This window comes from Humulus lupulus, chromosome 6, assembly GCF_963169125.1.
Source record: "Humulus lupulus chromosome 6, drHumLupu1.1, whole genome shotgun sequence".
NCBI classification, from domain to species: Eukaryota; Viridiplantae; Streptophyta; class Magnoliopsida; order Rosales; family Cannabaceae; genus Humulus; species Humulus lupulus.
In genome coordinates this window covers 17,823,667-17,967,845 of record NC_084798.1, presented here as the reverse complement: position 1 = coordinate 17,967,845, position 144,179 = coordinate 17,823,667, and the positions used below count along the sequence as shown (strand labels likewise).

At 35.1% G+C, this 144,179-nt stretch overlaps 6 protein-coding genes and 1 long non-coding RNA gene across 17 annotated transcripts; 3 read left to right on the top strand and 4 right to left on the bottom strand.

Annotated features, from left to right (window-relative positions):
- The first annotated feature begins 51,484 nt into the window (after window positions 1-51,484).
- Window positions 51,485-58,036, top strand: LOC133781779 (BEL1-like homeodomain protein 6). 2 transcript variants are annotated; one of them, XM_062220858.1, is made up of 5 exons: window positions 51,485-52,383; window positions 53,414-54,396; window positions 55,027-55,406; window positions 55,515-55,575; window positions 56,969-58,036. In XM_062220858.1, the coding sequence occupies exons 2-5, from the start codon at window positions 53,479-53,481 to the stop codon at window positions 57,683-57,685; spliced, it is 2,076 nt and encodes a 691-aa protein (XP_062076842.1). In that variant the 5' UTR covers window positions 51,485-52,383; window positions 53,414-53,478; the 3' UTR covers window positions 57,686-58,036. The 2 variants fall into 2 exon arrangements, with proteins under 2 accessions (XP_062076842.1, XP_062076843.1); XM_062220859.1 differs by lacking the exon at window positions 51,485-52,383 and adding an exon at window positions 52,467-52,602.
- A 19,789-nt stretch (window positions 58,037-77,825) lies between these two features.
- On the bottom strand, window positions 77,826-83,789 carry LOC133781778 (protein CHROMATIN REMODELING 35-like). 4 transcript variants are annotated; one of them, XM_062220857.1, is made up of 9 exons: window positions 83,689-83,789; window positions 83,430-83,489; window positions 82,754-83,124; window positions 82,071-82,406; window positions 81,666-81,857; window positions 80,889-81,044; window positions 78,328-80,075; window positions 78,220-78,240; window positions 77,826-78,133 (listed from the first exon to the last, which is right to left on the bottom strand). In XM_062220857.1, exons 2-8 carry the CDS (start codon window positions 83,455-83,457, stop codon window positions 78,237-78,239), a joined length of 2,835 nt encoding a protein of 944 aa, XP_062076841.1. In that variant the 5' UTR covers window positions 83,458-83,489; window positions 83,689-83,789; the 3' UTR covers window positions 77,826-78,133; window positions 78,220-78,236. The 4 variants fall into 4 exon arrangements, with proteins under 4 accessions (XP_062076841.1, XP_062076839.1, XP_062076840.1 ...); XM_062220855.1 differs by having other exon boundaries at window positions 78,220-80,075; XM_062220856.1 differs by having other exon boundaries at window positions 77,826-78,240.
- Window positions 83,790-101,797: 18,008 nt separating this feature from the next.
- LOC133781777 (uncharacterized) lies at window positions 101,798-110,510 on the top strand. 6 transcript variants are annotated; one of them, XM_062220850.1, is made up of 17 exons: window positions 101,798-101,990; window positions 102,895-102,946; window positions 105,599-106,011; window positions 106,159-106,335; window positions 106,449-106,573; window positions 106,645-106,783; window positions 107,023-107,172; window positions 107,307-107,360; window positions 107,584-107,679; window positions 107,773-107,832; window positions 107,957-108,031; window positions 108,107-108,160; window positions 108,344-108,445; window positions 108,530-109,189; window positions 109,359-109,493; window positions 109,723-109,830; window positions 110,131-110,510. In XM_062220850.1, exons 3-17 carry the CDS (start codon window positions 105,604-105,606, stop codon window positions 110,278-110,280), a joined length of 2,493 nt encoding a protein of 830 aa, XP_062076834.1. In that variant the 5' UTR covers window positions 101,798-101,990; window positions 102,895-102,946; window positions 105,599-105,603; the 3' UTR covers window positions 110,281-110,510. The 6 variants fall into 6 exon arrangements, with proteins under 6 accessions (XP_062076834.1, XP_062076835.1, XP_062076833.1 ...); XM_062220851.1 differs by having other exon boundaries at window positions 105,596-106,011; XM_062220849.1 differs by lacking the exon at window positions 102,895-102,946.
- A 6,625-nt stretch (window positions 110,511-117,135) lies between these two features.
- On the bottom strand, window positions 117,136-119,873 carry LOC133781776 (probable rRNA-processing protein EBP2 homolog). Its single transcript, XM_062220847.1, has 2 exons — window positions 119,698-119,873; window positions 117,136-118,318 (listed from the first exon to the last, which is right to left on the bottom strand). The coding sequence occupies exon 2, from the start codon at window positions 118,292-118,294 to the stop codon at window positions 117,380-117,382; it is 915 nt and encodes a 304-aa protein (XP_062076831.1). The 5' UTR covers window positions 118,295-118,318; window positions 119,698-119,873; the 3' UTR covers window positions 117,136-117,379.
- Window positions 119,874-124,595: 4,722 nt separating this feature from the next.
- On the bottom strand, window positions 124,596-124,979 carry LOC133781775 (uncharacterized). Its single transcript, XR_009870266.1, has 2 exons — window positions 124,734-124,979; window positions 124,596-124,661 (listed from the first exon to the last, which is right to left on the bottom strand). It is a non-coding gene; the product is annotated as an uncharacterized LOC133781775 (long non-coding RNA).
- An 8,641-nt stretch (window positions 124,980-133,620) lies between these two features.
- LOC133781773 (SUMO-activating enzyme subunit 2) lies at window positions 133,621-140,353 on the top strand. Of its 2 annotated transcripts, none has more exons than XM_062220844.1 (12): window positions 133,621-133,776; window positions 134,857-134,942; window positions 135,037-135,126; window positions 136,438-136,521; window positions 136,597-136,815; window positions 137,485-137,586; window positions 137,719-138,177; window positions 138,321-138,550; window positions 138,765-138,858; window positions 138,958-139,140; window positions 139,231-139,328; window positions 139,582-140,353. In XM_062220844.1, the coding sequence occupies exons 2-12, from the start codon at window positions 134,910-134,912 to the stop codon at window positions 139,907-139,909; spliced, it is 1,920 nt and encodes a 639-aa protein (XP_062076828.1). In that variant the 5' UTR covers window positions 133,621-133,776; window positions 134,857-134,909; the 3' UTR covers window positions 139,910-140,353. The 2 variants fall into 2 exon arrangements, with proteins under 2 accessions (XP_062076828.1, XP_062076829.1); XM_062220845.1 differs by having other exon boundaries at window positions 133,636-133,776; window positions 134,825-134,942.
- A 334-nt stretch (window positions 140,354-140,687) lies between these two features.
- Window positions 140,688-141,596, bottom strand: LOC133781774 (protein OXIDATIVE STRESS 3 LIKE 3-like). Its single transcript, XM_062220846.1, has 2 exons — window positions 141,415-141,596; window positions 140,688-141,254 (listed from the first exon to the last, which is right to left on the bottom strand). The coding sequence occupies exons 1-2, from the start codon at window positions 141,486-141,488 to the stop codon at window positions 141,008-141,010; spliced, it is 321 nt and encodes a 106-aa protein (XP_062076830.1). The 5' UTR covers window positions 141,489-141,596; the 3' UTR covers window positions 140,688-141,007.
- Window positions 141,597-144,179: the final 2,583 nt, after the last annotated feature.

Below are 144,179 nucleotides of genomic sequence, written 5' to 3'. Positions count from 1 at the left end.
CATTCCCAGCGCCCCAGCGCTAGGCAGGGCAGATTCTGGGGTTCTCTGACTTTGGGGCAGCACCACAGTGCTACTGAATTTTCAAGCAATCCTATTTTAGGGCTCGAGGTGACTTTTAAGGCTCAGGGGTTGGTTCATTTGCCCCGTTTGGGTAGATTGAGAGTCCCGAGTGTGCGGGATGGATCCCGGGAGTGTGGTTTTGGATTATAAACCTTTTTATGATTTATTTTATTGATGGGATTCCATATTTGGTTATGACTAGGTGACTGCTAAAGGATCAAAGGATTGATCGTTCTCAAGGGTTGCTCTATTACTAATTCTTGCTCGAACCCGAGGTAAGAAAACTACACCCTGTGTATATGTGACATGCATGGTTATTCTTGATGCATGTTGGATGTCTAAATGTGATGCATGTAATGCACGAGAAACATGTGATTAGGGCATGCTATGAATATTGAGTATGAGATTGTTCAGAGGTTGAGCCTCTGTGTTTATGCATGATCCTAATTGTGCTGGTAATTATTGAGTAAGCATGCTGAATGCCATGTATTTGGATATTTGACATATGATATATGTTTGGTGGCATTGTTTACTTGTATATGGTACTGACTAGTCAGGGATACTGACCTAAGAGTCAGAAACGGCATAAGTGTAACGCCCTACTACCTTAGAGTCGTTACTAAGTGAGTTTAAAATGTGCAATTAACTCGCTAAACGAGACTTTTAGAACAAAAGTGTGTTTAAACAAAAGTCAAGGCTGTACTCTTTGAAAATACTCTATTTCATTGAAAATTCCAAGTGTCTTACATTTGGGATCCCAAAATATGGTTTATAAAATATTTACAACTCAAAATGGATTTACAGATAATTAACCATCAAAATCACAGTTTAATACAACCATTTCTCAAAATGCCCCCAACCAAAGCAGTCGGGTAGGCCAAACATGTACGCGCCGCTTCACGCTCTCCATACTTATGGCTGGTTGACCTTTTCTTTGCCCTAACCTGCAACAAAGAGCACCCGTGAGCCGAAGCCCAGCAAAAAAACTCATACATCACAAAACATATGCATATTATATAAGCAAAATATCAGATAATCCACAGATAAACAGATAGTCCATCAGACTAAACAAATATGGACATGCCGTCCCAGAAGCGTTACCAAAGCCTGGGTCTCGGTTCTCACCGTAAGGATATCCCATGTATCCATTGGGGTCTTACCCTAACAATAAGCACTCCATGTGCTAAGTGTTATTCCGCTGCCCCACTACCGTTCTCGGCCCTTCGCCGTTCTCGGCTCCTTGTCGTTCATTCTACTATAATCACATATAGCATAACTCAAACAACATTCAAGCATATTATAATTCAATCAAGGCTATACCCTAACATGTAATACAATCTAGGGTCGTGCCCTGCAACAACACAATGGGCCCATGCCCTGCTCTACGGGTACTACAGTTTTCTTACCTGTATCCCAAGCTTCTCAATGCACCAAAGTCACGAGCACGGTCCTCTATCCCGAGCCTCTCCGAAAACCTAGTCACAACACATATAAAACACCCTTTAATACTAAACAATCCAAAACCACTTCCCGAGACCAATCCCGTACTCTCGGAACCTCCAATTTCCCAAAACAATGCAACGGAAACATCCCCCGAGCTCCCGGGAAAAATGCCCAAAAATGCAAAATTTCCTTGTCCTGAAAATAGCTTAGCGCTGCGGCGCCCCTTCGCGAACCCAAAATTATGAGTTTTCCCCTGCATTTTCCCCGAGCCAAAACACTTCCAATCCAACCCAAACACATACCTAAACCCCAAAACCATTTTGAAACCTCAAATGAACCATCTAACAACCTATAAACACCAACAACAAGGTCAAACACATAATCACACCCAAAATCCACCCTTTGGTTTCAAACTTCAGAAACTTAAACCAGTAGGCCAAAAACTTAAACCAATGCTTGAAAAACTTAAACCATGCTTCAATATTCTTAATCCACACTAGAAACGAAAATTCAAAGATGCTTCGAACTCTTACCTCAATCAATAATTCATCTTGGAGCTGCTTTCCCAATCAAATTCCAAGCTCAATCACAACCTCAAGCTGAACCTAACCTCAATTCATCCCAAGAGTTCACCAAACAAAACACATAACTCAATTCTCAATTCCATGATATTCTTAATTGAATTCTACAACATATACACAGAATTTCCTTACCTCAATATGCTGAATAATCCTCTAAGTTTCCTAGCTTTAATCCCTTTCTTGATCCTAAGAGACTTGCCCTTCCTCCCTTCCTTCTTGCCCTTAGCTTTCCCTTTTCTCCTCTAGGTTTTCTTCCAATTTCAGCAAAATCAGAATATGACCAAGTGTTAACACGTAAATTCTCTTTTCCCTCAGCTGAAAGTTTCTACACCTTTCCAAAAGACTACTTTACCCCTCCAAGTAACTCATCTCCTAACTAAACCTCAAAGGCACTCTTGTCATTCACCTTTCTTACAAATCTACCACCTTTCTCATCTAAAATATGTTACTCTTAATGGTCACCAATGGTCACTCAGGTTACTCAATTACCATTAACCATTAACTCACAAACTCAAAGTATAAAATTCCCAAAATACCCCTAGGCTCCTCCCGAGCCGGGTATTTAATCCCGTTGTGACTTTTAAACTAATTAGCTCCCTAGGACCGTCTCAGCACGTGCATCACAATATTATCACCACTCACACGTGGTATTAATCATATAATACATTTATTACATTTATGCCCTCAGCGGGCTAAAATTACCAATTTACCTCTAACAAACAAACGGGGCCCACATGCATATTTATTCCACCTAAACATGCATTGTAATCACATATTCATTTAAACTCATATATTAACATGTTAATTCATTTATTGCCCTCCAGGCACGCTAATCAAGGTACTAAACCTTATTAGCAAATTGGGGTGTTACAATAAGCGTTCTGAACGCAGGGTCGAATGAAAATTATATCTAATCGATATCAGCATTGAATGACTCTAAGGCACTAATGCTGGACCGACCCTAAGGTCGATGAATCTTATAAGCGCTTGTCTAGTCTAAGACTAGTTACTAGAGCCAGGGCCTAAGGCCTAGGTGACTGCTTGTCACATGGCTAGGGAACAGTGTTCCATGGTTATGACTCTAGGGTCATGAGGAAGGTTATGTTGGTGACTAATCATCATGCACCTATCTTGTTTAAGCTAGTGAAAGGATCACTTATTTATATTGGGAACAAAATCCACTTTAGTGACTTGTACCACTGTCACTCTTTAATTCAGGGCTATCAGCCCGGTATGGTTACCGGAACCACCAGTGTTGAATCACTTATCTGATTAAGACTGACTTGATAGTCGTCCACTCAGGAGGGCAGGATTCTTTATCCTGGATACCCATTGTTACGTGAATTTGTTTGCTTGCTTGATTAGGGCTATATCTGCTAGGCGTGTGCCTTATGATTTGATGACATGTTATTACTGTCATGAGCATATTAAGTTTTCTTGCTGGGCTTCGGCTCACGGGTGCTATGTGGTGCAGGTAAAGGCAAAAGAAAGCTGGACCATCCTTGAGTTGGAGAGCTTAGGTGATGATGTGTACATATGCAGCTGCTCGACCACCACGGCCGAGATTTGAAGGGAAACTAGGGTTTAACCCTAATTTGTCGCTTAGATCGGTTGGTTGTAAATATTTTCTTGTAATAGACCTTTAAATTATATTTTTGGGATCCCAATGTATATAGTAAACTTTCTAATGAAACGTTATATCTTAACCAAAAATTTTAATCCCTAAACCGCTAATCATACTTAGATACACAATTTGGCCAAATAACTCGATTAGCAAGTTTAGCACTGTTTATAAGGCACACTGTAACGGTCCCTGGAGTTAGGGCGTTAAAGAATCACTTAGTGCTTGAGATAGGGGGAAATAAGCTTTGGGACAAAGGTTGTAAACCTTCTTTAAGTTGGTGATCCCCAATGCTCTTCACTTTGGTTGTGTGAGTGAGAGAGTTTTGCTTATTGTTCTTATTATTTCTTATTTCTACTATGCTTTTATCTTCTCTTCTTCTATTTTATCTTTGCATATTTATTTTTATATTTTGTTTTAGAGTTATAATTCTTATAATTCTCTTATTCCTCTTATTTATACATTTACTTGTATATTGGTTATTGAGTTGTAATCTTATTTAATCAATAATCTTGTCTTTGTATTATTTTGCTTAGAGTTGTAAGAGTCTTGCGCTATTTTCTATTGATAGAAATGTAAAGTAAAGTGTGTAATATTATGAATATTGTATATGCCTCAAAACTCTAGAATACAGAGAAAGCCAATACATATAGGCTAGTATAGAATGGACCACAAGAAGAAAAGAAGGACACCTGCCCTATACAAAACATACTAGAAAGTACTATAACCAATCCAGACCATTAATAGTTAATTAATATTAAGCTTAATCCAAAGTTATGGTTTAACATCCCCCCGCAAACGCATCGGGCTAAGCAGCACGGTGAGTTTGGTCCTTAGATCTTGAAAACGGGATGAAACCAGCGGCTTGGTGAGACAATCAACGAGTTGGTTGGAGGAAGGAATGAACGCAAGCTACAGAGATTTCGCATTGACACGTTCACTCACAAAATGGTAGTCAATTTCAACATGCTTGGGTCGAGCATGAAACACCGGATTGGAGGCGAGATGCAACGTGCTGACATTATCACAGTGGAGAGTAGGAGCAAAGGATAAATAAATGTCTAACTCAGCCAATAATGATTCTATCCAATATACCTCAGAAGCACCATTTGCAAGGGCCCTATATTCAGACCCGGTGCTGGAGCAAGATACCACTTCTTGCTTCGAAGAAGACCATGACACAAGATTCAGTCCCAAAAAGATATAATACGCACTTGTACTGCGGCGATCATCAGGGCAAGATGCCCAATCGGCATCAGTAAAACAGTTTAAGGTAAGCAAGCGGTCAGGCTGTGTAAAGATACCAAGATGGGCAGTGCCTTTTAAATAATGTAGAACACGTTTAACAGCTTGAAAGTGGGTCGTGGTAGGGGCATGCATAAATCAGCACAGTTTATTCACAGTGAAAGCAATATCAAGTCGAGTAATGGTGCAATATTGCAATGCGCCAACAATGCTGTGATACTCAGTGACATTGGAGAAGGGAGAACCGTCATGTAAAGAAAGAGGAGCCAAAGCAATAGGCGAGGGAACAGACTTAGAGTCCAGTAATCCAGTATTATGTAATAAATCTCTAATATATTTTGACTGAGAGAGATGCAAACCAGATGAATCTCGATAGACCTGAAGCCCAAGAAAGTAATGGAGAGATCCAAGATCCTTGACCTGAAATTTACTCGTGAGATAGGTCAAAGTCAAACGAGCTGCAATAGACTTGGAACATGAGCCAATGATGACAATATAATCCACATAAACCAACAAAATAAGAGTAACAGAGCAGGAGTGATAGACAAACAGAGATGAATCAACTCGTGAACCTTGAAAACCCCAGTCAATAAAAGCAGTACTAAATTTGAGAAACCAAGCTCAGGGACTTTGTTTCAGGCCATAGAGAGACTTGGTCAGTTTGCAAACATGGTGCAGATGAGAAGGAACGACAAAGCCTTGAGGTTGAGCCATATATACAGTTTCGACTAAGTCACCATGCAAAAAGGAATTTTGAATATCAATCTGGTGAAGGGGCCAATTATAGGAGACAACCAAAGAGAGAACAATGTGAATCGTGGTAAACTTGATAACAGGACTAAAAGTCTCATGAAAATTGGGTCCCGGTGTTTGATGGTATCCCTTGGCAACCAAGTGTGCCTTATAAAGATCCACAGAACCATCTGAGCGCAACTTAATACGATATACCCACTTAGAACCAATAACTTTGCAACCTGGTGGAGGAGGTACCAAAATCCAAGTACCTTGAGATTGTAGAGCATCATATTCAACTTTCATAGCCTGCTTCCAAAGGACAGATTTATGTGCCTCAGTAAAACTAGAAGGTTCAACATGTGTAGAGGCAACAACATTATAGAAAAGGTGAGGCTTATGTATACCGGCCTTAGCCCTAGTAACCATGGGATGGACATTCATTGGGACAGCCTGAGGGGAAGTAGACGATGGAATAGTGGGAGAAATGTTGGGACAATATGAAGAGAAAGGAATCGGTGGAGTTGAGGACGAAGAAGATGAAGAAGGTGAAGAAAAAGGAACAACAAGAGAAGAAGGACGTGGGGAAGGAGAGGAAGGTGGGATGGTAGAAGAGGGAGAAGACATAGGAGGGAAAATGGAAGTGATGTGAATTGGGCTGGTAGGGGAATATGAGGAAAGAGGAGAAGTGAGTGAGTATAGGGGAAGGATTTGTAACGCCCTGGTTACTCCAAGACTGTTGTTGTTCACTTTAAACAGTGCTTAACTCGTTAAACGAGTCATTAGGTTATAAACGTGCATCTAGGTGTCATTAATAGGCCAGGGTAAAAATTTATATTAAAATGAATGGATATATTTTATTTAAAAACATTAAACTGTACATGGGCCCATAAAAGCGTTTACAAGTTATTTACAATCCAAAATGGTCATTACAGTGTAAAAATTACAACCCACCGACCCAAGCGGCAAAATGTAGGGTTAACCCCTAGTTCCTCTGAGAAACACCTTGGTCGTGGTGGTCAAGCAGCTGCATATGTACACATCGCCACCTAAGCTCTCCACTCAAGGTTGGGTGAGCTTTTATTTCCCTTTACCTGTACCACATAACACCCGTGAGCTAAGGCTCAGCAAGAAAACTTATTACTACATGTATACAATATCAATAAATGATTATAGTAATCATTCTGGGGCTTGCATCCCAATCAGATAAGTGAATATCACTAATGATTCTAGTAATCATGCTGGGGCTTGTAGCCCTAATCAGATAAGTGACTATTGAGCCACACGTTGTGCATGTGACTAATAAGTCAACCTCTAAGGATCTGTTCCCTGTATAAATGACTAGTAAGTCCATCTCTAGGGTTTTTCTCCTTAAATAGACGGCTAATAAGTCCGTCTCTGGAAATCCGCTCCCAAGCCATGTGACGTGTCGGTCACCTTAGCCTTTTGGCTCTGACTTTAAGTAACTAGCCTTTAGACTAGACAAGCGCTTTTGTTTTTAACGAACATAAGGTCGGTCAAGCATTTCATGCTTATGATGATAATGCTTTTGTCGATTAGATCTAATCTTTTCGGCTTGTGTTAAACACGCTAATACCGTTCTTGACTCATAAGTCAATTCCATACGACCAGTGCTCAGTATCACTGCTGAACTTGACTAATAAGTCACAGCTTCACAGTCAATATTGACACCATTGTCGTTTCTGGCTAATAAGTCAGTACAATTCACAGATAAGCAAGATTGCTAAGCATTTAAAATGTAATCGATGTCCACTTATAGTGTCCACATATATAGCACTCAACATGTCTCATCAATAACCATGCATGTCACATACTAGGTGTAGTTTTCTTACCTCTGGTTCGAGTTTGAAATAATAAAAGAACGACCCTTTGAGAATGATCAATCCTTTAGCGCTTAGCGGTCACCTAGTCACAAACATAAATGGTGCCTCAATAAGTTTGAATTCCAAAACCTAATCCCAGGACCAATCCCGCACTCTTAGGACCTCCAATTCCACCAAACAGGGTGGCGAAATCATCCCCCGAGCCCTCAGGCCAAAACCCTAAAAAGTACCCAAAATCATGCCCTGGAAAAATAGGGTAGTGTTATAGCGCTGCCTTCCAAGCACTATGGCGCTACAGGCAAAGCTGGAAACCTTTAACCAGCACTGTAGCGCCCTATTCTGGGCGCTGTAGCGCCAGAACCAGAGTTCACAAACTCTGAGTTTTTCTCTTCGTGTTCTCCGAGTTTCAAACCTCAAAAACTGACCCCAAACCTCAATCAAACCCACAAATGAACCCAAAAACCAGTTCTACATGTCTTAGACATCAAAACCCAAGCTTTGAATCATTAAAAACCACCTCAAATAGTCACTTCTATAACCAAAACTCTAAGCTCAAAATCTAACTCAAAACAGAGCAAAACCCAGAAAATTCATGGTTGAATTCTTACCTAAATCACAAGTTTGCATCCCTGTAACGCCCTAATTTCTCATAGATTACCAAGAACACAACGTTTGGTCATAATCATAAATAATACTCTTTTATTGAATAAAAACTTGAAAATAATGACATGGATCCATGGGTTTACAAGAATAAAATAATTGTTTTTAACACAAAAATGAGCAACATTTAAAATAAAACTTTAAAAATAACATGATTTCATAAAAAAATAGGTTCGCATGATCTTCCTCGACTATATGGTCCCCACGAGTACATCACAAAGCTCTTAGGTCCCCACTCGCCACCGACCTTTCTATCCTTAATTTCCTGAAACAACAACATCATAAGGAGTGAGCTTCTAAGCCCAGTAAGGAAAATACATACAATAGTTAGTCATATAATCAAACATAACATAAATTCACAAGATTCATACAAACACAAACCTCTAGATCATATCATAACTTAAGTCATAATTCTAAATCATAATCTAAGTCATAAATCATAAATCATACTCTAAGTCATAAGTCATAAGTCATAGATCATAGGTCATAAGTCATAAGTCATAACTATAGGTCATAGGTCATAAATCATAATCATAACTATAATAACAAGTCAGATATAATAAAAAGACAAGTGTTTATACAGGGGTGGCAATTAAGCCCCGGACAAAAGTCCGTCATACACCGGACATAGGTCCGTCATAAAGTTTTGGCAACCGAGCCTACCGGACATAGTCTGTCATACATCATTGGACACCTTAGGTCCAGACACACTTACCCCTTTATTGTACCTGAAATGTTAGGTCATAATAACATAAATTATATCATAAACTAAGTCATAATACTAAACTATCTAATTTTCCTAACAAAAAACCAGAATATTGGAGACAAAAATGAGATTGAAACTCCTAAAACCAAACATAAGAAACTATAAGTTTCTAAAGAAAATAAGATGAAGAGAAGATCTAAACCATCGAGATAAGAACTTACCAGAAACCTTATGTTTCAAAGGAATTGAACGCCTAACCAAAAGTCACTATCACAAGTTAGGATTTGAAGAAAAAATGAAAGAATAATAGAAATTATAGTGAACTAAACCTGAAGATAATGGATACCTTGGATAGTTTAGAACCTCGATCTATACGTCAAACACCGAAATAAAAAATTACTTCCCAAGTGTTTATAAAAGCTTAGATTTGAAAAGCTTTATCCCCAAAACCCTAGTGTTTCTCTCTAGAATAATCTTAGCAGCTTGGAGGCTTTGAACTGTGCTTGAATGATGAATGAAATGGCTGAGCGTAGGGTCCTATTTATAGAGTTCAAGGAGTGAAACTAACTCCTTTAAAATGAATAAATAAATGATTAAAAATGAATAAATTTGAATTATCTGTTCAACAGATGCCCAGAACTCGGTCAAAAACGTTCAAGAATGAGCCAAGGTTGTTGAGGGCTGTTTCTAGCTCAGAATTCTACGAAATTCAAAAATTGGCCACTGGAGCTGATATATCGCCTAGGGTAGGCGATATATCGCCCCTACCATGATCCCAAGGGTCCGTGGTTTCATTCGTGCAAAGTCGACGTGTTTTCCGTATCAATTATAAGCGATATATCGACCCTTATAGCTGCGATATATCGGCATACACTAATATTTCAAACATGTTTTTGCACATTTCAAGATAATTTGAAATTGATTAAAACCACTTTGACTGAGTAAAATGTGATCCTAACAGGTAATGGAAGGTTCTAGAGCTTCTAGATCTTTCTTTCAATTAAACTATTCATCCTTAAATCCTTAATAAACATGCTTGTGACAAGTGTCACACTCTTATTTAATCTATCTAAACCTTATGTTATAATAAATAATATTCTTAGGACTATATTCATTAATCAAACCTTATGATAAAATTAATATTTCTAAACCATAGGTTAAACTTATAAAATCCATAACTATTTCTACGAGTGTCTAACTAAATCCCGGCTTTGACCAATATCCACGAAAATTAAAATTCTACAGCTATTACTACTACTGTTGCTGCTACTACTACTACTATCTAGCTAAGTAAAATTCCAGGACGCTACAATCCCCTTCAATGGCTGAACATTAGCCTAGAACCTCAAGCCTTGATCTCCTAGATTGAACCCTCAAACTAAGCTTTGAAAATTCAAAGGAAGAGAGGGAAGAAGATGATCAGGAGAAAAGGAAGAAGAACTATGTTTTTGCTGCCTTATTCTCTACAGCCTTCCAATTTAATATATATCCTAAGGTCAAAAGGCCAAAATGCCCCCCATGCCTAATTATTTCCTTAACAACCAACAAGGGCAAAATCCTCATTTCCCAGCTAATCCCATTAATTATAATTAACGTCCTCTAATTCCCGTTATTCCCAATATTCTCAAAATATAATAAAATCATATCTCATTTCCCTTTAATTCCCAGTAATGTACTAAGCATAAAATTACCGCGAGACTCACCCCGAGCCTAGAAATAATCCCGTTATGACTAAACCGATAACTTACATTCTAAGACTGTCTCATGCCGTAAATCTCGAACATATTCACATAATAATGTGGCCTCATCCATAATTCACCAACATGCGTGAAAATATACAAATATGCCATCAACGAGCCAAATTACCAAAATGCCCTTATAATGAAAAGTGGACCCATATGCATGCATTTATCATCATATAATAATATAATTCACATAATCATGCATATAATCATTTAATGGCATAATAAATTAATTATGGCCCTCCCGACCTCCTAATCCAACCATTAAACATCATTAGGGATTTTCGGGCATTACATGATTCTTCATTGAACACAACATGGCGGAAGGTATAAATGCGGCCAGAAGACACATGAAGGCATAAATAGCCTCTGTGTCGACTACTATACCCAATAAAGACACAAGAAGAGGAACGAAACTCCAATTTGTGAATGATATAGGGAAGCAAAAAAGGAAAGCACTCGCAGCCAAAAATCCTTAAATGATCATAGGAGGGGAGCTTGCCATAGAGACAGTGATAGGGACTAGTAAAACCAAGAACTCTAGTGGGCAGCCTATTAATCAAATAGACAGTAGTAGCACAAGCATAGGTCCAAAATGAGAGGAGCATGTGAGCATGAGCTAAAAGAGTGAGGCCAAGCTCGACAACATGATGATTTTTGCGCTCAACTCGACCGTTTTGTTGGGGTGTATAAGGACAGGAGTGCTCATGAGAGATCCCATGTTGGAGGAAAAATGATGAGAGGAAATGGTATTCACCTCCCCAATTAGACCGCACACGCATGATGACACCCTGAATCTGAGTATTTATCATGGTTTTAAAATGAAGAAAATGTAACACTTGGTCTTTAGTTTTAAGTAGGTAAAATCATGTAAAACGCGTAAAGTCATCAATGAGCAATAAAAAATAATGATCGCCAGTGATGCCAGAAATAGGGGAAGGACCCCAAAGATCTGTGTGTATTAATTCAAAAGGTCGGGAACCCCGACTTACAGAAACAGAGAATGGCAGCCGATGAGACTTTCCCATTTGACAGGAAGTACAAAAAGAAACATCATCTTTCATTTAAAATTTAAAATTACAAAGAGAAGACACTTTAGAAACAACACCACGAGGAGGGTGGCCCAAACGAGAATGCCAGACAGAGGCAGTAGACTTAGAAGACAACAGCAAAGTGACAGGAGACTGCAAAGTGGAGATGGGAACACGGTAAAGCCCATCATCCTGATGACCGGTTAGAAGAATTTGGTGGCGGCCCTGATGTTTAACAAAAAACAATGTGGGTGAAATTCTACATAGGCATCATTATCACAACAAAGTTTGGAAACACTTAACATAATCTTAGACAGAGATGGAGAAGGGAAAAGTTGACATAGTTGAAGAGAAGATGAAGAATAAGGAGTAGGCAAGCAGGCAATACCAATGTGAGAAATTGGAATGGACTTACCATTACCCATTTTTATTTGATCACCTCCAGAAAAAGGCTGAGCAATATCCAACATGTTTAGGTCTGGTGTGAAGTGGTGGGATGCCCAGAGTCCATTTACCACATCAGGTCAGAGACAGAACCAACAATGGCAGTAGGTGCAAGAGTAGTGGGTGAAGGGGCTGAGACTTGGTGGGAGAAATAGGCAGAGTATGGATGAAAAGCAGGAGGGGATGGTCGATAGTGAAGGTTAGCTCGATGATAGCAGTTGATGGCGGTATGCCCAATTTTCTTACAAATTTAACATTTAGGATGGGAAGGTGGAAGATGGGAGTAAGTAGAGAAGGGGGTGGAGGGCGGAGGAGAAGTAGTATGAGGCGAGAATGAGGAACGAGGATTAGGATGATGAGAGGAGAAGGGTGGGTATGACGATGTGGGCGATTTAGGTTTGGGTTTAGGAAAGGGAATATTGGCAAAAATGGCTTGAAGGGAGCTGATGGTGGCTGTGGTATTCTGTCTATCCAAATGAGCATCAAAACTCAGGAAGAGAGAGTGAACCTCCTCAATAGAAACCTGTGCAGATCGAGCTTGGATGGATGTCACAAAAGCATTATACTCTGGGCCCAAACCATTCAAAAGATAAATCAAATGGTCCTTAAGAGAGACTAGTTCACCAACAGAAGCTAAAACATTACACAGGGACTTTAGTTTTTGTAAATAGGCCAAGGCAGAAAGACCATCTTTCTTAAGGGACTGTAATGCTGTTCGAACTTCAGAGAACTAAGCAAAGGAGGCGGCTGTATAGATTTGTTGTAGAGAGGACCAAATTTTAGAGGTAGTAGTAAAGCCGACAATCTGACTAAGCATTGCATCAGAGAGGGATGCAAAGAGGCAACTCATGACGAGGCAGTTGTATCGATGCCAAGAAACAAAATCTGGGTTCACTTAAGAAGAGGTAGTGTAACGCCCTACTACCTTAGAGCCGTTACTAAGTGAGTTTAAAATGTGCAATTAACTCGCTCAGCGAGGTTTTTAGAACAAAAGTGTGATTAAACAAAAAGACAAGGCTGTAATCTTTAAAAGTACTCTACTTCACTAAAAGCTCCAAGAGTTTAACATTTGGGATCCCAAAACGAGGTTTGTAAAATATTTACAACTCAAAATAGATTTATAGTTGACTAATCATCAAAAACAAAGTTTAATACAGCCATTTCTCAAAATGCCCCCAACCAAAGCAGTCGGGTAGGCCAAACATGTACGCGCCGCCCCCACGCTCTCCGTACTCATGGCTGGTTGACTTTCTCTTTGCCTTTACCTGCAACACAGAGCACCCGTGAGCCGAAGCCCAGCAAGAAAACTCAAACAACACATACAACATATGCATATCATACAATCACTATAGCAGATAACTCATATCTAATCAGACAGTCCATAAGATTTAAACACATATACGGCCATGCCGTCCCAGAAGCGTTACCAAAGCCTGGGATCTTGGTTTACACCGTAAGGATATTGTTGGTTTTTATAGATCAAATTAGAGATTATGCGCAGCGGAACAACAATCAAATTGTCAGATTAATCCCATAAGATTTCTAGATCTACTTCTTCACACTTATATATATATATTGAATCAAGAACAAGAATAGAAAAATTACCTCAGGTCCTTCCTTGCTGCTATCTTTTCGTATGACTGAATCCTTGAGATCTCACACCAAGATCTTCCAAAATGTTCTCAGGCACACAAAGAACGAGTGTGGGCTCGCTATACAAATAATAGGCAATAACTATTTATCAGATGTTCTTAACAGATGAGATCTGATAAAGTTTGGACCTAGGTTTTGTGAAGAACAATGACCTTTGTTTTTGTCACTGTTCTCTATTCTGTGAGACAATCCTAGATATTTTTCTATCCCTGAAAAATTACGTTCTGTGAAAATTGATATCCAATATTTAATAATATCCAATATATTAAAATATTTGTTATTTTAAACAAATTCAAAATAACTGATTAGTTATCAGATTTTTGTTTAAATAATAATATTTTAATCATAGTAAAATATCTCATTATTTATTTAATATTTAAATAACTAAAATTGTGGAATCAAGAGACTAAGTCCATCTCTTATGCGTGTAGCACAGTGCCTGTGCACTGTGCCACACGTGTACCACATGCCTGTGCAGGCATGTGATTTTTCCCAATTTTTATTATTATTTAAATACCAAAAATCCCAAAAATAAATTAATTCAAAATTAATTATATTTTTTTAAATCAAATAATTAATTAATTCTTAATTAATGAATTACACATAATTAAACAATAATTATGTTTGATACATAGAAAAATATTTTACTTATCACATAAGTCATTTTTGCCCATTTTTTGTATTTGCCTTTGACAGTGATTGTTTGAGTCATTTCGGGGACCATGGACCTATAACATTAAGCTCCAATAAATTGAAACTAAATAATTAAACTCTTTAATTATAATAGTTAATTTATTAATTCTGATATTACTCCACTATAAATTCAGAATTGCACTCTTTATGTTATAGATATACTTTTATAGAAATCTTTTTCTTAAGTCGTCCATTGATATAACCATCTTACAATAGTTCAACCCTCTAATTAATTAGTTTATAAATTAGAATGGGAGAATTACCATTTAACCTTTCTAATTTACTTCTTATTTCTTAAGTACCATTAATTTACTAGTGAATAATTAATATATAATCTAATTATAGATTTGAGCTCAAAATCATTCAGTTCCAGAATTAACCCTTAAAGGAACTAATATACGATCCATTAGGAAAGATTAGATTCCATATTATTGATACATGTTCCCAGCCATCCATGATATTAAATCTCCAAAACAAAAGTCATTAGCCTCATTCTTTGAAGAGACCTTAACGAATGAATCAAAAGATTTAATAAACATGAACAGGAGTTCATGAACACTCAGGATTTAGGTTGATCTATAAATGATCATTAGTTATGATATGAATTACAAGTCTTTATTGTTAAATGGTTTTTGGATAAAGACTTTAATTCATATCGGTCCATGTCATATATAATCATATTATATAAAGCACACTTACCGAGATGTCTTACCACATCAATAATCCGAATCTAGATTATTTGTATCATTATGATACTCAGTAAACCGTACTTACAACTCCAATTAAAGAATTCCATAACTTTAATTTGTCGTTGTTGACTATTTTTATTCATTCATGTGATCTTAATTCTCTCGTACTAATACAAGATTACACCCTCAATAATGAATATGGAATTTTTCTGATATTTACAAAATTATTCAAACAATAATTTAACAATCTAAATATGACAATAATAATAAACCATTGTATTTATTTATTCATAGAAAAAAAACAAATGTCTTTACATGCTTTTAGGACACACTCCTAACAGATATCCCATGTATCCATTGGGGTCTCACCCTAACCACAAGCACTCCATGTGCTAAGTGGTATTCCCGGCCCCACTGCCGTTCTCGGCCCCCTTTGCCGTTCACTCTGCTATTACCACATTAGCATTCTCAAATAACAATAAAAAATATAATCATTCATTTAAAGCTACATCCTAGCAATGATACAATCTAGGGTCGCGCCCTGCAACAATACTATGGGCCCAAGCCCTGCTCTACGGGTGCTACAATTTTCTTACCTGTATCCCGAGCTTCCCGATGCACCAAGGTCACAAGCACGGTCCTCTATCACGAGCCTCTCCAAAATCCTAGTCACAACACATATAAAACACTTTTATTACTAACCAATCCCAAAACCACTTCCCGGGACCAATCCCGCACTCTCGGGACCTCTAATTCCCTAAAACAATGTATTGGAACCATCCCCCGAGCCCCCGGGCAAAAGCCCTAAAAATGCAATATTTGGCTATCAAAAATGGCCTAGGGCCGCGGCACTCCCATCAAGGGCCGCAGCGCCCAGAGGCTTTCCCCTAATCCTGATGCATGCTTTCGCCACGGCACCAAAAAACAGGGTCGTGACGCCCCTACGCGAACCAAGATTTATGGGTTTTCCTCCTGCATTTTCCCGAGCCAAAACAACTCCAATTCAACCCAAACAAGTTCCTAAGCCCCAAAATCAATTTAAAACCCCAAATGAACCCTTTAAAAAACTATAAACATAAAAAACAAACTCAATTACACAATCACACTCAAAATCCATTCTTGAGTTTCAAATTCCTGAAACTTGAACCATGGCTTCCAAAACTTAAACCAGAGCTTGAAAACTATAAATCATGCCTCTAAAATCTTAAACCATATCAGATACGAAAATTAAACATGCTAAGAATTCTTACCTCAATCAAAACTCATCTTGAACTCCTCTCAATTCCAGCTTCCAACCTTTTTCCTCTTGATTATCCTAATTGAATTTCCAAGTAAAACTAGCCATATTTCCTTTAGGTTTCCACACTCAACCTCTGAAAGTTCAGACTTAAATTTAACAAAAGCAGAGCACAATTCTTACCTTTGAACAATCCTAGCTTAAATATGGTTTTGGTTGCCTCAAATTCCTTTGAATTTCCTCCTAGGTTTCAAGTTCCAGCCCTCCTGCTTGCTTCCCTTTCTTTCTAGCCTTTTCTTCCAATTTTCAACATAAACCAATATGTGACCAAGTGTTATACGTGAACCATCCTTCCCTTCAGCTCAAACTTATCTATCCTTAGCCAATTGACCATTCTACCCTTCCCTAGAGATTCTCTCCTAACTAAACCTCAAGGGCACTCTTGTCCTTACACCTATATTACAATTCTACCATTTTCCATCTAAACTTGTTACTCTCAGCTGTTACTAATGGTTACCCAGGTTACTCAATCACTACTAACCATTAACCACAAACTCTCAAATTTACAAAATTCCCAAAATACCCCTAGGCTCTTCCCGAGCCGGGTATAAAATCTCGTTGTGACTTTTAAGTTAACTAGCTCTCTAGGATCGTCTTGGCACATGCATCACGTTAATATCACCACACTCACGTGGTACAAATCACATAATACAATTATCGCGTTTATGCCCTCAGCGGGCTAAAATTACCAATTCACCCCTAACCTACAAACGGGGCCCACATGCATATTTATACCACCTAAACATGCATTCTAATCACATATTCATTCAAATTCATATATTATCATATTAATTCACTTATGGCCCTCCAGGCACGCTAATCAAGGTCCTAAACCTTATTAGCAACTTGGGGTGTTACAGGTAGCATCAACAAATTGATCGGGGCAGGTAACTGACCCATCAATGTAACCCTCTAGACCATTAGTAATAATTATGTTATGTATTTGCATTTTCCAAACAAAGTAGTTAGTATCATCAAGTTTTACTGCAATAGTTTGACTTACTGACGGAAACCAGAAGGCCATCGTGGAGGAAGAAGACGATGCAACAACGAGAACGGAGAAGGTAGAGAGTGTCGCCGGAGCAAGGGAAGGTTGTGTCGGAGGAGTAGCTGGAGGCGGTGGGTCAGTCGACCTGGAGCTAGCTCCGAAGGTTATTACAGCCGTGTGGGCTCTAGTACCATGATAGAAATGTAAAGTAAACTGTGTAATATTTTGAATATTGTATATGCCTCAAAACTCCATAATACAAAGAAAGCCAATACATATAGGCTAGTACAGAAGGGACCACAAGAAGAAAAGAAGGACATTTGTTGTAATGCCCCAAAATCCCTAATAAGGTTTAGGACCTTGATTAGGAGGCCGGGAGGGCCATAATTGATTATTATATTATTAAATGATTATATGCATGTTTATGTGAATTATATTATAATATGATGATAAATGCATGCATATAGGTCCATTTTTAATTATAAGGGCGTTTTGGTAATTTGGCCTGTTGAGGGCATAATTGTGTATTTTCATGCATGTGGGTGAATTATGATTAATACCACATTATATGTGGATTTTTTTGAGCCATTCGGCTTGAGACGATCTTAGAATGCAAGTTATCGGTCGGGTCATAACGGGGTTATTTTTGGGGCTCGGGGTGAGTCTCGGGGTAATTTGGTGATTAGAACATTACTGGGAATTAAAGGGTAATGAGATATGATTTATTGGTACTTGAGAATTTTGGGAATAACGGGAATTGGAGGGCGTTAATTAGGATTAGCGGGATAAGTGGTGAAAGGACTATTTTGCCCTTAATGGGCTTAGGAAGAGTGTTTTGACCCTAGGGGCATAATGGTCATTTTGGACCAAAATCAGTGACTTAGTCACCTTTTCCCTCAGTTGAAGGTAACCTTAGAAACAAAGCATCATCACCATCCTCTCTCTCTCTTCTCGATCATCTCTTCCTCTTCCTTCCCTTTGGAATTGTGAAGCTAAGTTTGAGGATTCAAGTGTGGGAATCAAGGCTTGAGGTTTTAGGCTTGTGTTCAGCCATTGAAGAGGGTTTAATCTTGAGCTTGAGGTAAGATTCAGCCATGAAATTTATGGTTTTTACTCTGTTTTGAAGTTAGTTTTGAGTTAGAACTTTTGATTATAGAATTGAGTAATTGGTGTGGTTTTTGGTGGTTCAAAGCTTGGATTTTGTTGTAGGAATGTTGATTGTGTTGTGGGAATGCTTGGTTTAGATTTGGAGATGTTTGAGTAAGTTTTGGGAGAATTAAAATAGGGGGAAAACGAGGTTTTGATGGGAGAAAACAGGGGTTTTTGGCTGATGGCCAAGCAATGTCGTGACGCTTGGGAGGCAATGCCACGGCATAGGTGTGACAGTCATAATCCCGTGATCCATAAGGGGAAAGACCGGGGAAGCTGTGCAATCCCACACCGCTTGAGGAAGGTGCATCTTCTTTTCGGTAGCCCATCACTTGAGAACTCCATGGTTAAGCGTGCTTGGCCTGGAGTAATCTAAGGATGGGTGACCTCCTGGGAAGTTTTCCCAGGAAGTGTGCGAGTGAGGACAAAGCACGCTAGAAAGATTTGTCTTGGTTTGTAGGGCCAGTCGTCATTCCAGAAAGCAGCCATAGTGACGTGGGGTGTCACATAATGGTATCAGAGCCTTGACCCAGCCGGAAGTGTGGCCGACAGGGACGTCGGGCCCGTAAGGAGGGGTGATTGTGACAGTCATAATCCCGTGATCCGTAAGGGGAAAGACCGGGTAAGCTGTGCAATCCCACACTGCTTGAGGAAGGTGCATCTTCTTTTCGGTAGCCCATCACTTGAGAACTCCATGGTTAAGCATGCTTGGCCTGGAGTAATCTAAGGATGGGTGACCTCCTAGGAAGTTTTCCCAGGAAGTGTGCGAGTGAGGACAAAGCACGCTGGAAAGACTTGTCTTGGTTTGTAGGGCCAGTCGTCATTCCAGAAAGCAGCCACAGTGACGTGGGGCGTCACAATAGAGTGCAGGAGCTTGAGGCTAGCGCCTTTGTTTGGGAGGCGGGCCACAGCATGGTGGATGTAGGGTCGCGGCCCTTAAGAGCATTTTTGGCCAAAATTGAGTTTTTAGCTTGGGGAATCAAACCTTAGGCCTCGGGATCGTTTCTACTACCCGGTTTAGTAGGATTCGATGTACCGGAGGCTAGGTCTTGGTTCGAGAACCTTTATTATTGATTTTATTGATGGAATCCCATATTTGGTTATGACTAGGTGACCTCTAAGGGATTAAAGGATTGATCGTTCTCAAAGGTCGTTCAATTATTATTTCTCGCTTGAATCAGAGGTAAGAAAACTGCACCCAGTATGTGATGCATGTGATGCACGAGGAACATGTGATTAGGGCATGCCATGAATGTTGAATATGATATTGATCAGAGCTTGAGTCTCTGTGTTTGTGCATGATCCAAATTATGTTAGCAATTGTTAAGTAAGCATGTTGAATGCCCTACATTTGGATATTTGACATATGATATATGCCTGGTAGCATTGCTTACTTGTGCGTGGCATTGACTAACTAGTCAGAATTGACAATGGTGTCACTATTAACTGTGAAGTTGTGACTCACTTGTCAAGTTCGGAAGTAGTACTGAGCACTGGTCACATGGCATTGACTAAAAAGTCAAAAATAGTCTTAGCGTGTTTAACGCAAGCCGATAAAGATTAGATCTAATCGACATCTGCATTGAATGACTCAAATGAGCATTAATGCCGGACCGACCTCAAGTTCGAAAACTAAAAGCTCTTGTCTAGCCTAAGGCTAGTCACTTAGAGCCAGGGCTAGATAGCCCCAGTGACTGTTTAGTCACATGGCTATGGGTGTTGAGCCCAGGTGACTGTTTCGTCACATGGTTGTTGTAATGCCCCGAATTCTCCGGTGTGGTTTAATGGCGGGATTAGTTGGCCGGGAGGGCCATACTTGTTTAATTATGCCATTAAATGATATTATGCATGTATATGTGAATTATATTATAATATGATGTTTAATGCATGCATGTAGGTCCACATTTAAATTACAGGGGTGTGATGGTAATTTGGCCCGTTGAGGGTATAATTGTATAATTGTATTCATGTCAAAGATATGTGTTGAGACCACATTATAATGTGGGTTTATTCGAGCTATTCGGCATGAGACGATCTTGGATTATTGATTAGCGGTTTAGTCACAACAAGTTTAAGTGCGGGCTCGGGTTGAGTCTCGGGGTGGTTTTAATGAGTAAAGCGTTACCGGGCATTAGAGGGTAACGGGATGTGAATTATTGGTCTTTGAGATTATTGAGATTAGCGGGAATTGGAGAGCGTTAAGTATGATTAACGAGATAGAAGGAAAATACCAATTTTGCCCTTGGGAGCCTTTAGAAACTTTAAATTGACCTAGGGTTAAAATGGACATTTCACCCCTAGGATAGATAAAAACCATTGTTGGCTGAAGAAAAGAGCAAAAACAGAGCACGTTTAAGAGTTTCTCCCATATCTTCTTCTCTTCACCTTTTTCTGTGATTTTTGAACTATTCTTGAGGATTCAAGCTTGGGAAGCAAGCCTTGGAAGTTTAGGAGTGTGTTCCTCCATTGAAGAGCATCATAAGCGGAGCTTTGGGTAAGTTTCTAGCCATAGAATTCTCTGGTTTGCCTTATTTTAGTCTTGTTTTACAGCTGTGATTTCTAGGGTGAATACTTGGTTTTGTTGGGAGTTTTGGCTAGGGTTCCCATGCTTGTGATGTTTGGGTTGTTTTAGGATGGTTTTTGGGTTCATTTGGCATTAAGAATGGGATTTGGAAGCTTGAAAATCAGGTTGGAATCGAAGGAGATGAAGAAGGTCGGTTCAGGGGAGTCTTGGTCTGGAGGTAGCGTTATAACGCCCACCCTAGGGCGCTACAGCGCTCCTCATGAGGCTTTTTGGCATGTTGGGGGTTCCGAGTATAGCGCTGGGGCGCTAGGGGTTGAGCGCTGTAGCGCTACCTTGTTCCTTCAAAGTCCCGTATTGAGTGTTTTTAAGGGTTTTTGACTTGGGGTTTCAATCCTTAAGGCCCGGGATCGAATCTACTCACCGTATGGGCATGTTTCGAGGTCCCGAGGGTGGTGCTTAGGTTAAGACCCTATTATTGTGGATTCTCATTAATGGAGGTTATAATTGGTTGTGATTAGGTAACCGCTAAGGAACTAAACGATCGATCGTTCTCAGGGGTCGTCCTTATTATACTTCTACCTGAGGTAAGAAAACTGCACCCTGTGTATATGTGATAGCGTGTTGTCTATGGAGGCATGTTGATTAATAAATGTGGACATGGATTGCATATTAAATGCTAGTGAATGTTGATTACTTGTATATGGCACTGACTAGTCAGGGACACTGACCTAAGAGTCAAAAACGGCATGAGCGTCCTGAACGCAGGGCCGAATGAAGATTAGATCTAATCGATATCAGTGTTGAATGGCTCTAAGGCATTAACACTGGACCGACCCTAAGGTCGATGAACTTATAAGCGCTTGGCTAGTCTGAGACTAGTTATTCAGAGCCAGGGCATATGGCCTGGTGACTGTTGTCACATGGCTAGGGAACGATGTTCCCAGGTTTTGACTCTATGGTCATGGGGAAGGTTATGTTGGTGACCATTCACCATACACCTATCCTGTTCAAACTTATGAAAGATTCACTTATCAGTGAAGCTCGAGTGACCCTATCGTCACATGGCTAGAGGGGGCTGTACCCACTTTTGTGACTTTTGCGACTGTCACCTATTTGTTTGGACTGTTGGTCCTGAATGATTATTACGGTCATTGTTGATATGATATCATGTTTTACCATGCTTTTCTTGCTGGGCCTTGGCTCATGGGTGCTATGTGGTGCAGGTAAAGGGAAAGAGAAGCTCACCCAGCCTTGAGTGGAGAGCTTAGGTGGTGATGTGTACATATGCGGCCGCTTGACCACCACGGCCAAGGCGTTCTCAAAGGAACTAGGGGGTTTGCCCTATTTTGCCGCTTAGGTCGGCGGGATTGTAAATTTGAAACAGTAATGTCTATTTTGTATTGAGAACAACTTGTAAATGTTTGATTAGCTCTGCAGAGCAGTTTGTAATGAAAAAATATCCATTCCTTTTTATTAGTTTCCCACCTTAACCTGTTAATCATACCTAGAGCACGTTTTTAACCAAAGGACTCGGGTAGCGGGTCAAATTTCCGGTTCACAGTAACTGTTCTGGGGTAACCAGGGCGCTACAGTTGTGGGTGCCGAGCCCCGTAGTGACTTGTTCGTCAGTCACTTATCTGATTAGAGCCATGGCCAGAAAGCCTAGGTGACTGCTTCGTCACATGGCTATGGGTACTGAGCCTCGTAGTGACTTGCTCGTTAGTCACTCATTATGGTTTAGCAGAACCTCAAAGTGATATTAACTCATCTGTTCAGGACTATAAGCTCTGTATGATTATAATGACCATCATTCGCATGGCTATGGGTGCTAAGCCCCGTGGTGACTTGTTTGTCAGTCACTCGTTATGGTTAACGGAACCACCAGTGTTAAATCACTCATTTGATTAGGATTGACTTGATAGTCATCCAATTAGGAGGGCAGGATTCCTCATCCTAGATTCCCCAATATTATCTGAGCTTATTTGCATGCTTGAATATGGCTATAATTGCTAAGTATGCTAGATATGATTTTGTGATATGATATTACTGTTGATGAGCATATTGAGTTTTCTTGCTGGGTTTCGGCTCACGAGTGCTATGTGGTACAGGTAAAGGCAAAAGAAAGTTGGATCATCCTTGAGTTGGAGAGCTTAGGTGACGATGTGTACATATGCGGCTGCTCGACTGCCACGGCCGAGGGTTGAAAGAGGAACTAGGGTTAAACCCAGTTTTGCTGCTTGGATCGGCTGATTGTAAATATTTTCTTGTAATTAATCTTTAAATTACATTTTTGGGATCTCAATGTATACAGTAAACGTTTTAGTGAAACGTTATATCTTAACAAAAAATTTGAATCATAAACCGCTAATCATACTTAGTTACACAATTATGGCCAAATGACTCGGTTAGCAAGTTTAGCACTGTTCAAAATGCACACCGTAACGGTCCCTGGAGTTTAGGGTGTTACACTTATCCTATACAAAACATGCTAGAAAGTATTATAACTAATCTAGACCATTAGTAGTTAATTAATATTAAGCTTAATTCAAAGTTATGGTTTAACATCTATTGAGGCAATATAATTATTTCTAACATATTGTTATAGGTGTGATTTAGTATCAAAGTTTACATATTTTAATTTAATTTAATCGAAATATGCAAAATTTAATATTTACTTGCACTAATTATATTTGGTGTGTCACGTTCTAGAATGTTGGACATATTAGGATATGAACTTTCTCATACCTATACATTGATTTTATTCTATTTTATCAAAAGAAAAATAAATAAATAAAATAGTAAAATGGAATGAAAATGGGCATAAAACTCCTTCCACATGTGATTGCCACGTTTTAGATAGAAAAGTCCCAATGAATATTTGTCAACTAGCAAAGCCAAAATGATTATTTATTTGTTTGAATATATTAATTATTTTATTATTAATTAATTTATAGATTACCTACCCGGCTATGCAAACTAGACAACAGTTGGAAAATTCAACATATTTATATATATTAATTGGTACAATAATAAAGAGGGTTTATATAAGATAATTTTATAATAAGCTAAGCAATTTATAATCATACAAAATATGTACATATATTAAATATAATTTATAAATTATAATCATAAATATATAAGGTCAAATTTTTTTTATACAATAGATACATGCCGCCGTGCCGGCTTGAAAGCCTTGAGCTTTATTAATCGCTATGAAATACTCAACTAATTTTTTTAAAATACATTTTCTATCAAATAAAATAATAAAATTTTATGATTTTTCATTTAAAAAATTTGTTGATTTCAATGGGCACGTAGATTTTTTTTTTTAGAATTTGGGGATTCTTTTTAAAAATTTACTGGTGGTACAATTTTCAGTTTGTGTAAATTGTTGGACAGTTTTGAAAATATTTTATTTTTATTATTAATGACTTAGAAAAAAAAAGGATTTACATTCCAAATTAATTGATATAATCTTATATTTTATATATTAGATTTTGAATTGTACATTATTTTAAGAATAAATAAAATTGTCCACTATGAAAAATATGATAAAATAATATATTAAATTTACTTTTATATTAGACAATTTGTTAGTAATAAAATTTCATATTTTTGTTGTTCTATTAGTAAATGCAACTTTGTAGAAATTAGAAATACTTAATTCAAAATAAATTAATTTTTATTTTGAAAAAGGTGAACAATTTCATTGATTAAGAGGTAAAAAATCTCAATTATTTAGAGGGTCAAATATCATACATTTAGTATTCTCAAACGGGATTATAAAAACGTAATCTCAACCTGAAGCATAATGCATCTTGAAGCCTAACTCAATCATAGTATTAAGTCACTTAAACTAGTGATATGTACCAAACGTGATAAAGTGAACAAATCACCATACTATCAAAGATAGACGGTATCTTTGCGTTGCCTTGCTCTAAGCAGAGCTCACTTCAGAAAAAAAAAAAAAAATAGACGTTACCTACTACCACTATAGACGGTGATCTACACCCACCCACACACGGGATATTATTCCCTATACCAAAAAATTAAAGACAATAAAAAACAATAGACAATAATGGAAACTAAACCCAGGCAACACCTAATTCCCATGAAACATTAAGGCGACAACATCACAACGAACCCCATTAACCCAAGTCGAACCCCGAGCCCTTCTCCAAGGCAGCCCACCCTAAGCCACCCACCACCAAAACCACTCCAACCACCATTCCACTAGAACCCCTATAAGTATACTCATGAAATCTAATATTTTATAAATGAAATTAAAAACATTTGAATCATGTTTTTTTTAAAAGATAATGTAATATTTATTAATTGGTTAATCGGACAAAGTTCATTACAAAAGGATAATGCTTATAGAATTATATTTTAATAATGTATTTTAATCATTGTTATCTTGGAATAAATATGTAATATTTTTTTTCCAAAAAAGCATATTTATATAAAAGGGGGGTGTATATATAACTTCTCATGACTTAATGTTTGGTAAAATGTGAAGGTTAGTAGTTAATATCATATTTTGATGAAATAATTAAGTCAATTTAAAATCAAGCACTTTTCAAAATTCTAACTAGACGAATTACTATATAATAACTATGATTTCCTAGTTGAATCCATTTCTATATTTTGATATTATTTTGTATACTAGTTTATATGTTTTATCAACAAATGTTAAAAAAAATGTTCAAATACAGATCATACATTACATCGGTTGAGTTTTTGGTTATTATTATTATTGTTGCTTTTCTTCTCTATTTGTCAATGTGAACAAGTATTAGCATTAATATGCCAAATACGGATGGGATTATTCTCATATGCTATTTTTATCTATTTAATGTTGTAATCTATGTACTTAAATTCGTAATTAATATATTTTAATTTATTATTTATTAATTTAAAAAAAACATTACAATTTTTAAATTTAAGATATGAGTCTTTAAAAAAAAAATTAAGGTATCACCTATCACGTATGTCAAACATAAAAAATTAAGTTAAACGTGCTTGACCTGGAGTAATCTCACGATGGGTGACCTCTTGGGAAATTTTCACAGGAAGCGTGCGAGTGAGGACAAAACATGCTGAAAAGAATGATGTTGGTTTGCAGGGCCAGTTGTCATTCTAGGAAGCAGTCATAGTGACGTGGGGCGTTACATATGGTATCAGAGCCTTGACCCAGTCGGAAGTGTGGCCGACGGGGACGTCGGGCCCCTAAGGGTGGGTGATTGTGACCATCAGTATCTCGTGATCCGTAGGGGGAAAGACTGAGTAAAGTTGTGCAATCCCACATCGCCTGGGGAAGGTCAAGTGTGACGATTCTAATACTGTGTAGGTATGGGACTACACAGTTGAAGATGACTTAAATAGATTGATGTGTACTACCTATGCCAACAAGATGCATCTTTTTTTCAGCAGTCCAACACTTGAGAACTCCAAAGTTAAGCGTGCTTGACCTGGAGTAACTCATGATGGGTGACCTCTTGGAAAGTTTTCCCAGGAAGCGTGCGAGTAAGGATAAAGCACGCTGAAAAGACTGGTGTTGGTTTGTAGGGCCAATTGTCATTCCAGGAAGCAGCCACAGTGACGTGGTGTGTTATAAGCCACAAGCTTTCAAAGAGTGCGAAATAAACTAGGTTTTATTTCCAAATTGGCATATGATAGATCAACCCCACCAATGGTCATCAATCAATAATCTTCCAGTAGAATGCAGGAGATAACAGTTCCATTATTCAAACTAGGAATAAGGAAAATAAAACAACGATCAACCATGTTCATAAGTCCCGACACTAGATATCGGAAGGTCGTGTAACACAGGGTCAATAGAGATCGAGGAATCCCCAGATTTGACAACCAAGGAGAGAAAAATTGAGACCCCTAAATAAGCGATTTGCGTAGATCAAAAAACCACCAACCACCCAATAAGAACCAAAATCATCCTCCCCTGCCATTATAACTAATAACCCCACTAATCTAGCTGGGTGGTGGATAAACCCACCCTTATTTTGAAATTTAACCAAACAAAACCAACAAAACTAGGCAAAAAAAAAAACTAAAATAAAAATTAACCACCAAACAAGTGTAGTTTAGATCTACTACCTCTCGTCCACCTCTACAAAATTATCATAAACCAAACCCATAATCTGGCTTTAACTGAACATAACCTCCCGGTGATGGCAGCACCCACCTCGACGATGTTAGCACCTTCACAAACCCGAAATTCTAGCATCGTCAACCTCCGGAAAGGAAAAATCTCGCCCCCAACGAAACACAAGAAGTAAAAGATCCAAAGCAGCCACCTTGCACGCTCAACCCCACCAACCCAATCTGCAAAGACACCCTCTCGCCCAGGCATGACCAGATGTACAAACGATGCCGACACCCCTAGCTGAGAAGAGAAGATAAAGAAAAAAGGAAACTCACGAAGCCCTATTAGAATATATTTGTATAAATTTACTTTAATTAAATGATAGTTTACTTTTTATATCAATTTCCATCTTAAAATATATATATGTGTATTCAAGCACAATTATAAATATTAGTGCCAAATATAATTTTTTTAATCAATTTTAATACTATATTTAGATCATGTATTGGAAACTATCAAAATAATGCTAATTAAGTAGAGAATGCAAATATAGTACAATTTTACCTCCTTATAATTTGCTCAAGTATTACACTAATGTACTTAGAGCATCTCCAATGGAGTGCCAAATTTGTGATACATTGCTAAAATATAACTTACTTTACAAAAAATGTGCTCCAAAGGTGTGTCAAAAGTTGTGCCAAATTTGGCACATGCTAAAAGTTGAGCTAAATTTGGCACACAATATAGCATGTTGCATTTTTTGCATCATCATAAATGCTACACTTTTTTATTTACTTTTATGTCATTTTTATTATTTTAATATTATTTTTATCTATTTGCATTAAATGTTATACTTTTTATCTTATACTATCAACGATAAAATATACAAAAAAATGATTAATTTTTGTATATTTTCAATAAATACCAAATTAGTATTAATAAAATATTAAATTTTACAACAATTTTTACAATTGTGCATTAGAGCATAATGCTAAAAATTATGTTAAATATATAATGTATTGACTTTTTGTGCCAAATATAATACACTATTTACATCTCGCATTGGAGATGGTCTTACAATAACAATAACACTGGATTACACGTTTATGTTTTACCAATCAACACAAAATACCATATTAAGCTAATATTTGTCAAAAATATTTTGGATATGATAACAATGTCTTCCCTTTATTTAATCGAAATTATTTTTAAAAAAATATTTTAAAGTAAAATATATTTTTTTAAACAAATAGTATTTTAATTTTTGAAATAATTTTTCTTATAAAATTGTTTAAAGTAATTATATGTAAAATAAATAGTTTTATTAACATTTATATGTACAAATCTACTAAATGTTTGTTTTCATAATAATTGATTTTGTTTGCTAAAAAAAATTTGATTTTGTTAACTGATTTTAGATACAACTTTATTTCAAAAAGTGAAATTGTTGACCATGTTTTTGGCCAACGACGCGTAGACGTCAAAACGACAAAAACCTTCAAGAGAAATAAATGACACAGACGATTTTTATAGTGGTTCAGCCCCAATGTGTTGGTAATAGCCTAATCCACTTAAAGTTATGACTATGGATCCACACTCAAGATCAGATGAACCTGAGTCAACTGAGTTTCTTCAGTGCAGATTACAAGAATATAAGAGTTCTCTCAAAATACAATTACTCTCTCTAGAAAATCAGAATCTGAATCCTTTTATGATGCCATGAGCCTTGTATTTATATGCTCAGGATCGTATAGATGATCTCCCCATAATCGGGATATTTTTGTTATTCTCACTATATTTAATTTACAATAATATTCAAAATATAACGATACACTATATTTATGGTATAAACTGAGAGATTCCCGCACAAGCCAAGACCGATTCTTGTTGAAGCCGTTTCTGGGATCTTTTACGTAGCCCTGCTCCGTCTAATCGATCCATATCACATTCAGGCTGGTCGGCCAAACCTTCACTAGGCAGACATGCACTTGACTGGGCAAGCATGCACCTGACTGGTCGGACATGGTCATGACTGGTCGGACTTGATCATGACTGGTCGGCCAAGGTCATGCCTGGGCAAATAAACATGTGACCGGTCGGACAAGGTTATGCCTGGGCAGACAAACATGTGACTGGTCGGACAAGGTCATGCCTGGTCAGTCATGACACTTGACTGGCCAGTCAAAATTCTTCACTAGTCTACCGGGTCACTCCTAAGCCAGATCACCCAACAAATTCCTTGTCATTTGTCATTTCTATTGCCACGTCATCGAACTCCAAATTTTGGGGATAACATTTGCCCCCCCCAAGTTTATTATATGATTTACTCGTATGATAAACTTTTTCTCTAGCAAAATGTTTTTGAGGTCATCCAATAACTTCCACCCAGTCGGTAACCTTCACTTTTGTAATAAACCCACGATCGAACTTTTCTTTTGATTTCTTCAAATTCCATTCTTTGGGATTGTTTGAATAGCTGATTTGAAATGCCTATTTGGTCCCAAGCTCCTTAAGAATGCCCCATCCGCTCGGCATGCCTGGCCAGTAGTTCCTCGGGCATGCACCCCAACATTCGGACGCGCGCGGGCCTACTCAGTATCCGCTCGGCAACCACCCAACCAATCGGACGTGCAGCTCCTCGGATGCCCAGCCAGCCGCTCGGACATGCACCCCACCACTTGGATGCGTGCGGGCCTGCTCGGACACATATGGCATCCGCTCGGCCATGTCCTACCCGATCGGACACCATGCAGCTTCCAACCGCTCGGATGCCTAGCAGACAGCTTGTAACGCCCTGGATAGCCAAGACCGTTACACTGTGTACTTATAAAGGTGCAGGACTTGCTAATCAAGTCCTTAATTTGAAAACGTGTTACTAAACATGTAAAAGCTATGGTTAAAAAGGTTTTGGTCTCAAAGGACTCATTTCATATATTTAACCTGCAGTAACATGGGATCCCATATAAAAACAAAGTTAAAATAAGTTTACAGACTCCCAAAAGTACATAAGTAACCACTAGCCGTACTAAGGCAAAACAGACAGTTTTTTTAGGTTCCACGTCCTTGCCTACACCTCAACCGTGGCGGCTGAGCACCTGGCTATGTACATTCTGCTCGCTGAGCTCTCCAGTCAGGGCTGATCTAATTTGCCCTTGCCTTTACCTGCACCACGTAGCACCCGTGAGCCAAGGCCCAGCAAGAAAACATCACAGATAGCTCAAACAGTTATAACAGACGAATAGCTCAGTAAGCATGTAAACCCATCAGATAATCCACAACAGATAATCAGCTTATACAATCCAATACAAGATACATTCTATCACATATACTATTCATGTCACATAATATTTAGGGCCGCGACTTAGGCCGCACCCTCTGTTTAACCCACTAACTCTGGCCTGCTTAAACCAAGCTGAGTGCATAATAAGCTGTCCTTGGCTACCAATGGCCGAGCCGCGCCCTGTGCGCTAGTGAGACCCTTGGCACCCTTAGGCCGTTGGTTCACTAAATGGCTTGCATGACATAATACCATCTTTTCAAGCTTTTACAATAGAGAGCCCTTAGTCCCGTCACATATACTCAATCAGGTGCAGTTTTCTTACCTTTAGTCTGTGCGGTTATAGAATTACGAGCAACGCCCCTCAAGAACGATTCGTTCCCAAGCCTAAGCCTTTATTACCTAGTCACAACCAAAGTATAGGGTTTCATAAATACTCAAATATAGGTTCTAGCTATAAAACTAACTCCCGGGATATCAAATTCCACCAAGCACGGTGGTGAAACCAAACCCGAGCACACAAGACCACTTTCCCATGCTTAAAACCCTCAAAATCTCAAGTGTGCAACCTAGGGCTGCGGCCCCTAAAGCCTAGCCGTGACCCTTCTCCAAAACAGAGCCTACTCCCTCATTGAACCACACACGCGCCGTGGCCCTTGCCTTGGGTGCCACGGCGCGCCCCCTTGGCCGAGCCCCCTTGGCTTCTTTGCATGCTAGGGCCGCAGCACTTTAGAACAGAGCCGCGACCCTCCCCTTCGAACCCAGATTTTACACCATTTCAAAGCTCAAAACCTCACCTTAAACCATCCCAAAACTCCCCAACTCTTAACCTATTAATTCCCAACCTCTTTAGCATGATCTAAACAACATAACTCCCAATAAAACACAGCCTAACACACTCCAATCTCTTCCTTTCAATTTATGAAACCCAAGTGCTAAAACACACACAAACCAGCCATCAAACTCAATGAAAAACCTCGAAACCAGGAGTAAAGACTTACCTTTGCTGTAGAATCACTTCACCAAGCTATAGCCAAGCTAGGTCCCCAAGTTCCCTTCTTTAATTCTGCCTTAAAACACCAAAGCTATACTGGTTTCAACACTTAACCAAAAATCCAGCTAGAGCACATAATTCAACCACAGAAAAGATGTTTAGATGCTTACCTTAATCCCTGTTCTAGTGCTTGATAAATCTCAGAGCTAGACCTTCAATTCCTCACCTCAAATCACAGAATTCCAGCTTGTTTCTCCCTTAAGTTTTCTGTGTTTTTCTCTCCTTAGTTTCCCTTGAACGTGTAGGTGAGCTGGGAAAAAATGCTTAGTCGGTTTGTGTTTTTTTTTTCTAAAGGCTTCATTAAGTCTAACTTATCTATTAAGTTAATCCCGAGGCTCGGGGTACCGGAACCGTCCCCGAGGCCAAAATGGTAAAATCCCCCAATATTCCCGCCTAGACATCCTAACCTCAAATATACCTTCATATATTTATTTTCATGTCCCGATAACCCAAATCACTATCCGCTATCTCAAAGTATCCCCAACTTCTTCAAAGTCATATCTTAAACCCTCATTGTGACTTTTCCCACTATCTGGCCCCAGAGTCGTCTTGAGTCGTGCTCAGCGAACCTGTCCACATAATAATGTGGTTCTCACATATATCACACATCATATCACCACATAATATAATCAATTATCATATAAGCATTATTAGACATAATTACTCATTAAATCACAATTATTCCATTAATGCCCTCCTGGCACACTAATCAAGGCCCTTAAGCCTTATTAGCGAATTTAGGTCGTTACACAGCTCGGACTAGCACCCCTGCTGCCCGGACGAGTGCCACTATCCGCTCGGACGCACCCCTGGATCGGACATTAGCCTTCGGACGTGCGTGCACAACCGTGGCTGCTCGGATGCAGCTCCTCCAGCCGCTCGGATGCAGCCCAGCTGCTCGGACGAATGCCCCCCACACCGCTCGGATGCAGCATCATCCGCTCGGACGCTCGACCTTGCACCCCTACCACTCGGGCGTGCATCTCCTCGGAGGCGCATCCTCCCGGCATGCGCCTCGAGCCGCTCGAACACGAGACTCCTTCATCCGTTTAGGCAAGCGGCACAGCCGCTCGGGGGCATTGCACAGCCTCCTGGATACACGTCGTAATCACTAGAACAACTTGTGTGCATTTCTCATAGTATTTTGAGAGATTGATTTCTCTCAGTCAATCTTGGGGAAAATTGACTTCTCTTCTCAAAAACATTTTTCCAGTGATATATGCTTAGCTGACCAGGGAAGTTGTATCTGCTCTCCCGACCAGGAAAACTTTGCTCCTGATCAACTAAACCTTGTACCTGGCTAGTAATTTACTCTTTATTCTTGTGAAGACAATTGTTGCTTAGCAGCTCTGATATTTTTCTCGTACAACCGAGCTATTGGCATTTATACTTTACTTTTCTTTGTTAACTTACAACATTCTAAGTCATTTTTTGACTTAAAAAGTTATAGGTTTTTTGTGAATATTAAAGTCACTCTGATGTATGCCTTATATTTTTGCATGAGTACTTAGTTTTCTAACTTTGAAATTCTAAACATTTCATAAGTCCATACTAAGTATACTTTCTCACACTCTTATTGCTCTAACATTTTATGAGCATAATATTTATTTTCACACGAATATCCGCTTCTAACTTGAAATTTAAAAAATTCCAAGTTACTTAAGCTTTGTTAAACAAGTTAGCTTAATGGCCTTTTTGGACTTCGAAAACTTACAAGTCAGCCTAAAAACAGATATCTTAACTCGTGCTCTTATTGCCTGTGTTAAATTATATACCAGTATACCCCATGTGCCCCCTAAGTGATCGAGGGTTGAAAGATCCCTAGTCACTTGCTACTTGACCGATTCTGTTCGAGCAGTTAATTGCTCGTGAAACACATAGAATATATTGAAAATATTTGAGCAGTTGAACACTGCTTGAATGTATCGATCAGTTGAACACTGTTCGAATAATTAACACACATGCACATTTGTAGCAAGAATCGACCACGCTGCGCGTAGTCTATTTTATTACTCGTAAATTAAAAAGGACAAAACGTGTCTAACAACGAGTCTTAAACAACAAAAATTGTTCAAAATAGATGACTGGTCAGCAAATAACCAGCTCATAAACCAAATTTAAATAACAAGTTAAAAAACTTGAAATTAAACTACCACTCTGAAAGCGGTATTTATAAATAATATATTCACAGATGCTCGCCGTTCCAGTGGCTCCTGATTCTAGCACTCCCGCTCAACATACTTCTCCTTTGCTTCATTGCTTTCCTCAGCCAAGTGTGGACCTCCACATATAGTGTCTAAGGTAAAGTCCACAGGTCCGGGCTCCATTATTAGGAGGGTCAGTTGATCCGCCCGGATTGTTTATGCCATTCTCCTCTTTTTCGATTGCATCATCCAATTTCATATACTTGTCTGCTCGGTCAAGAAATTGTTGAAGTGTTGAAATTGGATTTCTATGTATGCTATCCCACAAAGGGCTCTGATAAGTTATCCCAGCAGATATTGCAACCATCTTCCCCTCGTCTCCTACAGCAGTTGCTCTATTGGCTTCTCTCATGAATCTCTGTATATAATTCTTTAGAGACTCATCTTTTCCTTGTTTGATATCTGCCAAGTGGTTGGTATAAACTGGTGGAGTCCGGGCAGTGTTGAATTGTCTACAAAACTCCTTCCTGAATGCTTCCCAAGAGGTAATGGAGTTTGGCTTAAACTTCCAATACCATTCCTGGGCAGTATCCGACAATGTAGTCGGGAAAACTCTACACCGATATTCGTCACTTACTCCGAGCAATTCCATCTGGTCCTCGAACTTCCCAACATGTCTGATGGGATCTGCCTTTTCTGTATATATTGGCAGAACTGGTGCTTTATATTTTGCTGGCGGCTGGGCTGCTCTAATCCGGGCACAAAATGGGCTGCCACTCCGGTGGTCTATCGAATCTATCCCGGAAGGTCATTTTGACAAACCTTGCACTGCAGCTGTTAGCATGTCAAGCTGGGCTTGGATGCTGGTGCAACTGACGAAGTTCCAAGGTCTTGACCGCCTGATCGGGCATTACCATTTGGTGCACTGTCATCAAGTATTTATACTTGATTGGCAGGGCAGTTCAGATTTTGCCCTTCGACCGAGACGGTCCTCCTCTTGTTGGAGATAACGTCCCTCAGATCCTTCCGGGAAGCATGCTCTCCTGCCCGATCGAACATCGTACTTTTCGATTTTTCAGAGGGCTTTCCACACGGGACTTGTGCTCTCCCATTACGGTGCTGGCTGGGGTGCAGGGGAGGCCTTTCGGTACGCCCCGAGCAGTCTTTTCCTCCTTGTTGGTTGTTGCCCTCCTTTTCCTTTGACTGGTCGGTGTGATGACTATCAGCCTCATCACGACCATGCCAATCTTTGAATTGTGAAGTCCTCTTACCTCGAGAAGTTTTGGTCTGATCCTGCCTTGGTGGAGTCTTTTTACTGCCCGATCGGTGACTCCCTGATCTAGAAGTCTCTGATCGGTGGCTCCTGGAGGGGGTTCTAGAGTGCTCCCTTTGCGTCGAGGCAGTTCTGGATCGGTCTCCATCATCTTCCCGACCAGAGGGGTTACTCATGCTTCTGTCCGGTCCTCGAGAATCGACTCTGTCAGTGGTCCTCCAATCAGCATTATTATTTCTTGTTCCCTTGGTAGCTGCTTGTGCTGCGGCTTGAGCATTGGCTTGGGCCAATTGGGTAGCCGCTTCTAGAGCAAGTGCTGCTTCACGATGTCTCCGGTTGACCTCCTCCTGTTGCTGTCTGAGCTCTTCGCTTCTAGTCTCCATATCGCGCCTTTGCTGCTCTAACGCAGCTCTCTGCCTGGCCATCTCTTCAGCAAAAGACTCCTGCCGAGCATTGAATTGCATCATATCCTCTTGGAAAGCGCCTATTGCTTCCTGGAGTTGTTCAAATTCTGTAGTGGTCTCCTCGAGAAACACCCTGGGCTCAGTCTCTGGGTTCTGCGGTCCAGGCTCTTCAGATCTAGTAGGCTCCTTTGACGTGCCTAACTTTTTGGATGCCACATTGGTATTCTTGGGCGCCATTTCGATATGATAGTCGTGTGCTTCTTCTCTTCAGGCTCTCAATGAAAGCACCAAAATGTTGACCGTGTTTTTGGCCAACGACGCGTAGACGTCAAAACGACAAAAACCTTCAAGAGAAATAAACGACACAGACGATTTTTATAGTGGTTCAACCCCAATGTGTTGGTAATAGCCTAATCCACTTAGATTTATAATTATGGATCCACACTAAAGATCAGATGAACCTGAGTCAACTGAGTTTCTTCAGTGCAGATTACAAGAATATAAAAGTTCTCTCAAAATACAATTACTCTCTCTAGAAAATCAGAATCCGAATCCTTTTATGATGCCATGAGCCTTGTATTTATAGGCTCAGGATCGTATAGATGATGTCCCCATAATCGAGATATTTTGCTATTCTCACTATATTTAATTTACAATAATATTCAAAATATAACGATATACTATATTTATGGGATAAACTGAGAGATTCCCGCGCAAGCCAAGACCGATTCTTGTTGAAGCCGTTTCTGGGATCTTTTATGTAGCCCTGCTCCGTCTAATCGATCCATATCACATTCAGGCTGGTCGACCAAACCTTCACTGGGCAGACACTGTAATGCCCCAAATTTCCTAATAAGGTTTAGGACCTTGATTAGGAGGCCGGGAGGACCATAATTGGTTTATTATAGTATTTAATGATTATATGCATGTTTGCGTGAATTATATTATTATATGATGGTGGATGCATGCATATGGGCTCATATGTTAATTATGAGGGTATTTTGGTAATTTGGCCACTGTGGGCGTAATTGTATATTTTGGGTGCGTGGCTGTGATTAATTAATATAGCCACACTATAAGGTGGATTGGTTCGAGCTTATCGACATGAGACGATCATGGGGTGTAAGTGTTCGGTCTAGTCATAACGGGTTTAAGTTCGGGGCTCGGGGTGAGTCTCGGGGTGATATTAATGGTTAAAGCATTACTGGGAATTAAAGGGTAATGGGATATGATTTATTAGTATTTGGAAATATTGAGAATAACGGGAATTGGAGAGCGTTAATTATAATTAACGAGATAGGCGGGAAATGACGATTTTACCCTTGGAAGCCTTTAAAGGGGTTTATTTGGCTTAGGGGCATTATGGTCTTTTGACCCTAAGGATATATATGACATGAAGGCTGTAGAAAATACAGAGTTAAAACAGTGCCTATCCTCTCTTTCTCCCTTCCTTCCCGTACAAGTCCTCCTTCACCCTCTTCTTTAGGTTTTGAGAGCCTATCTTGAGGAAGCAAGCTAGGGAGTCAAGCTTGGGGAGGTTTAGCTTGAGTTCAGCCATTGGGAAGGATTCAAATCGTGTTTGGGGTAAGTTTCAGCCATTAAATTCTGGTTCATACTCTGTTTTCCCTTTTAGTTTTCAGTCCATGATTTTGATGTGGGAAGTGGGAATCAAAGAGAGTTTTTGTGTTGGTTTGATTGGGTTTTGATGAGGGTGAGTTATGGGTGTTATTTGGGGGTTTAATTGTATGTTTGGAGGAGAATTAAAGATGGTTTGAAGGACTGGTTTGAGAGGAAAACATAGGGGAAAAACTGGGTTCGTGCGTGGGCATATTGCTGGTCTGGGCTGGGCGCCGCGGCCCTTGGCGTCTGGCAGGGGGAAGCCTTTCTGTTTGAAGGCGCGCCGCGGCGCAGCAGGGGAGGGCCGCGGCCCTTAAGGCCATTTTGACCAAAAACATGTTTTTAGCTTGGGGATTCAAGCCATAGGCCTCGGGGTTGAACCTAGTACCCGGTTAAGTGGGGATTGGTGTTCCGGAGGCTAGATATTGATTGGGGAACTTATGTTGATCATTTTTATTGATGATACCTTATATTTGGTTATGACTAGGTGACCGCTAAAGGACTAAAAGTTGATCGTTCTCAAGGGTCGTTCTTTTAATCTTTCTAGCTCGACTTTGAGGTAAGAAAACTGCACCCTGTGTATATGTGACATGCATGGCTATTATCGATGCATGTTGGTTGATTATTGAGCATGACATGCGTGGTTATTATTGATGCATGTCAGTTGATTATTATGTATGACATGCATGGCTATTCTTGATGCATGTTGGTTGACTGTTAAACGTGACATGCATGGCTGTTATTGGTGCATGTTGGATTGCTGAATATATTGCATATGATGCATGAGAAACATGTGATTAGGACATGCTTTGTATACTGGGTATGATATCGTTCAGAGCTTGAGCCTCTGTGTTTATGCATGGTCCTAGTTGTACTAATACCTGTTTAGTAAGCATGCTGAGTACCTTGTTTATGGATATGGAACATGTGATATATGATTGGCGGCATGACTTACTTGTGTATGACACTGACTAGTCAGGGACCGACTCTAAAGTCGAGAATCACGCATTGAATGGCTCTATGGCATTAATGCTAGACCGACCCTAGGGTCGAAGAACTTATAAGCGCTTGCCTGGTCTACGACCAGATGACTATAGCCAAGGTATATGACCCCGGTGACCGTTTGTCACATGGCTAAGGGACGTTGCCCATAGTTTCGACTCTAGAGTCGTGAGGAAGGTTATGTTGGTGACTAATCACCTTGCACCTGTCCTAATCAAACTTAAGAAAGAATCACTTATCGGTTAAGCCCTGGTGACCCTATCGTCACATGACTAGAGGGAGCGATGCTCATTATTGTGACTTCTGGCTATTGTCACCTATTTGCTTGGACTGATGGTCCCGAATGGTTATTATGATCGTTGTTGATATTATATCATGCTCTATTGTGTTTTCTTGCTGGGCTTTGGCTCACGGGTGCTACGTGGTGCAGGTAAAGGCAAGAGGAAGCTGGACCATCCTTGAGTTGGAGAGCTTAGGTGATGACGTGTACATATGCAGCTGCTCGTCCGCCACGGCCGAGGTTTAAAGTGGAACTAGGGTTGAACCCTGCTTTGCCGCTTAGAACGGCCTGTTGTAAATATTTTCTGTAATAAACTTTGAAACTTTATTTTCGGGATCCCATTGTATGTATTAAACGTTCTAGTGAAACGTTACATCCTAACAAAAATGTTTAATCCCTAAACCGCTAATCATACCTAGATCACGATTTTGGCCAAATGACTCGATTAACGAGTTTAGCACTGTTTACAAGGCACACCGTAAGGCGTTACAGACACGCACCTGACTGGGCGGACATGGTCATGATTGGTCGGACATGGTCATGACTGGTCGGACTTGGTCATGACTGGTCGGCCAAGGTCATGCCTGGGCAGATAAACATGTGACTAGTCGACAAGGTTATGCCTGGGCAAACAAACATGTGACTGGTCAGACAAGGTCATGCCTGGTCGGTCATGACACTTGACTGGCCAGTCAAAATTCTTCACTGGTCTACCGGGTCACTCCTAAACCATATCACCCAACCAATCCTTGCCATTTGTCATTTCTATTGCCACGTCATCGAACTCCAGTTTTTGGGGATAACAGAAATAATTTATATATTTTAATTTTATCTTTTATTTAAATAAAATATTTGTATAATATGTTAAAATAAATGAATAAATATTACATAAAGGTGGGATATGTTGTCTTATTGATATTATTTTTGACAAAACATGAGCTCAATTGGTATTTTGTACTGTTTGATTCGGCAAAATACAATAGAATAATTTGATTTTTTTTTTTAGTGAAAGTAGGTATTTATGAAGAAAAAAAAACAATATATATGTGGGGAAATTTTATAGTAGGGGTACCAGTTTAGCCCATATCGATAGAAATATTTTTGTTTCCAACATGTAGAGAAATTATAACCAATTTTTTTATTGACGTTGTACATTGTAGTTATAGCATACATCCCACCAGTTTTTAGAAAATTACGAGTAATTTACGATGCTCAAAACAGGGTTCAAACAGTTGCATGCATATTTTTTTATACGCTTGCAAATAACCATTTTGAACTCTAGGTTTTGGCATTGTAAAATATTTATAATTTTTTAAAAATTGGTGGGGTGCCTACTATAGCTATAATATACATTATGATATAAAAAAAATACGACTTATAATTTCTATACATACCGAAAACAGAAATACCCCTACTGATAAGAGCTAAACTAACACCCCCTACTATAGAATTTCCATATATGTAATATTTGATTTTTTTTTTAAGTAAAAGATGATTAAAAAAAATATAAAATTTAGTTATTTTGAAAAGAAAATAATAAAAAATGAAGAGATTTGTCAAAGAAAAGTATTTTAATCTAATTTGACTTGATTTGTGAGGTTTAAATAAGCGTATAGTGATCTTCAAAAAAGAAAATAATTTAAAAGAAGGGTTTATACTTTTTTAGACCCTGTGTTTTGTCCCATTATCTGTTTGGACCCTGTGTTTTGACAAATTACTTTTTGGACCCTATGTTTTGTAAAATGATTGAAATAGAACCCTAAACTCAATTTTAATGAAGAAAAAATTGAATATAACAACACAGTTTTTAAGCATAATGATTTTATTTTTGTTATGAATTGTTAGTTTGATAAATTATTTGTAATTTTAGTTGAGAAAACATTGACCAAAATCGGATTTATGGTTTTATTTTAACAATTTTACAAAACATAGGGTCCAAAAAATTATTTGTCAAAATACAAGGTCCAAACAAATAATGAGAAAAAACACAAAGTCTAAAAAAATATAAACCCTTAAAAGAAAAACACATGTTACTTGATTTTGACCAAAATATCTAGATGGAGAAATGGAATATGTACAATTTTCTAGATAGTTATGTTATTAATAAAAATAGTGGGTTAATTTGAGCATTTAATGTAAAAGTAAGGGATATTTTAGCAAACATTAAAAGAGTAGTAATAACCCTATAAGTATAAGAATTTTTTGTCCTTATTATTGAGATGTTTTCTATTTTCGACATTTGAAAAAATTATTACTCAATTTTTTTTTATGATGACATACATTATAGTTATAATACACATTTTACTAATTTTTATAAAAATTTTGTATAATTTATGGTGCTAAAATCAGAACTAAAACAGTCAATTGTATGTGTCTCTCATTTTTTTATAAATAATAATTTCGAAAATAAAAATCAATCTACGACTGAATAAAAAATAATGCTCTACCTAGAAGCTCTCATAATTATATAATGATATTGTAATTAACTACCTTCGACACATTATTTGGTCAGTGCAACGTTGTCAAAGATTCTAACTAGTCACCAGGGACCTGATTGAAGTGATAATACAATAATCCATACATATATTTATTTATATATAACTGTTTTGTTTTTAATTTAATTATAGTGGTCAATTATATTAATTACTCCAACAGTCTACAATTTTTAGTTCAATGCCTTTTAAACGGTATGTATAGAGTGGGTAAGTAAATTTTTTTTAGCACTAAGCTCATGAAATTAATTTAATAAAATGTATTCAATAAACCTATACTTTTACTTATATAATTAAGTTACTGGATCACTTTTTTTTTTTTTTTTTTTAATTAAGGTATTGTAAAGACTCGACTAACTTAAAAATCTCGAATCTTTAAAAACTTCTAAGACAGTAACTACTATATTTTAGATATATATACATAAAATAATAAAATTTTATTATAGAAAATTCAAAATTCGAAATTCCATTGTTTATCCATAAAATCATAAAGAAAAATTAAACCTTTATTTTTAAATGTTCAAATACTAAATACTAAAATCATAAAATCATAAATACATAATAAAAAGACTCAAAGGTCAACGTCATCCTTGATCGATTCCATCGTTTCATTCCTTTAGTCTTCACCCGATACACATGCCAAAGCCGCCATGGATCTTTCTCGCCTCCCATATTCATTTACACGCACAATCTAAATAAAAAGGAATGAGTCTAATGCTCAGTTAAGAGAAACTACTAAAGCATAACATAAAACATAAAAATGACTACAATATTAATGGTCATTAATTCATTACCGTAGTATTTGATAGAATACGCTATAGTTCTCTTGCTACTATTTAGAGGTAAGTTTAGACACAACTATAGTATGTGATAGAAACCACTATAATCCTCTTGCTACTATTTAGAGGTAGGTTTAGACACAATTATAGTTTACGGTAAGGATAAAAAAATATCGGGATTTGCTATCTAAGCAACTACATTTCCCAATCGACTAAAAGACATAAAAACAAACATACATACACAAAACACACAGCACATAAATCTAACTTATTTTCCTTACCTTGAGTATGAAGAGAAAGAAAGAGAAGAGATTGCTTGCTATAGAAAACGTCCAATCAACCTTAAATACAACATAAGATATTTATATTAGAGCCTTACAATAAAATTATATTTTCAAGAATTTTATAAACCTCATAAAGTCATACCTTCAACCTATAACCAAAATGATGAAACCCTGAGTCTTCTCTTTAATGTCTATCTCTAATAACAACACCAAGAGTTTGGATACTTGGGTAGATTTTGGTTATATATTAACTTGAAGAGTTTCAATATTTCGGCTATAATAAGGTTTGGAAAGACAATAATGCTTAAGACAAAATAAAAAAAATTGAAGAAAAAGATCCCGAGCACTATAAGGACTAGTGTTTCGGCTATAGCAATGTAGAGTGTTTATGACAAAATGGAGATAGCTTTTGGGACTATGGATTTCGATATGAGAGGTTTTTGAGAGCTTTTGAGTGTGAGAAAAATGGTGAAGGGTAAGTCTCTATTTATAGGCTTTAAACCCCTGCTCCCTTCATTGGTTTTCTCCACACTATTCAACTTAAATTTTAAAAATCAAACTTTCCCTCCACTATATGGTTTTGACCAGCCTAGTCTTACTTATTTCTTGTTGCCACATCATCTCCAAGTGTGCCACATAGTCTCCATTTGGTTCAAACTTTAGTCAAAGTCTAAACTACTATCCTATATCTCGTAACTATGGACCCTCATTTAGTAAAATTAACTTAACTGGAGTTGTAGTAGTCCGATTTATGCCATTTTTACACTGTTGGATAGCTAATTAAATTACCAACAACTTTGTAGTAATACTATTTTTTTTCAAAATCATAATATATCTGGGTCAGAACTAGGTCCGAAGTTACAACACTCTAAAGTTACGAAAACTTCATTGACTTATCTAAATCTTAATTCAACCATCACACTGCTATCTCTACTTAGTTATTTGACTATTTAAATTAAATCTTTTAAATCCCCATTTATCTAACTCTTCTTGACACATAGTCACTTAATTCAAATAAATCTAATCTTGCATATCTTTAAAATTTAAAAAGAGTAAAATCTTTCCTATTTTAATTCTAACATTTGGATTTAGTTTAATGCCACATGTTCACTTCTTAATACATCAAACAACATGTGCATTTAATACTTAACAAAACTATATACTAATTTAATCATATGCTAAAATAATTATAATTGCTCAAAGTATAATTATTTCCGAGTCATAAAATCACACCTTAAATAATTTAAGCTTAAAGCAATCTTTATTCTACAACTCAAGTCATAACTAAATATAACCTAAGATCATATTTAAGGAGTTTATAAGAAAATAATAACCTTGGTTATTACAGGCATAAAAATGTGTGTAAAATTTGTGTCCATTAAACTCATTTTAATTATAACTATAACATATTCATTTTAGAAAAATCCTACAATAGGGGTTTGTCTTTTGTCCCCACTGGTAGGAGTGTTTCTGTTTGTTAGTGCGTGAAGAAATTATAACCTAATTTTTTTATATGATGGTGTATACTGTAGTTATAGTAGACATCCCACTAATTTTCAAGAAATTCCAAATAATTTACGATGCCGAAAAGACTTCAAAATAATTTGTTTTATGCGCGTATAAAACAGGCTTAAAAACAACTTGTTTTCGGTATATTAATAGATTACAATTCAATTTTTTTATATGATTGTGTACAATGTAGTTATTTAAAATCCCTCACAAATTTTTGGGAAATTTTAAATAATTTATAGTGCTGAAAATAAAAAATAGGTTGTTTTGAAGCTTGTTTTATACGTGCGTGAAAGAAGATATTTTGAAGCTTATTTTCTATATCATAAATTATTCAAAAAATTTAAAAGGGTTTATACCTTTTTGGACCTTATGTTTTATTCCATTACTTGTTTGGACCCTGTGTTTTGACAAATTATTTTTTGGACCCTATGTTTTATAAAATTGTTAAAATAGAACCCTAAACTCAATTTTAATGAAGAAAAAATTGAATATAACAACACAGTTTTTAAGCAGAATGATTTTATTTTTGTTATGAATTATTAGTTTGGTAAATTATTTGTGATTTTAGTTGAGAAAATATTGACCAAAATTGGGTTTAGAATTTTATTTTAATTATTTTACAAAACATATGGTTCAAAAAATAATTTATTAAAACACATAGTCCAAACATATAATAGAAAAACACAAAGTCAAAAAATGTACAAACTCAATTTAAAAACTGGTAGAATTAAATGACCTAAATATCTACTACGTACACCATCCTATATAAAAATTTGGATTATAATTTTTTACTTACCATAAACTGAAACGCGCCATTCGATGGGGTCCCCCATGGTATTCGTTCCCTTTGATTTTATTCATATATATATATATCATTTTTTTTTAAAATCCAAGTATATTTTAAAAGCACAAATATTTGTGACCTATTACAGTGAATTGTAGGATTTTACATATGTAGATCCCAACTTTTTTCTTGGTAACCGTGAAAAACTCATATTTAATTATCAATATGTATATATAGGATAATGATGAGGAATTTACTTTTGACTAAATTATGAGATTATTTGGAAAAGTCTATAGGTTCTGTTGGTTTATATATATTTTTAGCTTAAATAGGCAAGCTTTTGATTAAGCTGGCAACTCTATATAAATCAATTATAAGCTATAAAGTATATTTAATATTCTCATTATCTTCAAAAGTAATAATAAGTTTGCTTTTATTTATTTAAATATTATGTCAAAAATGAAAGAGGGTCAAAAGCAACATTATGCTACAAATGCTTATGATATTAGTCCAATATACAATAAGTACTAGAACATTATTTGATATCTTTTGGAATAATAAAATATAAAATATGAAGGTTTCACATAAGACAGTTCTCAAAGTTGGTATCCAATCATTTGAGTTTTTTTTTATTTGTTATTACTTTGTTTATATTCTATTAGAAGAAGAAGTAACAATTGTTTCTCTCACTCTATTTTATTATCATTAACAAAATTTAAAAAAAATTAAGAACCCTATTTAATAAGTAAGTATGTTATTGTTATTGACTCAATTTGGTTTTTTATATATATATATATATATTAACTAAGGTAATATTTGTAATGTTTTTAATTTTAGATAAGTTAACACATAAATTTAAATGAATTTTGGTAACTACTAGAAAAATATGTGACTACCTGTTTCTTAATTTTAAAGAGAATAATTGGTAGAAATAATTATTTTAAAAATATAAATTATAAAATACTACACATATATATACCTAATAATGTATTTTTGTAAAATATTTAGAAAGTTGTCTATCCGGCAATATTAATAATTAAAAGTGTCTGCGGTCGAAAATATTATTTTACAAATAATAAAGTTTAATTTGAAAAACCAAAAAAAATGTTTATTCTTATAATAATTAAAAAATAGCAATACTCAATCATCTTAAACATCAGCAAGGTTGTTTCTTTAGCTTTAAAATTTTAATTTTTTTGGATTGGAAGATCTTGGATTTTGTCCATATATCATAATTTTTTTTTTAAGTTTCATAATTTTATTTTCCTAGATTATATAATAATAATAATTATTATATATAGATATATTTAAATTAGTAGGTCTTATGAACTAACAAGAACTTTGCAATGTCACGTAACATGATGATGATGAGCCCTATGTGGATCCTTAGTAAGGTCCATCACAATAAATGCTCTTTTCCATAGCAAATATTTTTTGGGAAAAATACAAAAATAAATTTAATTTTTCACAAGAAAATATCTTTAGGTTTAGAAAAATAAAATTGGTGGTCTTCAATTTGTTTTTGTTTTTGTTTTTATAGAAAATATATGAGGTTTTCAATTTTTGAAAGATCATACCTTATTCAATTCTCTAGACAATGTGACAATTTAAATAATTTATTTCTTTCAATCAAATTTTAGAAATGATAAATACAATTAGTAAGATTTTGTATAATTTCTTTTACAATTTTCTATGCCTAACAAACTTTCTTGTTTTTTTTTTGCTAAAATTGAAAACTTAGGGGTTGTTGAGTAACTATCAAATAAATAATTTTCTGTTTATTTTAATAAAATTCTGAAGATAAAATAAAAATAATGTTTTATAATTTTGATTAAAATTTTGATAACAAGTTTTTCTTACTTTCAAAATTTTTTCAAATAGTTTTTTCCTCTTTCTTCGTCTGTTCACATCATTTTTCCCTTCTTTGGACCATAAGAGAAAATAAGTGCACCTGTGACCAGTGACTCAGAACTCCGTCGAATAGCACTGATGACTCAGAACTCCGTGGAAGGGTACCGGTGCTCATCGTTGTTGTGCTCCTCGGTGGTCGTTCGCTAATTGCTAGAGGTTATGGTGGTGGTACGCTCTTGTCGAAGGTTATAGTGGTAAAGCATAACCAATTTTTTATATTTTAGGTTAGTCGTTTATAAAAATCAGTACTATTACTGAATATATTTTTATTTTTGATAATTTAAAAAATAAAAAAAAATTATTTTTTTATTTGAAAAAACAAAAACATAAAAATATATCCGAATAGCCCATTAGAATATGTATTTTTTTTTTATCATATTTGAGATATTTATTTAATACAAAAACTAACAAACTCAGAGTATTTAATCTTACCCATATTTTGTGTCAAGTCACAGTCCTTGTTCTTGTTGTTATTATTATTATTACTATTTTTAAATAGCAACATATAAAATAGTGAAAGAAAAAAAAATCACAAGAATTGAAATGGTAATAAGAGTGCCATACATAAACCCATTGGTAAAAAGTTTTTGGAATTTGTTCTGAAAAAAAAAGAAAAGAAAAGATTTTGGAGTCTTTTTTTCCTTCACTTTCCTTGTCTCCAAACAAAAAAAATAAAGAGAAAAAAAAGTACAAGAATCCTGTGAGAAGTGTCAGAAACACAAAGCCCTAAGTAGTAGAAAGTACATATACTTACTCTCATTCATAATCATATATAATAAATGCATAAACATTTACATAACAATACAAAACAAAAAATGGTAACCTAAAAATTCAATAACTTATTATGACTCTTTTTCTTTCTTTCTTGACAGTGATTCCTTTTTCATTGCAGAGCCTTTGGCCAATCCCATTCAACCCATTTCCTCTCTTAGATACATTACTTTTTGGGGAATCCCAATAATATTTTTTTCTTTTTTTTTTAATAAAAAAAAACCATTATTATTATTATAAAGTCATGTACTATTTTTGGGTATTTACTCAATAAGGGCATCCTCACCTACCCTTTGGCTGGTCCTTCATGCAAATTTTTTTGTAAACTGTTTTATATCTGAGTCTGATCTTTTTTCTGGGGTCCTTAGAGTCAGCTTTTTTGACCATTGTTAAGTGCACTTTTTGAAGATTGAAATTAAACTCAGCTATATATTGAAATGAAACAATTTTGGGATATTTCATTTCTTTCTTTCATTCATATTCACCAACTTCTCTTTACTTGAAAATTGAGCCAAAATGAAAGGTTGTTAGGGCATTGAGTTTTGCAAGTTACAATTATTGCATTTTGTTTTTGTTTAATTAATTTCTTTTTGAGCTTTGGGAGGGTTTGTTTTATCTTGTAAGCAAACCCAATTTAGGTTTTGTTATTAGATTTTTAATACCCTTTTTGAGTTGAATTAATTTTAAGTTATAAAAAATTGGTGGGTTGAGACTTGACTTTGATAGTGTATTTGATTAGTGAGTAAGTTGTTACTAGGTCAAATAAATTTGTTGAATAGATAATGTTTTATTTATGGGATTTGAAATTTGCAATCTTATTATTTATGTCAAAACATTTAAGTTTATTGAATATTGTGGAGTTAAGAATTGACTTTTAAATAAATAAACCATTTATGCTTGTAATAATTAATGATAATAATAATAATAGAAACCCAAACCTTTAATGTATGTCCCATTGAAAAATTTATTATTGCTATTGTTGTATTATTTTACAATAACACTTCAATTAGTAAATTCCAAAATTTTAAACTAAATAGTATGGTTTTCATTTTCATTTTATTTATTATCATTAAAATTAAAACAATGACAACATATGACTATTAGTAGTTGATTTTCCATATAAATTCATTTTATATAGCTTTTTAGGTCAGAATACTCAGAACCATAATAAATGCAATAAGGCACAAATTTTAAATATTCTATGATATCTTTGTGTTAAGAATATATTCCACAAAAAAAAATTAAATTTGGTTTTTGAGGTTCAAAATAAAGGAATTATATATTATATAAATATATATAATTGTAATACAATTTTTTTTATAGGGCTTCATTTTTAAATTTTATCGGTTGAGTTTTCAGTATTCTTGACCCGTGAACAGTTTTTGACGCGATTTATTTTTATGATCGTGTATATTGTAGCTATTTAGAGCATCTTGCAAATTTTCAGAAAATTCTAAATAGTTTACCGTACCAAAAACTAGGTTCAAACTTGTTGCTTCCACACGTATAAAAAAAATTAGTCATGCATGCAACAACATATTTGAACTTAGTTTTCGGTACTGTAAATTATTCAGAATTTTTTGAAAATTTGCAGAATGTTTTAAATAGCTACGATATATATGGTCATAAAAAAAATCGCGTTAAAATCTGTTTACGAGTTGAGAATACTGAGAACCCCACCAATAAAATTTAAACCCCACCAATAAAATTTAAAATGAACCCCATCAAAGAATTCCCATGTAATTGTATAATAGGAGTAGGAGAGGTGTTTTCATGAAATTATGAAAAAGTCCCTAAAGTACCCTCTAATCAATTTCTTTCCTATTACAATCTGATGAGAAACAATCTTTTGATTAGGTCATACTCATAGTCTGCAAGTACGTCAGAAAGGACAGTATACCAATAATATGTAATTTTTTATCATAAACACACCAAAATAAATAAATAAATTTAAAAAATAAAATAAAATTGGAAATTTGGTACATGGCGTCCACATTGCATTGTCATTGCCTCCCTTAATACACAATCTTAGGACACTATCAGGACCCATTTAGAGTGGTAATTTTTTTAAAGAAAATATTAAAAGTTAATTAACCTATAATAAAATCTTAGATCCATCATTATCATTATCAATAATATCATCTTCCCAAATTGCCTATTCTTTCTAAGGTCCATGACAAAGAAAATGACCCCTAATGCTATATGACCAAAAAAATAACACTTGTCTTATGCTATGACAAACACAATTTCTTTTTATTTATAAAAAAGATCAATGCATTTTTGTAAGTTTTTCCTTTAAATATATGTATATCTTTCATGTTTAATATTAGTCCTTTCTTTTAAATTTAAAAATTAAAGTGCAACCACTTTGAAAGAAATCACTAAATGAATCCTCATTATAATTGAGCAACTTTACACCAATATTGAAGAAACTATCATTTTACTAAAGCATTTATGGCCTTTTATTTATGTATTTATATATAATGTGGAACTATATACAATATATTTTTAACTTTAATTAGAACTTTTATATTTTTACATTTGAAGATATATTATATATGATTTTGAGACTCTTGTAGAAACCATTGATCTACCATATATTAGTAGTGGGGCCAATAAAATTCAAACATATGATTTTATCTTTTTATATAGCTAACCCTAGGTTTGGATTGAACATTTATTGTTCATAGGCCAACTTCTTTGTGTGGTTGAGTTTTGTTTTGTAGTTCAATGGAATATGTAACATTTTTTTTATAGCAAAAACTATGTACTATTTATTTGGGTATATCAATTTGATATAATGCTTGGTTCCCTAATAATCTCATGCAATTTTGATGGGAAAAAAAAGGAGATAAACATAATAGAAAAGAATCCTATAATTTATTTCAAAATGGTGTCTAATTTTTTAATGGTAAGTTTATATTGGGGCGGACCTAGCTAAGGTCAAGGAGGTAGCTACTCTCTAAGTTCTTGATTGTTGAGTTTTATAATGTAATTGTTTTTTACAATTTAGTACAAATTCTTATAATTATTCTCCGTTAAATAATTTATGTATTGATATTACTATATTCTTAGATTTTTTTTTAAAAATTACGTATATTTTATATTTTTCATTCTCGTAACAAAAATTTATAGTCCACCACCGACTACATATAATGATTAAAATATATATAATTTTATTTAATATATATGTATGTATATGTGTCATCACTCCTTTATATTTTTCTTGGGTAAAAGGCACATAGTGAAAAATTGTCCCACACCCACTTTCCAAAAGTTTGTACCTTTCATTAGAATCACAAAAATGCCTAACCCCACTTCACCACTCCTCTTCAAAGAGATCAATGCCTTTTACATAGTTACAAATCATCAAATACCAAAAGAAAAAAGAAAAAAGAAAATAATAGATGAAGTGGGCACAAATAAATAAGTAGTGTCACATTAGTGGGTGGGTTAGGCAAGTACCATTCTCATTTACAATGTGGAATATCCCATTCACTATAAAAGCATTTGTTATTGTGGTTCTTTTTATGTGTGTATATATATTACATAAAATCTATCATTTGCTTTAAAAGAAGTTGAGTAATGGTAAAAAAATAATAAAAAAAAAAGAATTTACTTATTTGGTACTCTATGTCTATGCTTTTGTAAAGTATCATTTTGGTATCTTTTGTTTTCAACAATGCTCATATGGTACTCTGTATTTTAAAATTATACATATTTGATACCCTAGACTCAGATTTGATAAATAAAATTTTGTCAATATGATCAAACTATCATCAGTTATATGTAATTAAGTAATTAAATTTAAATTTGGAACTTACATAATTGACAGCAGTTTGATTAAATTGGTAAAATTTTATTAATTAAATTTGAGTTTAGGGTACCAAATGTGTACGATTTTAAAATACAATGTACTATATGAGCATTGTTGAAAATAGAGGATACCAAAATGATACTTTGCAAAAATACAGAGTACCAAACGATTACCTACCCCAAAAAAAGAGAATTGAATTACTACTAATCAATTCTAACTTATTTATTAGAGTAATAATATGCGCACTCAAAGTATGTATCTAGATATTACACATAGTGATGTGTCACTGTATTTTAAAACAGTGAGTTCTAATTTTAATAAATGTAATTGATGAGGTTAAACTGATACATTTCTGTATGTAATATTTGGGTGCACGTATCATTACTTTATTTATTATATAATTTACTTTATTTATTATATAATTTACCCATAGTGGACGATAAAGTGCATTAAACTTAACTATAAAAGGTTAAAGTCCATTAAGTTTATTTTTACCACTAACATATGCATGCATGGTCTAGAGTAGGTAGATATATTTGACACTCTGTTGAATTAAGTTTATTTAAATATTTTTGAATATTTAACAAACATAATAATTAAGTTCGGGTATGAGTGCTTGAAATAAAATACATAAAAGTGTAAGACTATAATTGCAAATACAAAATATCTTTTGGGACAAAAAGACAAATATGGTGCTATGGGCACCTAATAGGTGCGCTTGTTGGATTTAAGAAAAAGTTTATGCAAATATAATAATGTAAAATATATAAAAAAAAAAAACACATATAGACAAAGTAAAAATTATATTTTTTGTTATTAAAAATAAAAAATTAGAGTAGAATATAAGCTTAGGACAACAAACAAAAAATAAAATAATAGAATATGTTTTTATTTTGGTTGATATTGCAGCAAACCCAAACCAGACCTTCCAATACAGCTCTAATGGATGAGAGAGACAGTTAGAGAGAGAAAGTGAAGAGAAGAAGAGGAGGAAGAAGAAGAAGAAGAAGAAGAGAAAAATGGGGTTTAAGAGAAAAGGGTTTTAGTTTAGGTCTACCAACTGGTGGTTAGAGATTGAGCTTCTTAACCAAACACTTTCATTACCAGCAAAATACAGACCCAACCAAAGAAAAAATCCCAAAACAAGTTACAGAGAGGAGAGAAGAGAAGAATAAGAAGAGCAAGGTCAAGCTCCAACTGCAACAACAACTGGGTTTCAAAGCAAATTCCATAAGAGAAAGAGAAAAGCTACCAAAACCAAAACCAAAACCAAACCCTCCATTTTTATAGAGAGAGAGAGAGAGAGAGAGATAAAGTTATAATTTTTTTTACTTGTGGAGAGAGAGAGAGTGAAGATGATGATGGTGATTGTGATGATGGAATTGTAATATTGTATGCGTGTGAATCTCACGTGGGGATTGATGCAATAATAGATGGAGAATATATATGATTACCATAAAAGAGCAAAAGTGAAAAAGAAAAACATATACATATACATAGCTCTTTGAATTATTACTCTCTTCACTTTATTTCCTTTCTTCTTTTCTTGGGTTTTTTCTTTTTTTAATCTATTAAAAAAGTATTTTTGTTTTGTTAATTGTTGGTACCGGGAGAGAAGAGGGTTCTGTTCTTGGGATCGGAAAGTGTTTGGTTGTTGTTCTGGGACTAAGTAAGAAAGAAAAGAAGGATACTTAGGATTGTGTTTCAGCAGATTATTGGTTGTTGTCTCCAAGCTTTTCTGTTCCCCATATCACCCACAACTGATACGGGTCTCCAGGTATATATTTTTCTATTTTTATTATTTTAAGTTTTCTGACTTTACATTCACTACCTTAGCTACAATCTTATATATATATATAAATAAAAAATTATGTGGTTCTCTTTCTCTCTTTATCTCTCTCTTTCCACTCTCTTTTTATCTGTTTCTTTAGATGGAGATGGTGATCAGAAGAATCTGAATTTTTCCATTTTTCTTTGAAACATTCTCAGTTCACAGGTTTATATGCTGTCTTCCTAGGCTGCTGTTATTTATTTATTTATTTTTTTTGGATTCTTGAAGCATAGGATGAGTTTTCCTTGATGGGTGTTTAGAATCTGAATTTTGTTGTAGTTGGTGAACATGGGTTTCTTCTAAAGTTTCAAGATTTTTTTTAGTTACTTGAAATTATTTCTGGTTGTTTTTATATGCATGGGATTCTGGGTCACTGTTGCCCTTTTGCTTATAGTTATTTCAATCACTTGGGTTTGATTAAGTTTGTTTAACTGATATGATACAGTGATATATTGCAAAGGTTGAAATTTTCTATCTGGGTATATATTTTTATATGATCAAAGATCAATTTTGGTATTGGAATTGTCACTATATTTTTGTCTTATTTTTTGTCAATTAGATTTCTTGTTGCTCTTTAAAATATAATTTAAAACTCAGAAAGATAACTAAACAAAATTCATATTTGGATATGGCAGGTTCATGCATATACAGTTGCAAACCATGCATAAAAAAGATTGATGTCTGAATTATCTAGCTTTTTTTTTTAAAAAAAAAAGTTTTCTCATAGATGCAAAATCACAATAATAATAAAATTGCTATTTCTGCTTCTGGTGAATGTTCTTGGTGAATCTGTTGATATGAATTGCATGAAGCTGAGCTATTACAAGATATATAATAAAAAAATGATACATGTTATGCTTGGTGAAACTAAGGCTGAAACTCTTAAGCTTTTCAAAGCTTTAATTCTCTAATTAGTCTTAAGTCATTGGTGGTGAAAAGTCTATCTAATTGGGTCAGTTTTTTTCTTTCTTTCCAGAATCTAGCTAGATTATGAGACTTAAATAAGTGGGAGAAGTTTTTTGAAGCTTGATAAGAAGAAATATGGCAACTTATTACTCAAGCTCAAACAATCAAAGAGACAATGCACAGATGATGTACTCAAGAGAACACTTGCCCACTTCATATCCTGAAGCTTCCGTTATCCCCAGCAACATGATGATGTATATGAACACTGGATCATACTCAGACGCCTTAGCTGGGACTTCTCAGCAGCAAAGCAATTGCATGGAGATGCCACCAATGGGGCCTTCTGATTCCACCCCACAGCAGCAGGACATCTTATCAAATCTCGGTGGATCAAGAATGGGAGAGCATGATTATAATGAATGGAGAGATGGGAAAAATGATATGTTGGTGGCTCACTCAATGGCTGGTGCTCCAAGTATTTTTCATGGTGGACAGAACTTGCAGGGTCAAGGATTATCCCTTAGTCTTGGTACACAAATCTCATCAGGAATCCAAATGCCTTCCATCTCATTCAGGAATCCTAACATGGGATTTTCTTCTTTCTTGAGCCCAAATCCATCAGATTCAGGTGAGGGTGGTAGCTGCAGAAATGGCTCTTCAAGAGATGAACAGCCAAGGAATAATAATGTTGAATATTTGACACCTGGTTTTCCTGGAGGAGTTAATCAAGATTCAAGTAAAGGGGAATTGTCTCCATATGGGCTGTCAAGTATTGCAAGAGCTGTTCCTAGCTCCAAATATCTCAAGGCAGCACAACAACTGCTTGATGAAGTTGTCAATGTTCGAAAAGCGCTGAAGCAGCATGACAGTGAAAAGGCCCATGGTGCACAGGACCAAGGAATGAAAAGCCCCAGGGAAGGTGATGATGGATCAAAGAATGAATCTACACCTGGTGGTGGGGAGTCAGCTAGTAACTCCCAGCCTGAGCTTTCACATGCTGAAAAACAAGATCTCCAGAACAAATTGACAAAACTTCTATCCATGTTAGATGAGGTATGGAAAATGATTTCTAGTTTATGAGTCTCTTTATGAGGTCATTACATGTTTATTTTTTCTCCTTTCATGTCTAAACATCAACTGAATATGATAATTAAGAAAATGAATGATTTTTCTTTGATCACCACCACACTAATGGGTGAAGCCAGCTCACGCCTATATGGTGCATCTGCCCCCTCAATTTTTTTTTATCATAATTGATATTTGTATGTCAAATATATTAAGTTTTAAATCAAATGTAGTACAATTATATGTATTGCACCCCTCCACAATTGACCAATAGAAAATTATTGGTAAAAGTAAAATTTTAGATAACTAATTTGTAGAAAATGACTATTTTGAACATTATTTGACTATAATGTCAGTTTTAATGAAAAAAAGTTTCTATCGTGCCCACACTCATCAATCTGAGCCTCTGATGCCAAATGTCTATCTTATGAGCATATGAGCTCATACACAAAAAAGTTATTTGATCACATCCTATAGCAATCTCACCTGCCTATAACTTCTTTATAAGAGTGATAAGAACAAGTGATGTGTACAATCATAGATTTGAGTTTCTTCTTTGTTTCTATTCTCATTTCCTATCCTTTCAAAACAGTATTATGATTGATTATTTACTCACAGGTTGATAGAAGGTACAAGCAATATTATCATCAGATGCAGATTGTTGTATCATCATTTGATGCAATTGCAGGATGTGGATCAGCTAAACCATACACTGCACTTGCCCTTCAGACCATTTCGCGCCACTTTCGTTGTCTACATGATGCTATTGTGGGCCAAATTAAGGCGACTCGCAAAAGCCTTGGCGAGCAAGATGCTTCAGGAAATATTAAAGGAGTTGGAATATCTCGTCTTCGGTATGTAGACCAGCAGCTCAGGCAACAGAGAGCTCTGCAGCAGCTTGGTATGATGCAACAACATGCATGGAGACCTCAAAGGGGACTACCAGAGAGTTCTGTGTCGATTCTTCGAGCTTGGCTGTTTGAGCATTTCCTTCATCCGTAAACCTTCTAACTTTAAAACTCTCATTTTTATTTTTCAAACTTTTGATTTTTTCACTGTCTGTCCTGGTGCCTGACTAGATTAATCTTATATTGAATATTTGTCAGGTATCCAAAGGATTCTGATAAGATCATGCTAGCAAGGCAGACAGGCCTCACTAGAAGTCAGGTAAAGATGAGTGTCATAGCATATATCATACATTTGGTGTATCATTAGATAAGTGCATATAATAGGTAAACTTTTTGTATCTATGAGCTGCTGATTCATAAGTGTCCTCTTTAAAGAAGATATGACCTATGAGATAGTTTTTTCTAGAGATTAACTCTTACAAGCATGATGTTAAGAAATATTCGGATAACCTTTGAAAATGGCTGCTATGTGGTGACAGAAAGGCTAAAAAACCCACTTACACCTTTACCTATACTTAAAGGGTATGAGAGTGCAGTTGTGTTGCATATAGTGTTATCAATGTCATGTTTGGAAAGTAGGATTGGGTTAAATATGAATAAGAAATATTAGAGAAAAAATATAAAAGAATGAATGGGTTGATTATTTGCCAACAATAAATTATGACAAAACAAATTCTATAAGTTGCATTATTTTTTTCTTACCATTGAAATATATTAAGATTGAGTTCAGAAAAAATAAAAATTATTTAAAATTTTTCAATGGGGTTAAATTATCTCAACTAGGTGGATTAAGTAGGTTGGATTAAGTTTTTTAATATATTGTCCAATATCATAAAAAAAATCACTTGATAAAAATTATCTAATTTTGTCCAACTCAATTCTATTTTTAAATAGGGTTTACACCTTATTGGATTTTGTGTTTTATCTTATTAATTATTTGGACATTCTATTTTGACAAATTACTTTTGGACCTTGTGTATTGTAAAATAATTCAAGTAGACCCTTAAACTTAAACTCAATTTTGATGAAGAAAAAATTGACTGTGACAACATAGTTATTAAGCAGGATGATTGTGCTTTTGTTCTGAATTGTTAGCTTGATAAATTATTTATGATTTTAGTTCTAAAAACTTCAATTAAAATTGGGTTTTATTTGAACTATTTTACAAAACAGAGAGTCAAAAAATTAATTTGTTAAAATAGATGGTCCAAACCGGTAATGAAACAAAACACAATGTCCAAAAATGTATAAGGCCTTTCAAATATGACTTCAAGATTAATAAAACACAAAATGTTTTTCTTGTATAATAATGTGTATTGTAGAGTAATTCTGTGGCAGGGTATGATTTTTATACCTTGCTGATAGTACAATCCTAACTATTTATCAAGGTTGTACGCTAAGATTCTGGTCATTCATTATGAGTGTACACTTTGGATGAATGGTCACAATCGTAACTTATCGGTAATCATATATGCAGCCGTAGATTTTTGGGTGCATTATATATCTATATATATATATATATATATGTTACATTCTGTGACATAGTTGCCAGAAACCATCCAGACATGTTGCAGCAACAAATTTGATTATGCATCATCATATCTTTCTGTACTCCATTTATATTATTTGATGACATAAATTTCCCCGCACAGGTCTCAAACTGGTTCATAAACGCAAGAGTACGTCTCTGGAAACCAATGGTTGAGGAAATGTACAAAGAAGAGATTGGTGATGCTGAGATGGACTCTAATTCATCATCTGAAAACGCTGCTGCTAAAGCAACAAAAGGTGACATTATGACATCTGAGGACAGAGGTGAAGACTTGCAGCAAAGTGCAAGCTCAACAGGCACCGAGAGATGCAGCACTGGCCATTTCATGGACTCGAAAACCGACCACATCCCTGATGTTGAAATGGCCGGATCAGTTGGTTCTGCCACTTTCCACCACAGCCTAACTCGACGTGAAGTTGATGCTGAAGGTGAATACGGTTTGATGAAACAGCGGAGGGAGGAGCAAAGGCCTGGTATGGACGATTGCAGTAGTGTCTTTCCTCATGGCATTGTTCAGTCAGATGGGGGTAGCGAAAGGTTTATGGCTGCGGCTGCAGCATACCATATGTCGGAGTTGGGGAGGTTTGGGAGTGGAACAGGGGTGTCACTCACATTAGGATTGCAGCATTGTGATGGTGGTAGCATACCAATGAATGGCGGAACACACCATGGCTTTGTGGCTATGAGAGGAGATGACTTGTACAATCCCGCAGCCTCTTCCATGGGAGCCGAGGCTGCAGATTTTGAATGCATAAATTCAGGGAACCAGCAGCCTAGGTATGCTTCTTCCCATTTGTTACATGATTTTGTAGTGTGAATGTTTGGTTTTGGATTGGAGATATCAACTTACCATTCTCAAGGGTGAGTGGGGGAGAAGAAGAGGAAGACTAGGCAATGGAAATGTCTTGTCTTGCTTGCAATGGTAGAAAATTTGTAGTCTTCCAAATATGGAAAACATATATATAAAAAAGCACAGTTGTATTATATCAAGAAATTGGTTGGAAGGTTAGCATATTTGTAAAGATAATAGTGCCAACTTTGGTATTGAAGAAGAAAAAGAAGGGAAAAAAAAATATAGTTTTGAAATAAATGATTTTAGCATGTTGATTGAGTTTTGACTCTTCTTGACCAACAAATAAATTTGAAAAAAAAATGATATCATTATAAATGGGCTAATTCTCTTCTTATTAGATGTTTGCTCTCTTTTCTCTCTTGTTGAAATTCAAGTATATAAATCAACTTTTATTGAAATTTAAGTATATAAACAAGCAAAATTATATTCTTGACATTATATTAAATATGCAACAACACTTGGGGAGAAAATGGGAAAATGGATTTGTCCGTAGAGAGAAAATAATATGTTTTGTAAAGCATAATAAAATGGTTTATATAGTACCGAAACCTAATATTCTGATTGTGTTGTATTAATTTGGGACTAAAGCTTTATTATATTTTATTAAATTTAGTTAAAATTTCTAACTATGTATATTACATCTATTAATCCACATTAATGGGGTATTTTGTTACCCAATGATTACAATTTTTTTAATAGTTTTACACGTGTTTGATTATAAAATAATATTATGGACACAATAATATGTAATTAATTCAATCGCACAATTCAAAATGATGTAGTTCTCCCCCAAAGTATTAGTGCCTAAAATTAATTAGACATCAATGTGTGTGTAAATATTATGTATTATAGCATTACTTTTGTTTATATGTTTTGTAATGTTAAGATGTTTAATAAATTACATGTAAGTGTTTCTTACTAATTCCACAATAAAATTTAGTGTTTTACAAAAAATAGCTGTATTAACACCTAAAAATTTATATATACACCCCCAAACTATATACATTCTATTTCATAAATTAAAAAATCTCTTCATTTATAATCGCACTCTATATCTCTTTTATATAAAAAGTGTGCTGATAACTAAAATTCTTGATTTTAACGGTTTTTTCATTAACTTTAACAAAATATTCCAAATATTTAACGAAATATACTTTTAAAACTAATTAAAAATAAATATTTATTAATTATATTAATATAAATTTAAATATTATAAAATATCAGTAGATATTTATTAATTATATCAATATATATTCAAATGTTATAGAATATCATTATTATAATAATACATAATACAATACTAGATATTTGATTTACATGTTATAAATATTATTATAATAATAATTTGTATCATATAATATATAGTCCTATAATTTTTATAAAATTTTGCTAGAATAAATATTTACTAATTATATCAATACAAATTCAAATATATTTGAATTATATTAATGTACATTCAAATGTTATAAAATATCATTATTATAATATTATTTAATACTAAACTAGATATTTATTAATTATATTAATATAAATTCAAATATTATAAAATGTCATTATTATAATAATACATAATACAAAACTAGATATTTAACATCATAAGAGTGAGCTTCTAAGCTCAATAAGGAAAAAAAACAAGCAATCATATAACCACATAGTCCTAACAAACATACCATAAGTTCATACAAGATCATAATATATTTTAGGTCATAACGTATGTCATAATAACAAGATAATGATAAGAAAAAGATAAATGTTTATACAGGGGTGACAATTAAGCCCCAGACATAAGTTTGTCATACAATTTTGGCAACTGAGCCTACCAGACATCAACTTAGGTTCGTCACACATTTCTGAACACCTTAGATCCAACCACACTTATCTTCTTTTTGTACCTAAAATGTTAGGGTCATACATATCGCAAACTAGGTCATAAAATGAACTACCTAATTTTCCTTACCTTGAGTGTGGAAAAAGAGAAGAAAAGAGATTGCTTTTGCTATAGAGAATCGCCCAAAACCTTTATATATATAACATAAAAATTTAAGATTAGAAACTTATAATAAAACTATACTTCCGAAAATTCTAAACCTCATAAAGTCATATCTCCACCCTAGAACCCAAAGATGAAATCCCGAGCCTTCACTTTAAGGCCTATCTCCAACAATGACACCAAGAGCTTTAATACTTGAGTAGATTTCGGCTATATAGTGGTTTGATAGGGTTTAGTGTTTCAGCTATAGAGGGAAATAGTTTTTAAGGCTTAATTAAGAAAATATAAGAAAGAAATCACGAGCACTATAAATGCTATAGTGGTTCGACTATGGTGTGTTTATGGGGCAACAAGATGAGAGCTTTTGGGAGCTATGAATTTCGAAAATGAGAGGCTTGAAAGCTTTGTTTTGAGTGTGAAAAATGAAGTGGTGAAAGGCTTTATTATAGGCTTCAAACCCAACTCATTTTCTTGATTTTCTCCTCCACCATTCAACTAGTTTTTAAATTTCAAATCTTCCCTCCACTATATAGTTTCGGCCAACCCCAATTTTTACTCATTCAAAGTGCTACAAATCCTCATTTGATGCCACACACAATTAAACTCAACAACATGTAGTCAAAGTCCTTACTAATTTCACTACAATGTCTCCCACACCTCCACCTATGTGTTTTCAAGTTAAAAATGCTTCAGAAGCTTCAACTATCACCTATTTCCTCTATATATTTGTTGACTCTCACAACTTAGTTTTATAGTCTCCATTTAACCAGCTTTTGTTGACAGGATCACTTAATTTAAGCCTAACGTGGCACATATCTTGTCAAAATTCAAAATTAGTCAAAAACTATCATATTTTTATGCTACACGCCCAAGACTAGGTAAGTCTCCATTTGGTTATTCAATTTAATTCTATTACTTAATTAATTCATGAAAAATCCACCTATTAATTCTATAGAGAATTTCGTCCATACTAGTAAATTTTAAATAATTGATACTTAATTTAATGACACATGTATACTTCTTGGACCGCCAAATAACATGTGTGCATTATTCTTTAATAAAATTATCTTCTAATTTAATTAAAAACTTAAAACTATACACTAATTTAATCATATACTAAAATCTCATAAATTACTACCTATAATAATTATAATTACTTCCAAGATCATACCTTAAAATAAATAATTTAAACTTAAAACAATCTTTTTAAATTCCACCACTCAAGTCATAATTACAAACTAATAAAACTTAACCTAAGGTCATAATTACGGAGCTTATAAAAAAATAATAACTTTGATTATTACATTATATTAGTAGAGAGTATATTATTAGATTAGTAGAGAGAATGGTATAATTTATTATTATTATTATTATTATCCATAACTGCTTGTCTTTAATTTCTCACTCTTAAAATTGGAAGTAATAGTAACTAAACTTTAATTTCTCACTCTTAAAATTGGAAGTATATAATATTTATATTTTCTTATGATTTATTTATGATGGAAAAATTCGTAATCTTTAAATTGGAAAAAAGTTTGATGACATTCAAAATGTATTATATTTATTTTTGGGAGGTTAATAGATAGAATAGTAGTTTATATAGTGCTAAAACCTAATTTTTTCATTGTCTTCTATCAATTTGGGACTAAATTAGCTTTCTTATATTTTATTGATTTAGTTTAAATTGCTAACAATATATATTAAACAGTATGTGAGTTGAAGGAAACCGCTTGTAAATAAGACAAAAAGAAGAATGAAAATATGAAATATACCCAAAACTCAATTTCTAACAATATGCAGCATTATGTATATGTTAATAAATGTAGTGATAATGAGTTATTATCATTACTTTTATATATATATATAAACTTGGTTCAGATTTCTTAGTTTGTATAACCAGAATAAGATTTAAAGCTCCAAAAATAAAACTCAATTTCTAACAATATGCAGCATTACCATTATGTGTATGTTAATAAATGTAGTGATAACGAGTCATTATCATTACTTGTAAGTTGTATATATAATATATGGTTCAGATTTCTTAGTTTGTATAACCAGACTAATTCAAGGGTCGCAAAAAAAAAATCTTACTTATTATGTATAGAATGGATATATATAATAGATATAGAGAGAATTTTGATTGATTATGTTTCTGGTGACATGTTTAATGACCTATTATAGAAGTTTGCTAATAGCAGGTTATTTTTTAGGATAATTCTTTGTTAGGGGCATTTTCAGTTTCTAAATGATGATCTCATAAAATTTAGATATACATAATTAATTAAATAAAAGAGAACTAATTAATTAGTTAATTAAATTAACGTTGGTTTCAGTTAACAAAAATATTAATATTCAAATATGGATGATAAAATAACTGAAATCAAATGATATAGTTTAAAATTTTCAGATTTATAGCATAATACCATATAAAAAAAATACTTATGGTATTTGAAGAATATAATGTAATATAGAACTTGATGATTTAACGCAACACTCCAATTAATAAAATTTTATAGTAATACAAATAATTAATTAAAAATATGTGTTATACTCAATTTTGGTATTGTTACGTGGTAGCATGTGTAGCTAATGACGTGTCAAAACAAGTCGTGAAGTAGCAAGATACCTCAAGTACCGTCGCTCGCCAAGTTAGTGACTCTCATCAATTCCACAATACTTAGACAAAAACAGACTTCATCAACAAGAGTCTACTCCAATTGCACGAGTCAATCGACCCCTAGCCATTTGGACCTTGTTGTCGTTCATGATAGGCCATTGTCAACCTCAAGAACGAGGGGCTCTTGGCCAATCCTCCATTGCCGATGACCCTAGCTAGTCGTTGGTGGCCCTCGCTAGTCGCTAGTGACTGTTACTGCTGATTGGTGGCCCTTACCACCCGAGCCTTCTATAGCACCGACAAGTGAACCCAACTTCCTCAAATGCTGGATTGCCATATTTTTTTTTTCTAACAATGTATACTACAAAGTACAAAATTAGTCCTCATTGAATGACTATATGAAACAATATGCGAGTGGATGTGGATATGAGGGCGAGTGGAGTTATAAGACATTGTTTTATATTGTGTTTTTAATTGATTTTGAATTATTTTTAGTTTTTAAAATAGTTTTTTAATGATTTTTAAAATACTTGATAAATTAAATATAATTTGGACCAATAATGTGCGGTTGCATCTACATAGATTTTTGGTTAATTTTAACTACTTAGGCAGTTTCTCCATAGTTTGACCAATAAAGTGTGGCCACATGGCCTCCAGACAATTTTTTTTTGTTAGTTTTAACATTATGAATTAATGGCTACAATAGAATCAACTACTTAAGTAGTATTGCGGTAAATTTTTTTTACATAAGTTATCTAAATTCTACAAAAATAACACCACAAATTTCTCTATACACAGAGCAATTGAAATACATACAAATTATTAAAAACACTCAATTATTTGAAAATGTTTTTTCATCCATAAAACTCATAATCGAAAAAATTCTTGAGTAAAATTTAAATCAATCATAATTCTCATTTTGCATTTGTTTTTTATTCTTCTTCTTTCTCATTAGTTTGCATCTTATTGTCTTGATTTTACTTCAAAATTTCAAATTCTTCTTGATTTCGTTTTACATTTCTCCCTTTTTTGGCATATGATATTTTTGTGAGATTACTTGATAAGTACTCAGTTTTAGGATTAGTTAACTAAAATTTGCCATTAAATAAATTCAATTAAATTTTACCCATTATTATAATAACATTTCTTATAGTACCCTTACTTATACTCATATAATTTAGTTATGACTGAAGGGTATAATTGGTAGATTCAAATAAATATTGGGTATACAATTAATTTTTTAAAATGTGACTAAAAATTAAATGATATCTCTAAAATTGGACACTCTGTGTAATTTATACTATTTATTTTTGTTCATAAAATAATTTTCTTTTAATTAAGTAGGCCTTTAAGTTTTGAATCCACATAAATAAACACATAATTATTGCTTTATTAAAAGTTAAAATTTGGATGTGAAAATTGGGATGATATGAGGAGCTGCAACAGGATTAGAAGCTTTTAGGATTTTTGTGTAGATGTGATTTCTTACAATTGATTAGATGGGCACCAACAACTTGTCAAGAACAAAGAGAGAGAGACGAGAGTTCAATTGGGAGCATCGGTGGGGTGTCAGCCAAAGGGACTCCGACGCTCAAGTTAGTCGGGTTGTAATGAGAGCTAATTGAAAATAAGAAAATTATAATGAAAATAACGATATATTGATGGATGAATGAGTAGTAGGATGGTCAAAGTGACGACAGAGACGACGGCAGAATTCAACGATCGGGTCAAGTCCGGTTGGGTCAGACCAGGCTGATTGATTCAACTTGCTCGATTGGATCGCCTAGAGAGAGTAGTACTTCGTTTTAGTAAGAAAGTAAAGTAGAGTAAAATGGTTATCATATGTCCCGTCCTCAACCCCTTAGGGTCTTATTTATTATTCTTTTTCTCTACCGTTGTTTTTCCATCTTCCTAATTCGTCTTACTCGCTCCAAGTGGTTTCTTTCCGAAATTCTCGGCAAATGTGGTGTGAGCCTTGACTGTTTCAAGGTCCCTGGCTGACTGAGCGTATCCGGATTCGGGTCCGGGTCCAAGTATGGTTTTGGGCATTTTGGACGGTTCATTGTATATGCGAGCCTATTCACATGGGTTTGGGCTTTATTGGCTAGTCAGGCTGGCTTATTGGGCAAAGATGCTAATCTGACTGCTTGTTGGACTTTTTTTAATCAAGTAGACATATTTTGTCCACTACAGTTTGTCCCTCACTCTTTGGTATAGAATTCATTCTTTATCAAAGAGTAGAAAAAAGAAATTAATTCTATCGCAATTTATCCAACTCAATCGGTCCCAAAAGTTAGAGACAATTGTCAGAATATGCCTTGACTTTATTTACCCCTTTCAGCAACTATTCACGGGGGTACTGATGCACGCGGGCCTAATTGGCCGGTTGTCCGAGTGGCCGAGGGGCCTGCTGATGCGCGCAGGCCTAATTGGCTGAGTGACATGCATCCGTGAGTTAGGTTGTCCGATTGTCTGGTCAAGATGCTTACTAGCCAGATATATACACAGCTAGGTGGTGGACTGTCCGAATGCCTTGCAGACTAGAATGCATATCATCTGGTACGAACTGTGCGCATGAGGGGAGCCAGGTACAATTGGAGCTCACAAATTTTATCAAGCTTTGTATGATTTTGCCTGGGTTTATATTTTACTAAGTATGTCCAAACCCAAACATGCTTTTTGATAAATTTGTTTGTAGGTATACTATTTTTCCCCATTGGATGGTTGACACTTGTCATCCATCCAAGGTCCCTGTGAGCCTATAAAAGTGAGCATTGTTTACAAGCTCTTCACATTTGGTGGAGCATTTGGTGGGGCTTGTCTTGAAGGCTTTGAGGAAAGCTCTCTAGAGATTGGTTTACTTTTCCTTTCTTTCTTTGGATGTTCTTATGTCATTCTTTGTGTTCTTATTTGATCTTGAAGTCGTTTTGTATAGGTTGTAGTTGTAACTTTGGTTTGATTCACTTTTTATTGTCGTTTGCATTTGATCTTTGGTTTCCTTTTCCTTTCTTTCTTTGGATGTTCTTATGTCATTCTTTGTGTTCTTATTTGATCTTGAAGTCGTTTTGTATAGGTTGTAGTTGTAACTTTGGTTTGATTCACTTTTTATTGTCGTTTGCATTTGATCTTTGGTGATAGTAGGAACATATATTTTTACTGTTTTCCATGTATTATGATAGTTTTGCCTTAGTGAATACGTAGTGTCTGACTGAGTATGTAGCTTTAGTTCATTCCTCTTAGGATGTTTTACCCTATGTCTGACTGTCTGGATGGTTAGATGAGAGCTAGTTGTCTATCTGTCTGTCAGTAACTTTTTGATCTATATTGTCTTGCTGTCTGGTAGGCCAATAATGTTTATAATTATTTGTACATCCACTCGAACTTAGATAGTGCATTTGTTCTAGGTGGTATTTCGAGCATGTTTTCCAGTAATTGTTTAACGCCCAAAATGTGACTACCACTAAGCGGTAGTTGTAGTAAGATCGGGCGATCGATCTACAAAGAGGTAACCTAAAATCAAAAGATTAGTAGAAAACAACACAAAAAGTTAGTAACAAGAAATAAATAAAATTGTAAATGAAAAGATGTTTTAGATTTTGGTATTGTCTTTTTTATAAAGTGATAAAATGAGATGAGTGAAATAAAGGTAAGATGTAATCAAGAGTTTGAGAAAAGGAAAGGTTTCAAGAATCATCCATATGCTTGTTTAGTTACTTGGTTACTTGATTTACAAAAATGCACAAGTAAATAGTTCACATCCCAACATTTACTTGGAAAATCTAACTTTAAAGTCCATATTCTTTTCTAACAAATGTTTATTTGAGTTATAAAGTTCTTTACTTTAAAAGCACAATGTTAATCTTATGAAAAATCTAAACATGACAAAATACCCAAGGGCAATAATGCAATAGAAGATTAGACATAAAATTATGTATCAATATTACTTTTACTAATTAGAAGTACATAGAAAGAGTATGACTAATCCTATATACTATTAGCATAAGTAAATAAAGATAACAAAATAGAGATGGAGATCAAAAAACATAAATAACTCAAATATTTTACATTAAGAACATAGTAAATCAAAGTAGCAAAATAACATCACTAGCATATGGAATCACCCCTAACCTTCCTAGGAAGATTAGGCCATTATGCTCATGATTCTCACAAAATTCTAAGAAGAAAGTGAGTAGAAATTTTGCTATAGTTTCTTTACTCTAAAAATTACATACCTGGTGTGAAGAAAGAGTCCCTATTTATAGAGAAAAAAAAATGACTAAAAAGAAATTAAACAACAATTGGGGTTTACAAAATAAATTTGAAATATTAATAATAAAATATGATTTTGAAAAATCAAATCTTATTATAAATATTAACCTAGTTATTTTGGGGCATGGTCATTATGCTCTTTTTCAAAGACACCAAAAAAGATGAGTTTTAAAGCTCAAAATGACAATTTTGCAAGGCCCAATACCCACAAAATATGGGTTGAAGGTGGCTGTGGCAGATGTGGGTTTTGACCCATTCCCAGCCAATGGGAAACTGCCACGTAGGCGGCTGGCTGGGAGAGTTGGGTCCTGAAGGGAGATTGGGCCTCGGGTTGCTAGGTTGAGAGGCTGGCTTTGTTGGGTCACTGCTGAAGAAGGGTTACGTTGGGCCTAGGCCTGCTGGAGAGAAGCTAGGCCCGCTGGAAGGTGTTGGGCTTCATTTCTTCAGGCACGTTGGGCTGGTTAGGACGTGTTGGGTTGATGGAGTGAAGCTGCTGAAGGGTGCATTTGGGCGTTGCTGAAGATGTTACGTGGCGTTGGAGGCTTGATGCAAGAGGGAAGCTCGGCTAGGACTTTGAGGATGCCTGGACAAGTGGCGCGCAGGGAGGCAATAGGCGGCTGGCTTTGGAGTGTTGCTGGGACACGTGGCGCGCTAGGAGGCAACAGGCGGGTGGCTTTGGAGCAAAATATAGGCGGGCATGGGCTCTTTTGGGCCTGTTTCTGGGCCAACTCTCTTCGAAAATGCCACAATTTCAATTCTTTTTTTTTTCAATTTTGATTCTTTCTTCTTTCTTTCTTTTTCTTTGTTTCTAAGTGCCAAAAATACAAATTAAATCCTACAAAATAAAACAAACTAAATTAAAATTAAATATTTTCATTTATAAATTAAATCATATTAATTCCATGAAAATATTAATTAAAATTTAATTTATTTTGACTATTAAAATCAATAAATGTGTATTTTTGGGCACTAATCAGTAATTGAGGCAGTCTTGATGAGTCTTCTGGTAGGATGACATGTTCATCTAGTGATGATGGTAGCTGTACCAATCCCAATATTCCTATTAGCGTGGTTGGAATTGGTGTGGATAGTGATGAGCCTATAGTTGGTGGTCTGTCTGGTCGCATGCTTCTGGGTTGTAACCCGAAGTCAAAGATTACTTTAGAGGATTTTCCTCGGCTTCGTCAGGCATATGATATACCTAGTTATGCTAGTCTGCATGCCCTATCTGGTGGGGAGCGGGCTAATTGGAATTTACCTGGCTGGGTATGCATGTATGAGCTTCCTTTTAAGGAAGGGTTCAGATTTCCTCTTCCTAGGTTAGTGAAAGAAGTGTGTGAGTATCACCTTGTATCACCCAGCCAGCTGATGCCGAATGTTTGGCGTGCTCTGATGGCCATGGAAGTTTTTAGTGAGAAACATGGCATACTGTTGAAGAGGCGTTACTTGCATACTCTTTGAAGGATCATCATACGGATAAGGGTAGATACCAATTCTTGTATAAGTTGAAGAGTTCCCTTATTGTAGGTCTGAAAGATTGTGACAAATGTTGGAATGATCGATACTTTTTTGTTTCTCATAATGTGTTGGGGTTGCCGGCTGATTGTAAGATTCCTCAGGCATGGTCTTCAGCCAGTGAGTGCTTACGTGCGACGAAATTATTAATTTCTTTCTGTAGTTTTTGCTGACATTCTTCTGACTGGTTGTTTTGTTTAATTTGCAGGCAGAGTGAACTTACCGTTTGCCTGGGTGTGTCGAGGAGCTCAAGGAAGGGTTGATCAGTTTGCTGAGTTTCGGGAAGAAGATCGTAAGTGGCAAGCGATCTTGTCTTATTCGAATCTTCGTGGTAGCTTTTTGTGGAGTCAGGTTCCTCATCATCCTAAAGGTATTACCCTTCCTACGAGTCGTATTCAATCTCGCATTATACTTATCACACGAAGTCTTGAGATTTTGGGGTATGAATCGTCTTTGCTGACTGAACTGACGCCAGGTGAACGAAATTTTGTAGACCTTCTTATGGCTAGAGAAACGTTTTATCTAAATCTGACAGGCTCTGGGGCTATGGAACGCCTACGAGCACGTAAGAAGCAGGCAATTGCAACTTCATGTGCTGAGAAGGATGTTGTCAATGAAGTTCCTCCTCCTCCTCCTCTTTCTACTGCTGGAAAGACTCAGAAGAACAAGAAGAAGCGGACTTCTCCAACTGATTCGTCTGACTGGTTTGCTGAGAAGATAGAGCTTTCTTTTCCGTTGTCTGCCTCAGCACATTCTGAGTTTGGTCCTCGCCTTGTGGAGGTTAATAGGCTACTATGGCCTGAGGACAAATACAAGTTTGATCAGCTTGGATCAAAGTCATCGCTTTCTGCTTCCATTTCACATGTCTTTCAGGTTTGTCTAATTTATCAAATTTATTTCATAATGATGGATAGTCAGATTGATTGATTGTTTTGTTACTGTTTTTCTTTATTATGTCAGGGTATGCAAGACCTTATGTGGGAAAATGAGAAGATTCAAGAACTGGAAAAACAAGTGAAAACATTGAACCGTCAGAATGTTGATCTGCGGTCTGAGGTCAAGGGATTGAAGACTTGCAAAAAAGACCTTGAGAAACTTAACGGGGAACTCAAGACCCAATTGGATGCCAATGAGCTAGATGCTAGTCGACTGCAACCTACTTTGGATATCTTGGCCAATGTTCAAACCAAGGTTGATATGTTAGAAGGTTGTTTGACTGATATTACCTTAGAGGGCGAGATCCAGTGTCGTGGTCAGATGGCGATTGACTTTCGTAATGGGAAGACTGATTCCTGGAATGTAACTCAGTTTATAGCTGATTATGAAGAATTGCAACAAATGAGGGTTGAAGATGCTATTCAAGCTGACAACCTGGCTGTCTCTTTTGGAGACATGACTACAGGTGATCTTGGGCAGGAGGATTGATTTCTGACCCTTGCTTGATTTACTATTTCTTTGTTGTAGAAGCCTTTTCTTTTTCTTATTTTTTATAAGTTTTTTATGATTGCACAAACTTTTTATAAGATGTTGTTGTATCTTGTTGTAATTTCTTTCTAACAAGATTATGTCGGTAGTAGTCGGTCTAGCCTGAATGGTTGATATGGTAGGCTGGCAGTCTTGATGGTTATGAAACACTTGTATTTTGGCTCAAAGTAATCTTGTATCCTGCATATTTTTCTTTATATTAAAATGACTAGAAGTATTATCTTACTTTTCATATTAACCTTGTCCGGATGACTGACTGGATGGCCGGTTGACTTGGCTAATGATATCACTCACCATGGTTGTCTGGCTGATGATTTACTCTATCTTTGTCCCCCAGTCTAAGTGTAATATACTTGTATTTTAAACTTAGACTATTGGTTTTCTTTTTTGTGTTAACTCGGGCGTTTGTCCTCGGATAAATTATGGTCAGGCTAGTTCACTTTCTTGACTAACTTGCTGGACGACCAATCTTAGGTAAAAATAAAATAAAAAATTGGACATAATTTGGGGCTGCACTCCATAGAGCTGCCTACATACCCTTGTCAGGGATCAAGCCCAAATGTAGTTCTGACACTTCCCGCATAATAGTGTCAGTATATTGCTTGAATGAAGATCCCGTGAGATCAATGATGAAAGAAAATGAAAGAAGACTGGGTTGAGTTAAAAGTGATACTGTTTTAAGTGGACATCGTTCCAGCTGTTGTTAATTTCACGTCCGTCTTTAGTTTGTAGCTTGTATGCTCCATGTCCAACTACCTTTGTGATCAGGTAGGGACCTTCCCATGTCGGGGCGAGCTTACCTGCTCCCGCTTCCTTAGTGTTCTGGAACACTCTTCGTAGTACCCAATCTCCCACTTTGAATGTCCGAGCGCAAATGTTCTTATTGTAATGTCTGGCTATGCCTTGTTGATAGGCTGAGACTCTTAAGAGTGCTTTGTTCCTTCTTTCGTCGATGGTGTTGAGTTCATGGCACATGTTTTCCCAATTTGCTTTGTCTGTCGTCAGCTCATATCTGGCTGTCGAAACTTCACTCTCAGTAGGGATGACTGCCTCTATCCCGTAGGCTAATGAGAATGGCGTTTCCCCCGTCGCAGTCCTGGTTGTGGTTCGATAGGACCATAAGACCCCCGACAACTCGTCAACCCATCTTCCCTTAGCTTTTTCGAGGCGCTTCTTGATGTTGTTCATGATAGTCTTGTTGGATGACTCTGCTTGTCCATTTGTTTGGGGGTACTTTGGTGTGAAGAAGCTGAGCTTGATGTTCCAGAATTTGCAGAAGTCTTGGAAGTCAAAACTGATGAATTAAGAGCCATTGTCCGTCATGATTTCTTTTGGTACTCCATACCTGCAGATCACATTCTTCCAAATGAAGCCCTTTACTTATTTGTCTCGGACTTGGTGGAACGAGTCTGCTTCGATCCACTTGCTGAAGTAGTCAGTCACTGCAAGCATGTACATCTTTTATCCTGGTGCGGTTGGAAGCCTGCCTACAATGTCCATCCCCCATTTCATGAATGGACAGGGGATGTGATGGAGATTAGACGCTCTGGAGGTTGGTGGGATATTTGGGCGAACCGTTGGCACTTGTCGCATCGTCTTGCATAGTTGGAGGAGTCGGCTCGCATAGTTGGCTAGTAGTAGCCTTGTGTTAGGGCTCGGTGCGCCAAGCTTCGCCCTTCAGAGTGGTTGTCGCACACTCTTTCATGCAACTCAGCCAGTACGTACTTCGCCTTTGCAGGGTCAATGCATCTCAAATGTGGACTAGAAAATGAACGCTTATAGAGTTTACCATGTATAATAGTGAAGCGGGCTGATTGAGCCTTGACCCGACGTGCTTCGTTCTTATCTTCGGGAAGTATGTCCTGCCCCAAGTACTCGACTATTGGAGTCATCCATGTTCGGTTGTTGGATATGTTACTAACTTGCTCTTCTTCATCTTTCCAGATAGCTGGCCATTGGAGATATACTACAGGTATTGTCTTAGGGTCGGTTGTCTGGATGGAGGATCCAAGGTTTGCTAATGCATTCGCATGATTGTTCTCCCCTCTTAGCACTTGGTTGATAGTGAACTCGTCGAAGACCGACTACAACTTTTTAGTCTTATTGAGGTAGGCTGTCATCTTGTTATCTCGAGCCTGTTAGCTACCCTGCATTTGGTTGACTACCAACTGAGAATCACTGAAGACCACGATCCTTTTGACTCCCATGTCCTTGGCTAGTTCGAGTCCAGCTATCATAGCTTCGTATTCGACTTCATTGTTGGTAGCTTCGGACTGCTTGTTCGATTATGTCACCTTGGGGTGAAGTCAGGACGAGTCCGAGTCCACTTCCTCTAGTGTTACTTGAGCCGTCTACTTGCAATTTCCAAATTCTGGCTGACTGTCCCTCGGTCAGACAACAAAGCTCTTTTTCTGCCTGCACATGCATGTTAGGTGTAAAATCTGCAATGAAGTCAGTTAATACCTGAGATTTGAGGGAAGTCCGTGGCTTATATATTACTTCGTACTCACTGAGCTCTACCGCCCACTTGGTAAGTCTGCCTGATAGTTTTGGTTTATGGAGGATTGTTTTGAGTGGGAAGGTGGTCAGGACCGTTATTGGATGGCACTGGAAGTATGGGCGTAGCTTCCTTGTTGCGTGGATGAGTGCTTGTGCAAGCTTCTCCAACTGGCTATATTGTGTTTCTGCATCAAGTAAGGCTTTGCTTACATAGTAGACTGGAGATTATTTGCCTTCCTCTTCTCGGACTAGGACCGCGCTAACTGCTAGGTAGATGAATAGTGTCTCATTGTCTTTTGGTTTTGAGAGGAGAGGCGGGCTGGTCAGGTACTGTTTTAGTTGGGCTAGTGCTTCTTCACATTCAGCTGTCCACTCAAAGGTTTTTTATTTCCTTAGTGTGTTAAAGAAGAGGTGACATCATTCTGACGATTTTGAGATGAATCGGCTGAGTGTTGCGATGCGTCCAGTTAACTTATGTACATTTTTTATGCACGTTGGGGAAGAAATTCTTTGGATTGACTCTATCTGTGCTGGGTTAGCCTCGATTCCCCTTTGAGTTACTAGGTACCCAAGGAACTTTCCTGCAGTCACACCAAAAGAACATTTAGTTGGATTCAGTTTCATATTATATTTCCTAAGAATGTCAAAAGATTGTTTTAAATTGATGATATGGTCCTCTGCAATGAGGGATTTGACGAGCATGTCGTCAATGTAGACTTCCATCGTCTTCCCCAGCAAGTCGACAAACATCTTGTTGACTAATCTCTGGTAAGTTGCTCCTGCGTTCTTCAATCCGAATGGCATGACCTTGTAGCAGAATATGCCCAAGTTGGTCATGAAAGTTGTCTTCTTCTGATCGTCTGGATGCATCAGGATCTGGTTGTATCCTGAGTATGCATCCATGAAGCTTAGGAGTCCATGATCGGCTGTGGCATCTACCATCATGTCTATGTGTGGTAATGGGAATGAGTCCTTAGGACACGCCTTGTTGAGGTCTGTGAAGTCGATGCAGACTCTCCATTTGCCATTATTTTTCTTAACAATGACTACGTTGGCCAACCAGTCGGGATAATGCATCTCCCTCGCGTACCCATTATTAATGAGCTTCTGAACTTCTTTGTTGATGGCCTTGTTCCTTTCAGGGGAAAATTTTCTTCTTTTTTGCTTCCTTGGTGGGTAGTCTGGATCAACCTACAATTTATGGACAATTACTTCGGGGTCAATTCCAGTCATGTCTGCATGGGACCAAGAAAAACAATCATAATGGACAGATAGAAAATTAATGAGTTTAGTTCTAATGTCAGGGTCCAATCATGATCCGATTTGGACTTTGTGATCTGGGAAGTCCGGATGTATCTGGACTTCATACAACTCCTCCATGTCTGGTTGGTTCATCTGGGAGTCAGTCAGTCAGTCTTCCTGTAATTGCTATAACTGAGAGGGTTTGGCCTTCATGGTAGTCTGGTAACATGCTCTCGAGTCTTTCTGTTGGCCTTTAATTTCTTTTACTCCCCATTTAGTTGGGAACCTTAGGACTTGGTGGTATGTTGAAGGGATTGTCTCCATTTCATGTATCCATGGTCGACCTAGTATCACGTTGTAAGCAGACGGAGAGTCTACTACCAAGAATCTTGTGCACGGATTGACTCCTTCGGCATAAACAGGTAGCTCGATCTCTCCTAGTGTGTTCTTTTGCTCTCCACTAAAACCGATGAGGATTGTAGTCTTCTTTATGATCTTTGATTCATCTATCCTCATTTCTCTGAGAGCACTTAAAAATAAAAATGTTAGCTGAGCTGCCATTATCAATAAGTATACGTTTAGTAAGAAAATTAGCAATGTAAAGTGCAAGGACAAGAGCATCATGATGTGGGTTGAGGAGTCTGGTTGACTCTGTTGTTGAGAAACTGATGGTTTGAGCTGGTAGGTTGATGGTATTCTTCTCTGTCCCACTAGACTCTCCTTTGATCTAGTTGGTCTGCCTGGCATGTCTTTTGGCTGCTGAATGGGTGACTCCGCTTACCTCAGAGCCACCAGTTATTACATTCACTATCCGTTCATGAGTAGGTGGCTTCGGCGGGGTTATTTATCTTCGGACGACTGACTTGTCTGCCTCCTGCTGGGATGTTCTTTTGCCTTTGTCTGTGAGTAAGTCATTCAGGTGACCACGTCTTAATAGGTTGGATACTTCGAGTCTTAAGGCAATGCACTCAGCCGTTCGGTGGCCATGTTCATTGTGGAACTCACACCATTTTTCTTTGTCTCGCTAGTCAGACGGAGTCCTCATCCTTTCCGGCCATTTCACTTTGTCTCTGAGTCCTTTCAGTACGCCAACGACTTAGGCTGGTGAGATTGAAAGATTGTATTCTGGTATCTTTGGTCCATCTCGCAGACGTGTCTCAGACGATCGGTTGCACTCCCTCCTTCTGTTCTCTGATCTGTTGGGATACGGGTATGGCTCGGATCGTCTATCACTCTATCGTCTGCCTGCCCTTGAGTCTCTTCGAGTGTCTTTCCTTGGAGAAGAGTGATAATAGTTAGCTTCATCTTCCTCCTATTTGATCTGTGCCCAGGCTTTGGCAAGAACGTCTTCCATCGTCTTGCAAGGATACTTGGTAAGTTCTTTGTATAGGTCTGAGTCGTAGCGGAGTCCTTTGTGGAAGGCTGAGATGGTTATGTCTTGATTACAATGGGTTATAGAAACCTTCTTTTTGTTGAAGCGGCCTACGTACTCTCGTAAGGGCTCACCTCGTTGTTGAACTATGATGTAGAGGTCTTCTGCAGACTTTTCAAGTTTCCTGCTACTAGCAAACTGCTCAACAAAAGTGTCAGTCAATTGTGCAAAAGTAGAAATAGAATTATTAGGTAAATTAGTATACCACTGGAGGGCTGATCCAATCAGACTAGAACCAAACCCCTTACACATGCATGCTTCCCTCATATCGAGTGGGATGGCAACGGTGAACATCCTCTGCCTATACTGTGCGATGTGATCATCCGGGTCAGATGTCCCATCAAACATCTTCATATTTGGGAAGTTGAACTTCTTTGGCATTTCCACTAATGCAATTTCGTCTACGAATGGAGAGTTTGCATAACAGCTTGCTGCACTCTTCTTAATTGGAGCCGGCATCCCAGGAATCCGTTGGATGAGCGCTTCCATCTCAGCTAACTTTCGAGCCAGCTCGGGATCTTGGATTGGAAATGAGTTTGTGGTTGCTTGGCGAAGTGCCTCGCTCATGACTACGTGATTCAATCCAATTGTCTGTTGCTCAGGTATATTCTGACCAGCTCCAATGATGGTCTGGCTGGCTCCAACGGTAGGCTGACTAGCACTTGGAACCTGCTGCTATCCGAGTCCAGTGGCTGGCTAACTGGCTCCTGGAATCTGTTGCTGTCCAGCTGCACCGGCTGGCTGGCTGACTCCTGGAATCTGCTGTGATCCGGGCGCAGATGAGTGTCCATGTTCAGTCATGGTTACCTGTTCACCTGTATTGACAACATAATTTTGAATGTTAGACATGGTGGGCAGAGTTTGATAATTCCTTACCGAGGGTAATGGAACTGTCTGATTCGGTCCATCACTGTTAGAGATAGGAGTGAGGTCACCCAAAGGTTGCATAGGGCTGACTGGGCCTCGGAAGCGGGATGGTTGAGCCTCGGTGGCTTGAGAGGACATGGCCTCCATTCGTACGAGCAGGTCAGCATTCTCAGCTTCGAGCCTCCTCATTTTCTCGCATTCTTCATTCATCTAGGCAGTAAGAGCAGCGAGTTGAGCAGACATCGGGTGTCTCAGTCACGTCTGACATGGCTCTCAAGTGAACTTCTTGATCTCTTTGTCGATCGTCTGATTGCTAGGGCCCCACGGTGGGCGCCAAATTATAGAGGTGATTTCCTACAATTGATTAGATGGGCACCAGCAACCTGTCAAGAACAAAGAGAGAGAGACGAGAGTTCAATTGGGAGCACTGGTGGGGTGTCAGCAAAAGGGACTCTGACGCTCAAGTTAGTCGGGTTGTAATGAGAGCTAATTGAAAATAATAAAATTATAATGAAAATAACGATATATTGATGGATGGATGAGTAGTAGGATGGTCAAAGTGACGATAGAGACGGCGGCGGAATTCAACGATTGGGTCAAGTCCGGTTGGGTCAGACCAGGTTGACTGATTCAACTTGCTCGATTGGATCGCTTAGAGAGAGTAGTACTTCGTTTTAGTAAGAAAGTAAAGTAGAGTAAAATAGTTATCAGATGTCCCATCCTCAACCCCTGAGGGTCTTATTTATTATTCTTTTTCTTTACCGTTGTTCCTTCATCTTCCTAATTCGTCTGACTCGCTCCAAGTGGTTTCTTTCCGAAATTCTCGGCAAATGTGGTGTGAGCCTTGATTGTTTCAAGGTCCCTGGCTGACTGAGCGTATCCAGATTCGGGTCCGGGTCCAGGTATGGTTTTGGGCATTTTGGACGGTTCATTGAATGTGCAAGCCTATTCACATGGGTTTGAACATTATTGGCTAGTCAGACAGGCTTATTGGGCCAATATGCTAATCTGAGTGCTTGTTGGACTTTTTTTAATCAAGTAGGCAGATTTTATCCACTACCTTGTGCATCTTGATTATGGATAATATAGGAGAAAATATATATTTTTTTATATATATATATTTATATTATTAATACTATAACTATGAAAATATTATGTTATTGAATCTATTTACTTTTTGTTTTAACTGGCCATGTCAAATTTAAATTAATTCACCATTGGACTATGTTGTATGAATAAAATAAAAGAATTAGGAATAATTGTACATTAAATATTCATTAAAAATATTATAAATAAATTTTACTTTTTAAATGAAATCCAATCATAATTATCATTTTATTTAAAGAAACAAACTATTTTTAATAAAGATCATTTGATCAAGTAAACATCAAGTTATCAAACTTATTGGTTATTAATTAATGCTCATTAATTGATATATCTCTTCTATATTAACTTTAATAAAATATTCTAAATATTTAACCGAATATACTTTTAAAACTAATTAAAAATAAATATTTATTAATTATATCAATATAATTTCAAGTGTTATAAAATATCATCATTATTATAATAATATTTATTACAAGAATAAATACTTATTAATTATATTAATATAAATTCAAATATTATAAAATATTATTATTATAATAATATATAATATATAATCCGAATTTTTATAAAATTTCAGTAGAATAAATATTTAGTAATTATATTAATATATATTCAAATATTATTGTAATAATATTTAATACAAAAATAGATATTTAATAATTATATCAATATAATTCAAATGTTACAAATATTACTATTATAATAATATATAATACATAAATACATTATATATTAACTGTCATGTGTATAAATAGTGTAATTGTGTAACTAAATAAAAAATTAGAATAATATTTATCTTTTATCAAGAATAAATAAATTTCTTCTCCAATTATTGAAGTGTGATTTGAATAATATTATGAACGTTTTGTACTTTAAATATGGTAGTTTGTGATAAAAAAATATTATCATATTTAAAAAGAAATATAAACAATGTTTTGGTTTATTTTTTTCTAATATATTTGTGTATTCTTCTATATATAATATTATTTATTTATTTAAAATTTATATTTAATAAGAATAATTAATAAATTTTATAAATAAAACGAATTAAACTTGCTGCATTTACTTGTACCTAGCAATGAAATATGTGTTTCTTCTTCTAAAGAAATAAAGAATCAAGGATAAAACCAACAATTTTTTTTTGTCTGCATTCAACAACAAATTAGAATTTAGCAATAGCGAAGGCATAAAAACATAAAATTAACAACTTCAAAATTATCCTGTAAAAGGAAAGAAAAGGATATAAGAAATGATCTAATTTTGAGCAAAAACACTATCTTGGTGTGGTTAGTGAAGTATGTGAAAGTTAACAAAAAAAAAGGGTCCAAAATGGATTGACTTTATGTACAGATTTCCACAGCCACTAATATCATACTAATCTGACACCTGTACCATTTTCAAGAATCAAAATTCATGGATTAACTATATAACATATGTAGTCAGTAAGGTAAGTGAGATTCTCTATTACTAACCTGTTGTGTAGTGAGATTTACCTGAAAATCGTAAACAAACATTGTAATGAAAAGAAAAAGAAAAGAAAAATCATTATGCATGGGAAAAAACCAAGAGATGGGACTAACCTTCTATACAAAACCTTTATATCTTCTGCTAGTTTTTGACTGCATTCCAAGAACTCATCACCACACTTGTTAACATCAACGGTGTCCACTTGGAAATCTTTGTATCCGTAGTACTCTTTCCATTCAAACCACATCTTCGAAACCAATTCCTTCCTGAAGCAAACCTGATAATCTTCCTCTTCAGGTGAATCAGCAGCCACCAATCTATATGAAACCACCCTCCTCTTCTGTCCAGGGCGGAATGCACGGCCAATGGCTTGGCGAGTCACTGATGGATTTAGATGAACATCTAGAATTATGATTCTAGATGCCCCAACTAAAGAAATGCCTTCTCCACAGGCCTTGATGGAGCCAAAGAAGACTTTAGCATAAGAGGAGTTGTTGAAGTGCTCCATGGACCGGTCTCTATAGTTTGGAGTAGAATGACCTGAGATCAAGACAATTTCTCTTTCTAGTTGCCAACCTTTCTCTTTCATCACTAATCTCTGTAAAAACTTCAAAGGCACAAGGTACTGACTAAAAACCAGCAGCTTCTCTTTCTTTGCTTCACATAAATTTAGTATATTCATAAAGAATTTCGCCTTCACTCCATCACTCATGTCTAAATATCTCAGTACCTCATCCAGTTTATCATCAGTTGTGTTCACGTTATCAGAAAATGGCTGCAATTTCGGATGCAGATAAACTGAACCCCCTACTGAACTTGCCTTGAACTTCATTAGCTTCTTTATTTTTTCAACTTCATGTTTTTGTTTGGAACTGAGATTGAGCACTACTGTGAAGTCTACCAGCCCAGGAAGCTCATCCAGGAAATCACCTTTGTAATAATGAAGGACCTTGTTGGTCATCTCACGCAGGTCGTGTATAATAGACACTTTTCTTCTGAAGTCTTGATCTTTCTGAATAGTATCCTCCACTATCTGAAAAAAAACTGCTTCACCATAAGCTTTTGGTTGCCTTTTAACACTTGATATGTCTGCCTTACTCATGATCCGCTTCACAATGGGTTGAGATGTTTCTGAGCTCAAAAACTTTGGTCGAACAAGATTTAGAACATTGAACACCTCGTTCACGTGATTTTGATAAAGGGTTCCTGAAAGCACAACCTTCCTTGGTGTCTGCACCTGGGCAAGGGTTTGGAAGACATCTGTGTTATCATTTCTTGGGGTATGCCCTTCATCAAGAATGAGAATTGATGGAACCTTAAGCAGCATATCACAACATACAGCTGATGCATTGTTAATTTCCTTGTTAGAAACAATGGAAGAGAACTGCTGATAGCCTAAGAAAAGAACACTCTTTGTTTCTTTCCATTTTTTAAAAACCTCTAACTGTTGGACTCTACTGCCTTTGGCTTTGTAGAGATCATACAATAGAATATCTTCTATCTGCCAATTCCGGAATTCCGTCTTCCATGTTTCCATAATTCCTTTGGGAAGAACAACTAGTGGTCTAGCATCCGGATACTTAGACAGGAAACTTCGCAGAAAACTGATTATCATAAATGTTTTTCCTGAACCAGGAGCATGGGCCAGGATACAGCCCCCAGGTTTATCTCCCATCAAGTTGCTAACAAGAAAACTAAAACCCTCCCTTTGGTGAGGTTTCATTTTCTTCAAATGGCTTGGATCTGCATATAATTTAGCTAACATGTCCTTATCCTGAGACACAGTAAGTTTAACTATCTCATCTGACTTGTCTTTGATATCCTCACGCTCTTGCACGTAAGTTCTAGTGCTCCTTTTGACCTGAAACAGAACATAAGAGAAATGAGATGGAATGCAACCACGTTTCCTTTCTTCATTTTTCTCTTTAGAAAAGCACTTTGAGCTAAGAAACACAAATAACCATATTAGCACCTATAACTTTTTCATTTACTAATCAGTACTGTTTTTTGCACCGTTTACATTTTCAGACAATAATTCAACAATTCATGTGCATAACAGGTTCAATAATCGGTGCAACTCTAACTCTGTTGTTCCTGGTTGACCTTGTCTGAAAAAATCACCACCAATATGCTTTCTGCTATGCAATGATTTAGGAACATTTTATATTCTAGAAGGTTGTTATCATTTGGTGTGTTGTACTTGTACCGATGATTGTAGATGTCTAATCCCTATGTATATAGTGAATTTCTCAGCTTTATTACAATCAATGTAAACTCTGTAATGTCTAGAAAATTACTTATCTCTAGTGTGTGTATCATAAACCAACACCAAGTCCATGTCATATCAGATATGAGAACAAAATTACAGTAGGCTAGCAATAATTCAAAAAAAGTTGCAACATGACATATGCCAAGATACTAACTGGGTGATCTTTATTATTGACCCTTTAATTTCTCAGTATAGGTAAGCAAATCAGATATACTCGAATGTTCTCGGTCATGACATAGATTAATGAATTTAAATAGTACAACAAATACAGAGACTAATCTTTTGCAACAAAATGTCGCCCTGAATTTGAAAACGTAGATTCTATGTCTGTTGGTTTTTCTCAAACTGATCAAAGGAAGTACTATTGAGTATATGAAGTTATAAATGCACAAAATGAAGCCATACCTTATACTGAAACTCGAATAATGTCTCAATTCCTTTGCCAATAACCCCACAAACGCGGCAAACATAACCGAGGTCCTCCTTTAATATGAAAGAGTGCTCGCAGTCCTTTTCGACTTCTGTTTTCTGTTCCTCTGATGAATGGTCTACAACAGAGTCCTAGAAGAAGTAGAATGTAAAAATAAGCTCATTATTCATGCTTCACGGAAAACTTTTGAAAGCTAAAAGAAATTTGATTGTAAAAACAAATCCAAACAATAATTGGAGACCATATTTTGGTCCACTAAGTGTTAGTCTTTTTAAATTAGTGTGAACATAATCTTGATATTCTTGATAAATGAAAAGACGGAGACTGGAGTTGTGCCTGTTCTGAAAATTCATTGTCCTTAAATACTTATCTTCTTTGAACTGGTCTTAAAGCTAAGGTCTATTGACAGTTAAACCTCTAAGGCATTGGTAGTTGAAAGTCCCAGAGCTTCCATGCCCTTATCTTTTAAGCCCTTTATCAAAATATCTATTGATAAATGCCCCAGAAGCTCAATTAAATAACACTAATTGAGCCTTGTCTTTACAAACCTATTGCTAATAGTTCTTCACCATCATCAAATAAATCAAATATTTGTGAACCAAATAAATGGAGTAAGGAGTCTTAACACAATCTACGCTAAGGAGAGGACAAACAGGAAAAATGTATCATCATTTCAGAACATTATACAAAAATACAAAATAAATACAGAGAAGAGGTTCTTTCTCTTGTTGCATAGTTGATCATAGAGATACCTTGGTAAGCTCTAATGCCATCGACATTTCATTCCAAACATCTTCAAGACCATCTTCCTCCGTAATACTTAAATCTTCATCTCCATCCTCTACGCCAAGATAAATACCATTATCTTTCTTGATCTCAGAATCAATTTCCTCATCAGGACTTGCAACTTCTTCACTAGTTTTGCTGTCCGAATGGTCTCTAACCTGCACTAGTATAATTCCAACCTTAATGTAGGAATACTGCAATAGTGAGGAAGCAAATAATATATTATTTTATTTGTGTAAATAACAGTCTAAATTTTTTGATCATTTATCGTTCATACTGGATGGAACTTACATGTTAAAACACAAGGTATATTGTAACATGATTGTGAAATATGCAAAAAGAAACACAGTAGCCTCCAAATATAAACTAACCTCAATATCTTTCATGAAAGTTTCTCCAGAGGGTTGAGTGAGAAAAACATTTTGAAGAGGAGAAGATGGTTTCTTTTCTCCTTCTTCATGTAGACTTGCATCTTCCACTCGGGTTCTGCTATCTGTACAGTGAACATCGTCAAGATCACCATTATCCTTAAGACCAGTTTGATGGTTGCCTTCATCTTCAAGATCATCATTATCCTCAAGACCAGTTTGATGGTTGCCTTCATCTTTGACTTCTATGCCAACATGAACACCCTTCTCTAGCTTGGTCTCAGGATCATATTGACTTGAATCTTCTATATTGTGTTTGCTATCTGAATTATCTCTGATCTGGACAAGAGTAATCCCAGCTTTAAGTATGGTGAATGTCATAAAACGACATCAAAACATTGAATTAAGCAAAAAAAAAAGAAGTATTATTCCTGAGCATTGAATAGACTACATCCTCTTTAAACTTACAATTCTGATCATTTAATTTGTACAAGAAAACTATAACAAACATGCTGGTGTAAAACTAAAAGTACAAACCTGAAATAAGGTTGTTAAAGAAAAACATTTATATAATATTATTAAATTTACATAACAATGCAACCCAACTATAAAAAAGTAGAACCAACAATTATTAACTAGCCTCGAAATGTAAACTTAATCAGCTTCACAAGGTAAACTAAACTTACCCCAATATCCTTCACAAAAGTATCTCCAAATGGTTGATTTAAGGAATCAGCTTCACAAGGATGATAAGATGGTTTCTGATCTTCCATGTCTTCCCCATCTGAATCAATGATTATGACAGGAATAGGTGCTGTGCTAGCCTCCTCTGCCCCGTCATTACTCTCATCCTCCAAATCAAAAAAATCGATATTCCTTGCCAAATGTAAAGCTTTCCCATTTGCAAACTTTGAGACCTGTTTAACATTGGACTTGTTTGTAAAAAACAAGAGTGGATTTATTTGCCTCGACCGAGCAAGAAGGGCCTCTATCTCCTCAGTCACACTTCCATATTTTCCAGAACTTTTAAGCCTTTTGAATTCCCCTGAATTCAAGTCTAAATCCCACAACAGAAACAAAATTGTTAAAAAATTCACAACTTCACTGAACCAGAATTAGAAACCAGAAATCTTCACATCTGAGCACACCAAACAGCCCAAAACATAAAAACAAGGAAAACCTCTATCTAAAGCTACTAGCTAGTTAGCCAAATCACATGTATATACATTCAACATCAAAATACAATAATACATTACCCAGACTTCATTATAGTGCTAAGCAATAACAATCTTGTAAGGATTTTCAAAAATAAACAAAACAAAAAAAGCGATTATCCATCTGATCATCAGTGGCGTGGTTTACCTGGAGAAAAATCAGCTCCTCGCTTCATTCCTCGCCAGTCGCCACAAATTTCAGAAAATTCTGATCAAGTAGAACAAACAAACATATGAGTTAAGCCGTTTACAAAGATATATTGATCGAGAAGAACTGAAAACGTGAGCTGAAAAGAAAACACAGTATCGCAATACCATCAGTGGAAACAATATTCAGCACCATAAATGTATGATTATATCTATATATATAGAGAGAGAGAGAAAGAGAAAGAGTGAAGAGAGCTTACATTTTGAGTGCTGCAGTCTGAAATGGTTTCGTTTCCTTAGAACTGAAGAAAGAGAAGTGTTAGAGAGAGAAAGTGAGAGAAAGGAGATGACTAAAGATTAAGAGACGTTCATGCTGTTGCTGCTGCTGCTGCCGCATCTTCTTCCTTCACCAAGGAATCACGAACAGTGGAAACACACTTGGACCAACTGCCTTGCGACACGTGTCGTTTATATAAAGTGTACAAGCTGGGCCCAATTGCTTTTGTGGGTCAGTAGGCAAAACCAAAAGAAAAGTCACGTTGAAATTTCATTTTATATGGGAGTTTTAATAAAGCGTTAAGTTAAAAAATACGACTCTTTTTAAGAATTTTAAGGGCATATTGGTTCAACATTCAAATATAATGTATTTGGATAGTTAAATTGATTTGAAAATATTAATTTTGACTTTCTAAAATTTTGATTGGTTAGTGATTTTATATTTAAAATGATGTAGGTCCCTCTAAAATTTAAGGAAATGATAAAATATGGTTTTCAATTTTTATGTGTAAAAGCCGACTCATTTTTTAAAACTTGTTTTGGATTTATTTTTTAAAATAACCTACCAATCAAGGATTATGTGTAAACTTTATATTTAAGGATTCAAAAATATAAAATCGTATTTGAATAACAAACCAAACAGCCCTTATATATAATATATTTTTTTTATAAAAGTTGATTTACGTCGTAATTTTGCTCTTAATTAAGTTTTATTAATTTGAAAGAATATGTTTTTAATTTGATTATTATTTTTTTATATTACTAATTTTATATTAAAATTTTCTTTTATTGTTTTACAATTTTTTTTCTTTTTTCTTCTAATATGAATTATGTTTAAAATTATTTTTTATTTATTATAAATATTTTTTTCTTTTTTTTTAGATTGTACGTTTCTTTTTCTAAATCTTGGGTAAGATAACCAGTTACTTGATTGATTTTTGACAGTTATGTAAAAAAAAATCCTACAACTAGGTTAAATAACATGCACCAAGAGAGGTAACCAGTTATCTTGAGAGGAGTGACTATAACGCCCTACTACCCAGGGATCATTACGATGTGCATTTTAAACAGTGCTAAACTCGCTAAACGAGCCATTTGACCATAATCGTGTAACTAAATGTGATTAACGGTTTAGGGTTAAATTTTTTTGTCAAAGATACATCGTTTCACTAAAACGTTTACTGTATATATTGGGATCCCAAAATATATTTTAAAGGTTAATTACAATAAATGATTTACAACCAGCCGACCTAAGCGACAAAATAGGGTTTAACCCTAGTTCCTCTTTAAACCCACGGTCGTGGTGGTCGAGCAGGCGCATATGTACACATCATCACCTAAGCTCTCCAACTCAATGATGGTTCAGCTTTCTTTTGCCTTTACCTGCACCACATAGCACCCGTGAGCCGAAGCTCAGCAAGAAAACTCAAACACATGCTTATAAGCAGATAATAACATGTCACCAAACCATAACAAGCATGCCTAGCAGTAATAACCCTATTCATGCATGCATGCAAGTAGAATTCAATGATTGTGGAGTCCTGTGCTCTGAGTAGACGACTAATAAGTCTCTCTCTCTGAGGTATATGACTGATAAGTCTATCTTTGGGGTCTTGCGCCCTCCTAGCCATGTGACGTTTCAGTCACCTGAGCATATAGCCCTGGCTCTAAGTAACTTAGCCTTTACATTAGACAAGCGCTTTAGTTTTCTTCGACCTATAGGTCGGACAAGCATTTGATGCTCAAGTTTATTAGATCTAATCATTTTGGCTTGCGTTAAACACGCTAATACCGTTCTTGACTCATAAGCCAATACCATACAACCAGTGCTCAGTACTACTACCGATCTTGATTGATAAGTCATAGCTTCACAATCAATATTGACACCATTGTCGTTCCCTGACTAATAAGTCAGTGCTTCCTCAATGAGAGATATATATATCATATGTCAAATATCCAGATATATGACATTCAGCATGCTTAATCAATAATCACAAGCATAATTATAATCATGCACAATTACAGAGACTCAAGCTCTGGCAAATTCCATATTTCACCTTCATGCCATGCCATAATCACATATATTGCATGCATCACATACTGGGTGCGGTTTTCCCAATAAACGACCCTCAAGCACGATCTTGTTTCCAAGCCCCTAATGATAACCTAGTCACAACCATAAAATAAAACATCATCAAAATGAGTAAATAAATACTTCCAAACCCAAACCTAGCCTCCTGGATGTCGAATTCTACTCAAATGGGTAGTAGGATCGATCTCAGGCCCTTAGAATTAAGTTCCCACGGCTAAAAACCAAATCTGGGCAAAAATGCATAAGCCAGTCGCAATTTGGCCCAGAGGGTCGCGACTTGCCCCCAAGTCAGAGAGCATTTTCCTGGGCTTCAGGGTGCGGGCCGCGACTTGGCCCCTCTTGGGTCACGGCGCACCCCCCCAGGCAGAGCCTCCTTGGCTTCTGGTTCATCCCAGTCGCGACTTGCTAAAACAAGGTCGCGACTTGACCATGAAACCAGCCATTTTCTACGGTTTTTCCCACTTAAAATCCTCCAAAAACCTATCCAAACATATCCAAATTCCAAAATCAAAGTTCCCAAACATCCCAATTATCCAAAACCAATAAAACCTAAGTCTCAAACCATCCAAAAACTCATCAAAACATAAAATCCAATCAAAGCTTAAAAACTTTAAAAACTTAGAACTTAAAACTTGGATTACCTCAGATTAAGTCGTTTCCCAACTAAATCCTCCGGCAAATAAGCTTCTAACCTTCCCTAGAATAGCTATGCCTCGATCCTTGCTTGAATACAAGTTTTAAAACTCAAGTTTCCTTCGAAAATGCGAACGGGTGTCGAAAAGGGAACGGGAGGAAGAGAAAACGTTTTGAACGTTCTTTTATTCTGACATGTTACTTCAAACTTAAGTAACCTCAAGCAAATCCTAATGCTCGGGGTCCCAAAAATGCCCCCGGGGTAAAATAGTCAAAACTCCCAGAATTTTCCCCTAATCTCACTAACTCTCAATTTATCATCAAATATTTATTTCCATTACCCAATATCCTGGTAATGTGCTAAATATCCATTGACTCACTCCGAGTCAAGTATGGATCCCGTTGTGACTTTCCCACTAGCTTGCCTCCTAAGATCATCTCGTGCTGAGTAACCCAAGCATAACCAAATAATAATGAAGTATCACACACATACCACATATATACCAAATATACCCATAACGGGCCAAATTATGAAAATTACCCAATTAAACATAAATGGGCCCACATGCATATTTAATACACCTAAACATGCATATCAAGTCATATTATAATATAACTCACATAATCACATAATGATACACATAAATATCATATAATCACATAATTCCAAAAAAATTCATCTTGGCCCCCTAATCAAGGCTCTAAGCCTTATTAGGAAATTTGAGTCGTTATAGTAACTTTCTGCCATAAGAGGGGTAACCAGTTACTATAAGAGGGGTGACGAGTTACTCATATTAAATATGAAAAATAAACATCAATTTTGAAGGAAAAAGAGGAAGAACACTTCATTAAATAATGAAGAAGAAGAAGAAGCAACTATGATTTTAGTAAGGTAACCAGTTACCATAAATGACCCAAAAATATACACACACGTCGGAACGTGAAGGTAACTAGTTACCACCAGAAATATACACACAAAGAACGTGAAGGTAACCAGTTATCCCCGGAAATATACACACAAAGAACGGGAAGGTAACCAACAGATCTGAAGATAGAAAAAAAATCACATCCTCCCCTTTCCCTTCTCTCCCATCTTCTTCATATATTTTTTTTTCTAGATTTGAATGTTCCCATCTAGGTAACTGGTTACCCATTCACGTTTTCATATTTCTATTAGTTTTCTTTCCAAATTTTGGTGTTCCTATAAGGGTTACAGTAAAAAGAAAATGCTGAAAAAATTTATTTGATTTTTTTTATATATAGTGGAAAAAACTATAAAATATTACAATAATAAAATATAATAAATAACAAAATAGTAAAATAATTATGTAATGTTAAAATATGTGTGGAAAAAGGGGGAAAAAAAGAAAATTGAATAAGAAAATAATAAGTACAAAAAATGAAGAAAAAAGAATGAAAGAAAACTAAAAAAAATATGAAAAATAAATGATGAAGGAAAAAAACAAATGAATGAATAAAAATGAAAAGAAGAAGAAGAAAAATAATGGAAAAATGGAAGGAAAAAAAAATGAATGAAAAAATTGGTAGAAAAAAAATGAAAAAATAGAAGAAGAAAAAAAGCTGATATGTGTGAAAAAAAATGAAATGAAAAAATAATAAATACAAAAATGAAGAAAAAATAGAAGGAAAAAATGAAAAAAAAAGAAAACTAAAAAAATATGAACAAAAAAACAATACAAATGAAAGAAAAAAAAGAAGATAAATGAATAAAAATGAGAGGAAGAAGAAGAAGAAGAAGAATGAAACAATTGAAAGAAAAAAGAAGATGAAAAAAAATTGGTAGAAAAAAAAAAAAAAGGGAAAAATGGAAGAAAAAATAAGTAAAAAATAACTGAAAAAATAATTAAAAATGAATGAAAAAATAAAAAATTGAAAAAAAAATTAAATAAAATAACCTTCAAAGTCAAAGAAAACATAACTATGATAAAAAATGTGGCATTGTCATATTTTAGTTAGCTACTAATTGTGTTTTTCACACTTTAATAAATTTTCCTATACAAATTAAGAAAAATATGAAAAAAATATAAGTTTCATATTTTTGCACATTAATGTCATAAAAGCTATATTTTTAAATAAATCTCATGTTTTTATAAGACTAATGATATGTGGACAGAAATTATGTATTAATCATTAGTACAAATGACGTGTCAATTTCATTTAACCAATCAAATTTATTTTAGGTACAACGCACTATTTTTTTTAAAATATTGTCACATCAGTTGGTGTAATATTTTGATGTCACATTAGTTGGTGTAATATTTTTGTGTCACAGCAGTTGGTGTAATATTTTGGAGCATAATTTTAGTGTATATATCATTATTCTTTTTCTAAAATTGGAGAAAATGTCTATTTTTTATTAGGCATAACTTGTGCTCCAATTCACAATTATAAAATTTGAATATGAATATTTTATTAGTGATTATTTAATATTTATTTAAATTATAAAAAACAATGGACAAGGGAAAATTTGAGTAGTTATGTTTCATGAGGGGTTCTAAGTAAAAAAAATGTCAATTCTTTTGACAATACCCAAAATACCCATCCCATAATTTTTTCTATCCACTTCCTCTTCTCTCTCCCTTGTTCTTTCCCGTTAGAGAGCTGCCAGAGTGCCACTATGCATTGTGGTAATGCTCTGGCCAATAGAGGGGTCGTTTAGGGCAAATGATGGAAACATAAGGGTCTTTCACGCACTAGCCAAGCTTCTCCCCTCTTATGGTTGGTGGATTTCCTATGCATCTCGCTGGCTCTGGTGCAGTCGTCAAACATGAACGGCAATAACGGATCAAAAGTTATAGATACTAGGCTTCATGGGTCTAGAACTATCTTTAGTTCCTTTCTATGGTGTGAGATCAGGCGTCTGCGATCGTTCCCTCGACGTTGTGATCTTAGATTTGGGGTTGTAGAGTTCATATCATAGTGGTTTTTCCAGTGGGCTCTAATGGGGATGTGACTAGAGTGTCAGGTAGATTGGTTGTTGCCGCTGAGACGGGTCTTTGAGTTTATCCATGTTTTTATTTGTGTTTTTTGTTTAGTTTGCTTTAGCTTTGTTTAGATCCAATAATTTTGGATCATCCTTGTAGTGTGCTCTTGTTTGGATTTTGTATGAGTTTTGTTTCATTTTTTTTATGGTATGGTGGTTCCATCATTTTGTTCTAATGGTTGGAGATCTTTTGGCAATCCATGTGCGTTGCCTCGTAGCTTAGTAGTAGTTTTTTGTGCTACTAATTTGGCAATGTATGCTTCACTGTTATCACTTCTGGTGCAATATGTGAAAGTATTGAGGTACTTTTTGAAGATGTCCTTTCGTCAATTCGATTAGTTGGAGGTAGTATATGTTGTCATATTCTTAAATCTATGAATATGGTTGCTTATGTTGTAGCAAACTTTGGGTTGGGTTCTGGTATTAGAGGAGTTTTATATTCTATTTCCAATTATATTCATGATGTTATCTCTTATTAGACTATTTGATAATATTAATGTAAGGGTAAATACTATTTTGGACCTTGTGTTTTACAAAAGTTATCGATCGAACTCTGTGTTTTATTAAATGACAATTTGGATCCTGCATTTTGCAAAACGGAACAAAATAATACTTTGAGCCCAATTTTGGTCAATGTTTTTTAAATATGAACAAAATGCCCTCAAATTTTATTAATTAATGAATTAGTTAAATACTTCAAATGTATTTTAAAATAAAAATAAATAAAAATTTTAAATAATTAAAATCTCCATTCTCTCTCTCCTCTCTCCTCTCTCCTCTCCCCTCTTTCTTCTCTTCCTCTCCCTTCTCTCTCCCACACCAGCCCTCGGCCCCAGCCACTAGCCCCATCCCTGGTCGTCGCAGACCCCACTCCGCCAAGCCCACCCTTGGTCGTCGTAGACCTTGCGCTGCCTAGCCCACGTCGTAGACCCTGCGCCGCCGCCCATCGCAGAAAAGAAAATGTCTCCGGCAGCCTCATCTCCCGCTTTGACTCCTGCTACAGGAGGATCTAGTCAGTAGCGACTTCAATCTTCTTCCCATCTCAATCTTCTTCTTCTTGGTGTTGTGCTTCATCTCTTCTTCTCCTTTTTCTTATTCTACTACATGTTCTTGGGCAGATCTAGTGCGACGGGGTGGCGTCTGGTGCGACGGGGAGGGTGAATCTCCATCTACTGCGACAGGGTGACGCCTGAGTTGGGAAGATCTGGGTTGATTCCGAGTTCGAGGCTGAGGTTCTTGGGTGTTGACTGGGTATAACAAGTTTTATGTTTAAGGAAGAAGATGAAGAACAAAGTTGAGTTTTTTTAAGTGTAATGTTGAAATTTGTGATTGATTTTTAATGTTGATTTTGAAATGTGTTGAGAACTTTTGATTCGATTTTAAACTATGATTTTGAGTGTGAATTTTAGGTTTGAAATGTGATGACGAAATGTGTATGCATATTGTTAGTTTGGTTTGATTTTGTATATGAACTTTTTTTTTTTTCTTAAAATTTGATTATGGGTTTAGAAGAAGAAGAAGTAGGGTTGAACATTTAACCCGCAAAATCCGACCGACCCGAGCCCGTAAAACTCGGTTTTAGCCAAAACTTTCGGGTGCACCCGAACCGATCCGAACACATTCGAGTTCGGGTTTAATATTGTGATTGTGTGTGGGTTCGGGTTAAACCGAAACCTGATCTGAAAAAAAAAGGCCAATTTTTTTCCCTTACCTAAAAAGCTCCAATTTTGAAATCAACTCTCTCTCTCTTCTCGTGACCTCTCTTCCCCGAACCCCAGCAGCGGCCACGGCCAGCCACCCCACGCCCCATCCCCAGCCAGTCACCACCATACCCTACCCACCCTCTCCGACCCCTCTCTCTCTCTCTCTCTCTCTCTCTCTCTCTCGTGACCTTCTCTTCTCTTCCCCGACCCCAACCCCAGTAGCAACGCCTAACCAGGCACCCCACCCCAGGACGGCCTGAGGCAGCCCCTCCAGCAGGACCCCAGCCGCCCCTCCAGCCTAAGCCAGCCTCGGCCCTCACCTCTCTCTGTCTCTCACACTCAGCTTGGATAGCACCACCACCACCACTGTCAGCAGTGGCTCCGCCTCGGATTTAGGCAGGTATACACTCTCAAACTAATATTAAATTTACATATATTATTGTTTGATATATGAGTGACGATTAATAGATTATGTTAATGGTTTTGAAAGTTTTTTTGGTGTAAATATTAAATAATATAGAACATATGCAGCCATTATTTGTGTGATTCAGATCAAATCAAATAGACATATGCATATTATTATTTGTGTGTTTAAATCAAAGACAGCGACTATAATAGTAGTCATATTATTAAATTATTATTGCATATTATTATTTGTGTGTTTAAATCAAATAGTCATATTCTAAAAAAAAATTGTTTTGGATTTATTTAATCTGTTTAATTATTTGGTATATATATATGTCTGAGGCCATATGCTAAAAAATGTATGTTTATTTTTGTAGTGAGTTTGAGAAGAAGGTGAGTGTCGAGTGGTCGATAAATTTGAAGAGGTCACGACTCGCTTCTACTAAAAAGCTTTAGGTAAATCTTAATCTATTATCTTCTTTTAGTGGATTCTAGGCTTGTGTATGAATGTGTGCTGCTCAATTATAGTGGATTTTAGGCTTGTGTGTGAATGAGTGCTGCTCAGTTGTAGTGGATTCTAGGCTTGTGTGAATGCGTGATGCTCAGTTGTAATGGATTATAGGCTTGTGTGTTATTCTGTTAATTAGATTTAGTTATGTATTTTTGTTAAATCATTTGTATTAGGTGATGGATACTGAGGAAGACGATGAAACTCATGCGGAAGATAATTGAGATCAACCTCCTCCACCCACTGATAACCCCACATATAAAGGTCAACTTAGGGGTAGAAGGAAGAGGGGTAAACCTTCTTCTAGTACTAAGCCTCCCCTCCCTACAAAAAAGGCAAAAGGGTCTTCCATTTGGGAACATTCCACCAAGGAAGACCCTCCTCCTCCCCCACCCCCATCAACAACCAATCCTTTGAAAGAGCCTCCTCCGCCTAAGTGTATGTGTAACTATTCAAGATCTGGTTTTTTTTTTGTGACACGAGAAAACATGGGACAAGTCATCTATGGAACCATTTTAGGAACGTTTGTGAGTTTAGTCCATGGAGGATAGATGACCAAAAACAGAAGATTTTAAGTTTTGAAAGTTAAGGGAGGAAATGAGGGGAAAACAAGCTTAGTAGCATTGACTTATAATAAAGAAGCTTGTAGGATATCTCTTGCACAATATATTGTGTTAGATGAGTTACCATTTAGACATGTTGAGGGCGCGGGATTCAACAAATTTGTGAAAAATCTTCAACCTAGGTTTGTGATCCCTTCTTGAATGACCGTTGCTAAAGAGATGTTTTGAAGTTATATGAAGAAGAGAAGGCGACATTGAAAAAAGTTTTAAGCAATGAGAGGCTATCTATTACTACAGACGCATGGACTTCCATCCAAAATATGAATTACATGGTCATCACAGCTCATTGGATTGATAATAATTGGACATACCAAGAAAGAATTATTACCTTTTGCCAAGTGATAGATCATAAAGGGGAAACTATTGGCAAAGAGATTGAGCGATGTTTGAATGATTGGGGTATATCTAAGTTGTTTACCATTACGGTATACAACACTTCCTCTGATGATGTTGCCATTAGGTACTTGAAGAGGAAGTTCAAAGAGAAAGAGAAAGGACTTATTTTGGAAGGAAAATTCTCACATATAAGGTGTTGTGCTCATATAGTAAACTTAATTGTCAGTGAATGATTGAAGGAAAAACATGAGTCCATTGCTGCAATTAGAAATGTTGTGAGATATGTTAGGTCTTCCCCTTCTAGGTTTATAACGTTTAAGGAATGTGTGAAAGAGGAAGGGATCAAATGGAATGTGATGGAAATTATTCGAAATATTTTAATGAGGCTGACAAAGATGGGAAGCCAAATGAGGGACCACCATCCGAAAAACATTGGCAGGATACGTCGATTTTTGTGAGATTTCTTGAGACATTTTATGATGTAACATTGAAGTTTAGTGGGTGCTTCAAACCTCTGATGATCTTGAGTCTGGTAATTTTATTAGGAATTTTTATTATTTAAATTCAAGTGTCTAAGTGTTTTATATTCTAATATTTATCTTTATTTTAATAATATTTGCAGAGATGATGACCGATGCTAGTGTTCCCTCTGTTCATGCTCCATCTTCAGTTTCAACCTCAGCAACCTCATCGTATGCCCAACAATTCAGGAATTTAAGTTTGTTTATGGAATTATGGTTGTATTTTTTTGGACTTTATGAACCAAATCTTTTAGTGTTTACTGTTTAGTATTTAGTATTTTCTATTTGGACCTTTGTACCTATTTTGGACTTTGGACTTTATGACTTCTTTTATTTTCTTATGTTTGTATTTTGAATTTGAACTTTTGATGGACATTAGTTAGGGAAGAGACTTTATGAAGTTTCTAACTTTCTATAAATTGTGTTGAAATTATGTTTGGCATGATGAAAATGTGGCATGAAAATTATGTTTGTTTTTATATATTATGTTCAAATTAAGTTTCTAAAACAACATGACAAACGTAAAAAAAATACAAGATAAAAGTAAAAAAAAAACTCAAAAAATGACATTTTTGCGAAAAAAATAACTGTCAAAGCCCATTAAAGGCCCAAACCCGAAACTTGGCCATTTGACACCCAAACCCGAGCCCACCCAACACCCGAAAACCCTATAAATACAAAATTGTTTCGAACGGGTTCGGTACCATTTTATTACACCCGAACCTGACCAAACCCAAACCCAAGCACCCAAAAAACCAGGAGGGTTCTGCCTGGGGGGTGTGTCGTGACTCTAGAGGGCTAAGCTGCGGCCCACACCCTGAAGCCCAAGCAGAGGGCTCTCTGTCAGGGAGGCGCACCGCGACCCCCAGGGTCAAGTCCAAACCGAAGCTCCAAGCCCAGGCCCAACTCTTCCTTCATGCTTCCCCTAGCTGCTAGGTGTCGTGCTCCTTTCGCGCCATGTGTCCAGGTTATCCTTGCTCCTCCTTGCGCCACGTGTCCAGGACATCATCAACTTCCTTCAGCATCAAGCTCCCAACGTCAATACAATCCAAGCCTTCCCAGCAGCCATTCGCAGGCCCATCATTTGAAGCAGCCCAATCCTTCCAGCAACTCTTCACGCCCAAGGATCCCAGCAGGCCCAACAACCACAGACCCAGCCTTTGACCCACGCAAGTCTCCAACGGCCCAAATCGCAGCAGCCCATCAGCCTTCTCTTCAACCCAGTCGCCCACGTGGCACGTTTTCATTGGCCAAAAATGGGTCAAAACCCACTTCTGCCACAGCCACCTCCAACCCATATTTTGTAGATATTGAGCCTTGCAAAATTACAATTTTGAGCTTTAAAGATCATCTTTTTTGGTGATTTTAAAAAAGAGAATTTTGACCATACACCAAAATAACTAGGTTAATATTTATAATAAGATTTGATTTTTCAAAATCATATTTTATTATTAATATTTCATATTTATTTTGTAAACCCCAAATTGTTGTTTAATTTCTTTTTAGTCATTTTCTCCCTCTATAAATAGGGACTCTCATTTCACATTATGTATGTAATTTTTAGGTAGCAAAACTCTACCAAATTTTAGTCTCATTTCTCATATTTTCTCTCTAGAATTTCATGAGAATGTCTAGCATAATAGGCTAACCTTCTTAGGAAGGTTAGGATGATCCTATATGCACTATGACTTTGTTTGGTATTTTTGATTCATCATGTGCTTAAAGTTTATATATTTTAGTGATTTATTTTCTTTCATCTCTACTTCTTCATCTTATTATCTATATTTATGTTTACTAATAGTATATAGATTTTGTCATGCACTTTCGATGTATTATCAAATTAGTAAAAATAATATAGATAATATCTTTACCATTTTCTCCATCTCACTCATATATATGTACTTTTGCTAAAATCTATATAGAATTAGTCATGCTCTTTCTATGTATTTCATAAATAGTAAAAGTAATATTTGTGTTAGGTTTTATGTCCAATCTTTTATTGCATTATTGCCAATGGTATAATGTCATTTTTAGATTTCTCATAAGATTTATTTCATCTTTCCATGGTAAAGAATAATAATCATTTTAATACATTTTTGTGAAATATATTTGTGCTTCAATGTTAAATCTTCCAAATGAACAGCTGGGATGTGAACTATCTATTTGTGTAATTTTTGTGAATCAAAGATCCAAATAAATAAGTATGCATATTGGTGACTCTTGATCCTTCCTACTTGTTACCTATTGTTACATCACACTTTATTCTATCTTTATTTATAATCTTTAAATCTCAAAAACAACAAAAATATCATTTGTTATATTTTCCTCATATTATTTATCTCTAAACTTTATTTATTGATTAACTTTATTTATTTGCCTCCTTGTGGAATCGACCGCTCGATCTATACTACAACCACCGCTAAGTGGAAGTCACGTTTGGGCGTTAAACAGTCATTTATTCTAGGCGCAGGACCCCAGATTGACTTAATAGTCATTTTTTAGGGCGCATGACCCGAAAGTGACTTAATAGTCATCTATTTAGGGCGCAGGACCCCAGATTGACTTAATAGTCATTTATTCAGGGCGTAGGACCCCAAATTGACTTAATAGTCATTTATTCAAGATGCAAGACCCCATATTGACTTAATAGTTTTTTATTCAGGGCACAGGACCCCAGATTAACTTAATAGTCATCTATTCAGGGTACAGGACCCTAGATTGACTTAACAGTCATCTATTCAGGGCGCAGGACCCCAGGTTGACTTAACAGTCATCTACTCAGGGCGCAAGACCCCATAATCATTTATGAGTACTTGCATGCATGCATGAATAGGGTTATTACTGGTAAGCATGCTTATTATGATTTGGTGACATGTTATTATCTGCTTATGAGCATGTTTGAGTTTTCTTGCTAAGCCTCAGCTCACGGGTGCTATGTGGTGCAAGTAAAGGTAAAAGAAAGTTGGATCATCCTTAAGTTGGAGAGCTTAAGTGATGATGTGTACATATGCGACTGCTCGACCACCACAGCCGAGGGTTTAAAGAGGAACTAGGGTTAAACCCTCTTTTGTCGCTTAGGTTGGTTGGTCGTAACTCTTTTATTGTAATTAACCTTTAAAATGTAATTTGAGATCCCAATGTATACAGTAAACGTTTGTATCCTTGGCCAAAGTTTTTAACCCTAAATCGTTAATCACATTTAGTTACAGGATTATGACCAAATGGCTCGTTTAACGAGTTTAGTACTATTTAAAATACACAACGTAACGATTCCTGGGTAGTAGGGCATTACACCAATCTCTCTCTACCTCTCTAGCTCCAAGAACTCTACAAGAAAGTGCCTGAATTAAAGAGTTGAAGACTTGTTCAATCTCAATCATCATTTCCTCAAGAGAAGGCCTCAAGCATCAATGGTGGCTGAGAAATAGAGTATTAGGACATCAATCTACAATGTGTATAAGCCTTGGTTTGTGTTTGTTTGCTCAAGGGTTTGTTCAAGGGATTTGCTCAAAGTGGTGATCTTGCATAGGGTTTGAAGCTTCATCAAAGTTGAGGATCACCGTTGTTCTACTTGGGTTTGCATGTTCTTTCTCAATCTTTTTTAAGTTATTGTCAATACAAATTTATTGTAGATTCTATTTTTTGTGGTGGTGTTATCTCACTCCCCCCCAACAATAGTTGCATAAGGAGGAGTTGGGATAAGTGTCCAGGTGTTGTTGAGCATTAATGCTTGATATTCTAAGTACATGGTGGCTTTCTAATGAGAATCTTGTAGTGCTTGTTTATATGAATAAGGTGTAATCTTACTAGTGATAACAAGAACATATGATTTTGGTTTATCTATATTGTTGTGAAAATTAGTATTTGATTTAAATACGCAAGTGCACGTAATCACACAAGTAATATAATGATAGGTTATTCATCTCCATAGGAATTGTAAAATAGAAAAATAAGCAAAACAATTACCACACAACTTAAAAGTACTAAAAATCAAATGGGTTGTTTATAGGCTAAACAAAATATTAAGGAGATGGAGATACTGAATTTAAAACTGAACTAAACAAGAAAATTGAAAGAAATATATGGATTGCAAAATGGAATTGAATTATTGATTCCCCCTATGTTAGTTATCCTGAACAGATTGCGACATCAATATTTTAGCAAAACTCCCAAGTTAACAAGAATCCAATAAACACTCATAAAACTTTCCCAAATTTTATGATATTAATTCTTTTACCCAACTAAACATATTCCTATGCAAAATCAGATTTAATAATGCAAATTCAAGGTCAATTCTCAAAAGTTACACAAGGCAATTAACACATCCCTATGTTACTTACTAACATAATCTAACATAGATTATGACTTGTGTCATCCAAGTTCTTCCCATTACATTTAATATTTCCAGTATTAAGCATAATTAAATATCTTGTCATTGCTGGCCAAAGAACAACAATAAATTAATATAAGCACACTTGAACGAACAAGAGAGATTTTACTAAAATAAAGTGTGAGAAATTACCACACTATAACATAGGGTTCATCAGCAATTCAAGCCACATAGAAAATTAGTTCATGGCTGAGTTAATAAACATTAATCCACAATCCATACAGCCCATAATATTCAGATCAGAAATCAACTTAGAAAATATAAAAATGAAGTTTAAAAATAGAAGAAAGAACAAATCCAAAATGATGCTTGAGCTTCTCTTTTTCGTCCTCCTTCTTTGTTGCTGATTTCTAGTTTTCTTCCTTCTTTCTTGCTGGTTTTTCTTTCAAAAAATGGTTGTTGTTCTTCAAAATGCGGCTGGCCCTCTCTAAGTGCATTATAGGTTTCCCAATTTGGCCATGTAAGTACAATTTTACCCTTCATCTTTGTATAAAACGTGGGTCTTTTTTTTTTTCTTTGACAATTACTTCCTATTTTTTACTCATTATTTCTGTACTTGCCACCTCAGCCACTATTCCAGCTCACCATTGGCTTTCCAAGTGCTCCTAGGTGTCCAAAAGCCACCTGATCAAAATGCTTAAGCTAAATCTGCTTTCACTACTACAAAATACCCTTTACGGGACATTTTTTTAGGACACGCACATAAATGCAAGTCCTTAAAAATATTTATGGAGTTTTTAGGACACTAATTGAGAGTCCTGAAAAAACACAATTTAAGACTCGCAATGAGTGTCCTAAAAAAATATACGAGTCCTAAAAAAATCTGGGCTAAAAAAATGAGTGTTTTACTTAACAATTTTAAGAACTTGCTTTAGGAGTCCTTAATACTCTTTAAGGACTCACACTAAAAACATAAAATAAAAATAAAAATAAAATATAATTAATACTATATTTTAAATTAGTTCAAAATTATAAAATAAAATATAAATTAATTTAAAAATATAAAAATAATAATATTCATTCTAAATATTTTAATAACAAAAAATTATGTTGTAATTTAATAAAGGAAAATTACTCAATATATTGTTTGTTACCATTTTTTTCTTCATTTTTACGTCATTTTTTATTTCCTTTCATTGTTATAATTTTATTTATGCAATTATACGGTCTAAATTACCCTTCCCTAACCCTTAACGTTATTCAGCTTGGAGAGTTCTCCACCTCCGTGTCTAGAGACTACAGTCGCCTCTCTTCACTTCCGTGTCTCCACCTCCTCTCTTCTCACTCTCATTTTGTCGGAGCCTTTCGTCTCTTACTCCTCTTCCTCTCGGCGGTGCAAGCTCAAGGAGCTCGGCGGCCTCCAGGTCTACGCTCGTCTCTTAGTCCTCTCCATCTCGGCGGCGCAACCTCGAGGAGCTCGACGGCAATATCAGTAAGCCTTTTTTTCTGCCTTTCCATCTTGCAAATTTTGTGTAAATTTCCAATGAAAATATTTGGTAAAAGAATATTAAATAAACGATATATATATATATATTCTTCTGCAATAAATTTCCAACTGATTTGCCAAACTGTAATAATGTGAAAAGTCCAACTTGTTTTCTATGTGTAGTAGTATAAAAGGAGCTCCAATTTATTTTCTATCTTTAGTAGTTAAATGAAGCAAAGAGAGAAAATGGGAGGTTTGCAAGTGTTTAATTTGCAAGAAATTGTAAGGGAAAAAAGGGAGCTAGAGTACCCTGACCTTATTGTGGAATGAATTTTAGATACCCATTTGTTGGTTTTTTGTATTCCAATTCACCACAAACTTAGAGCCAAATTTTATTGCACCATTTGCTCCACACGCCTAGTTCTTCTTTCTTCCAAATTATAATACTAAATTTCTTGTAAATTCTTTTCTTTTCTTTTATATTTTAGTGTAATGTATATATTTTTATATGTTTAAGTATTCCTGAATTTCTAATTTTATTGAACTATTATTTTTGGTTGCTGTGATTGAATATAGGGTTTGACATATTGGATTTATTCAACTTTGATTGAGCTTATATTCTCTTTGTGTAGATTTTGACAATAGACAGACGTTGAAGTGGAGGTTTTTAAAGATTATGCGCCAAACTTTGAAGTTGGAGGTAAATTATAATTTATACTCTTTGCTCGATTCTGTTAGTGATGTTTAAATTAGTGTATCTAGTGGATTATAGGACATCACTTGTGTGTATGTTGATGGGTTGTAGTGGATTATAGGACATCACTTGTGTGTATGTTGATGGGTTGTAGTGGATTATAGGACTTATAATACTACTAAAAAAAATACAAGAGACATGTATTATTTAGTTTATTAATGGTCGTTTAGGATTGAAAAAGTTCCTTTTGTAAATTGCCCTTTAATGGATAAGATTAACAAGGCAATGAGAAAAGGCCTATATATGACTCTATGACGAGGGTAACCTAGTCATGTTTGTTTGCTACTCTTTTAGAGCACTCACAATAAATATTCTACTTCATCATTTAAAATACCTCAAAAAAATACATATTTTTCTATTTTACTTCTAAGTTTTACATTATACCATACATCAGATTCTCTATATATTTCTCTACATCATTTAAATATTACATCTTTAAACATATTTTATTAATTAAAGTAAAATAAAATAATTGAAAAAGAAATAATAAATATATATATACTAAATGTGAGAGAGAAATCTTATAAAGAAAAATAATAATATTAAAATATTATATAAATGATATGTAAATATAGATATAAATTAATTGGAGTTTATGCACATCTATTATAAATATATGTATAAAAGAGCTGATAGAATATGTTTTTGTGAGTTTTAGCTAAATGTTATAAAGAAAATGTATTACAAAATACATTACAATTTTTTTTTTTTATAATTTATCTCAAACTTTTACATTATACCATATATCAACTTCTTTATTTTTTCTCTACATCATTTAAATATTATATTTTTAAAAAATATTTTATTCATTTTAAAAAATAAAATAATTAAATATAATAGTATCACACTCATATATATATATATACACAAAAGTTTATAAAAAAATAATAAAATATATATAGCTTGATGAATAGTGTTTCACTACATATAAAGAAATACTATTTATTTAGGTAAAAAAATATAACTTTGCATCACTCATTGGAAGACTATTTAACAATTTTTTCTCCATATTATAAAGAATTAAACATTTTACCTCTTCTATTGAAAGTGCTCTTCCTCCTTTCCTTCTCCTCAAATGTGATTTTAACCCCATCTCCGGATCTTTTGGTTAGTATGCCAAGCCAATAAACCATGAGATTTGTCTTTGACCACAACCAAGCCACACCAAAAATAAATATGAGAAATTACCCAACGTATTGTTTTTTACCATTTATTTTTCATTTTTACGTTATTTTTTCATTCCTTTCATTTTTATAAATATTTTTATGCAATAGTACGGCTTCCACTTTAATCATATACTAATTTTTAATAAAAAAAATATTGTGCAAATAAGGTTTATATTTTTTTTGACTTTATTTTTTGTCTCATTATTTGTTTGAATTATGTATTTTGATAAATTATTTTTTAGAGCCTATATTTTGTAAAATGGTTAACATAAAATCCTAAACTCAATTTTAATAAAGAAAAAATTGAATATAACAACACAGTTTTTAAATAAAATAATTTTATTTTTATTCTGAATTGTTAGTTTGATAAATTATTTATGATTTTAGTTAAGAAAATATTAATCAAAATTGGATTAGGATTCTATTTTAATCATATAAGGTATAAAAAATAATTTTTTAAAATACAGTGTCAAAATATGTGGAAAAACACGTAGTATAAAAAAAAGTATAAACCCTCAAACGAAACAACCTGATTGTTTAGCCCTTAACACTCGTTTGGACGACTGCACCTCAGTCACCAACGTCGACGTCCTCTGTGTCCTAGCCACCGCCGCTCAGCTCCATGCCGTCGACGTCCTCCGTGTCCTAGCTCCGCAGTCGTCGCCTCTGACATTCTCAAGGACGCCACCAAAGCTGTTGCTAAAATCATTGGCAAACCTGAATCTGTAAGCATCTCTTCTTGTATGTACACACACATGTATATATATATATATATATATATATATGTAATATTCGTTTGTTCATTTTGTTGTGACCACAAGCTGTTCGTTGAAATGCCTGAGTTAATTTTAATGCTTCGTTTTAAGTTTGTTTGCAAGTTTTATTTCAATATCCATTGTTCTGAACTTAGATTTTAGGAAGGAAATGAAAATTAATTCTAATTGATTAAAGTAGAAGTTCAATTAAATGTAATTTTATAGATTTTAGAACTTTATAAATCTATTCTAAAAGAGAAAATATTAAAATGTATTTGATCGAATTCTAGGAAAATATATTTTTATTTTATAGCTTCATTGTTATTTTTATGTTTGAACTTTTCTACATATAAAAACTGCAATATTTGCTTATGTTTATCTTATAAAAAATATCACAGGATGGGATATAGGCTATTGGTAATTCTGTCTCATTACAAAATGCACCACATTAAACTATACTATGATATTGGATTATGGAATGGTAGAGATGTGTTGGAATTAGTTTTTCGTATGGCATGCATTATTTTTTCTCATGGTTTGTACCAAATAGTTGTAGAACTAGTATATTGTTAATCTTCATGACTATATGAAAAAGTAACTAAAATTTCTAAATATATCAAGTAATGTGTTTTTATATATGACAAGTTCTCTTTCAATTCTAAACTTGGTAATATGGTGTCTTTGCATGAACAGTGGTCTTCCTTGGTAATATATCACATTTTTTCCTTTGTTTTTTCCTATAATCTTAACATTTGACAGGCTAATTAAGAATTAAGTTGATTATAGAATTTTAATAACATGACTTGGGGTAATAACATGATATGGAACATACATCTAACTTTTTATTTTTTATAATGTTGATAATAATGTTTAGGTTAATATTTTGATTGGTCTTAAAGTATTGGATCGGTAGCTAATTGCAAGAGGTATGTTGTATTTGATTTTTTTTTTAATTTTCAATATTTTACAATTTTGAATGATAATTGTATTACTTTAGTGGAGTTTTTGAATATCTTAGATATTCAACCGTAGTGAAGTAGGTTCCGAGAATTCTGTGTGCTGCGGTGATAACGGAAGATTGGGAACTTGCATGTCTTAGGGAAGTAGGTTCTGAGAATTTTGTGTATTGCGGTGATATATGGATGAAAATCTGTGTGCTGTTTGATTTGTTTGACATGTTGGTGTTGAATGTGACAGATGACTAGGCTAGTAAATTATGGGATATGCTGCTGCAAACCTGCTAATTCAGCCATCAAAATTCAACTTAGATAGTTTCAAATGTTAGTTCATTCTTTGTATAAGTATCTATTCATGAAACTACTATCTTCAACCCATTAGCTATTAAAAGCTACAAAAGTAATTAAACTTAACTAAAATCATAAAAACACTAAAGTTAGCTCCAAAAGCTAAAAATAAACTAACATCACCCACGATTTTCCACAATTAAAAGTTCAAAAGCACATGAAATAACTCTTTATTCAAGAGTTATCATATACCCCTCTTAGACCGTGTTAGCATAGGATGAATGTTGATTGTAAGGGGGTTGTTGGTGAATGTTGATTGGAAGAGGAGGTTGTTGGTGAATAGGTTCAGAAGGAATCTTGGGGTGGGAATGGAAACCGATGGTAGGACTAGATCTTGAGGTAGTGTAGATGATGTAGGAGTGGTGGACAAGGAATATTAGATTTGGGAAGAGAAGAAAATGATGGAGGTGATGGTGAGAAATGAGAAGTTGATAAGGTGGGAGAAGTGGGTGGAGGAAGATGTGGAGTTGGCCAGAAAGGAGGAGAAGAAGAATGGTAATTTACATTCAATGGTTGAGAATGAAGTGAGAGCTGAGTGTGGGGGGCCAGGAGATGGTGAAAGAAGTGAAGAGGAAGATGAGTTGGAAGTCGAGAAATGAAATATTGATTTATCAAACACCACATGAGGTGTTATGTAGAATCTGTTGGAGACACAATCAAGGTAGACATAACCTTTATGATTTGTACTATAATCCATGACCACATATGGGGTGGATCGCTTGCAACTTATGCTTGTTGTTGTGTGGTCTTATGAAAGGAAAATAGAGGTAGCCAAATGTTCGGAGTATATAAAAATTTGGCGCTTTATTATAAAGCAATGTGAACGAAGTTGCCATGTTGAAGGCAAAAGTGGAAAGACGTTTGATTAAATTCGTACCAGTTTTGAATGCAAAATGCTAATATATTAAGGGAATTGAAGTAGAGTAAGCATGGCAAGCCCCATTTCTACAACTTGACAATTTTTATGTTCGACTTGTCCAATTTGTGAAAGAGTATAAGGGCAAGAATTGAGAATTTCAATGCTAGACTATGCAAGAAAATGCTTCAGGGCCTTAGATTCCCCACCTTCATCACTATGAAAGGCCTTAATTTTAGTAGAAAATTGGTTTTCAACCATAGCTTTTAATTGTTGGAAAACATGAAGAACTTGATCTTTTGTCGTTATGGGATAGAATCATAAAAAACAAGACTAATCATCAACAAACAATAAGAAATAACGATTTCCATTAGAGGCTAGTATAGGGAAATTGCCCCATATATCAGCATCAATAAGAGCTAGAGGTTGGAAAGCACGAGATAATGATGGGGGAAGGGGATTTCTGTGACTTTTAGCTAATTTACAAGAAAAACAAATATGAATACTGGAAATTGGAATTTTACATTAATTGAGTACATGAGAAATAGACTTAATATGAGCATATCCTAATCGAGCATGCCAAATGGTAGCTAAACTAAGTTTATAAGAAGAGCAGGAAAATGACATTAGCAAAAGCAAAAGAATTTAACAGGCAGCCTGGAATTTATACAAGCCACGATCAAGGTGCCTGTGATGAAGAGTTTTCTTCGACTTGAGGTTTTTGATAATGAAAGAATTTGCAAAGAATTCAATAGAAACATGATTATCAGAACAAAATCGAGAAACATTATTGAGATTGGAAGAGGTAGAGAGGACATGATAAACATTTTTTAAACAAAACTTAGGGGTTAAATAACAATCTCTAATAGAGTGAATTGTGATGGTTTCATTATTTGCTATTGTAACACTTTTAGAACCTTGAAAAGGAAGAACACTGTCAAGATTGTTGACATTAGAGGTGAGATGATGATAAGTTCTTGAGTCGAATAACCACGCATCATTTCATTTCAAGGTTGAGTGACCAGGGCGATTGCAAAGCTAACATATTATCTTGGAGCCACGACCAGAATTATTTGGACTGGGATAAATGTATAGGCTGAGATTCTAAACCCTTAAACCCCATCGCTGCATCACTAGGTCAAGTTGGGTATGTGTGCTTTGCACAATAATGTGGTTGTGCTCTAGTGTGGCAAAAGTTTGATTTATTCTTTTATTTCTATTTGTTTTTAACGGTTAATTATGATATATATATATATATATACTGTCCTGGGCTAGTAGAAAAAGTATGGTAAAATTATTCTTAGGGTTTTGATTCTGTCCGATTGCAATTAGGGTTTTAAGAGAAAGTCACAGTCTTCAATTTTGCTTAAAAGAAATAAATATTTTTTGACTGAGCTCATTGAACCTTTCACCAGTAGTTACTATGGCTTCTCACGCTAATGGGTTCTCGGCGGAATCCATAATGGCATCGGGTAGAGGCTCGGAGAAGTTGAGCTTGCCATTGCTACAATCAAAGATGAAGTGTGACCCAGAAGGGTATGAATCGGAACTGGCGACTGTGTACAGCCAGTTCAAGTCATTCTTGGAGATGTTTAAGCAGCAAGCAGCTTTCAAATTCACATCCATCAGTGGCGTTGGTAATGACCCAACTGTGGCTAAGGATCTGGGCGATTGGGCCATGTTCTTAGCTCACGTTACACCTTTCTATCCTAAGCAACTCGCACAATTCCCAAATCAGCTTGCTGAGTTGCTCCGTTCCTCTGCGCGAACTCTCCCTTCAGGCCTTCGTTGCCACCTTGTTCAAGCTCTCATTCTTCTGATTAATAGGAAGGTAATTATGATGCTAATTTAGTGCATCTGTGCTTGTGAAAAGTGTTTTCTGTTTTGTTTTTTAGATTCTTGAAAAGTTACGATATAATTTAATTGTAGGTGAATTCTTCCTTATTGATTTGAGTTTGATGCGTGTCTTTGTTCTTAGATACTTGATACTGGAGAAAATCTTGCTTTGTTCATGGAGCTACAGACTCTAGGAGACAGGAATTTAAGAAAATTGGCATTCTCTCATGTAGTTCAATGCATTAGGCGAATGAATCAGAAACACAAGAATGAAGCTAAAAATCGAGCACTTCAGAATATTATATTTCCCATGCTCCAGGTTTTTTCCTATTCTTTTTATTTAGTAATTTCTTTGCTTCATTGTTGGTTGTAAGCTCCTATGTTTTTGGAAATTTTGTTTTAATTAATGCCTGAATATGAATATGTCCACAGCAAGAGGATGAAGCCAAAGCCAAGAGAGCATTTATCACACTATGTGAGCTTCACAGGAGGAAGGTGTGGTTTGATGATAGAACAGCCAATGCAATTTGTACGGCATGTTTCCATTCCTCGTCCAGGTACCTTTTCTATTGGTGATTTACTATTTTATTTCATATATTATGATTGTAATTTCATTGCTATGCCTCAGGATCATGATTGCCTCTTTATCCGTTCTATTGGATTATGAGAAGATTGAAGATGAGGATGATAGTGATGCCTCAAGTGATGAAGATGAGAAGACTCCTCAAGTAGCACATGCTGTTCTTAGTAGACAGAGTGTTTACAAGGTTTTACACTATATACTCATAATTGTTTAGGATAAAATTCTGATCATATAAATGTATATGTATTTTAATACTTTTATACATATGTGAATACATTATGAGACTTCATTATTCTATTTTTGTAAGATCTATGCCCTATGTTGGGGCAACAAGTTGTTTGATAGATGCAAAATTGCTATGAAGAATTTGTGCCATTTGCTTAAGCTTAATTAATGGTATTGGTGTTTGTTTTGAATGTTTAGGCACACCATGCGGGTACATCTTCTAGCAAGAGGAAAAAGCAAGCCAAATTGCAACGTGCTATGCGTAGCATGAAAAAGCAACAACGCCTTTCATCAGATAAGACCACTTCAAATTATTATTCACCACTTAGCCATTTGAAAGATCCACAGGTTTGTTCAATAGCTATTTTGCTTTTCGTACACGAAAATATATTAGTTATGATTAAATCTGATAACATAATCTCCACTTCAGCCAATTCTAGACTTCTTTTGTTTGTAATTTAATAATTGTGTTTATCAAACAGGGGTTTGCTGAGAAGCTGTTTTCCCGCCTTCAGACGTGCAATGAACGATTTGAGGTGGGTGTTTCAGGTTTAGGATTGCTTTTAAAGTTTTTTGTATTAGATGTTAATGAATAATGTTGAGGATTTTGTAACCTTTACTTGAGTTTAACTTTCAATTTTATTTGTTGTTTTACTTATCAGTTCACTTCATTAAGTTAGCATTCTTTGCTTTTAAACGATTGCTGATTTTTTTAATTGCATATCTAATTCCTTTTGATCCCTACTCGTCTATCTGCAGATTAGGATGATGATGTTGAAAGTTATTGCTCGGACAGTTGGGCTTCATCGCCTAATTTTATTGAACTTTTATCCGTATCTACAGAAATATGTTCAGGTAGTTTATTTAGCTGCTGCAATTGAAGTTTTTGTCTTCTTGATTGTTGATTATGATTATATGATTGAATGATGACTTTATTGGTACACACAGCCTCATCAACGTGATATCACAGATTTGCTTGCTGCTGGAGTTCAGGCCTGTCATGATATGGTACAGCCTGTTTTTCCCATGAAACTTGATTAATATATGTGTACTTAAATTCTGGCCTTTTCTACCACGCTTAAGTTAAAAAATGTATCTCTACTGGTACCTTAAGAGTCTTCATTGTGTCCAGGTGCCTCCTGATGCAGTTGAGCCATTGTTCAAACAAGTAGTAAATCAATTTGTACATGATCGTTCGCGTCCTGAGGTGTGGCTTATAACTTTAGTTTGATTATTTTCTCAAGTTTTTTTCCCATGTTTTTGATCCCTCTGATTTCTCCAGGCCATTGCTGTTGGACTCAATGTAATAAGGGAAATATGTCTTCGAATCCCTTTGGTAACTATATTTATTTTATATTTTTTATCTGGTTCCCGAGTTTTTGGAATTTTCCAGTGTTGTTTGATGACATTTTTTTAGTTCACTTTTACTATCTCTACTTTTCATATTTAGCTTTATTTATACTTATATAAGTCTGCTTTCACAGCCTTACTCATAAACATTTTTGTTCTTCAATCTTAGTTGATGTCGGAAGAGTTGCTGCAAGATCTTGCATTGTACAAGAAATCTCATGAGAAGGCAGTTTCTATAGCAGCACGTTCACTTATTGGCCTATTTAGAGAGGTCTCTCTTTCCCTCTTTCTTACCTATATATTTTATATGAATCTATCAAATAATATTTAGAGACTAAACTTTGTCAATATGCAGATTTGCCCTTCACTTCTGGTTAAGAAGGACCGAGGGCGAACTACTGACCCAAAGGCAAAGCCAAAAGCATATGGAGAAGTCGATGTGCTCAGCAATGTTTCTGGTGTTGAATTATTGGATGGTGATGATGAAGATAATAGCGATGATATTGAAGGTCTTGCATCCAGTGGCTCTGACGATGATGACAGTGACGAGGAGATGGTTGCATCCGGTGATGATGATGAAGACAATAGGGAATCTACTTATGGCACTGAAGGTGAAGATGATGACAATCGTCCAAGTGACAGTGATTGTGATGTCAGCATTGATGATGATGATGATGAGGACGAGGATGAAGATGAAGAAATGGAACAAGTTGATGATGATTGTACCAAACATGGTGGAAATGGACACGAGTCTAAAGGAAAAAAGAGAAAATTGGAACAGGATGACGACGATGATGATGATGAAGAAAATGGTGCCAAACATGGTGGAAGTGGACATAAAGATTCTAAAGGAAAAAAGAGAAAACTGATTGATTTTGATAGACAACTAGTTGCTGCTGATACAAGTCTTCGGACTCTGAAGAGACTAGCAGTAGCAACAACAGCGGATGTGTCACCTGATCTAGAGGATGGTATTCTTTCTAATGAGGACTTCCGAAGAATCAAGGAATTAAAGGTAAGCTATTTTGTTTAGACCCTTTTTTTCCTCATCTGCGGTTATCTTGATGCCAGATGTAATATGCATACCTGTGCCCTTTATTTTATTTTATACCCTTTGGTCCAGTGTATTTCTCTTCCAGGATGTCACTAAATTAAACATTGATTGTTGGTACTGTTTTGGCTAGGCTAAGAAGGATGCCAAAGAAACCTTGGCTAAGTATGGTTTGTTAAGAAAAGGGGCAGATGCTAAAGCAACACAGTTCAGTATTCCTAATTCTGAGCAACTAACTGTTAAGCGAGTGGATCCAGCCAACCTTGAAGTAAGTTCTGCACATTTTACTAAGCATTTCAACTTTCAGCCTGTCCATGTGACTTTCAGTAGTTTGTCCAAATCGAATAATACAATACCTTAAGATCTTGGCTTTCTCTTAATTATATTTGCTTTTGGTATCATTAGTAATATCAGTCGATTTTAGAAAGCAAAGAAATGTGCTTTTGGTATCGTTGGTAAATATCATATACTGAACCAAGTGGCTGTGTACCTGATAGGCCCATGTCCGGAAAAAGCTAAGCAAAGAAGAGAGATTGGCGATGGTTAAGATGGGAAGAGAGGGTAGAGAAAAATACCAGTCTCGCACTGCAGTAAAACAAAAGAAGGTACACACATTTTTATATTTTTCATCATCTCCTTTCATCCTGAATTCTAGACCTTTGTTTTGGGATTATTCTTCTTTGTTTGTAAGCTTTTTATAGAGCCTCTTTGGTTAGCTACAAAATCAATATAAGCTTTGAAAAGGGCGCTCCTTTTGCTTTTTAGACTTGAGGATCCTATGATTTGTGTAAAAAAGCTCCACTCATCATGGGAAAGTAAAGAAATTTTGCCTCAAGTCAAAGATGATGCCACCAGTTTGTGTTTATGGTAATTATGTTTTTTATTGTTTTGGTATGATTTTACAGACGGGAGGTTTGAGCAATCGACAGAAGGAACACAAGAAGGCTATGCCCCTGGCTGCAAAGAGAGATAAGATTGTAAAAACCAGAACTGAGAAAAAGAGAAAACAACAGCGTTCTGGAAAACAGTTCAGAGGAAAGAAAGCATGGAAATAGTCACTCACTTCCTCAAATTACACACTTTTTCTTTCTTTCGTTTCATTTTTCTTGTATCAATTTAGATCTCAAGCCTCATTGAAAGTTAAATGTAGGGTGATAAGCCTTATCTCAATTTGTGAGGGAAAATTTTGTTAGTTCTTGTGGGATAAACTCTATTTATACATTCATTTTTGGATCCAAGATATATGTCAATTAAAAGCTGTCTTATAGATGTCAGTTTTTTTTAAGGCATATTTAGATTATAGGGCAATTGAGCCCAAAAAGAAAAGTAGATAAAAGATTCAGCAACCACAATTGAAAGAGCCTTTTATAAACAAGCATTGAACAAATAAGACACCTTGTGGGATGAGTTCCTTTATATAACTTGTCTACACTAAACTCGCATTATGGGAAGAAAACAAGAAAATAGATAGATATAAAATTGAAGACACCAAAATATTGTAATGAGGTCTAGCCAAAATTACTCTTGTTGCTCTCCTCCTGAACATGAAGGCATATAATTACTCTGGCCAAATTAGGGATGGCGATATAACATATGGCTACGAGTACCCATGATTGTTCAATCCGAATGGGACAGGAAAAGTCATTCAAGCGGAGAAAATGACCGGGGTGGAAAATAACCGCCCCGCATATATACAGGTATGGTGCGGGTACGGTATTAGCATAATCCGCTCCATACCCGCCTCAATATATATAATAATTTATTTATATATTCATGTAATTTTATATTTTATAAATATATAATTTTAGGACAATTTTTCTATAGGAGCTTCACTTTAAGCCCTACCGGTGGGGCTCTCAGTGTTTCTCGACCCGTGAACAGTTTTCGGCGCGATTTTTTTTATGACCGTGCATATTGTAGCTATTTAGAGCATCCTGCAAATTTTTAGAAAATTCTGAATAGTTTACAGTACCGAAAACTAGGTTCAAACATGTTGCTTTCCACGTGCATAAAAAAAAATTAGTCACGCGTGCAACAACATATTTGAACCTAGTTTTCGGTACTGTAAACTATTCAGAATTTTCTGAAAATTTGTAGGATGCTCTAAATAGCTACAATATACACAGTCATAAAAAAAATCGCGCCGAAAACTGTTCACGGGTCGAGAACACTGAGAGTCCCACCGGTAGGGCTTAAAGTAAAGCCCTTATAAGAGAATTCCCCTATAATTTTATTGTACTTATATATTATTAAATATATAATATACTTGTAGAAATATTAATAAAAATTAAAATAATGTTTTTATGTTTTACTATATTTTACTTAAAATTTTGAATATGAAATATTTTAAGATTATAAGATTTTAATTACTAAAAGAAATGATTATTAGATTTTAAGTTTGATACTCTTTAGTATGTTTTTTTCACTTTCGCATCTAAATTGTAAAAGTATAAAATTAAATTGATGATCATTTCATTTAATCAATAAGATTTTTTTTTAAATTTTATTATTATCAATGGGTACAGGTAACCATGGTTATTCCTCATTATTTATTAGATAATACCTGCACCCTGTCCCCAATAGTTAATGAAGCGGGTATGGTTGTATAATTGACATCCGCACCATTGCCATTCCTAGGCCAAATACATCAAGAATTCCATCCCAATTCCTTTGCTCCCTAGTTTCCCAGTACCGACCCTTGTAAAGATGACATCCATCCTCATCCCTCTAAAACCATCTCGGCTGCCATACTCTCCCCTGTAAGTTTCTAGCTTGTACTAACAAGAGCAAAGAATCGAAATTAATTCAAGACCCCAAACTCATTAAATGATCATGTGATTTTTTAGCATAAACATATCAAAGACATCTTTAAAGTCAATTCCATAAACTAGCAATACACTGGTGAAAAGACTAAGAAATCTTGTACTTTATTGACAAATGAATACCTGTCTTTGTAGTTTTTTTAGACTTAACTTTTCTGCATTAGCCAATTCATATTCCCCATTCTCAAGACGTCTTTGATCTAGTCTAAGCCTCGAGTCAGTTGGAGGCTTAGAAAGGGTGCATGGTAAGATGTATAAGGTTCCATCTCAAAACCAATTGGTGACGAGAAGAGTAACACATGCTCTTATAAATGGTTTGATGATTCCACATACTTTCAACGTGGGATTATATTCTCTAACACGTCCCACTTGCCCACTAACATTGCTACATTTTAGTCACTTTCTCCAAAAAAAAAAAAAGAGAAAAGAAAAGAAGAATCATTAAAATCAGTGCAAAGGACAACCTCATATGCCTTTTGTCCCTCACCACTATGAAATAAGGATTATGGTCTATGATAGATTGCTCCTTGAATATGAGCAGTGGTATCCTACCCATGATTTGGAATTGGCAGCAATAGTATTCGCACTGAAAGTTTGGTGACATTACTTGTATGGAGAGAAGTGAGAGATATACACCGATCATAAGAGTTCACTACTACAAAAATGAGCTTTCCCGACAGTTTTTAACTATCGCTATTGCGCAATGACGACAGTCGACTAACTGTTGTATTTGCCTATGCTCGCATAGGGGTAGCTACGCCGACAGTTAATAGGTGTCATTGTTGTTGGCAATGCCAACAATTAATAGGTGTTAGCATTGCTGGCAACGCCGAAAGTTATTAGGTGTCGCCGTTGCTAAAAACGCCGACAGTTATTAGGTGTCGCCATAACATTAAATTATATATATAAATGGTAACTTTTCAATATATATTTTTTAAAACTTTTAATTATATTTTTAACAATTGAAGTTTGATATATATTTAAATAAAAAATTACTTACATTATTAATTATTATTACCATAAGTTGTAAAAAAAATTACATTTATCATAATAAAAGTTCATATACATACCACATTTATTCATACAATTGAAATGTAAATAATACATCAAATCCTTATAAAACTAAATAATTCTCAATAAATATTCATTATAATATTATAAATCCATAATCTTCAAAATAAATAATACAACAAATCTTAACAAGATAACATAATTCTCTTCTCCAAATCACTACAAACTCAATTATGTTTCTTTTCTCAATATTCTTCCTAATAAATCTAGGCATCCACCTTAAAAGTGAGTCCTGTGATATTCCCTACACCAATGAATTAAAGACTTCAAATTATAATTAAATAGTATATCTTACCATAATATATTAACGAATGAATGAGAGAACCAACAATAAAAATATGTAAAATTAGTTGATTAATCCCTCTTAGAGATTATTAAAAAAAACTGACCTTGTAAGAATGCCGACAAGGTTTGAAACGGTTGGGAGACCAATGATGTTGTTAATTACAGTATAACAAAATTCCCAATTTAATAATAGAATATCCCAAATTTAATCATCATAAGGATTTCAGAAAGAAAAAGTAATGACTTATTATGGGCATTTATAACACTTTGTATGCCTTTAAAAATATAAGAGCACAATAAGTCCTATAATTACCAACATAATAAGCTTACTCATTATTTTAACAAGCATACCCATTATTTTAACATCATTGGCAAAAAAAATGAATACCATAAATATAATTAACCATAATAATACCGGAAAGAAATATCCAACAAAAATATATTTATATATAAATGTATATACCAAAATCAATGAATGTAAAAATTGAATCACAAAAAAGAACTTAATTATAATAGTACACATATATAATATAAATCTAAATAAACATAACAAAATCAAAGGCAAAGTATCCAACAAAATATATACATACATAATATATACTAAAATTAACAAATCTAAAAAAAAAATTAAGCACTGACATCAAAACACAAATATACCCTAAAGCTGATTAACATAACAAGATAATAAACAAAGTCTTCAGTACTAACAGACATAGTAAATACAACACAAATATGTCATATGTTATAGTTTTCAGAATTTGGCCCCATCATTGTGAAGATAATAGACAATATTAAAGAAAAACTAAAAACTTGGCGATGGAAATGAGAATCAACAGACAAACAACAATAAAGTATGTGCTACATCATTAACTCTTCATTAATCACCAGAGCTTATACTAGCAGGGAACCATGCTTAATATGCATATCAAGCCAGCCAAAACAATAAAACTATACCACATAACAAGTTGACAGAGAGTAAGACAGTGATAAAGTTATGCCATAAAAGAGCAGTGATAATTAAATAAAGAGCTAGCTTCAATACAGTTATTTTGTTCAACTTCCATTTTGCAAGAGTCTACCTTTTAAGCTAACAAACAAGAAATGTGACACAGGACAGAAAATAAGCCAGTCCCAAAATGCATGCCCTACTATTGACAAAGCAATAGAAAAATTGTATATCATTTCTTAAGTTTTGACGTCAGTGTCAAGTCATATGAAAGTTTATTCTACAAGTTGGGAAATATAGTACATACTCTTTTTAACAAAGTTGATCTCCGAATAAATGCCCCAATTTCCTAAAGTTGCTTGTCTTCTTTCTTGAATTTCTGCAAGAGTAACAGGTTTTGTGTAGAGAACCCAATAAATCAAAAACTCATTAACCATTTGGCATTTTATTGAAGATGTTATAATTGATCATTAAACCTAAAAAAGATAAAGTTTACGAATTAGAAAAAACGTATATCAATTTCAGTTAAGCAACATAAATAAAATATAAGTTTATATTTTTTTGACCATGTGTTATGTAACATTAATTGTTTGAACCCTGTATTTTGATAAATTATTTTTTTGTTTCTGTATTTTGTAAAATGGTTCAAAGAGACTCACAAACCTAATTTGTTGCCAATGTTATAATATTTTTGGTCCATTTTATTGAAATGGATCTCATATATAAATTGTACATAGGAAACCAATTAGAATGGCTTTTTTTATTTTTTGTGAACTAATATAATTTATTTTATTCGATATAGAGGGGAGTCGAACCTTGTCCTCTCCCTACGCACTCACATATCCAACCACCTATATAATCCTAATTCACATAGTCAATCACTTAAACCTTTCTAAATAGCAATTAGAATATTGATTCTATTCTTTCTTTCTCTTTTAAAAAAAAAAAAATTAATTAGATGTTGGCTTTTACGGCCATCCTCGGTCTATTTTATCCACACTTATAAATAAACCGTCTCTCTTAAAAATTATCAAATATTTGTCATGTTAGATTAAAATAATTATAATATGATTTATTTAAAATAGCAAGTTAAATGTATTGTGTCCTAAAGTTACACAATTATTAAATGTCGTATTTAGATTTACAAAAAAAAAATACTATACAAGCTTTTAATATGATACAATTACTATATGTACAGACAAATCGTTACCTCTAAAATTTTTCTTTCCATGTTCATTTAAAGAAACAAAAAAACAAAACAAAACTTAGACTGCTATTTATCACGTTGGTCATGCCATGATTTTTGTGACAATTTGTACTAATAAAACAAAAAATAAATGCCCAAATGCTTCGTTGCTCTTTTTATGTGATACTTCATTTGAATAAGGTTTGGTTATCTTGTAATCATAATCCTGATAAAAAAAATTACAAAAATATTAAAATTTAAACCCAATTTCTATAAATATGGACATTAAAATAATGCTACCAAAATATAGTTTTTTTCTTCATTATTTTACTAGTATAGAAATAGTTATTTAGTACCCGATTACCAATATCAAAATTTTTTTTTTTTTAGCGGTGGTAACTAGTTAAGGCTATCAATTTTTTAGTTTATTAGTGATATAGAATTAATCAATTACTATTATGAAATTAGTTTTAAATTTTTTTTACTATCATATCATTTTTTTAAATTATTAATTCGACACTAGTAATCTTAGAAAAAAACCCATAAAAATGTTAAAAAACATAGAAAAAACTATAAAAAAAAATGCATTAAGTTGAAAACCCTATGTCTATCAAACTTATATAAAAACAAAAAATACTCATATTTCATGTAATTTTCTCTAAATTATTAGAGTTTCTTGAAAAAAATAATTTATATAAACTATAATATTATTTTGCAGTCTAGTCTAATTTTGATAATATTTTACAAAATGACCTCCAACAATTCAAGCAGTTTGTCAAAAAATTTAAACAACTGGTCAAAAAATTCAAGCAAACGCAACATACAACTCTTCGTGGTAATGCACTCTCTAAGTGTGCTTATTCCTCCTTTCTTCCATGACAAGTTTTTGTGAAATAACTCCGATGAAAAAAAAAAAAAAAAGACCTTAAGAGACCCTCATGAGCCAATCCTAGACGCTCTAAGATCATTTTTCAAACTTGCTCCCATTTCGAGTTAAAAGATAGATAAATAGACACATCTCATTGCACTGGTCAGGGCGATCATAGTGATTGAGGGGTCGAAGACCAATTAGTCTGGTCGAATTTTTAGAAGAATACAATTTTGCAAAAAAAGTATTAAAATTAAGTCATAATACAAAATCACTTAGAAAAAATATTATTTTCACATTTCTCTAATAATAATAATACTATTTGTTTTTATAATTTGATACCAGAAAGAGTGACCGGTAGAGATTGTCACAGTATTTACTTCAGACCTTTACAAAAATGAACACAGTAGTAATATATTGATATTGAAAGAGTAGCCAGGACTCGAGAGAATCATAAATATGGATTGCAGATGATATTGTATACATGAGGCCCTGTTTGGTTGATAGTAATGGAATGGATTTCTATTGCTAGACAGTGTTATGGTAAAACATCATAATGTCCATTTTCCAAAAGTGGAAAGACCAATTTTACAAAATTACTCATCTTGATCCCAAGGGTGGTGAATAGAACTATATCACTTCACTCATTTTAATATTACAAGTGACTATAATAAAACTGAGGCAGCAAATCAATCCCAGCTTCTAGTTGTGTTTAGAAGAGATACATACCACTTTGATTAAAACCTATAAATTTTTGGCATAAAATATTGAAAGTTACACTAGCAACAGGAATCACAACATCAGTATAGCTCAAGGTCACAAAACTATTAGAGCAACAGAAACCAACAAAACAGTTGCTCTTGCAGCAAGTATACTTTCAGGAAAAGAAAAAAAAAATTACATAAATTAACTCAAAAACTGGTTTTGTTTCAACTCTAAAAGACTGATAAATCAACAACAGAAGAAGTTGTCTCGCTCACCTCTTCCTTTTCTTGTTTCCAGTGGCATTCCCTCCTTTCTTGAAATCACGGAAATCGTTGGTGGTTTCAGCTGTGTTCTGCTTCTTCAAAGATTTCCTGCCTCCGTATCCAAATTTGGAATCCTTAAACTCCCTCTTCTTCTTCTGTTGCTTTCCCTGTCCACCTCCAACTCGACCTTCTCTTTGTTTCCCTCCGGATCGATCTCCAGGACGCACACCTGGTCGCTTCTTGTTTGATCTCTGGAATGTTTTTCCATCCTCAAAGGACAAGTCCAACTCACCATCCTTTTCACCACCTTCAGGAAACCCGCTCTGCTGCCTCTGCTTCCTCCACTTCTTAACAGATTCAATGTCATCTTTTTTCTGCTTAGCCCTCTCTTTCATCTTCTGGGCTTGGACCTCTTTAGCCAATTTCTTCGACTCTCTGGCTTTCCTTCTCTCCTCAGCCTCCTCAATATTCTTCTTCTCCTCCAATAGCCTACCCTTAACTTTCTCCATGTGAGAGTCTGTCTTCACCATCTCCGCATAATAATCAGGGGGCCTGAGAAAAGGAATCCCCATTGACTGAAGCTTCTCGAATGCTTGTTTTGTTCCCTCCAGAGCTTGATTGTAGAAGGCAAGCTCCCTGGTCAGGTCATCATTCACATCCACCACTTGCTGTTGATCAATATTAACAGAAAGCTTGTGTATCCACTCCACATTGTCTGGCCACCTAATGTCTCCAAGTTTATCGAGCATTCCATCTGTGTTGTAAATGGCAGTCTTCGATGGTTCCACCAATTTTACATCTCCATCTTCATCTTCTGATTCCGATTCAAACTCAGACCCAGATTCAGATTCAGAAACTTCATCGTCAAAATCAACTTCGTTGTCGTCATTGGCCTTAAGAAAGGCCAATCCTTGTACACCCATTTACAAAAGCTAGGAAGCAGTGAGCTGCAACAATAATATAATTGGTCATTTTTTTTGTAAAACATTCAAGAAAGAATACAATTATAAAATATTTAATGTCGTTAATGATGTAACAGGTTAACATATTCAAGATTTTTATACATTGCAATTTCTTCTAACAATTAAATAGAATAAAAAACACAACATCCAAGCTCGTTCAAATGCATATTCAATATCTATCTGTAGAAGCAAACCTTCATCGAAACAGTCAGTCGGTTATTTATTTGTTCAAACTTGATTTTACATGCAAAGGTATGCCACTATGAATGCTTTTGATTATTACCAAACAAAAAATTACATATACGTTTAAAGAAAATGAAATGAGAAAACTTATTCTTCATTACATAAACTCAGATACAGGCTCTGGTAAGTGAACAAGAGCACAGGAAAAAAAACATTTAATATAGAGAAAACTTTCCCAATCGATATTATGATATGAATATCATATGATTTGTTTCTTGGGGAAGAAAGTTAAACTGACTTAATCATTCAACATAATTCATTTATAAAATCAAGGCATTCAAATGTGACAGTACCCATAAGATTTAGCAATAAACACAAGGTTACTTAAATTATATCAGAACAAAACATTATAAGCAGTATAGATATACCCTCTTGTAGATAAACTTTGAACACCATGCACCTAAATACCCTCTTTAACAATCTCACAGTTGTAACACAAAAACATAAATTTAGTGTCTTTGAAAATCTGAACATCAACAGGGAAAAATAAATGCAAATCCATTACTGCATTCAGGCGATGAAACAGCCAATCTATTCAGCAAAATGAATTATAATTTCTACACCATTTAACATCCACCAATACCAATACCAACAGTTGTTATCAAGAGAGAGAAGCAAATACCGCAGAAACCTCATAAAAAAAAATCGAACACATGCTTTAAAACTAACCCAATATGCTAAAATCAGTTTTTAAGTCGCTGAGAAATTAGCAACGTCAAATTATAACTACAATTTGCAGCTGGGTTTCTAGTTTCTGGTCCAACTGTATTAACTAATCCAAATAAATACTTTACTTATGCTAAAAGTATGAAATAAAGCAACTCTGTAAAATTCATGACCAAAGAGCTCTATTGACTTGAAACCATTCGAGCTTTGCTCTACGGATTCAACCAGTACTCGAAGTTCTCGAACTCGAATCCGTGAGTGAAATTACAACTTTCATTCTTCTTGTTCTTCTATTCTTACAAACACATTTTTTATTATTTGATATCATTTTGGTTTCAGAACCAGAAACTCCATTATGACTATCTAAAAAAAAAAAACTCATAAACCTGTACGTATTGCACTAATGTCATTTACAACCCAGGGAAAATATTCAAAATAAAATAAAATTTCCATACCTGAATCGAGTGACAGAATCTGAAGAGGGAGATGAAGTTGAAGAAGGCAATGACTCTGAACTAGAGAAGAAAATTAGAACACGGAGAGTATAGCGGAGTGAGGGAGACGACGAGAGAGAGAAGACAGTGAACGAAGGGAAAACGGAAACCCTAATTTAAGTGATTGGGCTTTGGGTTTGGGCTATTGTTTGGGATATTTTGTGGGAAATTTACAAATATATACGGGCAAATTTGTTGATGTATTTTCTTACTGAAATTTTTTAATATGTTCCAATAAATTACTATCCCAAAAATATATGATAATTTTAATTTTATTTTAGATAAAAATACTCATAATATTTAAATACTTATTTTATCTCTCAATCCAAACTTTCTCTCTTTAATATTTCTTATTCTCTCACTCTCTCTAATATTCTAATCTTATAGATCTCAAAAAAATACCAAAATTAAAAAAAATCATCTAAAACCAACATTTGAGTGAAAAAATATGAATCTCCAAAGTTTTCGTCAAATTTCAGTACAGAGCATCGAAATTGCATCGAAAAAACATCGTTTGTGATAAAAATTAAGTTTTCATGATTGCATCGAAACATCATTGATGTACCATCGATTTTGTATTGAAATACCATCAATTTGGCATCGAAACACTATCGATTTTGCATTGAAAAGTCATCGTTTTGGCAAAAAAAAACAAGTTTTCATGATTGCATCGCAACAGCATCGAAATACCATCGATTTTGCATCGAAACATCATCGATGTACCATCAATTTTGCATCGAAACACCATCGATTTTGCATCGAAACACCATCAATTTTGCATTGAAAAAACATCGTTTTGGCCAAAAAACAAGTTTTATGATTGCATCGAAAGGACATCGAAACACCAACGATTTTGCATCGAAAAATCGATAGTACATCGATGTTGTTTCGATGCAATCATGAAAACTTGATTTTTATCCAGAACGATGTTTTTTTGATGCAAATCGATGGTGTTTCGATGCAAAATCGATGGTATTTCGATGCAAAATCGATGGTGTTTCGATGCAAAATCTATTGTATTTCGATGCAAAATCAATGGTATTTTGATGCTATTGCGATGCAATCATCAAAACTTTTTTTGGTCAAAACGATAACTTTTCGATGCAAAATCGATGGTGTTTCTATGCCAAATCAATATTATTTTGATGCAAAATCGATGGTACATCGATGATGTTTTGATGCAATCATGAAAACTTGATTTTTATCCAAAACGATGCTTTTTCGATGCAATTTCGATGCTCTGCAGACATTTGACGAAAACTTTGGAGATTCATATTTTTTCACTCAAATGTCGGTTTCAGATGATTTTTCTTTTTAGTTTTGATATTTTTTCGAGATCTACAAAATTAGAATGTTAGAGAGACTGGGATAATAAGAGATGTTAGAGAGAGAAAGTTTGGATTGAGAGAAAAAATGGGTATTTGAATGTTAGGGGTAAATTTGTCTAAAAAATTGAAATTGTCATCTATTTGTGATAGTAACTTATGGTGGCATATTAAAAAACTTCACTAAGTTATTATGCATATAACATGAAATTTCCCTATATACGTACAATAAAAAATATTTACAAAACTACCCAAAATTTATTTACACATTTACCGTGTGACGTCAGTAGTATACCGAACTCTATATTAATACCTACCGGAAACTAAAAAAATGATAAATCTCGCTTATCATAATTTCTCGTATTTTTGGGTTATAAAAAATAATATTTTGGTTGCTTATGATACGAACAATAAATTTTGATTGGAGGCAGTTCATTAAGTAACTAAAATCATAAATAATATAAGAAAGAAGTAGTGGCATGATATACTCATTTAATTCAAATATTCTCTCTTAGATATATATAAGGGGTATTACATTGTATTGTATTGTATTATAATAAATTAATTTTTAATACAAGTCAATATCAAACATAGTACTATGTAAAAATATGTCATAAAACATAATTCATTATAATACAATACAATACGATATAATACCACGCATCAAACACACCCTAAATATATAGTATATTATTATTATAATAGTCAATTAAGGTATTTTATATGAGTTCCAAATCATATAATATCAGTTAGATTTGTAAGAAATTTTATCATTATGGTATAATATGTTTTGTATGATTTTATTGTAATTATTATCATAATATTATATACAATGAAACTTCTAAATAAAAATAAATTTGAGACCAAATTAATTGTATTATAATTGAGAGATTATAACTTAATAGAAGTATAAGTACAAAAAAAAATTCCAACACTCAAAAGTATCGACATTAACAACAATAATAGTAAGAACTCTCTAATAACTATTAAGTTGTTTGCATATAGATTTACTTTTTAGAGTTGTTACCACATCTTTATGCATAGTTGATTTTATACAGTATGAGTATGACTTAGAAAGTGCACTTAATTGTATATATAATTATTACTATGTTTAACGCCCAAAATGTGACTACCATTAAGTGGTAGTTGTAGTAAAATCGGGCAGTCGATCCACAAGGAGGCAACCTAAAACCAAAAGATTAGTAGAAAATAACACAAAAAATTAGTAACATGAAATAAATAAAAATGGAAATGAAAAGAGAATTTAGATTTTGGTGTTGTCTTTTTTATGAAATGATAAAATGAGATAAGTGAAATAAAAGTAATGTAACGCCCTACTTCCTTATAGTCGTTACTAAGTGAGTTTAAAACGTGCAATTAACTCGCTAATCGAGGTTTTAGGTTAAAAGTGTAGCTAAACTGCAATAAAAGTCATATAATTTGAAAATGTGGTCATTCATTGAAATTATAAAGCGTTATACATTTGGGATCACAAAATACTGTTTAGAAATATTTACAACTCAAAATATGATTAAAGTCGACTAAACGGCAAAATTAGGTTTAATACACATCATCTCCCAAAAATACCCTTGGTCGTGGCAGCCAGGCAGGCTGAACATGTACACACCGCTTCACGCTCTCCGTACTCATGGTTGATCAACATTTTCCTTGCCCTTACCTGCACCATAGAGCACCTGTGAGCCGAAGCCCAGCAAGAAAACTCCACACAAGCAATCACATATGCATAACTATCAACCAGCATATAACAAAACCGCCAACAGGCTAAACACATAACGGTCATACCGTCCAAGGCGCTTTACCAGGCCCTGGGTTCGCGGTCTACACCGTGAGGATGTCCCAGGCATCCGAGAAGGGTCTCACCCTAGCGACTTGCACTTCGCATGCTTAACGCCGCTCCCAGCCCCTTGTCGTACTCAGCCTTGCCATTCTCGGCCTTCGCCGTTCCCAGCCCTTGCCGTTCTCGGCCTTCGTCGTTCCTGACCCTTGCCGTACATTTACAGATATGCAACACATAGCATAAACTTAACAAATACTTAAACAAATACAAACATAATTAATGGGGCTATGCCATGCAACACAATTAGATAGGGTCGTGCCCTGCAATACAAACTATAGGGCCACGCCCTGCTCTACGGGTACAATAGTTTTCTTACCTATGCTCCAAGCTATCCGGGCACCATGATCACGAGCCTAGTCCTCTAACCCGGGCCTTGAAGAAATCCTAGTCACAACGCATGAGTAAAAATCAACTTTCAAGTTATAATCCATTAAATAGCTTTGAGACATAACTCTAGCCTCCGAGACCTTGGTTTCTACCAAACTGGGAAATAGAAACGTTCCCGAGCCCTAACGTTCAAGTTCCCAAGCTAAAAACCCTCAATTTGCCAAAATTCCTCTTTTGGGTCGCGACCCAGCCCCCCTTAAGGGGGGCCGCGACGCGCCCCAAAACAGAGGCAAAATGCCTCCCATTTGACAGACTCGGGCCGCGGCGCCCAAACTTGCGTCGTAGCGCCTAGGCAATTCCCTAAAGTCCCTCTGGCTTAAAAACTCAAGCAGGCCACGGCGCTGATGAACAGGGCCGCGACGCGAGTCCGAAACCCAAAAATCACTACAAGAAAATGGGGTCTTTACCTACCAATTGTAAGTGTAGGTAAAACTAGCCTAATGGTGGGTAATATGGTTTACCTACCAATATTGAATTGGTAGAGATTGGTAGGTAAAGGTTAGTGGGGAAAGAGTCTTTACCTACACTTATTAACACTGGTAGGTAAAAGAATCAGTGGACCCCACTAAGTTATAAATCAATTGATGAGTCATCAGATGACGTGTTTGATGACATGGCATCCTACGTGTATGCTGACATGGTTTTTGTAGTTTGACGTGTCTGATGACATAGCATCCTACGTGGCATCCTACATGGCATCATATGTGACATCCTACGTGGTGTCATTTTATTAGCCCACATAGCATTATTTTATTGGCCTGTTACATAATTTATATTTTGTTCAAATTTAATGGTTATGTGTAGGTAAAAGATAATAACAATTATTTATAAATATTCTATATTAGAAATAAACTAGAAAAAAACCATACAATTATAAAATGTTTAATGCTAAAATTCTTTATAATGTTCAATACTAAAATAAGTCATAAAGTTATCATTTTAAGGTTACCCCTACCAAAATAAAAAAAAATATTTCATAAAGTTCATTCCTTAGTAAATTAATGTAAATAAACTAAGAATCATCTTGTGACTCCCGAACTGAAAAAGATGGCGACTCTCTTAAATTTGCAGCTGAAGCTTGGTCTGTCAGAGGTGGTGGAGGCGGTGCTATCAAATTGTTATAACGAAGTATATCCACAAAGGCGGGAAGTTGTATCATTAAGTCATTCAACTAACTCTTCATAAGTTGGTTGATTACCCACAATATTTTCACGATGTGAAGTAGAAGTTGTGACACTAGGAGACCGCCCCCACCCTCGCAAGTATACCGAATCACGTCAAAGTACACGCTCCATAATCTCTTTATCAGACAGTTTTTCTGGAGGATGTTGACCCCTTAACTCCATCATTTTATCCTAATAATATATTTAATTAATTATTAGTAAGAAATATAATAAATATAATAAATAAAAATTTAAATTACTTACATATAATGGCCCGAGCTCTATTCCAGTCCATCCTTTCTCAGCATCGTAATGCTTTAGACGCCATGTCTCAATTTGATACAATAATTACAAGAGTCGCCATCAATTTAATGTACAATTGCCAACTGATTTTTTTATATATGAAACAACAAAACATAGAAATTATCATCATTTTATTTAATATGTTGTATTAGTATATTATAGGGTTTAGTATATAATCAATTACTCAACAATGACTCACAAAAGTTAACCAATATAGTTCATTTAAAGTGTATAAAATTTTGGAAGCTCTTTTAAGTTACCTAAAGTATCAATAAAATAACAAATAGTTTTTTTTTTAAAAAAAAAAGATAACCTATAAATTTTAAATGAAGAAATATTAGGAAACACACATTTATTTAAGTTGTAATTAGAAAATTGCACATGTGTATTGGTATTTTTTTTTAATCATATTTTAAGTTTTTAAATCAAAAGTATATTTATTTATATATTAAAACTTGAAATTATATTATTACTCTATATTATAATCTGAAATTATTACCCTATATTAAAATCTGAAATTATAATATTATAACTTAGTAATTGAAATAAGAAAAAGATACACTTTGTAATTGAAATGATATCATTTTATTAGTAGAAACACCTATATTTGAGTTCGAATACTGGTTTTCAAGAGTGTTGAGAGAACATTAAGGTTTCTACTAGGAAGACATTGAGTGTTTTATAATTGTAATGAGAGCCTAGTTCATCTTGTACTATGTGAGCTTAGTGTATTAGGCAAAGGGAAATACCACATACAATCTGACCGAATTAAGTAAATCTTGGTGTGTTGTGTTCTTGTTCCCTTTCTTCCTTCTTGTTATGTTTTTGAGCTCATTTGATTTATAATTACTAGATAAATTAAACTAATCTAATCCAGGAAGGTTTATTTCATGAAACACTAAAAAGTAGGCAAATCAAATAATTTCAATTAGCTTAAGGTAAGAAAAAGATTATACTAGTACTACCTAATAAGAACACTCTAATATTTCAAGCAATAAATTGGTTGGAGCATGATACTAAAATTGACCAAAATGAACAACATATCAGAGTAATTGAATGGACCAATAGGTAGTTATGTATTCTAGTAGTAAGGAAAACAATCATTATAGATTATAAAAAAGGTCAACCATCACAATCAAGTTAACCCAAGAGATTAAAACCAAGAGATTAAAACTAAATAAAGATAAACAAATAGATTTTGTGTCATTTTTACACCTCACATTAACCCAATTCAGCTTGAACAAACAATAATGTAGAAGAAAACTACAAGGCTACACTAACAGTATCATTGAAACATATTTGGAAACAGATGGTGTGTAATTAAAACGTATTACTGTGAAGACAATCAAGCAACAACTCTGCATTACATCTAACACAAAGCTGAACAATCCCATTATATCTATAACTCAGTTATCTCCATAACAGATTGTACTGCCCATTATAATTTATAGTGAAAGAAAATAAGCTCGGTCAGAGAGATAGAGTACCTGGGCAGGGTAGCTAATATACTTGAGGGCTTCAATTCCCATAGCGGGTCCAATGGTATTCGTAATACCAGCACTCCAGAATGTCCACCATGGTGCACCACCGCTGCTACCGCTAGACCAAAGCTTGATCATTGTTTAACCGAACACATACGAGATACAGTCAACCCCTAAGCATCCTTATGGACCCAAAAACTATTCCAAATACACAAGCGCGCGCGCACACACGCACACACACATATATATATATATAAACAACTCACTTATATAGGACCAGATTAAACAAACTACATTCTGGGCCAAATTCAGGAACGAAAGGTGCTCAAACCTCTTCCCATCTGGACCAAATCGCTTAGTCGACCTACACAATAGACCTCCAAAATAAATTGCGTAACCCAAAATCCACGAAATCTAAATATTTACAAATCAAGGAACACAATGTAGTAAGATAAGACAGGTACCTTCGAATAAATGCGTACCAAGAATAAGACATCAAACACGAGATTGATTCTAGCCATCGTCCCTGCCGAGCCCAGCCACCGTCCCTGCCGAGCCCAGCCACCGTCCCTGCCGAGCCTCCATGTCGTCCAGCCCCAGAGCCCGCACTAGACCCAAGCCTTCGCGTCGCCCAGCCCATCGCAACCCCCAAACCTATGTCGGTCCAGCCCCTCACAACCCCTAAGCCTCCGCGTCGTCCAACCTCTTGCAGCCTCGAGCCTTGTCGATCGGTGAGAGAGAGTGCGGCTGAGGGAGTTCGTTGAGGCTGAGGCTAAGAGAAAAGAGAGATAGGTTGAGGCTGAGAGAGAAGATAGAAGAGGCGGCAGAAAGAGGGTGGGAGAAGGTTAAATTTGTAGGGTTTTTTATTTTAAAAATAAAAGTTCTTTAAAAATATTTTTTTAAAAAAATTACTAAGTATTTTTTTCACTTGAATAAGTAATTTTTATTAGTTTAATAAATATATTATATATTTTTGTATTGGTTAAAAGACTTTTCAGTTAAAAAAATATTTATATATGTAAAAAATATTTAATTAATTATATGATATAATATATATTTTATTAATAAATAATATTATATATTATTAATACATTGGGAAAATTATTTAAATAACTTTATTGTTAACTTATTACAAATTATTAGAGTCTCAAAACTAGTCTTTAAAAGTCTTTTAGGACTCGCAAAACTAGTCTTTAAAACTCACAATTCCTAATTTTTTAGCCCAGGTGTTTTTAGGATTCGCAAAGCGAGTCCTTAAAGAATATTAATTGTAGTAGTGTCCCGTAAATGGTATTTTGTAGTAGTGTTAATTATATTCCCTCCAATTTTTTTTTGTAGACAAAACTATTTACCTACAAATTTATTGGTAGCTAGCATAAATAATTCAATAATAATTGTCAACACCATCACCTACAAATATTACTAATCCCAAAAATATTGGTAGGTAAAGCATTCATTTACCTACCAATAAATATTGGTAGATACAAAATATGTAGGAAAAATCAAATTATTTACACATAAGCTTCCAAATAAGCATTTATAATAATAAAATAATATAATGAAAATAAAAAACGGGGGAAAAATTGAGCGGGAATGGTTAAAAAATTTCCCTCCATAATATACGTAGGTAAAGATCATTACCTACTGATATTATTGGTAGGTAAAGCTATGTTCCGAAATATAATATAATGGACTAGCATTTACCTACTAATATTATCTACCAATAAATATTGGTAGGCAAAACATTACTTTCCCTACCAATATATATTGGTAGGTAAATATCAGATTTCTTGTAGTGAATCCCATGCAAAATTTACGAGCTAACTTCCCTGAAAATCATTCCAAACGTACCCCAACACTAGAATTGAGTCCCATAATCAACCTAATATACTTTAAGCAGTTCTAGAATCCCAGAAACTAACTAACCCGTCCCAATTCACACCAACCTCAATCTTAAGCTCAAAACTCAACTAAACTCAATTTAAGTAGAATTGATCATCAAAAACTTGAAAGAAACCTTACCTCAGTGAAGATTTCGCGTTTAATTCAGCTCTCCAGTACCCTAGGCTTAACCTCCCCAACTCCCAAGCTTAGTTATGAATTTCTCCTTCAAAACTTCAAAATCCACCAAGTCCCCTAAAGGGAGAGAGAGAACCAAGAGAAATATAGAGAGAAAGAGGGCTTCTGTGTTTTTTTTATTTTCTTCCTTCTGATTCCTTCTACATAACCCAGGAATCACAACTTTCTATGTGATCAAAATCCCCTCCTAAACAAAAGGTCCAAATTACCCCTTGAGCTTATCTAAATCCTTAAGTAACCCAAGGCAATTTAGTCATTTGTCATACTCCGTTAAGTCCCCAAGTATTCTTATAAATCCCCATTAATCTCAATGTGTCCGAATCATTACCAAACTACTACCCGTTACTCCATAAATCCCGAACACATTTTACGTTCCCAAAATACCCCTAGGCTCCTCCCAAGCCGAGTATTTGACCCCGTTGTGACTTTCTAGCTAAACTGCTCCCTAGGAGTCTTAGATCGTGCATCACAATTATATCACCACTCACACAAATATTGCATTTATGCCCAAAATTACAAATATGCCCTAACAACCAAATTGGGCCCACATGCATATTTAATTCACCTAAACATGCATTTCTAATTACATACTCATCAAATTCACATATTAATACAACAAATCACTTATTGCCATCCAAACACACTAATCAAGGCCCTAAGCCTTATTAGAGAATTTGGGACGCTGCAACTATCCCTTCCTTACAAAAATTTCGTCCTCGAAATTACCTGAATAACTCGGGATACCGCTCCCGCATATCTGACTCAAGTTCCCATGTCGCCTCCTCAACCCTGTTGTTCCTCCACAACACTCTCACCAAGGCGATGGTCTTGCTCCGCAGGACTTTATCCTTCCAGTCGAGAATCTGAATCGGCTTCTCCTCATATGATAAATCCTGGTCCAGCTCCAAGTTCTCATAACTCAGTACATGTGTAGAATCTGATACATACTTCCGGAGCATGGACACGTGAAATACATTATGAACCCCTGATAGAGCTGGATCGCCAATTTGTAAGCTACCTCTCCAACCTGTTCCAAAATCTCAAAGGGGCCAACAAACCTGGGGCTCAGCTTGCCTCTGACACCAAACTGTTTCACTCCTCTCAAAGGTGAAACCCTAAGGAACACATGTTCACCAACTTGAAACTCTACGCTCTTGCGTTTCAAGTCCGAGTAACTCTTCTAGCGACTCTAGGAGGCGAGCATTCGAGCTCTAATCTTTTCAATCGCCTCATTGGTTCTCTGAACCATCTCAGGACCCAAGTATCTCCTCTCACTCGTCTCATCCCAATGGATAGGTGATTTGCACTTCCTCCCATATAACATCTCATACGGAGCCACTTCGATAGTCGCCTGATAACTGTTGTTGTACGAAAACTCAATCAAAGGGAGATACTTACTCCAAGATCCCTCAAAATCCAGCACACAGGCTCGTAACATATCTTGTAGTATCTGAATTGTCCTCTCAGACTGTCCATCCGTCTGAGGATGATAAGCGGTACTAAACCGCAATTGCGTGCCCATAGCCTTCTGCAGACTTTCCTAACACTTGGAGGTGAAGGTGGGGTCCTTGTCGGATACTATTGACCTCGGAGCCCCATGAAGTCGAACAATTTCCTTCACATACAATTCAGCATACTGCTCCAATGTATAAGTCGTCCTAACAGGCAAGAAGTGGGCAGACTTAGTATACCTATCCACGATCACCCACACTGAATCATGTTGTCCCACGGTCTTCGGCAAACCAACCATGAAGTCCATGGTGATATCCTCTCACTTCCACTCTGGAATCCCTAGAGGCTGCAATAACCCTGCTGGCCTATGATGTTCAGCCTTTACCTGCTGACAAGTTAAGCACCTGGCCACATAATCCACCACGTCCCTCTTCATTCCCGAACACCAATACAAGGCTCTCAAATCTTGGTACATCTTCATCGTACCTGGATGTAAAGAATAGGGAGTGGTATGAGATTCATCCAAGATCTCTCGCTGGATATCAGAGTCTATCGGAACACAGATCTGAACCTTGTACTTTAGTAATCCCATCTTCGAGATAGATAAGTCCTTAGCCGCTCCGGCTAAGACAATCTCTTTGTGCCCTCTCAACTGGGGATCCTTCCCCTGCGCTTCCTTGATCCTCTCGAGGAGTGTAGACTGAAGAGTGATGTTGGCTAACCGACCAACCACCAATTCTATACCCGCTCTAGTCATCTCCTCAGCTAACTTATCAGATATTTGCCTTGAACTGAACAACTGTCCTTGGCCCTTCCGACTCAGCGCATCGGCCATTACATTAGCCTTCCCAGGATGGTATAGGATATTACAATCACAATCCTTTACCAGTTCCAACCACCGTCTCTGGCGCATATTCAAATCCCTCTGAGTAAATAAGTACTTCAAACTCTTATGGTCGGTGTATATTTTGCACTTCTCACCATACAGATAATGTCTCCAAACCTTAAGTGCAAACACCACCGCTACCAACTCCAGATCATGCGTGGGATATCTCTGCTCCTACTCCTTCAGTTGTCTTGATGCGTAGGCTATCATATTTCCAGCCTGCATCAGCACACACCCTAAACCTTGTCTGGAAGCATCACAATAAACCACAAACTTCTCATTGTCTGTCAGTAGACTCAACACTAGAGCGGTGATCAATCGCCGCTTCAATTCCTTGAAATTGTTCTCATGCCTATATGTCCACACATAATTAGTCTTCTTCCTCGTTAATTCAGTCAACGGTGTGGCTATCCTGGAGAACCCCTTAACGAACCGCTAATAATACCCTGCCAATCCCAGAAAACTCCTAACTTCCGGGACACTGCTCGGTCTAGGCGAATCTCTCACTGCCTCAATCTTACTTGGGTCAACCAGAATACCCTCCTTACTAACAATATGGCCCAGAAACGTGACTTGCGGTAGCCAAAACTCGCACTTGCTGAACTTAGCATGTAACCTATGCTCCCTCGACCACTGCAATACCAAGCGTAAATGCTGCTCATGCTTTGTCTCTGACTGAGAGTACACCAATATGTCATCAATAAACACAATCACGAACTTGTCCAAATAGTCATTGAAAACCTTATTCATCATGTCCATAAAAGCTGCTGGGGTGTTGGTTAATCCAAATGACATAGCCAGGAATTCATAGTGTCCATATCTCGTGCGGAAGGCAGTCTTTAGTATGTCATTCTCTTTAATCCTTAACTGGTGGTAAATTTTTTATAACTTAATACAATTTAGAGGTTATTATTATTTATAACTGACCAAATTTGTGACCAATTTTTTTTAATAATAAAATATAAATTATTCTTATATAGAATATTCATATATAGAGTATCTACTTTAGTTGTGTAAACTCCCCTAAAAAAATTTCAACATATTTCTATGTTTGCGATGTGGTGTAAACTAAAAATTCCACATCGTCACATCGTGCACCATATTGCACGACATGGTTTAGCTGAAATGCAAATCATACCGAACCAACTTATTTTTAGACCGTGGTTTCTGGTGTGGAGCAAACCATACCTAAAAAACCTACTCTATTTTCTAGTTTGCCTCAAATAGTATCTCCTCCTAAAACAAAATTAAATGATTTTATAGGAAATACCATATCAAAGCAAAAGTGATCAAATTGAAAAGATACACTAAACTTGACAATTTAGAATCACAATCTTTTATTTGGTGAATCTAAAATGGAATAAAGTTACAACACTTACTAGTGTTTGTGGGCACTAAAACGAGAGAGAATCAGATATAGCTATATTATGTGTAGTGAGAAATATAATGGAACCACATGATTAATCCACACATTAATATACCAACTTGGGAAAAAGTAAATGGAAGAAATACTACTATGCGAATAAAGTAGTATGAAAGTGGAAAGAAGTGAAAAAGGCCAAATTGGGCAATTTGGTGTACAAACTTTTAATACAATAATAAATTCCACTTTCCTTACCTGATATTCCATCGTCCTTACTTGACTCAAAAACCGGTGGACTAGACTTTGCACTCGAATCTGCCACCTAAGATTAAATATTTTGAGGTGCTTGGTATGAGACAAAGTAAATGTGAAAATGAGAATTTAAATATCTTTATATGTTTGATTCAAATTTTAAGGAGTAAAGTTAATAATTTGTGTGAGCTTCACATGTATTTTAAGGGTAAAGTAAATCATTTTGTACACAAGAGTTTAATATTACATCCATTCTAAGTCTTTCTACATTTTTCAAGACAACTCAATTACTCAAAACAAATACAAAAAATTATCACCATTTGCTTCCATATGTAATGTCAACCTCTGTTATCTTCACTGGGTGTGGGGTAGGGAACACCCGTCGAGGTTGGGGACCCTTACTGCCAATGAGTTCCATTGTTTATTGCAAATAAGAAAAAAAAAACTTATAAACATAGAAAAAATTGATAACTACAAAAAAGCTTATAAACATAGAATATAAAGAGATATGTCACCACCTCTACTTATGTTGATACTTTTGAGTGTTGGAATTTTTTTTTACTGATACTTTTATTCAATTATAACCTCTCAATTAAAACGCAACTAATTTAGCCTAAAATCTATTTTTATCTAGAGGTTTCATTGTATATAATATTACGATAATAATTACAATAAAACCATATAAAACATATTATACCATAATGATAAAATTTCTTACAAATCTAACTAATATTATATGATTTGGAACTCATGTAAAATATCTTAATTGACTATTATAATAGTGATAATATATTATATTTAGGGTTCGTTTGATGTGTTGTATTATAATAAATTATGTTTTATAACATATTTTTATATACTATTATGTTTATATTAACTTGTATTAAAAGTCAATTTATTATAATACAATACAATACACCGTAATACCCCTTGTATATCTAAGAGAGAATATTTGAATTAAATGAGTATATCATGCCACTACTTCTTGCTTATATTATTTATGATTGCTTATATTATTTATGATTTTAGTTACTTAATGAACTGCATCCCATCAAAATTTATTGTTCGCATCGTAAGCAACAAAAATATTAATTTTTATAACAAAAAAATACGAGAAATTATGATAAGCGAGATTTATCATTTTGTTAGTTTCCGGTAGGTATTATTATAGAGTTCGGTATACTACTGACGTCACACGGTAAATATGTAAATAAAATTTGGGTAGTTCTGTAAATATTTTTTATTGTACGTATATATTTGTAAATTTCCTATCCCAAACAAAAGCCCAAACTTAAAGGCCAAACCCAAAGCCCAATCACTTAAATTAGGGTTTCCCTTTTCCCTTTTCCCTTCGTTCCCTGTCTTTTCTCTCTCTCTCTAGTCGTCTCCCTCACTCCGCTACACTCTCCGTGTTCTAATTTTCTTCTTCAGTTCAGACCCATTGCCTTCTTCAACTTCATCTCCCTCTTCAGATTCTGTCACTCGATTCAGGTATGGAAATTTTATTTTATTTTATTTTGAATGGGTTGTAAATGATATTAGTGCAATACGTACAGGTTTATGAGTTTTTTTTTTAATTTTTTTTAAATAGTCATAATGGAGTTTCTGGTTCTGAAACCCAAATGATATCAAATAATAAAAAATGTGTGTTGTGAGAATAGAAGAATAAGAAGAATGAAAGTTGTAATTTCACTCACGGATTCGAGTTCGAGAACTTCGAGAATTGGTTGAATCCGTAGAGCAAAGCTTGAATGGTTTCAAGTCAATAGAGCTCTTTGGTCATGAATTTTACAGAGTTGCTTTATTTCATACTTTTAGCATAAGTAAAGTATTTATTTGGATTAGTTAGTACAGTTGGACCAGAAACTAGAAACCCAGCTGCAAATTGTAGTTAATTTGACGTTGCTAATTTCTTAGCGACTTAAAAACTGATTTTAGCATATTGGGTTAGTTTTAAAGCATGTGTTCGATTTTTTATGAGGTTTCTGCTGTATTTGCTTCGCTCTCTTGATAACAACTGTTAGTATTGGTATTGGTGGATGTTAAATGGTGTGGAGATTATAATTCATTTTGCTGAATAGATTGGCTGTTTCATCGCCTGAATGCAGTAATGGATTTGCATTTATTTTTCCCTGTTGATGTTCAGATTTTCAAAGACACTAAATTTATGTTTTTGTGTTACAACTGTGAGATTGTTAAAGAGGGTATTTAGGTGCATGGTGTTCAAAGTTTATCTACAAGAGGGTATATCTATACTGCTTATAATGTTTTGTTCTGATATAATTTAAGTAACCTTGTGTTTATTGCTAAATCTTATGGGTACTGTCACATTTGAATGCCTTGATTTTATAAATGAATTATGTTGAATGATTAAGTCAGTTTAACTTTCTTCCCCAAGAAACAAATCATATGATATTCATATTATAATATCGATTGGGAAAGTTTTCTCTAAATTAAATGTTTTGTTTTTCCTGTGCACTTGTTCACTTACCAGAGCCTGTATCTGCTTCTTTTATTATGTTAATTCATTTCCTTTTAGATCTTATTCGACTTCCGGTTCACGCTGTGCAGCTTCATTTCTCTCTCTAAAACTCCTTCTCTCTCCTGCTCCTTCTACTCCATCCATGGATTTGCTTCACCATTTCTCCGTCGTAAAGGTTTTTTCCAACCACAATTATGTATGAATTCCTAAGCTTTTCTCTGCTTTCTGCTTCAACTTACAGTTTTTTTTTTTTTTTTTCAATTTTTTAGGGCGCGAAGGTTCTTATGGTTGGGGCGGGTGGGATTGGCTGCGAGCTTCTCAAGACTCTCGCTCTCTCTGGCTTCCAAGACATTCATATTGTGAGTTTTTGCTTTTTTATTTTTTGTTGTGAGGGTTAATTTGATTTAGGGGTTTTTTGTTTTGCTTGTGCAAGTGATTCTTTGGGTTTTAGGGTTTGGTTTGTGTATAATATCATTTCTTAATTGGTTGAGGTTACCTTTGTGGTTTTGGTAGGGTTTTATTATACCCTTTTTTGGGTGGGTTTGACTGACATAATACTACTATGAAAATTGGGAAATTTGATTTGCTTAATGAAACTGTTACTTTTTTGTTTTTTACTTAAAGCTCCCGCTAAACTGTTCTGTAGATTTTACACTCATCAATTAGTAAAATGATAAAAAAATTTGATGTCCAATCTGTAGATATCAGACTCTTCATTTCAGATGATGGGATGGACAAATCTAGAAGAATTAGGTATAAGTTAACATGAATATAGTCTTACTAGTCATGTGTAGTGTGGGAGAGGGTAACTTGCTGCGAAGGGTTTAGATTGGAAGTTGAGTTTTTTGGTGATGGGTGTTTATTAATGTCTTTAGCTAATATACACGAATAGTTATGATAATTCTTTTTACCATGAGTTACTAGAGCAGACTAGTTATTCGGGTCTGTTGCTTTTAAGCACTCTGCCTTGAGAACTAATTTCTTTTAGACTGATTCTACACTAAATTTCTTGAAATGTCTTAGGCACCAGTTTATCTTCTCATACGGTTCATGGTTTAAGGTAGAATACAAGTATGAACCGTATAACAGGAAAGCACAACACTTGTGAACGTAACAGACTATACTCCTGTTATAGCAGGATGTAATTTTAGCATTTCACTCTTGTGGTGGGATAGTGGTGCTGGTGCTTCACTAATTTGATAATTTTCTTATGCTTTATTCACAGCTCTATACTGATTTTATAGTTGTATTAGTAGATTTGATTGACAAATTATACAGCTAATTTTTTTGTTGATTTTCCTGTTCTACTTTTTAGTTACTTTTTCTTTTGAAATAACTTATTTCTTTATCATTGAACATTTTCAATCATCTACACATAATAATATTAGACATTTGTGATACTGTAGCTTAACGTTGTGTTTTTAAGAGGAAGGAGACCCATTACTTTGTATTGTGATTTATTCATAGCTATGTGATCATGTCAATTTTATGTGTCTAAGAAATTTATATGAGCTTGCTTCTTTTCTTGTTGGTTTTGTGGATGATGGTAACATGGTTTTTGACTCCCTGTTATAAATTTCTAGCAATTTCTGTATCTGTAAGCAAAAACTGTGTGCATAGTTTGTTTCTTATTGCTTGGCTCTCATTAATTTGTTTATGGTAATTTGTAGATTGACATGGACACTATAGAAGTCAGTAATCTCAACAGGCAATTTCTTTTTCGACAATCACATGTTGGGCTATCAAAAGCCAGAGTGAGTAGATTCGTATGCCTTTGATATGAACTAAATATGCATTTTATGTGAAGAGGTGATAAATTTTCTCAACAGGTTGCACGGGATGCTGTTTTAAAATTTAGGCCTCAAATAAGTATAACACCATATCATGCAAATGTTAAGGATTCTAACTTTGATCTGGACTTCTTCAAGCAATTTAATGTTGTGTTGAATGGTCTGGACAACTTAGATGCAAGGAGACATGTAAATCGGCTATGCTTGGCTGCTGAAGTTCCTCTGGTTGAAAGTGGAACCACTGGGTTCCTTGGACAGGTAAGTACTGAACTTGACTAAGCGGTATTTGCTAGAAAATAATCACTTCTAAATGAAATATGTGGACGCTGACCTTGTCCTTTTATACTTAGTGTTTGAGTTTTTCCTAGAGTTATTCTGTAGAGGTGCTTCTCTGAGCTACATAGCATGGTTTGGATTCAACTTAACCTCACTAAAATGTGAATAGTGGTTAATACTATTGACGAAACACCTCAAACTTTTGCAAGTAAAGCAGGACTTTTTTTAAATATACAACATGTGAATAAATGGAGTTATCAGTGTGGATACATACTATGATGTGTATGAAGATTTTCTTTTCATCATTGTTCCTATGTATGTCTTAGAATTTTTGAAGTGCAAGTATTTAAATAAGCATGAATCTAAACATGTAGTCATGTATGTTCTAAGTAAATAAAAAATAAAAGAAACCCAGGTTCTGTCTCTGTGTATGACATAAAGTCTTAGATACTTGTTGTTCTGCGTCCGTAGAGCAGCTTAAGAGTATCTTTGGAAAGAGTAATTTTTTATTGATTCAGGCTTGAAAGTTAACAGATTATTCAAATTGAAGTCATGATGGTCATCCTTTGCAACATATTGGCATGCTATTACAATAATTGAATTTGATATAATGATGCTTTTCCCTCTTTTGCCAATCTCCTTGGGATACAGGTCACCGTGCATGTTAAGGGAAAAACAGAGTGCTATGAGTGCCAACCTAAACCTGCCCCCAAAACATATCCTGTGTGTACCATTACAAGTACTCCATCAAAGGTATTGATACAGAACTTAGTCATTCTGTATGCTTTTGAATGTTTGTTTCCGTGCAGCTTCTATAAGTGAATAAGAAATTATTTTCTTGGTAGTGACTTGCTGTAAATTAAAACAAGGTTTCTACTTTTGTAGTTTGTTCACTGTATTGTATGGGCAAAGGAGCTTCTCTTTATGAAGTTGTTTGGGGATAAGAACCAGGAGAACGATTTAAATGTGCGTTCAGGTGATGCTGCTAGCTCGTCAGATCATGTGGAGGATGTATTTGAGCGCAGAAACGATGAAGACATTGATCAGTACGGAAGGAGAATATATGATCATGTATTTGGTTATAACATTGAAATGGCCTTGTCTAACGAGGAGACATGGAAAAACCGTAAGAGACCAAAGCCTGTATACATTAGGGATAGCCTGCCTGATGAGCCAACTCAACAGAATGGAAATGTGGAGAAAAATGGGACAACCAGTGATCCAACATCAGTGTCTGCCATGGCATCTCTGGGCATGAAAAATCCACAGGATATATGGAGCCTTAAGGAAAACTCAAGAATCTTTCTCGAGGCTTTAAACCTATTTTTCTTGAAAAGAGAGAAGGTCAGTTTGGGCTCTTCTATTGTTGGTTCCCTTGAATTTGATTATTATTATCATGATTATTTTCTTTCTCTTAGTTCTGCCATGTGGAGATTTTGAATATCTTTTCCTTGTATTTTTTGGGTTGGGATGTGGATGTTTGGCAGGACATTGGGAATTTGACATTTGACAAGGATGATCAACTAGCTGTAGAATTTGTTACCGCAGCTGCAAACATTCGAGCTTCTTCTTTTGAAATTCCTTTGCATAGTCTATTTGAAGCTAAAGGTATTGCTGGAAATATTGTTCATGCTGTTGCAACAACCAATGCTATTATTGCTGGATTGATTGTTATTGAGGCCATCAAGGTGCTGCAAAACGATACAAAAAGATATAGGTGTGTGAAGGTTCCTTTACTCTGAATACTTTTTATTTTTTGTTTGCCAATTATCATGTTATTTGGATGGCAAGTTGTCTATGCTCTCAAGTTGGTGGCATATTAGTGTCTTAAATGTCACTGTATATGTATATGCATATGAACATCTGCATTGTCACAGAATCTAAATTTGCGGTGGCTGGTTTTATCTACATCGTTCCAAATTTTTATGCAGGATGACATACTGTCTTGAACATCCTTCAAAAAAGCAGTTACTAATGCCAGTGGAACCATTTGAACCTAACAAGTCTTGCTATGTTTGTTCCGAGGTAGGTTGCTTTTCCAATTGTAATACTATTATATTATCATTTAGCTTGACATCTGAACTACTATTTTGATCCAATTACGTGCATTTTGATTAAATGCAGACACCTCTATTACTCGAGATAAATATGCATCGTTCAAAGTTGATTGATATTATTGAAAAAATAGTTAAACCCCAGCTTGGGATGAGCTCACCAACTATCATGCACGGGACAGATATTCTCTATGAGACCGGCGATGATCTTGATGAGGATTTGCTAGCATCTTATGCTGCAAAGGCTGACACGGTATTACACTGCTACTTTTACTGCATCTAAATATAACTTGTTTGTCATTTAATTGAATCTCTGCTACTTCTTTCTCTTTCAAATTCCTAGGTGCTGTCTGAGCTTAGCTGCCTAATGAATGGTGGGTCGATGCTGACCATTACTGATCTTTTCCAAGAGCTGCGTTGCGATATCAATATCAAGCACAGGTTTCTGCATTTTAGTTCCCTGCTTTTTAGAATTTGGGCTAAAAGAGTGATAGCTAAGATGTCATGATTACAATTTTATTGACTCTTTCTGGAATTTTAGCTATTCAGATTAAAGTACCTTAAATGTCATTGTGTTATGGACCCAAGTTATAAGGTTTCTTGTTCAGTTGGGTGAAAAGTCAAAGAGTGGAGTACTTGAGCTGCTTCTGTTTTTCAAAGTGTGTCCTTGACTGTTTGTATGAATTTTTAACAGAGAGGTATTTGACGAGGAAAAGGAACCCGATGGAATGGTTCTTTCTGGATGGAGTCAAGCTCCTACAGCAGAGAACAACGCCGACAAATCTCTGGACAATGCTGAAGGCTCTGCATCAGAGCCTTCGACAGTGGAGACTGGAAACAACAATGAGAAAGAAACTATTTCAACAAAGAAAAGAAAACTTTCTGAGGTTTTCGAGGATGGCCCTCAAAGCGATGTGCAAGAAACAAGAGCAAGTAAGAAAATCGAAGTTGTTGACGAAGATGATGACCTCGTCATGCTTGATGCTGGGGATTTCGGCACCTTCAAAAAACGTCAAAGCTAGCAGTGATAATAGTCCTTGGTGGATTGTACATCCTAATTTTGTACAATTAGGGGGGAAAATACTGATTCTTTTGGTGATCATAATTGTTCTTTCGAATAGGGCTTTATTTTGTAGTTTTTTTGCTGGAGTTAGGAAAGGATTAATTAGCTGTCCTTGCTGCCGTTCACCCCCTTTTGTGGTTATCACTGTAATCAAAATGTGTATTCTTCCTAGCCCAATCACCCCCTTTTGTGGTTATCACTGTAATCAAAATGTGTATTCTTCCTAGCTCAATTAACATAGAGAGAGAGAAAGAAAGAGAGAGAGAGAAAGAAAGGAACTTTAGAGCAACTGTTTAAATACTTTAACTTTTGGAAATGACCTTGAAATTTAGATATGTGATCCAATGACCCTATTAATTAAATCCTCTGATTTTGAGCACTGGAAGAGCTCTTATCTTCTATACCTTAGAGTTTTGTTCATTTTATTCTTCAAATTTTTTGCTTTAAAAAGTTGATCAAAGAAATTGTAAGGAGAATCAGATGTAACCCACCATAATAATGTGTCCAGCAATAGGATTATATCACATCACAATATTAAAAAATTGAAAAATTGGATTTTTTTTTCTTGCTCTGAGCAACATTGATACTATAGGTGTTCGTGAATTTTCCTTGAATTACATACTCACTTAATGGTTGTAACTTGAACCCATCTCTCTATTTTCTTTCACAACTCAAAATAATAATAATAATAAAAAAAGATGAGAAAGTTTCTGTCAAAATTCAAAGCCATGATGATATAAACAATAAGAATTCAAAACTTTTTCATTAATAGTAGTAGTAAAAGTACATCATAACCACTTGAGTAATTTCATGCATATACACTCAAACAAAAAACTGCAGAAAATTGAAACCCCTCATATGTTTTTAATGTTATACATATCTCTACTATATTTATATTTATATATATATATATATGTATTTACATTTCCTCCTGGAGAAGAAAGACACCACAACGACAAGGGTTTCATTACCATTATTATTTTTTCTTCTAAGGTCAAAATCATTACTAACACTTTGGTTATTTTATGTTTTTTCCTCTTAACAAAAAAAAAAGACCTTAGACTCCAACATGACAAGGTGAAGAACATTGATTGTTAGCAGGAACAGTTCGACAATAGGTGGGATAAGGTGGAAGAGGTAAGATGATATGATGATCAGTTGCCTTGTTTCTCTCAGAATACTTCTTCCTCTTCTTGGCATCTGGAATGTGTTCTGGTTTTTTAAGGTCTTCCAAGCATTGAACATCTGCCATGCACGTAAATGACCTTGATTTTCCAGAATAGTACCTTGACAAACCTCTCTTGCTGTTGATCATCACAAAACAAACAACGCATTAACATCACATGTATATAAATATATCGATATATCTATCGATAGGTACAGATTCTGACCATTCATAAAAAATGATCGAGATGTTTACCCTAAACTTCTCATACATCAAACATAATTATCATATAGTCTTACCTCGTTGGGAGATTTGATCTGAGTGCACCCATGTCGAATGTGTTCATCATGTTGTTGTTGTCAGCTTCAGCCATGTTTTTTTTCTAGAGAAAGATATGTAGATAAGAGTGTTTTTTTTTTATGATGAAGAAGATGAATGTTTATATATATATATATATAATGTGTATAATTATAGATAGGAAGAAATGAGAGTTGGAGTTGGGAATGATGAATAGTTTTTAGTGGGAACGTAACCATCAAATATAATTTAGAAGATAAGAGCATATACCACACACGTCATTTGAAGTTTTTTTGGATGTTGGTCCGTTAAAAGTGGATGCCTTTTATGGCTCCTAAAACTCCCAACCATGCCACAATTAATAATACTATCATAATATATATATATATATATAAATATATATTTTCTAATTTATCCCAAAAAACAAAATTGTAAGGATATACATGCCAACTTTACCACCACAAATATTTATATATATATATATATCCTTATCAAGTTTGGTCATTATTCTTCATTTCATTTAGTATGGTTTGTACGGCCTAATTAATATACTTAATTGGGCATGTAGAGGACAAAAGTATTTGTTGTTACATATATATTTTTGATAATGATGAGTATTTATAGATTAGATTTTAGTTTGAAAAATATAAGAATTTAAGGTATATATATAAAAATGAGATTTTATAGAATAAAGGGAGATTACACTTTTCAAGTATTTATGTAAATATGAGATTTTAAAAGTAAAAAGAAATGGAAGTTTAATGTGTTTGGAAAGGCATGAGATTCTAGAAATAAAGAGAAAAGTAAAAGGATTTTTTGTTTTGTTATGTTATTTTCCTACGTTTTTTTTTCTACAGATTTTGGTTATATTCTTTATCTTTTTTTATTATATAAAAAAGATTTTTTTTCCTTTATTACTATGATTTTTTATAAAAAAAAATTGTAATTTGAATGCTTATTATTTACCTAAAAAGTAGAAAGCTAACTTTATTTATTTGTGTGTTTTTTTTCAATAGAAAAAAAATTAAATCAAGACGACAAAGGAACACAATTATATATTAGAGAAGTGATTTTTTCTTATAAAGAAACTCATTGTTTAGGTTAAAGGTATGCTTAGCCAATTTATGAGCTGCAATGTTAAAATTGCGACTAACATGAGAAAGAGATACTTATAGAAAGTTGGACAATAAAACTTTTATATCAGAAAAAATAACTACTAATTTATTTTGGTATCCAGTAGTACTTTCTAAAGCCAAGACCAGGGATGGTGAATAAGAGAAAAACACTTTGATTGAAAAACCAATAGCTCGATCCCAATTTAGTCCCACCAAAAGAGTATGTGCTTTTGCTTAAAATGTCGATAAAGTACCAATGTCACAAACCAACACAAATAAAGATTAAACATTAAAATAAGGTCTTATTAAGCTTAGAGTTTCTAACAAAGGGAGGTCCCTTTGGTTAGACACTAAGTAATTTAGTTAAAATTGTTGAACATCTGTCTTAGCATACTCCCTAATCCTTCCTTAGTGAAAAAAGATGTAGGTCTATGATGATGGAAGAATAAATATAAAGCTTTTTATATACCTTGTATCAATTTAGAGGGAGCTGCCATCACTCATTTGTCCGCTAAGAAGATGACAACTCTAATACTAACCATATTGCTGCATCTGTTGGGGGAGAGTGAGATAATAACACCACCTCAATATTTGAATCTACACAAAAAATGGATTGACAGAGACTAAATAAAGATTGAGAAAGATTATGCAAACCCAAGTTGGTGAATGACCTTCTTCAACCTTGATGAACATTCAAAATCCTAGTGGAACCACCACTTTGAGCAAATCCTTAGAACAATGCAAAATCACAAAACCAAGGCTTATACACGTTTCTTAACGTTGTCCTAATACTCTATTTCCTATCCACCATGGATGCTTGAGGCATTTCTAGGAGGAAATGAGGATTGAGATTGAAAAAGCCTTAAACTCACAAAGTCAAGCACTTTCTTTATGAGTTCTTGGAGAAAACTTGAGATTCTTGGAGCTAGAGAGAGAGGGTAGAGAGAGATTGAAGAGAGTGATCAAGTCTTCCAAAACTCTATTTTGACCCTTATATAGAGTAGGCATCGTCATTAGGTCTAACCAATATGATTAGACTTGTAACACATTATTTAGAGCAATATACGTAACTTGTACGTACTCCAGTAGGCGATGCATCACTTGTTAGGGTTTTTTTGAAACCCTAAGCATCAGACGATGCTACGCCACTTGGGTGGCGACGCATCACCACCCTTTCTGTGTTTGGAGACTTCCAAAGGTCCTAAAAATGCTCAAAATGCTACCAAAATTTTTGGGAACCCTTAGATACCTTCATGCATCATTTTGGACCCAAAAACACATTTTTAAAGTGCCTACAATTGAAGCTCAAATTTCACATCTTCACTATGTGAAATTTATTAAGTGTTTATACCCAGCTTGTATTTTAACACTTATATATTTGTATTTAACCAATCATAACAATCCCCCACTTGGTTAAATACAAGCCTCATTCTATAGCTTAAAATAGTTTTGGTGCATAAAATAAAGTACCTTTCGGTTTGAACTTTACCTTATTGAAATTACCATAAAGTCCCATCGAAATCATTAGTTGCTTAAAAGCTTGAACCAAGTATTCCATATGATAAAACTAGTGATACCTCACACATCACCACATCTTTTGTTTTTCCACTTTCTCGCTTAGCACTATCATGACCATGTGCTCATTTCTTCAT

What these genes read in the sequence shown, in the direction of transcription:
- LOC133781779 (XM_062220858.1), top strand. Translation starts at nt 53,479, where the DNA reads ATGGCAACTTATTACTCAAGCTCAAACAATCAAAGAGACAATGCACAG. An exon ending in TTCTATCCATGTTAGATGAG is followed by an intron (nt 54,397 to 55,026) that starts GTATGGAAAATG and finishes ATTTACTCACAG; the next exon opens with GTTGATAGAAGGTACAAGCA. An exon ending in CAGGCCTCACTAGAAGTCAG is followed by an intron (nt 55,576 to 56,968) that starts GTAAAGATGAGT and finishes TTCCCCGCACAG; the next exon opens with GTCTCAAACTGGTTCATAAA.
- LOC133781776 (XM_062220847.1), bottom strand. Translation starts at nt 118,294, where the DNA reads ATGGGTGTACAAGGATTGGCCTTTCTTAAGGCCAATGACGACAACGAA.
- LOC133781777 (XM_062220849.1), top strand. Translation starts at nt 105,604, where the DNA reads ATGGCTTCTCACGCTAATGGGTTCTCGGCGGAATCCATAATGGCATCG. An exon ending in GAAGAATCAAGGAATTAAAG is followed by an intron (nt 109,190 to 109,358) that starts GTAAGCTATTTT and finishes TGTTTTGGCTAG; the next exon opens with GCTAAGAAGGATGCCAAAGA. An exon ending in CTGCAGTAAAACAAAAGAAG is followed by an intron (nt 109,831 to 110,130) that starts GTACACACATTT and finishes ATGATTTTACAG; the next exon opens with ACGGGAGGTTTGAGCAATCG.
- LOC133781778 (XM_062220854.1), bottom strand. Translation starts at nt 83,457, where the DNA reads ATGAAGCGAGGAGCTGATTTTTCTCCAG. An exon ending in CTTTTGTGAAGGATATTGGG is followed by an intron (nt 82,407 to 82,753) that starts GTAAGTTTAGTT and finishes ACTCTTGTCCAG; the next exon opens with ATCAGAGATAATTCAGATAG. An exon ending in TATTCGAGTTTCAGTATAAG is followed by an intron (nt 80,076 to 80,888) that starts GTATGGCTTCAT and finishes GTTCTGTTTCAG; the next exon opens with GTCAAAAGGAGCACTAGAAC.
- LOC133781774 (XM_062220846.1), bottom strand. Translation starts at nt 141,488, where the DNA reads ATGGCTGAAGCTGACAACAACAACATGATGAACACATTCGACATGGGT. An exon ending in AGATCAAATCTCCCAACGAG is followed by an intron (nt 141,255 to 141,414) that starts GTAAGACTATAT and finishes GATGATCAACAG; the next exon opens with CAAGAGAGGTTTGTCAAGGT.
- LOC133781773 (XM_062220844.1), top strand. Translation starts at nt 134,910, where the DNA reads ATGGATTTGCTTCACCATTTCTCCGTCGTAAAG. An exon ending in CTTGCTATGTTTGTTCCGAG is followed by an intron (nt 138,859 to 138,957) that starts GTAGGTTGCTTT and finishes GATTAAATGCAG; the next exon opens with ACACCTCTATTACTCGAGAT. An exon ending in GATATCAATATCAAGCACAG is followed by an intron (nt 139,329 to 139,581) that starts GTTTCTGCATTT and finishes AATTTTTAACAG; the next exon opens with AGAGGTATTTGACGAGGAAA.